The sequence below is a fragment of the Podarcis vaucheri genome (genome assembly GCF_965113315.1).
Source record: "Podarcis vaucheri genome assembly, chromosome: 4".
Classification (NCBI taxonomy): Eukaryota; Metazoa; Chordata; class Lepidosauria; order Squamata; family Lacertidae; genus Podarcis; species Podarcis vaucheri.
In genome coordinates, this window is record NC_138762.1 from 15421081 (window position 1) to 15536429 (window position 115349).

Sequence of the window (115349 nt, forward strand, 5' to 3'; positions counted from 1 at the left end):
ATAATTTTCCTGATATTGTAAGTCTGTGACCATAATACAGTGGTACCGCTGGTTACGTACTTAATTTGTTCTGGAGGTCCGTTCTTATCCTGAAACTGTTCTTAACCTGAAGCACCACTTTAGCTAATGGGGCCTCCCGCTGCTGCCGTGCCACCGCTGCGCGATTTCTGTTCTCATCCTGAAGCAAAGTTCTTAACCCGAGGTACTATTTCTGGGTTAGCAGAGTCTGTAACCTGAAGCGTATGTAACCCGAGGTACCACTGTAATAAAATATGTTTACCCAGTGCGTGCTTCAAAAAGAAAGTAAGATGGAACTTAATCATTAAGTAGAATGAGGAAATGGTACCAATAGAGAAATATGAAAAAGATGAGGAAATGAATTATTATTATTATTATTATTAATACATGCATATCCCATCTTCCAAAGAAGCCCAATGTGGAATATATGGGTCGTCCCGTCCCTCCCATTGCCATCCTCACAACCATTCTGTGGGTTAGAAAAGGTTGAGGGAAGTGACTGACCCAAGGTCATTCAGGGAGCTTCTTTGAACGCTGATCTCCTAGGTCCTAGTCCAGCCCTCTCATCACTGCACCACATTGGCTCTAACACGGCATTATCTTTCCATTTCTCCTGCTGTTGCCCCACTGTTCATCCCAGCACCTGGAATGCAAAGACTCCCTGTTCCTGAACATCAACGCTCCATGGATGCAGCAAATAGTCGTTGATAAAGCAATCCTCCACGAATCTGTCTGTCCCATTTTAAGCACGCCATCCAAGTCAACATAGATAGGTGGGCTGTAAATTCCACATTCCATTTTTTAAAAATAAATATTTATTAAAGTTTTCACAATATAACATAATGAAAAAGAAAAAAGAAAAAAATAGGAAATAAAAAACAGTTAAAAATAATTCCATCTTTACATCACTTATTTACTTGTTTCCCGGACCTCCTCATACCTCCCTTTTCTGTATTCCAGTTCAATTTATTAGTTCAGCAATTCCTTTCCCTCCTTATTATCCTGATCTTTAATCTTAATATATTATAACATTAAATTTTTGCCTATTAAAAATCCAATTTTTCCATATTCTTTTAAACCATTACAGCTAGAAACCACTTAACTTCAATCCAGCATCATTCTAACATTCCTTAATTTTGCAATATTTCTGTAAATAGTCTTTAAATTTCCTCCAATCTTCTTCCACCGACTCTTCTGTAAATTCCACATTCCAAATTCCATTATGGGACACCCAAAGAAGTGTGTTCCTATGCATTGTCCTTAACTTATAGTACATCAGTTTGTTGGAAGCCACCCAGAGTGTCTGGGGAAACCCAGCCAGATGGGTGGGGTATAAATATTAAATTGTTGTTGTTGTTGTTGTCATTGTCATCATCATCATCATCATGGAACCCTTATTGCTATGCGAGGAGGAGGAGACTGTCCAACTTGCCCATAATTTTTATGCAAGATGATGCTCCTTTATACACCTTCAATATACAGTATTCCTCCTTTTGGTTTCCCTAAACCCCCAAATCACCATTCATCTATCTCTGCAATAAGGCCTGTAGAGAAAAATATGCCAGATGTGCCAGCTGATACAGAGCGTTCCCTAGTCAGTTCCCTTGATGCCGTCGTGTTTTCCAGCGACAGTGACATCTTCTGGACATGACAGTGCCTAGAGGCAAAAAAAAGGGAAGATGAATATTCTTCGTTCCTCTCCCTTTCTTTTAATTCAGCTGAGCTAGCTAAGCCAGCAGGCAAGGGAGATTTGCAGCAAACTTAGCAAGCCAGGTAAAACAACAGTATTGGAGCACTTGAAAATGCACACCTACAAATCACTCCCATCGGTAGGCACAGTTCTTGAAGCACATTTTCTTGCAAGTTTCCGTTGTTTTTGATTTGACGGAGCAGCTGATGGAGAAAAGCAATTGCAGCTGTAATAGGCTCACCTAGTGATCTGCCCCGAATGCACCATGGGCATGCTTTGAGTGTTGCTTCTGTTTTTCGAAAGAGAGCTCCTTCCATGCCGTCCTGCCACCTGGATCAGGGAAAAGAAGCGCATGAACACACCAGCTGTTGCCTTCTGAAGTTTTGCTATTCATTAAAAAAATACCAGTGCGGCATACAAGAATTTTATCTAAAGCCATACAGTACCAAACCACGTAGAAAGGTAAAATCAGAAATGGCTAACTGTTATGGAAAGATGTGTTAATTGCCTGCATAAGCCTGATGTTTTCAGCAGGCGTTTAAAAGTTGGCACAGAAGGCGCCCACTTAATCTCTGCTGGCAGAGCCATTCTGCAAGAGGAGGCTGCTGGCGCTTAGGGCTCGGTTCCTTGTGGTTGTCAAACTAGGCTCGCCAACTCAGGAAACAACCGACGACCTAGAAACCAGGATATCGGGCTTCAGGCAGTCTCTGAGGTACCCTGGACTTAAGCTGTCCAGGGCTTTGTAAATTCCTCCAAGGACCTTGAACTTGGCTCAGTAGTAGATAGGCAGCCAGTGCAGATGTTTTAACAATGGCATCACATGTTCTTGGCCACATGCCCCCGTCATCAATCTGGCTGCCGTCCTCTGCACCAGCTGGAGCATCTAAACCAGCCCTTGAGATATCTGAAGATGTCCATCATACCTCCTCTCAGTCTCCTCTTTTCCAGGCTAAGCATATCCAGCTCCTTCAACCACTCCTCATAAGGCTTGGTTTCCAGGCCATTGATCATTTTGGTTGCCCTCCTCTGCACTTTCCAGCTTGTCAACATCCTTCTTAAATTGTGGTGCCCAGAACCGGACATAGTATTCCAGATGTGGTATGACCAAGGCAGAATAAAGTGGTAGTATTACTACCCTTGATCTGGACACTAGACTTCTGTTAATGGAGTCTAGAAGAACATAGGAGTGCCTGGCGTGCTCTGGTCCATGGGGTCACGAAGAGTCAGACACGACTAAACAACAACAAGAAGAACATTAGCTTTTTTGCTGCTGCATCACACTGTTGACTCATGTTAAGCTTGTAGTCCACCAAGATCCCTAGATCCTTTTCACATGTTCTACTGACAAGCCAGGTGTCCCCCATCTTATATTTGTGCATCTGCTTCTTCCTGTTTTTAAGTGCAGAACCTTACATTTGTCCCTGTTGAAATTCATTCTGTTAGCTTGAGCCCAGTTCTCCAATCTGTTAAGGTCTTTTTTGAATCCTGATTCTGTCTTCTGTGCCATTAGCTACACCTCCCATCCCTCCAGGTTGTTACCTGGATCAAATAATTTGTGCTGCGCAGCATGCAAAACAGATTGATATTCCGCCAGGGATCAAATAATAACACTTAGTGACCTCATCTCTTGACTTTAGTTAGTCATCACCTCTTGGTCCAGCCTACCTCACAGGGTTGTTTTGAGGAATAATTGGAGGTGAATCCTGAGCTCCTTGCAGCAGCAGCAGGAGGAGGAAATAAATGTGGTACAGAAAACAAACCAGAGAAGTGGGCATGCACCCACTTGGCCTCCATCTGGAGAAGTTTTGAGGACTGGCAGTAGCAGAGCTGTGGCCTGACTCTGGCCAGGTACAGCAGGTAACCTGATTATCCACAGACTGAAGGCAGCGTGGGGTGGAATTGTGGGTTGCAGCACAGAGGGCTGCTTTGTGAATGCTAGGAGGGACCATTCCTCCCTCGCACAGCTGCGGACACCTTCTCTAAGAGCCGGTTGTATTCTGTTCCTTTGAGGCATTTCAAGAATGATGCTAAGCTGCTCCGGCCATTATTGGTTTAACCCCAGCCGGGTTTAAATATGCATAAGCCGCATCTAATAGCTGTAATTTGTTTGAGTAATCCCTTATCGGGAATGGGCAGGCCTTCCCTCCTCCTCTCTCGCAAGGGAACACTTGGGCTCCTGCAGAGATTCAGCTGCCTAGCTAATTTTCAAATAAGCCAAAGTCCTGCATATTTCCCCAGCACAGTTGTGGTACCTGTGGCTCTTCGCTACTGGAGACCTCGCTTAATCTGCCTGTCATCTACAAATACACTCTACAATGTGGGTTTTATCATCCGAGCCGAGGAAGAACGCTCCCCTGGGTTTCCTGGGGGATTTAATTTAACGTGGAAAACGGTGGCTTCTATTAGTCTACAATTCTCACCCACACACACTATCCAATTTAGCTGCACCAGTAGATTCACTCCGTTTCCCCCAATGCAAATCTGAAAGGCTACGCTATTTAATTGGACTTCTTCACCGCTTGCGACTGTGAAGGAAAGGAGCCCCTAGACCTCAAGAGCAGAATAAACAAGATCATGTATCTCTCATCTCAGGTCTGTTTGTTTCAGCTGTGGGATGCTTCTTGCTAACAAGTTAGAACCAGTGTGGAATTGTGGACTGCAGAAGAGCCGTAGCTCAATCGCAGAACATCTGCTTTGCATGCAGAAGGTGCCAGGTTCCATCCCTGCCATCTCCAGTTCTGTCAATACTTACTGGCAGCAGCTCTCCAGGCAGGGTTGACCTCTTCAGTCCTATCTGGAGATGGTGGGGATTTCAGTTATGAACTCCTTTGGGTGGCCTTGGGCTAGTCATTGGGAATGGAGTTTCATAGAATCGGGCCCACAATACTGCTGGAAATGAGTGGAACATCAGAGCCATGTGGGACCACAAAACAGTGACTCCCCTGAAGACCCCAGTGATCAGGCAGGGATTAGGTGAGCCTTGAGGTAGCCACACAAATCATTAAGGACCTAGTAAATTAATTACAGGAACCATGAATCTGGCCTGGTAGTATCTGGACAGGCAGAACACTGAAGTTATGTGTTGGAGGTAATTTGTTCCACTCAGGAATCTCGCCCCAGCGTTTTGCACCAGCTGGATTCTCCACATGAAGCCCAAGAGTAGCTCCATCTCAATAACCATCTTGCAGTAACCAAGTCTTGAGGTTCCCAATGCATGGATCTCGGTGGTTGAGGGAGCTGGGTATGTTTAGCCAGGAAAAGGGGAGACTAAGGGGAGATATGATAATCACCTTCAAATATCTCAAGGGCTGTTACGTGGAACACGCTTGATTTCTCCTGATCTGGAGGGCAGGACTCGAACCAATGGCTTCAAGTTACAAGAAAGGAGATTCCGACTTTCTGACAGTAAGAGCTATTCAACAGTAGAATGATCTCCCTTAGGAGATGGTGGACTCTCCTTCTCTGGAGGTTTTTAAGCAGAGATTGGGTGGCCATCTGTCTTGGATGTTTAGTTGAGAATCCTGCACTGCAAGGGGTTGGACTTAGAAGACCCACGGGGTCCCTTCCAGCTCTACAGTTCTATGATCTACTTTGATGTTCTGTAATAAATCGCAATATGATATATAAATGATAAATAAGTAACATCTTCCTTCCTTTTCACAGTTCAGGGTTCACCATGGCTAGCCTACCATGCCTTCTCTTACTCCTGTGGACCATCAACGGTGTTCTACCTTCCAGTTCCCATTGGAGGCCCACCTGGCCGGCCTACAGAGTCCCCGTCGTTCTGCCACAATCAACTACTTATTTGGACAAACCACAGTTTGATGCCGAAGCTAAGCTGGAAGTGGTCTCGTCTTGCAGCCCGTCTTGCCATAAGAGTTCCCCGCTACCTACTTACGAGGAGGTGAAGGATTACTTGTCCTACGAAACTTTGTACTCCAACGGCTCCCGAACCGAGACGGAAGTCGGCATCTACGTTCTGACCGGCGGGAGTGCCGGGACACAGAGCAGATCTCGGGCCAAGAGGCAGATCTACGGATACGACACGAGGTTCAGCATTTTCGGCAAGGACTTCTTGCTCAACTACCCCTTTTCGACTTCTGTGAAGTTGTCCACGGGCTGCACCGGGACTTTGGTGGCCGAGAAGCATGTCCTGACCGCCGCCCACTGCATCCACGATGGCAAAAGCTACGTCAAAGGGGCCAGGAAACTGCGTGTGGGGTTTCTGCGGCCGAAGCTGAAAGATGGCAGCAAGGGGGCAAACATCAGTAGCTCCCCAGAGCCAGAAAGGATGAAATTCCAGTGGATCCGAGTGAAACGGACTCACGTCCCCAAAGGGTGGATCAAAGGGAATGCCAACGACATTGGCATGGATTACGACTATGCCCTCTTGGAGCTCAAGAAACCCCATAAACGGAAGTTCATGAAGATTGGCGTGAGCCCGGCCGCAAAGCAACTGCCTGGCGGGAGAATCCACTTCTCAGGCTATGACAACGACCGGCCAGGGAACCTGGTCTACCGCTTCTGCGACGTCAAAGACGAAACGTACGACCTCTTGTACCAGCAGTGTGACGCTCAGCCGGGCGCCAGCGGCTCGGGAGTTTACGTACGGATGTGGAAGAGGCAGAGCCGCAAGTGGGAGCGCAAGATCATTGGGATATTTTCCGGGCACCAGTGGGTGGACACAAACGGCTCCCCGCAGGATTTCAATGTGGCTGTTCGCATCACTCCCCTCAAATACGCGCAGATTTGCTACTGGATTACAGGCAACTATCAGCACTGCAGGGACGGCTAAAGACAATGGGCATCCTTTTTTTAAAAAAAGAAAGAAAATAAACGGCCTCGGTTGCTGAATCAGGGGCAGGGTGGGGTGGGGTGGGGAAAGGGGAAGCGAAACTCTTCTATATTGCCGGTGCTATGGAGTGCAGTTCTGTTTTTCTTTTTTATAAATACCTGGATGCAGGAATCAATAGGGAAGTCTGTCTTGTTTGTAAAGGTGCTTTGTGTTACATACTATGCACAGCCAAGCTGGCCTTAAATACTGGGGCATCCTGGGGCGCACATCTGGCCCTGCCCTTCTCCCACAACTCCCCTTCCTGGTGCCCATGTCATGGCTGGGAGGCTCTGCAACTTGTGCGCTTTGCATTTGATTTTTGCAAACTCTTCCTCCTGGGGCTCCTGGCCCTCAAGTCAAGTCAGAGAGCACGGCGTTGATGGGAGCTGAACCAGGGCTGGTGGCCAATTTAAAGTTGAAGTGAGACAGGGGTAGGCGTGAGTGTGGCTGTTTTGTTTTTTGTTGCACTGCTGTGGCTGCTTTCTCCAGGCAAGCAAGAGAAGAAAAACACTCAGCTTTGATGCTCCCATGCAGATAGATGATACGCTTTGCATCAGTCAAGTTGTCCCTGAAAGTTGCCGATCAGAAGGTTGGCGGTTCGAATCCCCGCAACAGGGTGAGCTCCAGTTGCTCTGTCCCAGCTCCTGCCAACCTAGCAGTTTGAAAGCATGCCAGTGCAAGTAGATAAATAGGTACCACTGAGGTGGGAAGGTAAATGGCGTTTCCATGTGCTCCGGCATTCATCACAGTCCTCTGTGCGCCAGAAATGGTTTAGCCATGCTGGCCACATAACCCAGAAAACTGTCTGTGGACAAACGCCGGCTCCCTCAGCCTGAAAGCGAGATGAGCGCCGCAACCCCATAGTTGCCTTTGACAGGACTAACCGTCCAGGGGTCCTTTACCTTGACCTTTACCCAGAGAACAGCTGAAGGAGAGGAGAGGCACCTCCCAATAGCATCAAATTTCAACTGCCCCGAGTCTGTTCAAGCCAGGAGCAAAGTTTCCTTCTAGCTAGAGGGACTGGCAAGGCTAAGTGGGCTTTGCAGCAGAAGCAGCTGCTTTCTTTCTTTCTTTCTTTCTTTCTTTCTTTCTTTCTTTCTTTCTTTCTTTCTTTCTTTCTTTCTTTCGCTGGGTAGCCCATGCCAATGCGGAGTTCAGAAGTAAATTTACTGAGTGCTTCTTGCTGTGTGGGATCTGTTACCTTTATTTATGCCTCGTCTTTCTTTTTTCTCCCGTGGTTTTACCTTTCCTCTTGTTTCCCCCCCAAATTCTCCAGCGATTCTCAGCAACTGGAGAGCAGGCAAGTTTTAGTGAGGTCCCCCTCCCACTTTTTTTCCTTTTAACTGCACTGCTATCCCTCAGCATAATGGATGCAAACTGAGAAGGGTATTCGAGCCTTCGCACACCAAGATTGCCAAACACAATCTCTCCAGGGTTCAGTTGTTTTTCCAGAGCACAGTGCAGTCTCGGAAGCCGGGCTGGTGCCTCGCAATTAGGGACAGGAGAAGATGTCCGTTTCAGTTAATCGCAATCTCTCGTTTTCCCCATCTTGAGTTCTGTTCTCCACATTTCCGCATCATTTTGCAATTTTCTTTTAACAGAATTCCTGTGAAAATTTGTCAGCGTTTTAATGCAATCTTCCTCCATGCACATTTTTGTAAGTTGGAGTTCTTGTTATTAAATATACCAAGAAAAAAGCACACCAAGAACTCAGGCCAATGTAGATTTCAATAGTGGGAGTTTCTAATCCATAATTGACTTCTGACTTCTGCTCTAAAGACCTCCACGTCGAATCTGACTATGGACTAACATGAATTTATCTCTACTCATAAACTCTTATCTCTAATTCTGTAACGAATTTCTGTGTTATACATATCTTGATGAGTTTGAGTTTGTAATCTCTGTTAGAGTTTGTAATCTCTATCTGAGTTTGTAATCCTTGTCAGAATACATACTTTTGAATAGATTAGTTTTTGTTACTATTGACTATTGATTTGCGAGTAGGGACCACTCCCACTATTGAAACTTACATTGGTTCTTGCTGTGCACATTTTTGTATGCAGTCTTCCCTGTCAACCACATTTTTTGCAATGCAGTTTCCATTAATATAATGCATTTTCCCGCCAGTAAGTGCAATTAAATGTCACCTGGCCAGAGAACCACACTTGCAAGATCCTTCAAAATGTGAATTTTGAAGGGCAGCTGTGTTTTGGTTCGCCCATTGATGCTGAAAATGCAAATTAGGTAAGTTCACATTTAAATGCAAACCGAATTGAGATTCTCCTCCATCCCATCTGGAATATAAAGGACTGAGCTGCTGTGGACTCACCGGCCTCAGTGCCCTCTTCAGGCACAAAAGAGAACTGCAGCAAGCATCACTGCCCCCTGCAGTTGACAGGCAAGACTCTGGGTTGGTTGGTGTCAAAACGACAGAAAAGCTCTGAAACTGTCGGCTGTTACAAGGTAGCATCTCATCAACTTATGATTCATTGCGTCTTCAGCTTTGTGCAGGGCAGGTGGCCTTTCCCCCAGGCCTTTACACACAGGCAGTTGCTCAAACGGATTCTCCCCATTTAAGCAGCTCAGTTCAGACATTGCCCCTAAACCATGGTTAGCAGGAGCAGATTTCACTTCATTTCCCATCTGTTCAGTATTCCCATTTATGTGGTGCAGCAGCCTCCAAGGTGCAGGGATGGTTATAACAATGGTATGTCGGTGCAGTTATCACATCTAGCGATGTTTGGTACAAACCATGGTTTCCCAAACACCCCTGCAGTGCATGAGAGCTGTGATGAAAAAGTGAGACCGTGGTCAATGTTAGTCCCTCCCACTTGGTTTAAAAAACATATTGGCAAATATAACAAAAGGAATGAAAGAGGAAACCAGCAGACATTAAGAATATTTAATCAATCTTTTTTTAAAAAATAAAATTCTTAAGGTTTATAGAGAAAAATAGGAAACAATATATTTTCCTTAAAAAAACATTTATCTAGATAAAAACACAAAAAAGGAAGGGGGGAGAGAGATATAGAAAAAGAAAGACATAACGAGTAGGAAAGAGGTTAAAAGAGAAAGATAGAAAAATCCAGAAAATAAAGTACTTCTAATTCCTCACCTGTCCACTACAAAAAAGCCTATCAAATGAGACCCATCCCTTTTGTTTATCAAATTTATTTATTGCTTCACAACAAATAGGGAGTCTCGAAGTGATATACAGGTAAAGTAAAATACAAAAGTACATAATAATACCATTTGGTAGGAGAGGGTCTCACGCAGATACCATCTCACCAGGATGTCTGTCCCATCTGTGTCTGAATCAGGCCATTAGTGTGGCACCACTGTGCTTTGAAACTCTTATTACATGTTAAGACAGGCATCTTGTCTATTGTCTTTTTTGGCACCTGTTGAAGACCTTCCATTTCCAAATCTTTTAAGCAGAGATCTGTATCCCAGTACACATCTGGATTGGACTTGAGAAATGTTCTTAGGTATGTTTTTATCATTAAATCAGTTGGGGATAGTTCAGGCTTTGTATGTGACAGAGACATTCAACCAAACAGACAGAGAAAAAACTCCCTCAGAAAGACACAGCCAATCAGAGCACATGCTACCTCAGTGAGGGTCATGTTGCTGTGATTGGTTGTAAAGGAAAACCTACACACACACACACACACACACACACACACACACACACAGTTAGCTGACTTACTGTTAAAGAATTAACTCTTTAGTCACACACAGAATGATCCCTGCTGTTCTGCCAAGCCATTCATTAATTAAACTATAGTTAGCACCAGGCAAGCATCTCTAGAAATATCAATCCTTTAACCTTGCATCAGACCTCCCTGCAAATGTCCACTTTTGCAGATGTTCAGCAGAGACTGAGATCTGCTGATGAATGTTTACAAACCAGAGCAATCAAACTGAGCAGCACATTATCATCAGGGTAAAGCCTTTCAACAGGAAGCCTGCTAGCACATTTGCAAAGCTAAGCAGGGTCCAGTGTGGTTTCAAATTGGATGGGGGACCGTGTGTTGAGATTCTTGCATTACAGGGGGGTTGAACTAGATGACCCTCGGAGTCGCTTCCAACTCTACAATTCTCTGATTCTACAAATTAGAATGTGTCAGGTGAGAACTTCCCCCCATGTATGTATCTCCTTTTATTTTCACTCCACCCAACTGTTGTCAAGGGTGTTAATGGTGCTTAATTATTTTCAGTTATTGTGGTCCCTCTTTGGAATGCCAAAATTCTTCTCGACACATTCACATACCAGGTGTAGCTTTCGCACATAATGCTAGGACTCTTCTTCTCTGGCACAGACAGTCGCGGATGTTTTAAAACAAAATCTGGCAGTGGGATGGTGGGGGGGGGGGAGAGAAGAGAACCTTTTTGCATTTGGCAAAACCTCATCCACCTCCTTTCTCTGTAGACACCTGACTCCTGGGACTGTTTTAATGCCAGTTCTTTTGATGAATGTATCGCAGAAAACCAAGAGGAAACGGAAAGAGACAGAGGATTTTGTACCTATTTATATGTTATCTGCCAGAAATGAAAAGCGCTCATTGTAATTACACTTCATTTGTAAGGATGTTCAAATACAGCACAGTTTTTATCGACCTCTGCAGGAATAATATGCTTGTTCATTTTCTTGTCATTTTTTTTAAAAAAATGCTTGCAGAAAACTGGATGTTGCTTTGCATGCTTCCTAGCCACATGAGATTGTGATGGGTGCAGCTCCAGAGCATAGCTGTCAACTTTTCACTTTTCTTGAGAGGAATCCTATTCGGAATAAGGGGATTTCCCTTTAAAAAAGGGAACCGTTGACAGCTGTGCTCCAGAGAGTGGCAAGCCTGAGCTTCAAAACCATCGTATGGTCCACCACCCTAACCAGTGCTACTGTATTTTGTAAAACACTTTTGAAAACAACAACAATAAAGTGGTGTATAAATTTTAATAAATAAAATAGAAATAACATTGCCGCTTTGAGCAGAGAATCCAAGGAAATCAGCTGCAGTTTAAGACAATTCCTTGCTTCCAGGCTGCCCTGTGCAAAAGGACCCGTCCTCACCCAAATCCTGATACCAGCAGTATTGCATCTTTTCCACCCAGGAGTACAACATCCCAGAAACAGCTCTTTTCTACAGGAAAAATGAATACTCAGAATACACATGAATACTCCCTGAAGCAAGGGCTAGGCAAGGGATTATTGTTTTTCATTTCATTTCTACAATTCATATTTTTAAGGGGATTGGAATCTCAAAGTAGTTTGCAACCTATATTAAAACATCAAAAGAAACAATTCCAGAAGAAAGTCAGACATACATTCAAAGAAACATAACTCACAGGAAACCATTATTATTATTATTATTATTATTATTATTATTATTATTATTATTATTAAAATGTACTTAGTTACATTTGTATACAGCCCTATACCCATAGGTCTCAGGGTGGTTCACAACATAAGGTTACAGCTTACAAAGCACAGAATACATAATGAAAATAATGAAAACATAAAGGCAGTAAAACGTGGCTTTTGACTCAGCGAGCTAACTCCTTCTCCAAAGCAAATAAAACACCACACAGGAGGTCAAATACAGAATGCACATTTAACACAGCAAAGTTAACATTTTTTTATCTTAAACATTTGAAATTAAAGCATAACCAAAGGCCGTCAAATATGAAATGTGCATTTAAAGCAGCATAATTATCAAGAGAATAAAAAAGTATCTATCATAAAAACATAGAACATATCTTCTGCCGCTGCTGCCAATGGTGGTTCATGGTGGACGGCAAAAGCTCAGGCTCGATGACCTGGGTCTGCACTAAGAGGCCTGCAAAAGTCTCTGGCCTCTTCCTCAGTCTCAGATTTTGTAGCTGGAGTCAGTCCGGCAAAATAATCTCTGGCCTCTTCCCCAGTCTCAGCTTTTGTAGCTGGAGTCAGTCCGGCAAAATAATCTCTGGCCTCTTCCTCAGTCTCAGCTTTTGTAGCTGGAGTCAGTCCTGGCCCTGCCCTCCCAGGTCAGGTGGGGAAAAGCCTGCAAGGCAGGGAGCGGGTCTATCAGGACCCACAGCCAAGATGGGGATCGTTACCCTCTTTCTCTGATTGCCAGTTGGTCTCTCTCTATGGAAGACTCTTCATGTTCTGTGAAGCAATGAGGACACATCCACACAATACAAAATACATTTACTGAATGTGGGTTTTCCCTAAAGAATTCTGGGAACTGCCATTTGTTAAGGCTGCTGGGAATTGTAGCTCTGTGGGTGGGTGGGCAAGACAACTGCACAGAATTGACTGTTAAACAAGCCCACGTTTCCTTATCAGCCTGTGCTGCCACATCGCCTTGACTCTCAAAGCGGCCTTGCAAAGCCCTAGCTGGAAGTTGCCTTGCACAAGCAAATACGACACATACTTGAGATTCTTCTCTGCGTTGCCTCTTGTTAGGACCTCTTGTGGGGAAAGCCAACTTCAGGTACACATATTCTGTCCTTGATATGGAACCTGGTCCCTTTAGCTTCTCTTGGGCGGCACTAAGAGAAAATGTGATATTAGATGTGTATTCTCATTGAGAAGAGAAACTCTCAGGAAACAGGGCAGTGGAAAAGAAAGGAGCTGGGGTTTTGTTTTGTTTTTTGCTTTTGGAACAGTTACTATTTCCCTTCTCTCTGTGTTTGTTTGGGGTTTTTGGGGAGCGGAGCATTAATTTAATTTTAATGCATCTGTACTGCACCACTTTTCCTAAAACAAAAGCGCAACATCTTCCAACTGCACTGTGCAGAAATGCAACTTGTTCAAATGCATCAGACCAATCGCAACCCACAAATGAAACCCCATTGGCCAAATGCTAAGGCTGTTTGGGGGGAAGAAATGTGTACTAACCTCTTAGCTGGGGGGAGGGGCATTGCAAAGCATATGGGGCCACTACCGAGAAGGCCCCGCTTCTTGTGGTGGCTAATGCAACTCCTGTAACTTTCTAAGGCTGTCTAGAGGATGAGAGTTCAAGAGGTGTAGCTGGCACAATTCCCTCGCAGGGTCATAGCTGTCAATGTTTCCCTTTTTTAAAGGGAAATTTCCTTATTCCAAATAGGATTCCTCGCAAGAAAAGGGAAAAGTTGACAGCTATGCACAGGGTACAGCTTGGATAACAGCTGTGTGGCTTGCATAACATGACCCTGAAATCTGAGCACCTTTCTACATGTGCTCTTTTGCATCTGCAAAACTTATATCCATTTGCCAAGTGCAGAAATTCCTTCCATATTGAAGGCTTAGGAAGTTGCTTTATGTGGGATGTAATCCACTGAGAGTAGTCAAGTACAGTGGTACCTCAGGTTACTGACGCTTCAGGTTACAGACTCTGCTAACCCAGAAATAGTACCTCAGGTTAAGATCTTTGCTTCAGGATGAGAACAGAAATCGTGTGGCGGCGGTGCAGCGGCAGCAGCGGGAGGCCCCATTAGCTAAAGTGGTGCTTCAGGTTAAGAACAGTTTCAGGTTAAGGATGGACCTCCAGAACGAATTAATTTCTTCCCCCCCCCAAAGATATTTATTAAAGTTTTTTAAAATATAACAATGGAAAAAAATAAAAATAAAAAGAAACAAAATACAACATAAAAACAGTTAAAAAACAGATAATTTTCCATAACATATCTTCCTTACGCTTATTTCCCCAGACCTCCTCATACCTCCCTTCTTTGTATTCCACTTCAATTTGTTAGTTCAGCAAATCCTTACCATTAAGCTTTTACCCATTTATAAACCTTTTTTTTTCGTATCTCCTAAAGCATTACAGCTGGAAACCCCTTAGTTTCTATCCAACATCCTTCTAACATTCATTAATTTTACAATATTTCTGTAAATAGTCTTTAAATTTATTCCAGTCTTCTTCCATCGACTCTTCTCCCTGGTCTCAGATTCTGCCAGTCATTTCTGCCAATTCCATGTAGTCGATCACCTTCATCTGCCATTCTTCCAGAGTGGGTAAATCTTGTGTCTTCCAATACTTTGCAATGAGTATTCTTGCTGCTGTTGTATAGAACGAATTAATTTCTTAACCCGAGATACCACTGTAGAGCATTCCTTGTTTTCCTAGAGTGGACATGCAAGGGAATGTTTGGTCCAGCCAGTCGAAACTTCCTCCTGGCCTGGAGCATCCTTCCTTGCATGTGACTAGTCGGTGGATGATGTGACCTTTCCAGACCTGGCAAAAGGACAAGGCATGCTGCTCCTTTCCTTTTTTCCCCATCTTCTTTTCATCCTGCGAATTTCCTGGAATGAACTGCTGGCTGCCAGCCAAGCAGTCCCCCAGGCCATCTTCCTTATGGAATAAACCTGTTAGTATAAGTTTGTAGCTTTAAGTCCTAAGCCTGCCTTCAGTGATCACACTGTGCTCTGCCTGATCGTGAGTAAACTTTCTTTTTATTGCTTATGAATAAGACTGTGGTGTCTTTATTCTTTTAGGATGGATTCAAGGGGTCTTACCCGGAAAATATTAGAACACATTTCAATCTGGACAAGCCAGATAAAATTGTGTATTGTCTTAAGAAACTCACACGAGTTTGTAACTAGTTTTCTGCTGTGTAAACAGGAATGCACCCTGCCAAGTAAAGAAATTTGCTAATGTAAGTTAGGAAGCATATTAATAAACAATATATCCTCTCCTGCCACCCTGAACATTCCCACACCTTATACTGAGTCAGACCACTGGTCCACCTAGTTTAGTATTGCTGACACTGGCTGGCAGCAACCCTCCAGGGTTTCAGGCAATGGGGACATTTCTAGCCTTACCTGGAGACACCGGGAATCAAACCGGGAACCTTCTGTTATGCAACGCAGCCCTTCCCCCACTAAGGCTGAGCTGCAAGCATGGAGCCTTTCTCGTGAGCGGAGGGAGAGAACTGGCTGCTCACCAGGAATGATCAAAATCTGGCTCAACACTGTTCTTTTCAGACGAATTAGCAAAAAACAAAGGACCCTTTTGCCTGGCTTGTGCACACACAGCAGACATTTCCATCAGCGAGAAAACGGGGGTGGCAGAGAGAAAATGTCAAAGGTGGGCTTCGTCTGGCACCTTCAGCTCTGGGCCACATGCATGAGATCAAGAAGTCACGTGACCTGCAGAATGTCACCGCCATAGGGTCATGTGGGATTGTGTTTCTCCTTGCCGGTGTCTGTCCTTTCTGTATATAAGCTATACTAGCCATTGAAGCAAAGAATATACTAGCTGATGAGGTCACACATTGTGTGTGTGTGTGTTGTGTGGCTACTCTGATAACCAAAGAGGAGAGGGGTCCCTGTGCCTTTAATAATTATGTAGAAGAATGAATTTTGGAAGGTCAACTTAAGATTTTTCATCACATTTTGGAGAGTTGATCCATTGCCTTATCAAAACAACAAGACTGCAAGGCAGATCAGGATCATGGCCCCTCTATATCTGCAACAAAACAGGAGTTGGGTGGAGGCTGAAGGAGACAGTGAATTCTCTGAAGCTACCCAGTGAGAGGTGAGATTTGAACCCAGTGCTTTTCGATTCATAGCCGAGGCTGCCATCCAAATTCCTCTGCTTGCTTCTGATTCAGCTGGCCTCCCACGGAAGTGTCATTCCACCAGCCCAGATCTCTTCCTTCCTCCTGCTGAATGTACGGGCAGGTGGAAGTCTCACCAGCGGGAATTCCACCAGCAGAAAGTGCTGAAATGAGATACCCTAAGGGGAAGGGCTGAGCCATGGATCCTGAGCTGCTCTCACAGCTGGCACCAGCCACAATTGGGCCTGATTGCTGTGCCACCCTGGAGCTGAACCACCTTCTGTTGCCGCCACCATGATTAGTCGTGCTGTGGAAGCAGTGGCTGTGTAGTGGTTAAGAGCGGTGGCCTCGTAATCTGGTGAACCGCGTTCACTTCCCCACTCCTCCACATGCAGCTGCTGGGTGATCTTGGGCTAGTCGTACTTCCTTGAAGTCTCTCAGCCCCACTCACCTCACAGAGTGTTTGTTGTGGGGGAGGAAGGGAAAGGAGAATGTTAGCCGCTTTGAGACTCCTTCGGGTAGTGATAAAGCAGGATATCAAATCCGAACTACTACTACTACTACTACTACTACTACTACTCTTCTTCTTCTTCTTCTTCTTCTTCTTCTTCTTCTTCTTCTTCTTCTTCTTCTTCTTCTTCTTCTTCTTCTTCTTCTTCTTCTTCTGCTAACAGCCATCACAGCCGAAATCTGCAGCAGTAGCAGCAGACAATGCACTCCTTGGAGGGCAGATCTGTTGCCCCAGTGCAGTGGCAGACATTGGGCTCTCAAATTTCGGCGGTGCTTAACGTGACACTAAAATTCAGGCCCCCTGCCTCTAGTGCTCCTTTCTGACAGCATTGTTTTGTCACCCCCTGCAACACAGCACCTAGTGCAGCCAAACCGCTCACGCTATCCTAAAACCGCCTCTGCCCAGTGGGTCCTGCCACCCGAGGCAGCTGCCTCACCTTGCCTCATGATTGGGCCGGCCCTGCAGGCATGCAATACAGGTGCAGAGGCAGGGTGAGTGGGGAGCAGTGTGCCCCACAGAAAAACTTAGTTTGGGGCTGCTGGGAATCACAGTCCAAAACATTTGGAGGGCACCAGATGCGTGTGGAAATATACCATATTTTTCACTCTATAAGATGCACCAGACCACAAGACGCACCTAGTTTTTGGAGGAGGAAAACAAGAAAAAAAATATTCTGAATCTCAGAAGCCAGAACAGCAAGAGGGATCGCTGCACAGTGAAAGCAGCAATCCCTCTTGCTGTTCTGGCTTCTGGGATAGCAGCGCAGCCTGCAGTTGCTCCATAAGACGCACACACATTTCCCCTTACTTTTTAGGAGGGAAAAAGTGAGTCTTATAGAGCAAAAAATATGGTATGTAGAAAAATGGCAAGGAAAATGCAGGTGCCAGAGACGGCAGCAGTATTTCGGAGACCAATGCTCCGCTGGCTGAATTCTGGCAAAGGAATCCTTTGTGATACCATCAAGAGGACTCCCATTCAGTCTCTAAGTGCACGGGGCTTTCTTTTGGAGATCGTGGGACAGTTCCGGTTGCAAGTGTGAAAGAACAGCATGTGCCGATCTTTGTCGGCGGGACATTAAAGACCTTCTCACCTCCAAGGTCCATGGGGCTTGCTTGTTTTAACAGGAAGAATAGGAACAAAAAACAGGGGTTTTTTATTTTTATTTAATCATCCGGAATCCTGCCCTTGGCAATAGATGGAAAAGGAATGAATGGTTTTTGGAGAAAACCTAACCTTTAACAATTCAGGAGAGGCCCCAGCAGCTAAGGGGGCAGGAAGTTTGAGTAAGGATGGATTCACCAGCCCGGTTCAGTTTTTCTGAATTTTTCGTTACTCCAGTCTTGAGCTCAGCTTGCCACAATTCCAGAGTTTGCAACCACCACCACCACCACCTTCTGGGGAAATCTGCCGGCATTTTGGTGTGCTGTTCTCCTAACATACAATTTTTGCATGTGATTTGAACCCTCCCTGGCAAGGCTTAACAGAGCGCTAGGACCACCCGCTCAGACCGGAAGAAGCAGCAGCAGCGCCACATGGAGGGTCTGGCTAGAGGGCGCAATACTTGCCTTAGGAGCACAACACTTTCCTTGCCCTGGGTGCTGGCATCCCATGCTAGTGGTGATGACACAACACCACGGCTTCACATTGCACAATCAGTGTTTTACATCACTTCAGTGTTCAAATAAATGGGCAGCAATCTTTCGCAGAGCAGCTTATTGACATCTAAGCAGACAGCAGCTCTGCCAATATGCCAATATGGTCCGAGGCCACCATCTGATTGCAGCCCATCTTGTCCGGAATGGCAAGGAAAGTGGTCGATTCAACATCCTCATTATTGTCTGCCACACTCTCTCAGTGGGATTCAGCTGGAACTTCTCAAAACTGATAGAGCAATCGTAGACTGCAGAGTTAACTGCAGAGTTAGAACGGACCCTGGGAGTCATGTAAACAGCTATATAACTTTTTGTAGACATTAATGCTTGGGTCCCCCCTTCTCCCCCTCTCCCCCTCTGTATTTTTGTTGGAAACTGCCCAGAGTGGCTGGGGCATAAGAAATTATTGTTATCACATACCCTCCAGCAGTTCTCCGATGAAAATAGGGAAGGAAAAGTGAGACATTCTGGGATCAAATCAGAAACCGGGACGGTAAATCTGGGACTGTCCCTGGAAAATAGGGACACTTGGAGGGTCAGATCATCATCATCATCATCATCATGTAGTCCAACCCCCTGCAATGCAGGAATCCCAACTAAGGAAGAGGGATTATGTCTCTGTAGGTAATCACTACCTGATGGAGTCTCAAAGCAGCTAACATTCTCCTTTCCCTTCCTCCCCCACAAGAAACACTCTGTGAGGTGAGTGGGGCTGAGAGACTTCAGAGAAGTGTGACTGGCCCAAGGTCACCCAGCAGCTGCATGTGGAGGAGCGGGGAAGCGAACCCGGTTCACCAGATTACGAGGCCACCGCTCTTAACCACTATACCACGTTGGCTCTCAATAAATCCTTGGCGGAAGGAAGAACTGGTGTCTTGTCCAATGCCAGTGAGTGCTCCTGTTCTAGAAAGCCTGAGGGATACATGTGGCCCTCGGCCTCATTTCATGTACCCTCAGTCTAATTTTAGGTAGGGGGAAGGATGGGAGAAAATGGAATGGCAGGGGAAGGGGAAGGGGATGGCAGAAAGAGTGGCCCCACCCACCACTGGCTGTGGCCCCTCCCACTGCTGGCTTGTGGTTGGGGAAGCTCAGCTCCAGGGGCCAAATGTGGCCCTCTCCATCTGGCCCTTTCCCTGCAGGCAGCACACCTTTCCGAGCCACACACCACACACCCTGTTTTGCATTTTCCTGCAGTGTTTTTCCCGGGCAGTAATGCGAACTTGTACTCTGATAACAGAGAGAGGTGTGTTTTGAGTGTGTAGCTTAGTAAATCTTTCGCTATCTCCAGTTTCGCCTCTGGCCCCCTGGAGATCACCCAGAATGGATTGTGGCCCTCGGATGGAAAGAGGCATTGCAGTCTAGACTTCTTACTTCAGATATTGCTGCTCTATATTCCTATTACCAGGCATGATAAACCGAGATGAGTATTTCAGGAGGCGGCAAATTCGACCTCACATTTTCCTCTTGATCTTATGGATATTGCTCTGCAATTAATAGGTATCTTAGGTTTAGGGCAGCACCCCCCACCTCTACTAATATATACCTTTGATTTTTGTCCCTTCAAGTTATTTCAGCTCATTACGGTGGCTGGAACTTCATGGCTTATAAAAGGTGAAATCAGTGCCTCATCAAATTGTCTAGTTAAGAGAAACGACAAAGGGTATGTCTGATTTATTTTATTTATTTTTTTTAAAAAAAGCTCTTTGAAGTTCTGGCATTTTGTGATCTTTGAAAGCTTTAGGGAAACAGTAACTTTGTGCGGGAGAAGAGAAGGAACGAAAAATGATCATTATTATCAGAAAGTCAAAAAATTCTCAGGAAAAAACAGCAATGAACAGTATCAAGCCATTTAACCAAGGATGTTGTTAAGGGGTGGCCCAGTGCAGAACTGTGTGTGTAAAACCCCAGATCATTTGCACTGGGGGAATCTGCAACCCCTTCCCCCCTTTTTTTTTTAACCCATCACTTGCAGAACAGCTTAATCCCAGCCTAAATTTGCCCCTGTACATATAATTTAGCACATGCAAAGTGTATACAAATTCATGTCCTCGGTCTGTGGCCTGAGATTTTTAAGGATCTAGCGGTATCCTAGCATTGAAGCCTATTTAAGTGAAGAAAGGTCAAGCACTGCATTGATTTAGCACGGAAACGGTGGCGGCACAAGATTTTTGCTGCCTGATGCGGAGGTCAAACATTGACATACGCACACCCAGTGCTTCTGATGCAAACACTTTGAAGAGTCTTGTTGACACCAGTTTCTGCCTTTTATCTATTTCCGTTCCTGATCCACAAGTTAAAAGACCAATGCTGGAGGGGACAATAGACTATGATTTCTTTTCTCACATTCCCGGCAGAGGATGTAGCCTCCCACACCCCACATTTCCTCTGAGACGTCTAAGCTAGCCTGCTGCCCCCAGGTAGAGGACACTCCTTGCCCCCTGACCAGCGATGAAGTAAGACTCCACTGCCACTCCCTTGGGTTTCTGCATGGGGAATGGGCAGGGATGCCCTTTTGTCCTTGGCCTCAGGCATCAGAAAATATTGGGCTGCCTCTTCCTCCTCGCTCTTCCTCCTCATGGGGCAGACGTTGGAGCCTTGTTTGCTCCAGTCAATTGAGTCTTAGGCAAGAGACTTGGAGGGTGAACAATGCGCATTTTTTTAATCATAATTGTTATAAACACTGATTTATAATCCCATGGCCATGTCGTTTTGAAAAGCAGATTCAAGATGCAATTTAGCAGCGTTACCCATGTGCTGATGGAATTAAAGTTCACATTTATTCTTAAGATAACCTTTTCTAAGAAAACAGAACCTTTTCTTTTGGGAATAATAGGATTTGAGATACCCAAACAACATAAAACTTATTGATTGATTGATTGATTGAGAAGCAAAGCCTGATCTTTGTTTTTTAAATATATATTTTTATTGAAGATTTCTTGGTTTACAAAAGTATCTGCAATGTCTCTTTTTTCAAATTACGTTTTCTACAGGTCAGTTTCATTTGCTGAGACATTAGTGTTACATTAGGGACACGGGTGGCGCTGTGGGCAAAACCTCAGCGCCTAGGACTTGCCTATCGTCAGGTCGGTGGTTCGAATCCCCGCGACGGGGTGCGCTCCCGTTGCTTGGTCCCAGCGCCTGCCAACCTAGCAGTTCGAAAGCACCCTTAAGTGCAAGTAGATAAATAGGGACCGCTTAATAGTGGGAAGGTAAACGGCATTTCCGTGTGCTGCGCTGGCTTGCCAGATGCAGCTTGTCACGCTGACCACGTGACCTGGAAGTGTCTTCGGACAGCGCTGGCCCCCGGCCTCTTAAGCGAGATGGGCGCGCAACCCCAGAGTCGGACACGACTGGCCCATACGGGCAGGGGTACCTTTACCTTTAACTGCAGAAAGGGAGGAAGGTTGAAATGGGGTATTGAAATTCAGTGCAAAATTAGTTTGTTTGGTGTGAAATGTAAAATAAAAAATAAATTATAACAAGAAACAGAAAATAAGTTGGTATTTCTTTATGCAGTACCAGACATAGCCCACAGTTTCTCCAGCTTCCAGTTTTTTTTGCTTTAGGTTTTGTTTGTACTATTGCCTCGTTTGCATCTCAGGGATATTATTTTCTAATTCAGACAGACTTCCCCACCCACCCAATTTCTTAACTGCGATCTTCTGTTGGTTCGATAAGGGGATGTGGAATGTTTTAAAAGAACGAAACAGGAAAACCCCACTTGGCTCTCTCATCATTTCCCTCTTTACCCTTATCTCTGCCAGTTTCCATCCCTCTGCATTCTACCTCCTCTTACTCTGAGCACTTCAGCATTTAATAGCTCTTGATAAAGATGTCAGCCTTGAATGTATTTATATAACGGTTCAGACTCAATCACCTTAAATGGTCATTAGTATTCTATCAGCCTCCATTTCCTGTTGATGCGTCTCTTTGTCTTCAGTTAACAATTATTTCTTTGGCAGGATATAAGAGGATGTTTTCAGCATCAACCCAGACGCTATTAAAACACTTATAAAAGTCAAGTGGGGCTGCCTCTCCCCCCCCCCTGCGAAGTTCCTTTGTTTTTTAATGTCTGCAAGGCAGGCAAAATCCAGCAGTTTTCTTCTGACATGGAGAAAGGGAAATGCACTGCCTGCTGGATTTCTGCTTTTTCGTGAGAAAAGGGAAACACGTGTAAGGTAATAATAATAATTTATTATTTATACCCCGCCCATCTGGCTGGGTTTCCCCAGACACTCTGGGCGGCTTCCAACCAAACACTAAAATACAATAACCTATTAAATATTAAAAGCTTCCCTAAACAGGGCTGCCTTCAGATGTCTTCTAAAAGTTTGGTAGTTCTTTTTCTCTTTGACATCTGATGGGAGGGCGTTCCACAGGGTGGGTGCCACCACTGAGAAGGCCCTCTGCCCGGTTCCCTGTAACTTGACTTCTCGTAGTGAGGGAACCACCAGAAGGCCCTCGGCGCTGGACCTCAGTGTCCGGGCAGAATGATGGAGGTGGAGACACTCCTTCATAGCTGCAGAAAGGGACGGAGGTTGAATCACGCAGGCAGAAGATAACCATGTTCTCCTTATACAGGCAAGTACAGGGGTTGGTCTTTCCCAGACTTGTCTAGAGATGCCAAACATTGAACCTGGAACTTTTTGTGGGCAAAGCACCTGCCCTACCATTGAACTACATTCCCACCCTCGAAGGTTAACCATAGGTGCCTGCAGAAGACCTATTGTAATAATTAATAATAATAATTTATTATTTATGCCCGCCCATCTGGCTGGGTTCGCCCAGCCACTCTGGGCGGCTTCCAACAAAATATTAAAAATACATTAAGCTTTGCTTCAACAAAGCTTACGCAGAAGTCAAATTGTATCTGGTCTTTATTGAGCATTTGTTCCATCTGCCGAGCAGTTAAATGGCAAGGGGAATTCATCCTGGCGGGGTCTTTCCATTGGTGATTTGTTCACCCCATGCATTTCCCCGCCACGTTTCAGAAAGCAAAAACAGGCACGGGTTTGTTCGGTGTGTTGTTTTTGTTCATAGAATCATAGAGTTGGGTCCCAAGGGTCATCTAGTCCAGCCCCCTGCAATGCAGGAACGTCAGCTAAAGCATCCATGACAGAGGACTACCCAACCTCTGTTGCCAGAGAACTGCAATTCACTTCAGCTGCACAAACTTAAATCTTCCTTCCTGCAAAATAGTGGCAGTCTGGAAGTGCCCTATAACTACAGTGGTACCTCGGGTTAAGTACTTAATTCGTTCCGGAGGTCCGTTCTTAACCTGAAACTGTTCTGAACCTGAGGTACCACTTTAGCTAATGGGGCCTCCTGCTGCTGCCGCGCCGCCGGAGCACAATTTCTGTTCTCATCCTGAAGCAAAGTTCTTAACCTGAAGCACTATTTCTGGGTTAGCAGAGTCTGTAACCTGAAGGGTATGTAACCTGAGGAACCACTCTATTAGAAATAAAGGCTCCATCTTCAGGTGTGCTATGCAGAACAGTCGAAGCTCATCCCCCCGTGAACTGACCTAGACCCTGCGGTCATCATCTGAGACCCTTCTTCAGGTGCCTCCTTCCACAGGAAGTCCCAAAGGTGGCAACACAAGAACGGGACTTCTCCGCGGTTGCTCAACATTTGCAGAATGCTCTTCCCTGAGAGGCTTGTCTGGTGCCCTCACTATGTAGCTTTGCACACCAGGCGAATAACATTCTATGGCCTTTTAAATGTGTTGCTGGGAGGGGTTTTTTGTCTTGTTTTTGTCTTCGTGTTATTACACATTTCGTGTTTCCATTTTGTATTTTTATGTTGCGAACCGCCCTGCGATCTTTGGTTGGAAGGTGGGATACAGTGGCCTAGCGTGGGGGGTGCAGGGGGGGCCGGCCACACCGGGCGCAACACCTGGGGGTTAGGGTTAGGGGGCGCAAATCCACGGGTTAGGGGGCGCAAATTACTTGCCTTGCCCCGGGTGCTGACAACCCACGCTACGCCACTGGTGGGATACAAATTTAAATGATACAAATTTATAATTTAACAATAATCTCCCAGCCCTAGGGGGATTGAACCTGCAACCTTTTGCATGACGAGCACATTCTCTTCCAGAGTTATCGCCTTTCCCAAGTTTCCTTGCATTTAAAAAAAACCTGTCTTCTTTCATAGTGTGGAATTTTGCAACCACTGTTCAGGGGTTGTTTGGGGTGGTTTTTGGTTGTGTGCCAACAGTACGGCTTCCCTTGAAAGGGACTTGCATTTTGTTCATAATCACAGACTAAGGCTGTGTGCAGTGCTGGATTTACGTATAAGCTAAACAAGCTATTGCTTAGGGCCCCACTCTCTGGGGGTACCCCAAAAAATGTAAAGGGGGAAAACCTGGATGTACAGTTCCAAAATATAAGATAAAAAACAAATAAAATAAAACCTACATACAGCAACAGTGTTTTGTTTTGTGTAGGCTCCTATCGTGTAAGTAATGAGCCCTGCCTGCTAGCCTGCTCCCTAAAATATATTGCTCATTTCTATATCAGTTACTTTGATAAAATACATATTTTGTTATGTGCAAATGGCTTTAGATACCTATTAGGCCCATAAATTACCACATAGCACATATTCAATACAAAAAACAGTGACAATTGGTTGTTGACAAAGGACAGCTGGACATATAAAGGGCCCCATTCCCTTCAGTAGCTTAGGGCCTCATCAAACCTAAATCCAGCCCTGGCTGTGTGCCCTCAACAATGCACATCGAGGTCTTGTTTCTCCTGCCTAGTCCACACACAACCCAGACCCATGGCGTATTTTATGAAGAGCGTTTTCTCCAACCCGTTTCCTTCGAAAAATAAAAGCTCAGTGCGGACTGATCCTGCGTTACCACACAGTGTGTCCATCTGAAAATGGATGGAGGTGGACTCAGCACTGTGGGGTGTGTCCACACCTGCCCAGTGATGTTGTGGGTGGGCATACATCAATATCACAATCACCACTCCCTTCCTTATTCACTGGGGCATGGGTGGTAAGCGAAAGGTATGGATAAGCTAATCAAGGGAAGGGTTTTCAAATATCTATCAGGTTATCATATCCATCTTGGCAGATGGCAGGGACTGGAATTAAACTAGCTTGAAAGCAACAGGTGAGGGATGAGCATGAACATTCCTGAGAAAAACTAATTATTTGCATTGTAAACTGACACAGCCCAGAGGCTACAATTCTGTACTTACCTACTTGAGAGCAATCCCCCCACTAAACTCCACGGGACTTACTTCTGAGTAGACACGTCTAGGATTGTGCTGACAATATCTGGGCTGTGAGAAATTTTTTTGTTGGGGGTTAGTGGTGAAAAGGGACTTGCATATGTTGAGATCAGCCATGAAGGTCTTGGCTCCTGGTTGATTTTCCTACAGAGAACCAGCTGATTCCTCCAGGAACCATTACCCTTTTGAGACGTTCCTGGGGCTCCCTCTGGCGGCCACTTCAACTTGACTTTTGTGCAACCCGGCGAACTGTCCCATGAAGAGCACATCCACCCATTTAAAGAAATAAACACTGCATTTATTTAACGGGGAATATATTGCTTCTCTGGCAGCTTCCCGTTGACATCTGGACCCAATTCAAAACGCTGGTTGTTGAGGACACGTGGAAATTCACAGAGCAAAGAGTGCGGGGAGGGGAGCACACCCACCAAATCCCAATTCCACTGTCCATATCCTTTAAGAACATAAGAAGAGACCCGCTGGATCAGGCCAATGGCCTGCCTAGCTCAGCATCCTGTTCTCACAGGAGCCAACCAGATGCCCCAATGGGAAACCTGTAAGCAGAACCTCAACACAAGAGCCCTGCGATTCCCAGAAACTGGTATTCAGTGGCACGATCCCTCTGACGGTGGAGGCAGAACGCGGCCCAGCAGGTGAGAGAACCTTCTTGGTGACACAGCTTTGCATTCCAGGATTCCTCATAGAATCGCAGAATTGGAAGGGACCGTGAGGGCCATCTTGAGAGTCCCATGGACTGCAAGAAGATGAAACCTCTCCATTCTGTAGGAAATCAGCCCTGAGTGCTCACTGGAAGGACAGATTCTGAAGTATCTGAAGGACAGATACTGAAGCTCCAGTACTTTGGCCACCTCATGAGAAGAGAAGACTCCCTGGAAAAGACCCTGATGTTGGAAAAGATGGAGGGCAGAAGGAGAAGGGGACAACAGAGGATGAAATGGTTGGACAGTGTTCTCGAAGCTACCAGCATGAGTTTGACCAAACTGCGGGAGGCAGTGGAAGACAGAAGTGCCTGGCGTGCTCTGGTCCATGGGGTCACGAAGAGTCGGACATGACTAAACGACTAAACAACAACAACAATGAGGGCCATCTAGTCCAACCATCCTGCAGGTCAGGAATCTTTCGCCCAACGTGGGGCTCAAACCCACAACCCTGAGATGAAGAGTCTCATGCTATACCGGCTGATCCATCTCAGTTGGGATGGCCTCCCCAGGGTCTGTCCACCTGAGGGCTCCATGTGTTGGTAGAAGGGAAGCAAGGTGTTCCACAACACTGTTCACACAAACCTGCTTTAGCAGTTTCTAAAGCTCTGAAGACCCAGCATATGCTTAGAGAGGGTTATCTCTTATTATTTATTAGTTCGGTGGTGTCTCATGATACAAGGGTGCAATTCTGTGCAAACCTACTCAAATATGGAACCATACTGAGTTCAGTGGCACTTACTCCTAGGTAAGTGTGTCAATTGAACTCTTAAGCCTTGTTTTTATCTACAATGTGCATTTTTAGTTCTTCACTTTGCTGCTTTCATCAAGAGTGTAGTGTTTTCATTGTTTCGCTCCCAGATAACTGGTTTCATCTAAGGGTTTGGTTCTGAATTTGCTTATATTCTATTGGACTATTTTAAATCCCTCAGATATTTGGAGAAAACATCTAATGAATCCCACTGAAAAACATAGCACACCCCTTTTGATTGACCTGCCTTCCAAAATGTGATGAGCTGGGGTAGTAAACAGATTCTGGGAATTTTATTTATTCATTCGTTCACAACCTTTCATCAGTTTTGATCCCAGGGCAACTTATAACTCAAGCATTTAATTAAACGAAAATTAGGCCACTGATTTTAAATAAGCTTAAAACAAACCCATTTAACCAGAGCAGCAGGCAGCACCTATCCATTTACTTCTGCTTTTGTCAAATCAACTTTCTTCTAATGGGTGAAGAGATAAGATTTTCAACAGGTGCTAAAAAACCCACCATCACACAACTTGCACCTCTGGGGGGAGCAATAGGCTTACCTCCTGTTGAAAAAAATTAGCAGAGGGACATCATTTATTTATTTATTTATTTATTTATTTATTTATTTATTTATTTCATTTATATACAGTACCACCTGTTCCACCAAGGAGTTCAAGTGCAGGATTCTTCCCTCCCCATTTTATCTGCACAACAACCCTCCGAGGTAGCTTATGCTGAGAGACAGTGACCTTATGCATGCTTCCTCAAAGTCCAGTCAAACCCAATAATGGGTTGCAGCCTCAGAAATCCTGGAAAATCATAGAGTTGTAGAGTTTCAAGGTACTCCAAGGATCATCTAATCCAACCCCTTGCAATGCAAGAATCATCCCTGGGTGGGCTTCTTGAACCACCAACCTGGCTGACAGCCAGACACACTGACCCACTGCACCACAGAAATAAGAACAATTGAATTTAGTGGGATTCACTTCTGAGTTAGACATAATACAGTGATACCTCGGGTTACAAACTTAATTCATTCTGGAGGTCCGTTCTTAACCCGAAACCATTCTTAACCCGAGGCGCACTTTTGCTAATGGGGCCTCCCGCTGCCGCCACACCATAATTTCTGTTCTCATCCTGGGGCAAAGTCTGCAACCCGAGGTACTACTTCTGGGATAGCGGAGTTTGTAACCTGAAGCATTTGTAACCCGAGGTACCACTGTATAGGATTGCATTGTAAGCCAGCAAGGTTTTTTACAGCATGTGTAGCAGTTTGTGTAACTGATTTCCTGTTTGAAGGGAGGGAAGGCTCTGATAACACAGAATTAGTAAAGGCCAATTGCACACAAGTATGCTTAAATAGACGGGATGCGGGTGGCGCTGTGGGTTAAACCACAGAGCCTAGGGCTTGCTGATCAGAAGGTCAGCCATTCAAATCCCTGTGACAGGGTGAGCTCCCGTTGCTCGGTCCCTGCTCCTGCCAACCTAGCAGTTCGAAAGCACATCAAAGTGCAAGTAGATAAATAGGTACCGCTCCGGTGGGAAGGTAAATGGCGTTTCCCTGCGCTGCTCTGGTTCGCCAGAAGCGGCTTAGTCATGCTGGCCACATGACCCAGAAGCTGTACGCCGGCTCCCTCGGCCAATAAAGCGAGATGAGCACCGCAACCCCAGAGTCAGCCACGACTGGACCTAATGGTCAGGGGTCCGTTTACATTTTATGCTTAAATAAGTGGCACTGACGGATGCAGATAATAGTAGGAGAAAATACAGTCGGAGAAGATACAGAGCAACCTCTTTAGAGGCAAATTGACTCTTTTCAACACAGGAGGAGTGGGCTGCCTGTCTTAGAAGCATCCAAAGTTCAAAAGAGCAAGTCCTTGATGGACCAACTTTTCCATCAGGCGAATTGGACCATGATGACTTTAGCATTAAAGACCTAGGAATGGCCCAGTGAGGTTGGCAGGTACTTACAAGACTTTGGGGCACAGGCCCTTGACACAATTTGCCAATGCACTAATTTATATAGCTGCCTCTGGACGAATTAAGGTGGCGGGTTCCTGGGATCTTCACCAGCACTGCAATTTGTAGGCAAAGTAAAAACAGGAACAAAGTCGTTCTAAGAAGGGAGGGAGAGTTGCAGGAAATCAAGGGCTCAGCCCCAGAGACCTGATCCACCCCATAACCACGTCGGACCCATTCTTCTCACAGCAGGTGTTGCAAAGGGAGACCCCCCTAGTGACAGGCAGTGGAGGGGTATTTCAAATCTTGTATGTGGGACAGGAAGAAGCAATGCCCAGATATTCCATCTCCTATCCACAAGAATGGAATTCGGCTTCCAGGGAGTGGAACCAGGCATTTGACTCAGAGTAGCCCTGCAGGCTGTGACTTGCTGGACTTTGGCCCGTCCACGTCAATCAGTTATCCAGTGGAGATAAACCATATGTAGATAACCAGATTTTAAGCCACAAAGTTTCACAAGTGTTTTCTGGTTGACCAAATTCCCTGGGCAGGCTATCTTCTCCTTTTAGACATCTCCCAACATTTATTTGCACCATCAGGAACAGGCTGGTCTTTTCGTTCTCATTCACAGGTAGACATAAGTTCTTCTTGGCTGAGCCATCAACAGCTGACTGAGAACTAAGACTTACACTTGCTCTTCTGATCTGCTGGGGTCCAGTCTCCTGACAGGCACCACCTGTGTGGATTTGCAGCACCCGGCGCAGATGTATTTCAAGAAACACAGGTAAGCACTCCCGGAGATGATGACTGTGACGATGATGATAACGGTGGCACTGAACGCGGGCGATACCGTGTCCTCCAGTACAGAGTGGAGCCCCGCAGTGGCAGAGAAGGTCGGCAGTTCTGTGTTCTCCCCTAAGAATGGAAGAGAAACGTGAGACAGGGTTCGGTCATTCTCTTTAGAATACACTAGGAGTAGAAAACACGCTGGCAAAATTGAATGCAAAAAAGTGGACGCTCAGGTTGCGAACATGATCTGTGTGGGATGCACATTTGCAACCTGCAGTGTTCGCAACCCGCATCTGTGCACACACGGGTTGCAATTCAGGGCTTCTGTGCATGCGCGACTGCTGAAACCCGGAAGAAACCCGTTCTGGTACTTCCAGGTTTCGGCAGTCCGCAACCCGAAATAACACAATCTGAAGTGTCTATAACTCGAGGTATGACTGTATTCCCAACCCTTTGTGGACAACAGGACAGGCAGGTGAGGATCAGGATGGTGCCAAGTCCTTAATGCAAGATTGGGGAACCTCCACATCTTTCTGGACTACAACTCCCATCATCCCTGGTCACTGGCCATGCTGGTTGGGGTTGGTGATGCTGTAACTTCTGGCCACAGGTTCCCCATCCCTGTGCTAAGGCTTAACAGGAGGATGAGGAACCAGAAGTTGTTTGACAGCCAGCATGTGGATGATGGGAGTTGTAGTCCAACAACATTGGGGTGGGGGCACAGGTTTCAAGTCCTTTCCTTAACAGGGTTGCTTAATAAGCAGCCTGTGTTGGGATGAAATTAAAGCAGAAGTCAGAACAGAATTCCTCTATTGAGATAGCAAAGCCAGCTGCTCCCAGCATTGTAATAAAGTTCAGGAAGGTGTGGCAATGACACCTACTGCTCATTTCTAATATATTGGGTGAGATGAATTTAATACAGTAGGCGAGAAGAATCACGGGCTCGCTGATATTTGCCAGCGATGGATGAGCTAGAGAGTCGGCAGCTTTCAGAGTGACCTTAAGAGGTTTCTAATTATCGGTAAGCAGAAACAGAAAAACAGAAACAAAAGGCAGAGAACATAGGTACAGAAGCAGAGCAGGTGAAATTAATCAGTAAACAGGGACAAAATGAGCTCTGTGTGGACAATGTTTCACTGTAGATAAAGCATGCCATCCTCTAAACTCCCCTCTGAATACTATGGTGAACCTCTAAGGTGTTTGTTCTATGTGAGCCTGTTGCCTGGAAAGTAATATTATCATTCATTCAATTTCCAGCTGATCCTTCCTCTGAGATGAGCCCAGGGTGGCAGAGTAATAAAATATTGCAGTTAAGTCTCTCCAAGCCCTGCGTGGAGATCTCTGGGATTGAACCTGGGACCTTGCGCATGCATGCAAAGCAGACTCCCTACGACTGAGCTACGGTGCTTCTCCTAAATGCACATAAAGGAAATGTACATGTTCTATAGCCCCACACCGGTGCACACTAATTTATGGCCTCAAAATGTCACCTTCAGAGGGGCACGCTCAGCCTGCTTTCCCTTGCAGATGAAGAATTAAATGCTAGTGGGTCTGCTCTCGCCTCCATCTCTCTCCTGACCTGTATTCACACGTCATTGCTCAAGCACAACTTCACCTTGAAAGTTCTGTTCCTAACTTTGTGTTATTGAAAATGAAAATGTCGAAGTGACGAACGCAAACTCCAAGCAGAAGTGGGATTAGGAGAACCAGCAGATGAAGGAGAGTCACCGCACAATGGAAATCAGCAAGCGTTATCTTTAGAGTGGAAACAAACTGGAATATATATATATATATTATATATTTTTTATATCCCAGCCACTCTGGGCAGCTCCCAACAGAATTAAAAGCACAATAAAACATCAACCATTAAAAACCTCCCTAAACAGGGTTGCCTTCAGATGTCTTCTAAAAGTCAGGTAGTTGTTTATTTCCTTGATATCTGATGGGAGGGCGCCACTACCGAGAAGGGCCTCTGTCTGGTTCCCTGTAACCTCACTTGTCGCAGTGAGGGAACCACCAGAAGGCCCTCGGAGCTGGACCTCAGTGTCTTGGCTGAACGATGGGGGTGGAGACGCTCCTTCAGGTATACAGGACCGAGGCCATTTAGGGCTTTCAAGGTCAGCACCAACACTTTGAATTGTGCTCGGAAACGTACTGGGAGCCAATTTAGGTCTTTTAGGACTGCTGTTATATGGTCTCGGCGGCCGCTCCCAGTCACCAGTCTAGCTGCCGCATTCTGGATTAGCTGCAGTTTCCGGAAATGGAGCATGTGGATCAGAGATGGGGACCTTTCAGGTTCAAATGCCATATGTCCCCATCCCGGGCTTCTTTATCTGGCCCCTGGGACCTTCAGCAGGCTACACCCCTTACCAGTTCTGTTTCATACCCTCCTTGAACAAAGGTGCCTTTGGACTCTGATCATGTTGGGTGGAAGATAGAGAGAGGAGCAAGAAACAAGCCTATGATACAAAGGTGAAGTTGCTTTGCCCCTTTTTGCCTCTGGTTCCGCCTGCTTTTGCCTCCGTCCCTGCCTGCCACTGGCAGGTGGCCTCTGGAAGACTTCCCAGAATGGAATGTGGCCCTTGGGCTGAAGAATCGTGGAACTGGAAGGGACCACGGGGGTCATCTGGTCTAACCCCTTGCAATTCAGGAATCTTTTGCCCAACGTGGGCTCAAACCCACGACCCTGAGATGAAGAGTCTCATGCTCTGCCAACGGAGCTGTGGTTCCCTGCCCACAGCAAAGGGGGCTGCTATGCAAGGTGTTGAGGGTCCTGACCTGGAGCAAAAAAATGCCAGGCAGCATGAGGATGCAAGGGGCTTAATGCGGCCATACACGGTTCTCCTCTTCCCCCATTTTATCCTCACAACAACTCTGTGAGGTAGGTGAGGTTGAGAGACTGTGACTGACCCCAGGTCACCCAGTAAGCAGGGATTTGAGCTCTGGTCTCCTAGGTCCTAATCCAATGCTTTAACCGCACGGCCTCTCAAAGCCAACTCAGAGAACAAACATGGGCACATTCTGCAACACGCCATTGTGCAATAGTAGCGTGTTAGTGGCAGATTTGTAATGGACCTTCTCACACGCCTCTTTCCGCTTTATGGGCTGTTCTGCATTCTTCCCCCCCACCCCCCGGTTTCACTGCATTACTGCCACCTTGAGGGGCCTGTTCTTGCATTACAATACAACAAAAGCGCAACCAAAAATAAGGCAGAATGTCTATGGTACAGTGGTACCTCTGGATGCAAACGGGATCCATTCCGGAGCCCCATTCACATCCAGAAGCGAACGCAACCCATGTCTGTGGGTCACAATTTGCCACTTCTGTGCATGCGTGTGACGTCATTTTGACCGTCTGCGCATGTGTGAGCGGCGAAACCTGGAAGTAACGTGCTCCGTTATTTCTGGGTCGCCGCAGTGCGCAACCCAAAAATACTTATCCCGAAGCTGCTTCAACCTGAGGTATGACTGTATATAAAATTTACAGGATTTCAGAAGGGAGTTGTGGGGCATCAACTGACTGAAGACAATGCAGTATGCGCTGCCCCCCAAAATATTTGTTGGTTTGTGTAGAGTTGGAAGGGACCCCCGAGAAGAGTCCAACCCTGAAAGCAAAAGTCTCATGCTTTGCCAACTGAGAACTACTGTTGCATTTTTTTAGTCCCAGTTCCTGTTGTATATACACTATTCTGTTCTGCACTCCACTGACCCAAACTCTCAACTCCCAAGGCTGATGAGCAGTCAGTGCACGAGCACCCCTAAAAGGCCAGCCTTTCAAACCATTTTTTTTCCTCACCTCTGCAGTTCACTCACAGCTTGGCCGCTACCACAGTTGAGCTATGCTCCTTTCCCTTCTAAATTTTTCAGTGCTGTGGGCTGAAACTGCCACTGTTTGCTTAAATTGCTGTGCTGGTGTCAGTCACCTGGATCCATCCCTGAGGACTATGTCATTACCCATGAGGTGAATGGAAGTAGCAGAAAACCAAATGCCTCCAAACCAATGCTTACTGAATTTCTTTCTAGGAGCAATCCCTAAGGGTGCCAACTCGGGTTGAAGCAACACACACACACACACACACACACACACACACACACACACACTGTATTTTCCCCTCTATAAGACACCCCCATGTATAAGATGCCCCCTGTTTTGGGGGACTCCAGTTTAAGAAAATGCGGGGAGATACTATCCGTGTATAAGACGAGCCCAGATTTTGAACATTATTTTAGAGTAAAAAAACATAGCCATACATGGAAAAGTACAGTATATATATATCCTGGTACCTATTAAACTTACAAAATCATTACAGTCAAAATCATTACCTCAGGTTAAGTACTTAATTCGTTCCAGAGGTCCGTTCTTAACCTGAAACTGTTCTTAACCTGAAGCACCACTTTAGCTAATGGGGCCTCCTGCTGCTGCCGCGCCGCCGGAGCCCGGTTTTTGTTCTTATCCTGAAGCAAAGTTCTTAACCTGAAGCACTATTTCTGGGTTAGCGGAGTGTGCAACCTGAAGTGTATGTAACCTGAAGCGTATGTAACCCGAGGTACCACTATAGTCCATCTGCCAGCAATTCTTTAGCTGTGATTCCTTCACTGGAGGTGGTTGGACTGTATGATCCTTTGAGTCCCTTCCAACTCTACAATTCTGTTGACATCAGACAGGCACCTTAACTATACTGCCTACTAAAAACTTTTCAAGACCCACGGTTTAGTTACACTTCTTTTCAAATTTGTTTTAAAATGTTTTATGGGCTTTATGTCAATGTTTTTAAATGGCTGTTATGTTTTGGTCGTGCTTTATGTATCATCGAGCCCGTACAATGCTTGGAGGTTGTTGTTGTTGTTTAAGTGATTAATAATTTTATTTTTAAAAAGATCAATCAATCTGCTTCATCACACCTCCTCTCACCAGCTGACCAGAACTTACTCACCAGGGCAGGACTCGAACCAATGGCTTCAAGTTACGAGAAAGGAGATTCTGACTACACATCAGGAAGAACTTTCTGACAGTAAGAGCTGTTCGACAGAGGAAAGGTTGTAGACCTCCTTGGAGGCTTCTAAGCAGAGGTTGGATGGCCATCTGTCAAGGATGCTTTAAGAGGGTCGCTCATTAAAGATTTCCCCTGACCTACTTCCAGTTATCGTAGGAGGATGAAATTGCACATGTACCGTATTTTTTGCCCTATAGGACGCACTTTTCCCCTCCAAAAATGAAGGGGAAATCTGGGTGCGTCCTATGGGATGAATGCAGGCTTTTGCTGAAGCTTGGAGAGCGAGAGGGGTTGGTGCGCACCGACTCCTCTCGCTCTCCAGGCTTCAGGAAGACATCCGCAGCCTAGGCAGCCCTGCAGGAGTTCCCACAAGGCTGTCTAGGCTGCGGATAGCAGCTTGCTTCCCGGAGCACCAGGGGCGCTGAAAGTAGAACGCCCGGCGCTTCGGGAACATGTCCGCAGCCTAGGCATAGCAGCCTGCCGCTCGGCGTGATAGGCGCCCTGAAGCAGAGCGCCCCTCGCGCTGGGCAGACATCCGTAGCGTGTTGGAGCCCTGCGGGAGTTCCCCGCAGGGCTCCCCACGCTGCTGGTAGCAGCCTGCCGCCCGGTGCGAGGAGCGCCCTGAAGCAGAGCGCCCCACCTGCCTGGCAGACATCCGCAGCGTGTTGGAGCCCTGCGGGAGTTCCCCGCAGGGCTCCCCACGCTGCGGATAGCAGCCTGCCGCCCCGCGCGCCGGACAGACATCGGCCAGCCCCACAAGCTCGGGGGACAGCAAGGAGGCGCAGCGCCGCCATCCCGCTGTTCCTCGACCTGGTTCGGTTTCCCCGACCTGGTTTTTTGGGGGAAAACTAGGTGCGTCCTATGGGACGGAGCATCCTATGGGACGAAAAATATGGTATATACATCTCTCCATAGGTAACGTGGTAATTTGTAGCTCTGAACTCCTAACAGTTTCTCTGTTACGGGTGCTAACGGGTGAGCAACGTCTGATAATGGAACCAGTTGAATGCAGTGTTATTTTTGAAGGGCAAGCTTTTTCCAGACAATGAAATGCTGATTTCTAAGGTCAAGTTGTTGCTTCTGAGGCAACCTGCTGACTTCTACAGATGAGGTCTTGCTGGTAGCTATGTAGAGAATTGAGGCTTTTGAATTATGGTGCTGGAGGAGACTCTTGAGAGTCCCATGGACTGCAAGATGATCAAACCTATCCATTCTTAAGGAAATCAGCCCTGAGTGCTCACTGGAAGGACAGATCCTGAAGCTGAGGCTCCACTACTCTGGCCACCTCATGAGAAGATAAGAATCCTTGGAAAAGACCCTGATGTTGGGAAAGATGGAGGCCACAATGAGAATGGGAGGACAGAGGACGAGATGGTTGGACAGTGTTCTCGAAGCTACCAGCATGAGTTTGACCAAACTGCGGGAGGCAGTGGAAGACAGGAGTGCCTGGTGTGCTCTGGTCCATGGGGTCACGGACACTACTAAATGACTAAACAACAACAACAACAACAACATGTAGAGAAGGACTAATAACTGTGCCCAGTTTCGTTTGTCTCTGTCCACGGAAAGTATGTCAGGGGAAATCTTTAATGAATGCCCCTCGTAGCTGAGATTCCTGAATTGCAGGGGGTTGGACTAGATGACCCTTGGTCCCCTTCCAACACTACAATCCTATGATTCTCTGATTCTGACCACAGTTACAAATCCAGAAGCTGAGCAGCTGGGCTTGGAGATGAGATGAGCATCAGGTCCCCATTGCACAGATCTTGCCTTCCAGATGTGTCTCTGCCCGGGAGAAACTTCTTTCTTCCCCATAAGACAAAGTGACAACCAGCAACTAGTAAAATAAATTATTGCCATCTTACTGATGAATAATGCAATGCTGATTTTTAAAGGCCTTTATTTTGACTGGAGGGGAAAGGGAAACTGCTTCAAATACATGTTTCTGAAGAGGACCCATCTATGCCAGACTGACACCTCCTGAATGGAATCAAAGAACATTGTTTCGTGGCTTGCTCTTAAAATAAATGTTGTCTTTGGAACATATCTTTGTTTAAGAGTCAAGAGGGAAAAGAAAAAAAGGGAGGAACCTGTGCACATCAGCGGTTCAGACACCTAGATAAAATAATAATAATATTAATCCTCTGCTACAGGCAGTTTTCTATGTTCAATATTAAAAGCAGAATAAAATTAAAATGTCAGGAAAGAAGGGAGGGGGAATGTAACCAGTGAAGTATTTTTGCCAGCCAGCCAGCAAGGTTTTGTTTTGTTTTTAAATTTCATTTTTTCTTTTTACAATTATTTTAATGAAAAGGAAAGAAAAAAAACCTTTATACAATGGCTCTACAATGCCAAATCCTCCTCAACGCCCCGACCCCACTTTCCGCAGTGACTTATTTTGTATTTTTTACCTATTTACTAATTTCCCTTTCGTATCCCCTTTAAAGCCAGCAAGGGGTGTGTGTTTTTTTTGTGTTGTTGTTTTTAAATGGCATTCAGCCAGCCAGCAAGGTTTCGAATGCCATTTTTAAAAAGCCTTTTTAAAAAACCCGTCAACCATGAAACCTAACAAACCAAAGCGATTAGAAGCTTTCATTCCCGTTATGTGCTTCTACCCTAAAAGCTATCTAATGGCTTGCTTATTGAGGTGTGCTATGTGAATTTTATTTATTTAGTTAGTTTTTAATTTAATCAGGGTGTGCTACATGCATTTAATTTGGGGTTGTGTGTGTATATATATATATATATATATGCAGGTTTTGGTGTCTTCGGGTGTCTTCCCGTGTAAGAGTCGGGGTGTCTGTGCGACGTTTCGACGAGGTCTCACTCGTCATCTTCAGGCTGGTGCTTTCGGCTTCTTGTTACTGGAACAGAGCAGAGTCTGGTGTTTGAGTTCCTATAAAAACTCACCTATGATTCAATACAGTTGCCAGAGCATAGGCAATCGTAATTAGGCTGTCCCTGTACAGATAGGGGTACAGCTGGGCTGCCAGCTGAAGCTGATGAAAGGCACTCTGCACCACTGAGGCCACATTGCAGTAATCTAAGCTAGAGGTTATATATATATATATATATATATATATATATATATATATATATGCTTTCGTAGATTTTCACGGGTACAGGAATGCAGGTTTTGGTGTCTTCGGGTGTCTTCCCGTGTAAGAGTCGGGGTGTCTGTGCGACGTTTCGACGAGGTCTCACTCGTCATCTTCAGGCTGGTGCTTTCGGCTTCTTGTTACTGGAACAGAGCAGAGTCTGGTGTTTGAGTTCCTATAAATACTGTTGAGGGGTGTGGTGTATAGCCTCCAACGTTCTGGGCAGAGAGGAAGTTCCTAGATTAGTGTGCCTTTTCTTCTTTTGTTCCTTAATTACTTGAGGGATATCTTGGGTGATTTCATGAGTGATATTCTGAATACCACTGGGTGGGTCATTAAGTGTAGATTAGTTGCTAAAGCTTTCGTGTCTTGACCTCTTGAGCTCTTGACCTCTTGAGGCACAAAACCACAGCTCGCCCCTATACACGAAGCCAAGCCAGAGCACAACTAAATGCAGCACAGGCAAACTCGCCAGCACCTAGTGAGAGTCACAACTAAGAAGAAAGTTAAAGCTGGGTCTCCTCTGGAAGCAATAAGACTGCTAATTTCTAATGCTTTATTCTATATATATATATATATATATATATATATATATATATATATATATGCAGGTTTTGGTGTCTTCGGGTGTCTTCCCGTGTGGGAGTCGGGGTGTCTGTGCGACGTTTCGGCGAGGTCTCACTCGTCGTCTTCAGGCTGGTGCTTTCGGCTTCTTGTTGCTGGAACAGAGCAGAGTCTGGTGTTTGAGTTCCTATAAATACTGTAGAGGGGTGTGGTGTATTTGTAGGAACTCAAACACCAGGCTCTGCTCTGTTCCAGTGGCGGGAGGCCGAGGGCACCGGCCTGAAGATGACGAGTGGGACCTCGTCGAGGCGTCGCACAGACACCCCGACTCTTACACGGGAAGACACCCGAAGACACCAAAACCTGCATTCCTGTACCCGTGACAATCTACGAAAGCATATATATATATATATATATATATATATATATATATATATATATATATATATATATAACCTCTAGCTTAGATTACTGCAATGTGGCCTCAGTGGTGCAGAGTGCCTTTCATCAGCTTCAGCTGGCAGCCCAGCTGTACCCCTATCTGTACAGGGACAGCCTAATTACGATTGCCTATGCTCTGGCAACTGTATTGAATCATAGGTGAGTTTTTATAGGAACTCAAACACCAGACTCTGCTCTGTTCCAGTAACAAGAAGCCGAAAGCACCAGCCTGAAGATGACGAGTGAGACCTCGTCGAAACGTCGCACAGACACCCCGACTCTTACACGGGAAGACACCCGAAGACACCAAAACCTGCATTCCTGTACCCGTGAAAATCTACGAAAGCATATATATATATATATATATACACACACACACATATACAGTGGTACCCCGCAAGACGAACGCCTCGCAAGACGGAAAACCCGCTAGACGAAAGGGTTTTCCGTTTTGGAGGCGCTTCGCAAAATGAATTTCCCTATGGGCTTGCTTCGCAAGACGAAAGCCCATAGGGAAATCTCCGGGGACCTCTTTTAAATGCTAGCGGTGGGGAGCAAAGCCTTTCCCCCCCCTTCAGAAGAGGTCCAGGAAGGCTGGCGGGGGCCGAAAGGCTTTGCTCCCCAGCGCCAGCATTTTAAAAGCAGTCCGGGATAGCAGGGAAGCGCTTCCCGCTATCCCGGACGGCTTTGGAAGGCAGGAGAGGCATGCCGGCAAGTCTCCGCCAGCAGCGGCACCACTGCCGCTGTTGGCGGAGCGCTCCGCGAAGCCTGCGCGTGCTAATGTCAGCGCGCGCAGGCTTCGGCATGCCGGCAGAGGTCCGCGAAGCCTTGGCCGGACAGCTTTTGAAGGCAGGCGGGGGGAGCAAAGACTTTCGCCCCCGCCAGCCTTCAGAAGAGGTCCAGGACCTCTTCTGAAGGCTTGCGGGGGGCAAAAGTCTTTGTCCCCCCTGCCTGCCTTCCCAGGGGCTTTTAAATCGCCCCGGACAGCGGAGAAGTCCTCCGCTGTCCCGGGGCGATTTTAAAATGCCGCCCGCCAGCATTTTAAGATCGCCCCGGACAGCGGAGAAGTCCTCCGCTGTCCCGGGGTTTTTTAAAATGCTGGGGGTGGGAAGAAAAGCCCTTGTCCCCCCCCCCAGCCTTCAGAAGAGGTCCGGGGACAGACTTCCCCGGACCTGGTCTGAAGTCGGTTTCCCTAGGAACACATTAATTGATTTTCAATGCATTCCTATGGGAAACCGTGCATCGCAAGACGAAAAACTCGCAAGAAGAAGAAACTTGCGGAACGAATTAATTTCGTCTTGCGAGGCACCACTGTATATATATATAGTTGCTGTTTCTCCATTTGGAGCTTGCTTAAGCCTGTGTTTCCCAACCGGTGTTCCGCGGCACACTAGTGTGCCGCGAGACGTTGCCTGGTGTGCCGTGGGAGGGAGGCGGGCGAGGCGGGTGGCGAGAGGCGGGGCGGCGGCAGCGAGGAGAGGCCGCCCAGCGCGGGGCTCTCACCGTCTGCCTGCCTGGCTGCCTGCGTGGCGCTGACGTCACGGGGCTGTAACGTGCCCCACATAGGCACACGCGGGGCGGTGAGCGAGCTCCCTCCCACATCCCATCGCCGGCTCTGCACCAGGCGATAGAGCTTGGCGAAGTCGCTGCGCTGGAAGGCCAGCAGCGTGCGCGCCTTGGCCAGGCTCTCGCCCGCCTGTGCCTCCAGGCACGGCGCCTCGGCGTCGGGCGGCAGCGAGCCCAGGAAGCGGCCCAGCCGGCCGGGGTCGCCCGCCTGCAGCAGCACCTCGCACACGCACAAGACCTGCTCCGCCGAGAAGCGTGGCGAGCGCGGAGGATCGGGCGCGGCGGAGGCCAGCCCCGCACTTGGAGAGGACGCAGCAGCCGTCGCCAAACCCGATCCTCCTCCTTCTGCTCTGCCGCCGTCCTCTGGCTCTCGGCCGGGAGGAGCCTGCGGCGACGGGGCGGGCGCCGAAGTTGGCGCGCCTCCTTGGCAGCGCCTTCGTCCTCCTCCTCCTGCCTCTGCTCTCCTCCGGCGGCGGGGGCACGCCGCTCTCCTCCGGCGGCGGGGGGGCTTGGCGGGGCCCGCGGGGAAGGAGGCCATGTTCGCGGTGCGCGGGATCACGGTGCGCGGGATCACGGCCCCCCTCGCCCGCCTCCGGCCCGCTCCCCTCCCCCTGCGCACTGCCCTAGCCGTGCGGGTCTCCTCCCCCTGCGCCGCCGTCCCCTTTCCACATCCTAGGAGCCGCGGTCCGCCTACCGCCCCCGGGCCGTGGCGCGGCTCCCAGCCCGGGCTGGCCTCCGCCTCCTGGGACGCGTGCCCACCCCCGCGGCCCCCAAAACTTCGGAGCAACTCTCCAGACGCTTCTCCCCCGCTTCGGTCTCCCTCCTTTCCACTTCTCTTCCTCCCTTCCTTCCCTCTTTCTTTCTCTTTCTCTCCCACCCGCCTTTCCTTCTATTAACTTTCCTTTCCCCTCCCTTCATCCTTCCTACTTTTACTCCTGGGCTCCTCCCCCCTTTGCGCAGCCACAAATCAATCTCTCTCTCTTTTCCCCCCTCTCTCTCTTCTTTGCTCAGACGCAAAAAAGCGCCGCTTTTTGGAAATCCGGACTACTGTCCCCGCTGAAACGATACTTTAAAAAAGGAAGAACCCACTGGCTCTTATTTCTGTTTAAAGCAGTAGATCCCGAACTCTTTTGGCCCACTGCCCCCTTGGTTCCACATCCCCCAGTGTCCCCTATGCTTACTCTATAGAAAGCATTACAGGGGTTAACGCGGCTCGCTAAGGAAGATATTAATAGAATTCTGCATTTGGGGGGAGACCCTAACAGTCATCTACCATTACCTTCTATGCTGTTACTATTTTTTTTTTTTTTTACATAAGTAAAAAGTGACCTTTCCCCATCTGGCATGGTGGTGTGCCTCGAGATTTTTTTCATGAAACAAGTGTGCCTTTGCCCAAAAAAGGTTGGGAAACACTGGCTTAAGCTACTCTCCCCATACATTGCAGCTCTCCGAAGCTTTTCAATTGTGTCATCTGGCTGCTGGATGGAGATTCAGGATAAGCAGCATATCATCATCAAGTGTACCCCGCCCCCCCCCGGAATTACTGCAATTGGGTTCTATCCCAGCTAATGCTAGAATGATAACACTGCAATTTCATACAACTTACGCTAATGCCTGCCCAAATCTGCCATGCTAAATTGCAGAATGGTGTCATTATCCGAGCTGTTTTAATATTTTTAATATTTAAGTTTTGACAATAAAAAGTTTAGAAAGATAGAAAAAGCAAAAAAAGCATAAAAGATACAAAGTTATAAAATACAAAAATACAGACATTAAACACACAAAAAGAAATAGGGGAAAACACATATGGGGAAAAAAGGACAAAAATTCCCTCTTTCTTGATTTCTCCTCTCTAGTTAACTTATTTTCCTGACTTCCTCATGTCTCCCACTTTTGTATCCCTTTTAGAAGTTGGTTCAGCAAATTCATGTCCTATTAATTTGTCTATTATTAATCCAATCTTACATTTTACCTTGTTGCTAGAACCCCTGCAATTCATTTCAATGTCCTCAACATTCAAAAATTTTACAATATTTCTGCAAATAAATTTTAAATTTCCTCCAATCTTCTTCCACCGACTCTTCTCCCTGGTCTCGGATTCTGCCAGTCATTTCCGCCATCTCCATATAGTCTATTAGTTGCATCTGCCATTCTTCCAAGGTGGGTAGGTCTTGTGTCTTCCAATGCTTTGCGGTGAGAATTCTTGCTGCTGCTGTAGCGTACATAAAAAAAGTTCTATCCTTCTTTGACACCAATTGGCCAACTATGCCCAGGAGAAAGCTGTTATAAGCGGTTTTGGCAGAATATATTATTTATATATACACGCAGCAGGCGACACCAGTATTTTTTAGGCCTGTGGGCACATGAGCCCAGCCTTGGCTGGGGAGGGTGGGGTATAAATAAAAAAATATTATTATTATTATTATTTCTCTTCTCCACACCGCACCCACGAGGGACAGTGTGTGTGCATGCACTTCACTTTTCTGAGGGATACGGGCAAAAGTGAGATCCAACAGAATGAATCTGAGCCTTGAAGAAGAAGAAGAGTTTGGATTTGATATCCCGCTTTATCACTACCCTAAGGAGTCTCAAAGGGGCTAACATTCTCCTTTCCCTTCCTCCCCCACAACAAACACTCTGTGAGATGAGTGAGGCTGAGAGACTTCAAAGAAGTGTGACTAGTCCAAGGTCACCCAGCAGCTGCATGTGGAGGGGCGGGGAAGCGAACCCGGTTCACCAGATTACGAGTCCACCGCTCTTAACCACTACATCGCTCTGGCTGTCCTAACAAAACACCATAGAGCTGAAAGAGGAAGTAGGAAAGAGCGTCACTCTTCCAACTTCCTCCTTAAGCTCTTAAATCCATTTTAATGGAGAAAAAGGAAGCAAGCTCACCGCTTCACAACCAAGGGGAAGCAGGAGGGTGAGGGGGCTCAGGGTTTTTGAGGGGACCACAGATAGACTTAATGATAATAATAATTTTATTATTTATACCCCGCTCATCCGGCTGGGTTGCCCCAGTCATTCTGGGTGGCTAAAATGTTTTGTGGCCTCTTTTAATGAAAACCAGATGGCTGTATTTCAGAGTGTGTCAGGAACGACGCAAACTAGTAACAACTGGAACTAACGCTGCAATGCAAACCTGCCCATGAACACAAACCATTTGGGTTTTGACATATATCCAGAATGGACCAATGGTGGGAGTTGGGAGCAGCCTCACCAATGCAAATATGCGTAAAGAGGGTTTTAGACTCACTGAACTGAAGGAACATGAATAACTCAGTGGTAGAGAATCTGTTTTGCAAACAGAAAGTCCCAGGTTCAACCTCTAGCTGGGCTGGAAGAGAAGAAACCATGGAGAGCCATTGCCAGTCAACCAAGGGTGTCGGACGCCCAGCCAGATGGGTGGGGTATTATTATTATTATTATTATTATTACTCCTACTACAATGGTACCTCGGGTTACATACGCTTCAGGTTACAGACGCTTCAGATTAGACTCCGCTAACCCAGAAATACTACCTCGGGTTAAGAACTTTGCTTCAGGATGAGAACAGAAATCGTGCTCTGGCGGCGCGGTAGCAGCGAGAGGCCCCATTAGCTAAAGTGGTGCTTCAGGTTAAGACCAGTTTCAGGTTAAGAATGGACCTCCAGTACGAATTAAGTACTTAACCAGAGGTACCACTGTATTATTACTGCTGCTACTCAGTTTAAGGTAGTCCTATGTTCTTATGAATTGAGACGGACTTCTGTGTAAATCAATACCATATTGCATGCCTGTCCACGTGGCTTCTCTGAAAGGTGTTATCTCATCCTAGCCCCACTACCACAAATACCCTGACCATAGGTGGGCTTAAAAAAAACAACCCCAAAAAACATGAGACCAGGCCTTGGGCAATCTAGTCAGATGGGCAGGGTACAAATAATAACATTATTATTATCGCATTCAAGCTTTTATATTATTGCACATCTCGGAGTAGTGCAAGATTCCAAGGGTTCCAAGCGCTAACTCTGGGTTCATGTTTCCTTTGCAATGAGAGGCAGCAAATACTGTGGGTGTGTTTATGATATACAGCTTATTTACACATATATACAACCTGAGCCTATGTAGGGCTTCACAGCATTAACACCCCAAAGAGGATTTTTTTAAAAATAATTTTTATTAAGTTTCATATTATCAAATTAAACACATCAAATCAATTAGTCCAAATTATAACAATACATATCATGTAGTCCAATTATTTTCCAAATTATAAATTTTTGTGGGGGGTACCCATGCTTCTCAATCGGCAGGAGTCCAATCCTCAACTGTTTTCTGCTACTTTCATATTAAGAATGATATTTCCAGACCCCTCTTCTCAATGCTTGTCATTCCTCATTTTCCTTTCCCCTCCGAATTGCTCCGCAAGTGGGTTGAAAAAAAACAGTCTTGTTTGTATTTCTTTGTGGACTTTGTACTGCTCTCTCTTAAATCCCAATAGTCCGAACAGTTCCGCTCGAGCAAGCCATCGCCATCTTGTCTTCCGATGAAATACAGTCCAAAAGCTCGCTCTTTAGCCTTCCCGACCTGTTGCATCATAAATTAGTCTTTTTCCAGGATGGCTGCCCCTTCCAGATCGCAATCTCATCGAAAATAATAAATCTTCGGCTCGCCCTCCCCAAGACCAAGCCTTCCTGCAACCCAGGTCTCGTATCAAGTCTCCATTTTAACTGCGTCACAGAGAGAGCCCTTCTTCTTTCCAAACCCTTTACAGAGTAAAACCTTTATCTTATTATTCCCACACAGTTTGTTTTCAGTCCCATTTGCCAATTAGTTGCTGTGACGGATCTTCTAAGAGGGAGGGTTATTAATTAATCACATAGAGGGGGAAAAGATAAAAAGTCACCCCCCCCTTTCAGTTCCGTTGCACTCCAATCCACATACCAGCTTGTCTGTAGTAATTGATATAATCTTCCGTCTCAGTCTTCTTCATTTCGGCGGTACGATTGTTAGTAGATCAAAGCCTCTTGCCTCTCTTGAAGCATGTGCCTTATCTTTTACCAATTTTCCCCCCTTTTAAGTAACGCAACTAGTTTTGCTCCTGGAAGTAGCTTCGGAGGAGTTCCGAGATCCGCCGAGGGTTGTGTACCCAGTGCCTCTCACCCCCTCCTTCTTCCGAACTCGGGGGTGATTTATGGCAACCACGGGTGAAAACTACATCTCTCCCCCCTGGAAAGATGTTAGGGAGACTGATTTACTCCCCATAATCAGCCTCTAATTACCTCGTGCGGGCTGGATAGATGTTAATATCTGCCATCTTCCAAGGCGCCCCTAGCGGCCCCGCCCCCCACCCCAAAGAGGATCTTGCTTCTCCCATAGCCACAGTCTTGGATTCCAACAGAAATCTGGCATGGCTCTGTCTCTGACTTCCCAGCCTGTTGCTCTGCCTCCAGCTTCTACTTCTAGCTCCCCTAACTCAAAACTCCCAAATGTGGCCTTTATTTTTCTAAGTACGAGTGAGTCACTGTCTGGCACAGAGCCACTTCCTTAGTTACCTTAGCGGTCCATACTTAAAGAGCCATTAATATGGGGAAAGAGTCCTCAAATGATTCTTGCGTAAGGAGAATAAGATGCGAAGTGATGGAGAGGGAGAGGCGAATACATCTCAGAGGATGATTGCATGATTGTAATAAGTGCGAAGGAGGGAGGGGAGGCCACGCAATAGAAGATGACCGGGGCGACAGGGTCAGGCAGCCTTTTCTTCCGCCAATTACATAGGAGAGCACTGTATTTTAAAACCACCTACACAGAAGGGAGCCAGGGAAACAAGCCACCAGCCTGCGAATAAAGTGTCTGAAGGTCTGAAAAGTATATGTATGAATGTATCAGGAAGGAAGGAGAGAAAAAAGAAAGAAAAATAGCAGCTATTTCAAACTTATTCCTGCTTTAAAAACGAGGTGTATAAAGCAAAACTGAAGTTGAAAGTAGACCGGAAAAGTAATCGTATATCATTCTGACTCAAAGCCAAAAGAAGAATGCATTAAGCACAGTAGGAGAACGGACTCGCTGAATCCAGCAAAATGGTCTAATTCTGCACAGCTGCTTACCAGCAGCCAGCTAAAGCAGTCACTGCTGGAGACTCAGATGTCTGGAGGCAGAAATCCAGAATTTATGTGCCCACCAATACCCGGCATTGCCGTCATTTAAAAAACAAATTACAGTGGTACCTCGGGTTACATACGCTTCAGGTTACATATGCTTCAGGTTACAGCCTCCGCTAACTCAGAAATAGTGCTTCAGGTTAAGAACTTTGCTTCAGGATGAGAACAGAAATCGTGCTCTGGCGGCGCGGCAGCAGCAGGAGGCCCCATTAGCTAAAGTGGTGCTTCAGGTTAAGAACAGCTTCAGGTTAAGTACAGACCTCCGGAACGAATTAAGTACTTAACCTGAGGTACTACTGTAATGAAATTGTTGTTGTTCCCAACCTAAAAAAATATATAACAAAACCTAATGCTGTTTGTTACAGTCTCACAGATTAACAAAATACTATCTCTGGTGCAAATTCAGAGCGACAAATGGGGAAAAGAGCGAAGAGCCAGCTAACCAAAGCTTTCCCTTAGATTATCAAGTAACAGCTGACATAGTACATGTTTATGCAGAATTTTCAAATTCAAAAATTTTATAAAAATGACCCCTGACTCCATATATTAGTTCTCTGGCTGACTAGATTTCATTAAGGGCACGACACCCATGATCAGCAAATGACCAGTTTGGCAATAAACAATCATTATTAGTGGAACATTCTTTTTCCAGGTATAAGTTGTAGAAGTTCTCACGGCAGCAAGAAGGTGCATTTTAAAAAAATTCCTTTCCTAATCTGTTAACAGAACTATTGTGACTCAGATGGTGCAGTCAACATGGTGCTAACACACAGGTGTAGCCAAACCACCACCACTACTACTAGTAGTACTGGCAGGTTTGTGCCTTGGAGATTTCCCTGTTGCCTCAACTTTGCCCTTCCTGGTATGCAGCAATGACTCAGCTTTCAGGAGGTCAGGTGAGCCCACCACCCAGTGTGCTTTTGGAAGCCACTCATTATCTAGTTAACTGGTGGCCAAACTCAGCCCTCTGGCTGTTTTGGGACTACATTTCCCATCATCCCTGACCACTGGTCCTGTTAGCTAGGGGTGATGGGAGTTGTAGTCCCAAAAACAGCTGGAGGGCTGAGTTTGGCCACCACTGATCTAGTTGATGGCTAGTCTATTGATGGCTACCAGCAATGATGGTTATGCTTTGACTCCACAGTTGGAGCTAGCAAGGCTTCTGAGACCACAGGAAGGGTGTGTGTTATTGTGCTTGGGGTCCAGGAATGCTGGAATATAGATGGGTCTGATCTAGCAGGCTCTTCTTATGTTCTTAGCCTAGGAACACAAAGGTTTAAGAGGCAGACAAGAGATTTTTGACGGAAGGAATATGCAGAGCAGGCCGTGCCAGAGGATTGAGTCAGGCAAGGCAGGTTGCGAGGACCTGGTTGTAGAGTCAGGAAAAAGGGGTTCGGCTACCGTTCTACCAGGCTGCAACAGACAGAAAGGTCCACTTCACCAGCTTATGGGATATGGAAGCCACCATTTGGAACCTCCCCTCCCAGAACCATCTGCAGCTGGTCACAATGAATGCATTTTACCTCTTCACTCCTTGTTCCTTTTCCTTCTCCATTCCGTCTCCTAGCTCGCAAGCAATTCATGAAAAATGCAAGTTGTCTCGAGTGCTTTTGCAGAGCAATGTGAACAATCAGAGTAGGAGATATTGATTGGTGCTGGAGTGATCGGGTGGGTGAGTGTTTGCAAGTACTGTTGGAAGAATTGGGTGAGTGACATTGAAATAACAAGTGTTGTGTGATCTCTGCAGAACTGGGTAAGGCAGAACTGGGAGTGTGATATGTATGTCTTAGTGGGGTGATTGTTGTATTTAGTGAATCAGGATGTGCCTTTGCAGGAGAGAAACTGAAGAGGGAGGGTTCTCTGGCTCTAAAGATGTTTCACAAATATGCTGCTGTGCTTTTGTTGTGGTAGTTTTATTGCATTGCATTGTGTCATGCTGTAGTTTCTCAGTTTCATTGTTTGTTATATATACCAAGAATCATAGAATTGTAGAGTTGGAAGTTGAGAGTCCCATGGACTGCAAGAAGATCAAACCTCTCCATTCTTAAGGAAATCAGCCCTGAGTGCTCACTGGAAGGACAGATCATGAAACTGAGGCTCCAATACTTTGGTCACCTCATGAGAAAAGAAGACTCCCTGCAAAAGACCCTGATGCTGGGAAAGATGGAGGGCACAAGGAGAAGGGGACGACAGAGGACGAGATGGTTGGACAGTGTTGTTGAAGCTACCAGCATGAGTTTGACCAAACTGCGGGAGGCAGTGGAAGACAGGAGTGCCTGGCGTGCTTTGGTCCATGGGGTCACGAAGAGTCGGACACGACTAAACGACTAAATAACAACAACAAAAGAGTTGGAAGGGACCTCGGGGGTCATCTAGTCCAACTCCCTCAATGCACGAATCTTAACTAAAGCATCCATGACAGATGGCCTTCCAACCTCTGCTTAAAAACTTCTAAGGAAGGAGAGCCCACAACCTCCCAAGGGAGTCCATCCCACTGTTGAACAGCTGTTACTGTCAGAAAGTTTTCCCCAGTGTTTAGTCAGAATCTCCTTTCTTGTAACTTGAAGCCGTTGGCTTGAGTCCTGCCCTCCAGAGCAGGAGAAAACAAGCTTGCTCCATCTTCCATGTAACGGTCCTTGAGATATTGGAAGGTGGCTATCATAGCTCCTCTCAGTCTAACATACATACAAATTGTGTTCATTATCCTTTAAACCGCTTAGAGCCTGTATATAAATATATGAAATAAAAATATCAATATCTGAATGTATTTGGTAAATAAATATTGCAAGCTTCCTTCTTTGACTTCCAGACAGGTGAGGACAGGCTACATGCACTGTTTTCAGCTTGGCTGCAACAAGACTAGGCGTGGTCTAAACTGAGCCTCTTGGGTTTGCCAATCAGAAGGTTGGCGGTTCAAAACCCCATGACGGGGTGAGCTCCCGTTGCTTGGTCCCAGCTCCTGCCAACTGAGTAGTTCGAAAGCACGTCAAAGTGCAAGTAGATAAATAGGTACTGCTCTGGCGAGGAGGTAAACGGCGTTTCTGTGCGCTGCCCTGGTTTCAACAGAAGCAGCTCAGTCATGCAGGACACATGACCTGGAAAAACTGCGGACAAACGGCGGCTCCCTTGGCTTGTAAAACGAGATGAGTGCTGCAACCCTAGAGTCGTCTGCGACTGGACTTAACTTTTCAGGGGTCCTTTACCTTTATCTTTACCTTTAAAGTCTCAACACCTGAAGGCTGTGGGTCTAAACTAAGCTCCCAACCTGTGGGCCAAGGATCCCAGGGCAGTTATCCCAAGGGGTCTGTGACTAATGCCCCTCCAGCTGGAGGTTTGAGTGATTCCCTCCACGACCCTTGTCATCTCCGCAGTGGCGTTGCTGAGCAGCTTGCAACAGCAGGAAAGCAAGGAAATGTGGATCAGTGCCGGTGGCCTATGCCTCCTCCACTTTCCTTCATCAATGAGAGCCAGTGTGGTGTAGTGGTTAAGAGCGGTGGACTCGTAATCTGGTGAACCGGGTTCGCTTCCCCGCTCCTCCACATGCAGCTGCTGGGTGACCTTGGGTGAGACTCCTTTGGGTAGTGATAAAGCAGGAGATCAAATCCAAACTACTACTACTACTACTACTACTACTACTACTCTTCTTCTTCTTCTTCTTCTTCTTCTTCTTCTTCTTCTTCTTCTTCTTCTGTGCTTTGAAGAAGCACAAAGCATCTCAAAGCATGATAATGCAGAGGGTTTCGGCTTTGCCTTTCCCGCTTTTTTTTTTTCTGCGGAGGCAAGTTACACCCAGGGTTTTCTGATCTTTCATGTTGCACTACAAATTGGGCTTATTGGTGGGTGGAATACCCAGGGCGGTGGTTTGAATCTGACTTTAGTGGATTTTGCACTGTGAACCGCTGACAGGCTTTCTGCCTACTAATTACTGATTGCTTTTGAACTCCTTAAGTCTGGGCAGTATTGGGGATTCCTTCTGCTGGTTTATCAGGATGATTTCTGTGGGTGGGGGTTGCCTAATTCTTTTTTTGGCTTTCATTTATCTTAGGTCTTTTGGGGTGGCAGACCTTTGGGGTTGTCTGTTGTTCCAAGTAGCATTTGCTACTCGTGCCTGCTGGCTTAGAAAAATGATAAACAAATAATAAATATAAATAGAACCAAATCAAATCAATTGTTTACATGAATAGCTTAATTTCCAGGCATTGGGGATTTCATTGACGTATACAACTGAAAGCCCTCATTTCATACTTAAGAATGTACTACATTGGTGGCAATTAAAGTTTTCATTTCGTTCTTCCGGGGATTGCCTCAGTTGAGTTCACTTGGAAATAATTAAATTTGTATTTCGTCCAATTTGATGGATCAGTTGGGTTGCTGATTATTGGGTATATTGGGGAAATAAATGAATTCATAATTATAAAATTTCTTTCATAACTTTTGAATTATCTAATTGGATTGGGGAAATAAATGAATTTATATTTAACACCTTTTGGAATTAATTACTTGGGTCATCGATTATTTATACATAAGTAAATTAAATTTTGCTGCCTTCTTTGCTTTTGGCACATTTGCAAATTCATTTAAACACTTCTATTTTCTTGATTAGGTAAAGGTAAAGGTACCCCTGCCCGAACGGGCCAGTCTTGACAGACTCTGGGGTTTGTGCGCCCATCTCACTCAAGAGGCCGGGGGCCAGCGCTGTCCGGAGACACTTCCGGGTCACGTGGCCAGCGTGACAAAGCTGCATCTGGCGAGCCAGCGCAGCACACGGAACGCCGTTTACCTTCCCGCTGGTAAGCGGTACCTATTTATCTACTTGCACCCGGGGGTGCTTTCGAACTGCTAGGTTGGCAGGCGCTGGGACCGAGCAGCGGGAGCGCACCCCGCCGCGGAGATTCGAACCGCCGACCTTTCGATCGGCAAGCCCTAGGCGCTGAGGCTTTTACCCACAGCGCCACCCGCGTCCCTTGTTTTCTTGATTAGCAGAGCCTAAAATTACAACCATTAGCATGTATTTTTTTAAAAAATGAAGTTTAAAAGAGGCTCATCGCACTTGTAAAGGTTGGGAACCACTGATTAAGTCTATTTATTATTATTTCTTACCTGCTCCTTTACCGTAATGTCCCAGGGCTGGTTACAACAAGTATAAGCATACAACTGAAAGCAATTAAAACATCCCCAAACAAAAGCAGCACAATATAGGTTAAACCATGGGTAGGCAAATTAAGGCCCGGGGGCCGGATGTGGCCCAGTCGCCTTCTAAATCCGGCCCGTGGACAGTCTAGGAATCAGCATGTTTTTACAAAAGTAGAATGTTTCCTTTTATTTAAAATGCATCTCTGGGTTATTTGTGGGGCCTGCCTGGTGTTTTTACATGAATAGAATGTGTGCTTTTATTTAAAATGCATCTCTGGGTTATTTGTGGGGCATAGGAATTCGTTCATTTTTTTGTTCCAAAATATAGTCCGGCCCCCCACATCGTCTGAGGTATGGTGGACCGGCCCACGGCTGAAAAAGGTTGCTGGCCGCTGGGTTAAACAAAGGAGAAGAGGAGGGTCCCCCACAAAAAATAATCAGCCAGCATCTTATTTTAATTTCGGTACTTTTGGTCCCAGTACTAATGAATCTTTTTTGTTTCTCAGAATGCATGTCCTCCTTCCAACTTTGTAAGCTCAGTGCTCCTTAGCTTTTCTGAAACAACACAGAATTTTACAAACAGCAGCCCTTTTGCTTGCCAATGAATTTGAATCAGAATGTTGAACTACGAGAAGGAAATGCAGCTACATTAAGCCTCAAGAATCAGCATGGATTCCTGGCCAAAGGATTTATTCAGCAGAACAAATTAGCAAGATGCATGGGGTGAATGGGCGCACAGGTACAATAGAACAAAATAAGCACCAAAAATAATGAGTGGTGATGATTGCAGAGGTGGGGGCACAACGTCTGTGAAAGGCAACATGTTGACTTTCATCTGGGTTGGCTGCTGGAAGGTTTGCAGTGTGTCTCTTCAGCGACGTCACAAGCTTTTGTTCAACCCACACCCAAAAAGGGAAGACACTGAGGGGCAAAACGCATGCCCAACTTCAGCCCCAACCCTGCACTCAGCTCTTACAAGTGGTTGCTAGACTTGGGTTGCCAGATGTCCCCGTTTCCCGGGGACAGTCCCCAGATTTGTGAATAAGTCCCCGGACAAATTCCATCCCCGGAATGTCCCCGGATTTTATCTAATGTCCCTGGGAAACGCAGCAGTGACTGTCTCAGCAGCCCAGAGCTGTTGGCTCTGGCTGGCTTCAGGTGCTGCTCGGAAGTCCCCATATGATGGTGGTGCAGGGGCTCAAAGATGCACCTTATGGGCTGCCTCTACCTTCCCTGACCCCAGCAACTAAGCTGTGAAGGGAGGCTTCATGCTGCCTATCGCAGCAGCCTCCCAACTCCTACTTGTGTGCAAGTGGAGTGGGGGAAGGGATCTCTCAGTTAGGCAACGGGAAGCCTCCCTTCCCAGCTGAGGGATCCCCGCCCCCTCCTCCTTGCACGCAGGTTGGAATGGGATTGGGGCTGCTCCGATGAGAAGGGAGGCATTGCGGTGCCCGGACCTCGCTGCTGCTCTTGGCCCTCCTTCTCTGTCTTCCATGCCTGACCACACACCGCTTCCCCACCACCACCACCACCACCACTGAAGAACCAACAATTCAGGGGCTGCCCAGGCTCATGGAGAAAGGAGATAGAAGCCTCGGAGGAAGGGGAAATGTGGCGGTTGAGGTCAAGGCAGCAGCCGCCCCTCTGCCACCGCCATCGCTGCAGCACCAACATCCCGAACGTACCTTTATTTATTTATAGTGTCCCTGGATTCACTGAAAAAAAATCTGGTAACCTTATGCTAGATACTGTCAGCGCATGACAGTGCCCACACCCCAGGTAAGGCTTAGACTGGCTGCCTAAACCAGGTAAGGGTAGTCGATGGTTCTCAAACCCTCAGTGAGTTAGGGACTTCACCTGCGTGCGAAGACAGGCCCTGGCAGACTGAGTGGACAGGATGAAGAATGGATCCAAAGGTCAAGAAGGCGATTTCTTCACGTGTTGTAGAGGAAGTGAGAGGCAGATGCGGCTTGTAAGGAAGGTAGCTCATCTAGGAGAAGGAAAACTCTGGTCCACCTTCTTCAAGAGAAGAAGGAGGCTAAAGAGTAAGACTAAACCCTACACAAATGTGGAGTGGATTCCCAAGACGGTTGGATGATACTTTGTATGCCTCCTTCTGGCAACTCCTGGACCTAAGCTGATGCCAAACGCTTTGCTTTGCTTTGCTCTGCTCTGCTTTGCTTTGAACCACATCAGCAAGGCCAAGAATAACAAATGGTACCAAATACTATGGGAAACAGCCTTACTAGAAAAATTAACCAATAAACTAAAACTGACAAGGGGACAAATAGAAGACGACGCCCCAGTATGGCTCCCCTTTATCACATACACAGTCCAACAAGACAATGACAAGAATCCATCAACAGCATACAAATCAATATGGCTAACCAAGGGGGCACAGTACATTTTATACTACACAACCCCTCCATCCTCTAAGAGGAATGCACAGCTCACTAAAAAGAAATTCGTATCTACCACACTCATGGAAAGCCTGCAGTTTCAACAACGTCTTAAGAAATTGTGGCTGTTTAAATATAACTTCTCCATTCCCAGTCTCCGGGCCCCTACAGTATTTTATTTATAGCATCGATAAGAATTTCTTGTTTTAAGGCATATACTTCCGCCCGCCTTAGGAGCGTTCTTTGTGACGGATAGGTTTACTGAGGTTATCTGCAATGTTCAGATAAGCAATCTTTGAAGCTCATCTTTGGAACACAAACTTCTGAAAAGATATGCTTTAAGAAGGACAAGAAAGAAAAGAGAGAGAACTGCCAGCGGACTTTCTAGAGGGGAAAACTTCAGCCAATGTAGCTCCTCATTCCTGCTGTAGCAGCTTCTAGAAAAGGGTCAGCAACAACGCTTGAGCTTGCATAGGCACCAATTAACAGATTCCCTCTAAACTCACGAAAACCTAGTTCTCAATGGACTTTGAGTCTCATCAGAAATCCCACTGCCTTGGTTGAGAATGTCAGGTTTGTTCCTTGGGTCACCACAAATGTCAAGCTCTTGGCAGAGTTCAATGGAATTATGGCTATGATGATGCCCACAAAAATCACATTAATAAAGGAAAAGTCGGGGGGGGGACACTATGCAAACTCCCTTACTTCTCAGCACAATTAGATAGCTCAGGGCTATGGCCAGCCAGAAAGCCTGTAATTGCCCATTAATACACAATTCTCCCTCCCCCCCCCCTTTGGGTCCTTCTTTTTAATATTGGAGGAATTATTATTTTTTAATAATGTGTTAGGCATAGCAAAGGCTTCTCTGACAGTCAGCTTTATTTTCTGACAGCACATTTCATATTTAAGAAGGCATGTGGCAGGCTTAAGTTTTAAAATTTTAATCTCACTGCAGATGGCAAGAAAATGAATGGTGGAATTTCAGTCATGCTTTGGACGAAAAGGGGGGGGGGAGAAACCCCACCTCCAAGATGCTCCAGATTTTGTTGGTCTTTTATTTCACACCCTGTGAAATATTTCTCCCTTTCTAATTATAAGGATCTAGCAGCACACAGTTTGTTTGTTTTTGGGTAGTGTTGTGTTATCATTTATTATGGTCATCGTACCCGCCTTTAATTGCTCAGGAATGGCTTACAACAACATAAAAATGCAAAATCAATTACAGCAATTTACAGTTAGAAGAAAAGGTTGAATCTATAAAAGGGACAATGTGGTTTCTCCAAGCTTTGTTTGTGTGACATTTGAGAAGAATACTCCAAAAATATAAACAGCAAGTTCAGCGGTGCAAGAGGAATGGGAGAGAAAGAAACATGATCTAGGTTTCTGGACAGCTTATCCCACTGTGCTGATAGATATCTGAAACAGTACTGATTTTCTATATATGGTTTTGCATGATTTTAAACTCTCTTGTAAGCTTATGAATTAGCTGAATGAATTACGAGGAGCTTGTAGCTTGGGACAGATAGGGACAGCCCAGGACCTCCAAACTCACAGGCCAGGCTTGTGCCTCAGTGCTGCAAATGTAGCAAACTTTGGGCTCACAGGTTCATCTGGCATTGGCACTGACGCATGGCAGGGCCTTCTCCGTGGAGGCTCCCTTTTTGTGGAATGTTCTCCCTGGTGAGGCACAACTGTTGATTACACCCCACCTGGGGGGGGGAGCATGTCTATGGGTTTCTTTGTCATATTTTTTTTAAGATAAATATGGATGGTCATTTCCGATACAAGAAAAAGCAGAGGAGCCTTGAAAAGTTTGATTAATAAGGATGGAATAAATTATATTACTTAGCTATTGATTTTGCCTACATCTCCAATGCATACCAAAAAAAAAAAAAAGCTTTCTGGTGGTGAGGAAACATATTGGATTTTGTTCCTGACAGGAGCAAAAGATTTAGTCTATTCCTGGCTCCTACAGTACAAACAGAAGTTTGCTGTATTGTTTGAGCTTCTGGGAACACAGGGAGCATAAATATGAATAGGAGTTACCTTGGCATTTCTGTAAGGCAGAATATAAACACAATGTAGTCTATATACTGCCTCATCCGATCACTGTTTGCCAGTTCTTATTGCTCATTTCTGAGCAAGAATTTGAATACAAGGGCTTCTCCCTCCATGACATCAAAGCCATGACAGACTGGGTGTCTGTCTCATCCAGCAGCAAGCACAATGCAACACATGCATAAATGACAACAAATCCTCAGCAACCCAGAATTGTAGACCCTGACGGTCATCTAGCCCAACAACTTGCAATGCAGGAATCTCAGCTAAAGCATCCATGACTGATGGCCACCCAACCTCTGCTTAGAAACCTCCAAGGAAGGAGAGACCACCACCTTCGAAGGGAGTCTGTTTCACTTTTAAGCTGGAAAGGGAAGCACTCTGCTGAACTCACAAACGTGATTATGGAAGGATAATTAACACTGTGCCTCTGAAGAATACAGTAGTACCTCAGGTTTCAGACGCTTCAGGTTACAGACACTTCAGGTTACAGACTCCGCTAACCCAGAAATAGTACCTCGGGTTAAGAACTTTGCTTCAGGATGAGAACAGAAATCGCGCAGCAGGAGGCCCCATTAGCTAAAGTGGTACCTCAGGTTAAGAACAGTTTCAGACCCCCAGAATGAATTCAGTTCTTAACCCGAGGTACCACTGTACACGTAGACATCCAAGCTGCCAGAGACCAAGCACATCTCCAGGCCAAAAAATGGAACGCCCCAACAAATTTCTTCACGGTGAACAAAGCAAAGCCCTTTGCACCTCATGTAGAAGGCAGAACAATTGTTTATCAATAGAAACAGAGGCATCTCAGAATACACAAGATGAAAAATGGGGGCAAAGAGTTATCTTTGCATACATTTTCTTCCAATACAGAAAGGCAATTTCCTCTAACAAAACACATCCATTCAGCGTGAGCGAAGTTGCTAAAAATCCAAACAAAGAGGAGGGCAGGCCCTGGCATTTATGTTCGCAAGATTTTTATTTAGCTCTAAGCATTTCTGAGTACAATGCTCCTTCAGGGCCATGAAGAGCCAGCAAGTTGTTTGGTTTCAGGGGAAAAAACCACAACACAGCAGAGAGGGGAAATTTTGCTACATCAAGGATAGATTTCGGCGCCTGTGGAGCAGAACAGGGCTTGCATTGACAAGAGCATGAACTTCCGAGGCTTTTGAACAGATCTTGGATGTTCCCACCAATTATTTCCTTCTGCCACGGAGAAGAGCAAGCACCTTGCAATTGAGGAAGATGGTTGCTAATATATTTTAACACATTCGACTGTTATTTCTTACAGAGAAAGGCACATGGAAAGAAATCATCAAGCACCCTCCGTCCCCGAAGTGCAAAACCAGCCATAAAAGAAAGAGAATAGGAAATGGCAGTAAAGTCTTTGAAAGTTGCTTGTCCCATTTGCCTCCCATGCTTGGGAAGTTGTGGGGAGGTAGGTTCCTGAAGCAGGGCTTGGATGCAGCAGGGGCCTTGAATCAGCAAGGAACTGGGGGGGGGTGCCTAGGGGGAAGGCTGTGTGGTGCAGTGGTTAGAGTGCTGGACTAGGACCCAGAAGACCAGGGTTCAAATCCCAACTAAGCCATGCTGTACACTGGGTGAACATGGGTCAGTCAGCTCACAAATGGCTGTTTTATTAGAATAATATTAAAGGGGGGGGGTGTTCTTTAAGAAAAAATATTTTATTTGCTGCTATACTGGATAATGATTTCTGCTCCCATTTTAATACATATATTCAGGGTCCTGTATTAGACTGAAAGTGACATTTTCTAACGTTAGCATCTATGGATTAATTTGGCTGTTAAATGAGCTCCCGAGGAAGAACAGGGGGAATAAATGTTAAACAAATTGACTGATTCTGCTCACCAGGCAGCAGTGGCGTACAGTGGTACCTCGGGTTACAGACACTTCAGGTTACAGACGCTTCAGGTTACAGACTCCGCTAACCCAGAAATAGTACCTTGGGTTAACTTTGCTTCAGGATGAGAACAGAAATTGCGCTGTAGCAGCAGGAGGCCCCATTAGCTAAAGTGGTGCTTCAGGTTAAAAACAGTTTCAGGTTAAGAATGGACCTCCAGAACGAATTAAGTTCTTAACCCGAGGTACCACAGTAATTGCAAATGTGTGGAGCCCTGCTTCCCAGAATCCTTTGCAGCGCACAAGACGGTCCCAATTCTCAGGAACAGTAAACTAAGCAAAGCCCCTCTTCATCCCTCCCCGAAGCAGTCTCTAACATTTACTCTGCAAGATATAGAACAGTTTATTATCCTGCGCCTTCCCAAGTCGTGCTCCTGCGTACGTTTTCTGTTCCACCCGGCAGATACACCTCTTTCAGGAGTGCGTGGTTAATGATAGCCATTAAACTGTACTCCATATGGGGAGAAAAGAAAAGCAAAGTTATGGTTTTGATACACAAAAAGAAAACACTCGCCTGCAGTTTTTACGTTTAAAATAAATACCCTGCAATTTGACGCAGGATCTGCATCAGCCGGAAATGTTGAAGGAGTAATGAGCAAAGGCTTAAGAAAAAAACAGCCAAGTGCAGCTGGAAGTTTATTATGGTTCCCATAATAGCCGCAGCATCTAAACTGTCCTGGAGGTTGGGTCTTTAAGCAACAGAAAGGCTGGCATCATCATAGATGCAAGATAACCGATCATATGCTGTGAGAAACCCAACTGGAGTGTATAGAACAGAAGTCAATGGGCACATAGAGTTGAAGAAATATTATTTGGAAAGGCGTGCGTCTATGAATGTGCGTGCAATTTATCTATTTTTATCTCTCTGCTTTGTTGCAAATCGCCCTACGGCTTGCACAAAGGGTGGTACGTAAATAATCTAAAGAGCTAAGAGCAATCAGTATCACATTAAAGGTACTCAATTCCAAATCCAAATCCCAGGGCTTGATGGAGAGAGGTAGCCATCACCACCTCCACAGCTGGCACTGGCTAAGGTGCAAGAGAGAGGAAAGGACCCCTCGGCTGCACCAGCTAGCACGCTGGTGCTTCAAAGAGACCCAGATTTGTGCCCATTGCTGTTGTGTGACGGCAGAAGGGTTGGTAGTATCCAGTGCTCCAACCCTTGCCCTTAAAAACCCTGTGTAAGGGGTGTCGGGTGGTTGCTCGAGAGCAATCAGGCACGATGCCTCACTAGTCTGTGCTAAAGCTTTCTTATTGGTGCAAAAAAAAAGCCCTTGCAAAGCCGAGTGCCTTGCTCATTCACTGGCAGAATCTGAGACTAAGCGGTGCTTAAATCTCTCCCAGCAGAGTAGTTTCTTGACCCCCAGTCTGCGCCTCCCATCTCTGCGCGGAAGCCTACTGCACAGGGACGGCTTGGGTAAAGGGGGACCTCTCTCCTCCCCGCTTTGCTCAGGCAAGGGATCCTGGCACTGCCTTGTCTCCTCCGAGCCCTGCATCTCCTCTCCACTAGAGGCGGGGCTTCCTTCCTCCGCTGAGGAAGTGCTGCTTCCCACGATCTTTGGGGGCTCTCTGTAATCCATCCGGCTTTTCCCCTCTTGCCCCTGCGTCGATGGCAGTTCTCTGACACCCTGCTTTTGGGGTTACTGCTGTCGATAGTCCCCACCCACCTGGTGGATTCACTGGGGTGTTTTTTGCAGGCAGCGTTCAAAATTATTTTGCACCTGGCTCCCTACCACTTGTGACAAAGTGAAGGTGTCTGGGTGCCAGGATGCTGCCTGACGTCTCCACCACCTGGGGATCATTGGATAGGGACTATTTTCACACACTAATGCCCCATGCTGTAGAAATCTATCGGTTATATTTTATCCGCACAATCGGAATGAATTTCTGGAACCAAAATGCTTTTTTCTGTGCAGCCTGAGCAGGAGCAGTCACCATTAGGGGAAAAAGGTCAGAATAGGCCAGTCTATAGGTGGACCGTCCCTGGATCAAATGGCTTTTCTTCTTCAAGTTCTCAGAGTTCTTTTTTTAAAATAATTTTTATTAAACACTTTCAACATACCAAATTATCATTCCAAATAATCAATTGCATTATTTCCCCCCCCCTTTCCCTCTCTCTCTCCCACCCCAAGGACTTCCCTCAGCTCCCCTCTCTGATTTCTTTGCACATAATTGTTTTCTGCATGTTATAAAATTGCACATATCCATGCCTTATCTGTCATCTGTTCAACTAATAAATTTGTGGGTGCTTCTTCAAAACCTGCCCAAGTCATTTTGTTGTCTTCCTTGAAGTCACGGTTGTCCTTGTCATGCAGTTTATACGTCAATTTAGCCAGTTCCACATAGCTCATCAGTTTTTCTTGCCACTGTTCTTTCGAATTTCTCAAAGTTCCTAACCTAGCTCTAGGTTATCATCTGAACCAGCCAAATGTTTCACCGAGAATCAATCACAGTCAGTCCATCATTTGAGAAAACCAAGACTTTTGAGCCGTCTTGCCCCAAAATGGCAACTACACATTCCGTTTTGGCGACTGCAATTTTGATTTAAGGAGCCATTTGATGCCCAACTTATACATCTGAATTTCTAACGCCACTCACAGTTGGGGCTTCCCCACCAATGGCAGAGACTGACAGAGTTGAGAGGCACTGGGAACAGGGACTCATCTGACCCCATCCAAAGATCCTCTGGCAGCACAGTGTATCAGTGGCTAGAAGTGCCTTTTACCAACTGCAAATGGTTTGACAGCTACGGCCATTCCTGGGTTGGATTGTGTGGCCACAGCAGTTCGTGCACTGGTTACCTTCAAGACTGGATTACTGCAATATGTGGGGCTTCCCTCACGCTTGATCAGGAAGCTGCAGTTAGGGCAGAATGCTACAGCACCATTGCTGACACCACATGTGAAAAAACATCGGAACTCCCTGCCTATTGATATGAGGCAAGCGCCTTCACTGCGTTCTTTTTGGTGCCTGTTGAAGACATCCTTATTTAGACAAGCTCGCCCAAGCTGTTTAGAAAGTTTGTGTGCGTTTTGGTCTACTCTGTTGTGGTTTTCGCTTACTGTGTGTGTTCAATCACGGTTGTAAATTTATTAGCGGTCATTTTTATTGTTTTGTCTCTTCCGTAAACCGCTTTGAGGGTTTTCTCTACAATCAACCGCTTTGAGGGTTTTCTCATACAAAGCTGTATGAAAATTTTATGAAATAAAATATTTAACAAGATTCTAGCGAAAAACCCAAAACAAACCCCTGTCTGGGTGGTTCACACAAAACAATACAACATATTCAAAAGAAAGCTGCTCTGTAAGTCAGGAGATTCTCAGCTGAGACAGAGAGGGAGGGATTGTTTGCAGATGGTGCGTAAGATATGGCATCGGAAATTGGCTCTTAAGGGAGGGAGGGAGAGGGAGAGGGAGAGAGAGAGAGAGAGAGAGAGAGAGAGAGAGAGAGAGAGAGAGTCTGTCCTTTAGCTGTTTAGCAGACTTGAGCAACATCTAAAAATCAGAACAGCACCCAATAGCAACGGGCCTTGCATCCAGTCTAGAATATTCAGGCTCTGCCATCTGGCATAGGAAGGAGGCAAAACAACCCCCAACCCTCACCCCCCCTCAAAAAAAGCTGCACAATATTCAGAAAGAGAAAACATCCGCCTACAACCATTGGTCCCCAACCGGCAAATCACAACCCACATTTGGTCACACGAGAACCACCACTATTTGACAAACTATTGTGTGCAAGATGGCAAAATAAAGTGAAGACAAAACACATACAGGTGGAGATCAGACACAAACCAAGGCAGAACTCTGATTTTTAAAGAGAATTTTTAGGAGAGATATCCGAATTTTGCACCTAGTTCCAGGTCAGGCTGTTCTTGGGTCACCCAGAGGCAAGTGTCCCAGAATAGCACAGCCTCTGGCTAACTTGGAAAAATCAAGGACACCTGGGAAAGGATTAAAATATGCACTGAACTAGCAGGAAAAGAGCCATATTTTAGTGATACACCCAGAATCATGCACACCACAGGGCAATTAAAGAATGTTACAATGGGTCTCTGTTGACTGTACACATGACCCTGTAAAGATAATCTTATCTATCCATCCATCCATTGGATGGTGTTTGCATACTGCTTAACTCTAAAGTTGTTTCCCTAGTGTTTATTTTTAAACAGTAAGCCCCCTGGGGTAGGGAGCTGTCCTCACATTCTTTGCAGAACGCCTCATATATATATATATTCTTTGTTCAAATATTTATAACCTGCACTTTTATAAAGTATTTGGAGGTAGCTCAAGGCATGTAAAATATAATAAAACCAGTTCATAAATACCCACAAAATGTGATTGAAAAACATCCACAAAGCATCAGATACTGGTCTGTTAAGGAGAGCAATTCGTTCTGTGAAAAGCTGCCTAAACAAGTGCAGTTTTCAAGAGACATCCAAAAGGAAGGGACAGTCCCTGACAAACCTCTAGCAGCAGGGAGTTCCGCAGAGCAGAGGCTACCACACTAAAGTCCAACCAAACCCAAGTGAATGCCAGTTCTTGGCCAATCTTTCTGCCTCTCTGTGTATCACAGCAAGTACATGCTTTTTTCTACTACGATAATACTTAACAACACCCCCCCCAGAAGAACTGTCTCCATTACTTATAGCAAGTGAGATCAGAAAATATAAACTGTGTGGAAATAATAATACTAACTAAAGCCTTTGTTCTTTGAAATATTTGGAAGATAAAAGACTCTCCTGTGACACACTAATTGGGATCCGCCGTTATGGAATAGACTGAGTTGTAGAGACAAATAGTCATAGGGGGAGGCGAGCTCTTAATTTGTTATATCTGTAATTCAAGTCCGATTTGGCAAACCTCCCCTGGAAAGACTAATAATAATAATAATAATAATAATAATAATAATAATAATAATAATAAATTTTATTTATATCCCACCCTCCCCAGCCGAAGCCGGGCTCAGGGCGGCTAACAACAATAAAACAGTACAAAAGTACAGCATAAACAACTCTAAAATCATTCATTATAAAATTAATTCAGATCAAACCAATGGCAACCATTGGACCAGAGCTCCGCGAAGATTGCCGAGGGAGGGAGTCAGGCTGTGCCCTGGCCAAAAGCCTGGTGGAACAGCTCTGTCTTGCAGGCCCTGCGGAAAGATGTCAAGTCCCGCAGGGCCCTGGTCTCTTGTGACAGAGTGTTCCACCAGATCGGAGCCACGGCCGAAAAAGCCCTGGCTCTAGTTGAGGCCAGCCTAACTTCTCTGTGGCCTGGGACCTTCAAGATGTTTTTATTTGAAGACCGTAAGTTTCTCTGTGGGGCATACCAGGAGAGGCGGTCCCGTAGGTACGAGTGTCCTAGGCCGTATAGGGCTTTAAAGGTTAACACCAGCACCTTAAACCTGATCCTGTACTCCACCGGGAGCCAGTGCAACTGGTATAGCACCGGGTGAATGTGATCTCGCAGCGAAGACCCCGTAAGGAGTCTCGCTGCAGCATTCTGCACCCGCTGGAGTTTCTGGGTCAGTCTCAAGGGCAGCCTCACGTAGAGCGAGTTACAATAATCCAGTCTGGAGGTGACCGTCGCGTGGATAATGTTTGATGCAACCTGTCTGTAGAAAATTAATGAGCAAACGCTTAGATTTTATTTCATTGGAACTGAGAGAAGATGGCGTCTGCCCCAAGAGTAGGACTTTTGGATTGATTCAGCATAAACACCAGCGTGTAAGGACATACTGCTAATAATAGACTTACCAGCTGCAAAAAAAAGAAAGAAAGAAAGAAAAAGAAAAAAGGAGAGTCACACAAATTTCACACAGAAGTATATTATTGTTCACTCCAACTCGCCTGTGGAAATAACTCAGAGGCTGTGAAAGAAAGAAGGATAACAACAGGAGGATTCAAAGAAGGAACTTTTGGAAACTCAACATAAGATGATTGGACCCCACTGAATTTGAAGCATGGGAAGCCCCAACAAAAATTTATAATTTGGCAAAATATTTGGACTTTCTTATATGTATCAGCATAATTTGGAATATTTAATGTGATTTGATTGGATTGTTAAAATGGAAAACTTAATAAAAATTATTATAAGAAAGCACATATGCTCAAATGCTGATGTCCAAATATACTACCTCACTTCTGCTATGTGTTCCTGTTGATATGACAGGACCCAAATATCTGCACTTTCCAGAAACAGCTGGAAGACATTTTGTTCCAGCAGGCTTTCCCAAACGTATCTTTGCTACAAGTGTCTGGTTGTTAGGCTTTCAGTCAAGTTTTAAATGTGTTTGCTGGTTTTGTGGGGTTTTTAATCGTTTTTAATTCTCTTATGTGTAAATCACCCTCGTAAATATATGACAAAAACTTATTCGGGCAAATACAATGGAGATTTGCGATCGGACAGGATTAGGCAGAGGAGGACAGGAAGCTCCTGCCAGCCACACAACAAAATCTTCTGGTGTTTAGGAGAATGTCTGGCTCAAACATGTGCATGCGCTCGAGATCAATGCCTGAATGTGGAGAACCCTGTCTCTATGCACTTTCTAAATAGAATATTTCCCCTTCCGTTTAACACGTGAGGAAAGGCACGATGAAGCAGCTAACAGAACCACGGACAGCTTAATTGAAAAGCCAGAGAAGCTCCTTCCTCTTTAGTTTTCATTAATCAATTTTTCTCTAGGTAGTTACTGTAGTTTGACTGAATGCTACATACCTCATGCTGGTGACTTCACACTTAGCAAAAGACCTGTGCCTGCAAGTCAGGCGGAATAACTCTGCTATAGAGGTTTTATTTTTCCTTCGGTGAAGGCTGAAACCAACCTCTTTCCTAATAGTTTTATACCACTTAGTTAGCCAACACCATTTTCTCAATTGCCTCCCCTGATTCTGCTGAGGATAACATACAGGTACAGTGGTACCTCAGGTTAAGTACTTAATTCATTCCAGAGGTCTGTACTTAACCTGAAACTGTTCTTAACCTGAAGCACCACTTTAGCTAATGGGGCCTCCTGCTGTTGCCGCTCCACAGGAGCATAATTTCTGTTCTCATCCTGAAGCAAAGCTCTTAACCTCAAGTACTGTTTCTGGGTTAGTGGATGTAACCTGAAGCGTATGTAACCCGAGGTACCACTGTACTTGCGTTGGAGGGCTAACAACAGATTTTTTGGGGATGGGGGATAATTTAGGTCAGGGGATGCCACTCAGGAGCAGAGAGATTTAAATAATAATAATAATAATAATAATAATAATAATAATAATGCTTCCCTAGGACCACTTCCTCAACCACTCAGGGGGCCTTGCAGCTGGTCTTCAGATGAAATCAAAATGTCAGGAAAGCCAATACAATTATACATTCCATCTTATTTTAGGCACCAACTTACAAAAGCCTTTATTAACCTGCCCGTCTATCCACAGGTTAATTATAAGCCTCCACAGCTGAAAACCTCCCCAGCTCATCCTTTAACAAATTTCCCTCCGTATGACTAAGAGTCATTATTTTAGCTTCCACAGCTGTACAGGTAAGTGATTATTGAAAGACCTGGTTGAACTATGCCTGTGTGCTCAGAGAGAGAGGAGAGAGACACAGGTGTAGATTCCTGTTTGCACTGAAGATTCTCATGGAACCATCAAATGGTGGATTGGAAGGGACCCCACGTGCAGTGGCATAGCGTGGGGGGTGCAGGGGGGGCTGGCCGTACCGGGCGCAACATCTGGGGGTTAGGGTTAGGGGGCGCAAGTCCACGGGTTAGGGGGCGCAAATCCACGGGTTAGGGGGTGCAAATCCACGGGTTAGGGGGCGCAAAGTACTTGCCTTGCCCCGGGTGCTGACAACCCACGCTACGCCACTGCCCAAGTGTCATCTAGTCCAACCCGCCGCAATGCGGTAATCACACCTAAAGAATCCCTGGCAGATAGCTTTTCAACAAGTTTAAAAACCTCCAGTGAAGGAGTGGGGAAGGAGGGAAAGAGTGTGGGGAAAGAGGAAAGATGGAGGGGGGGTGGAATTGGGGAGGGCGGAGTTAAGGGAGGTTGGGGGGGTAGGCAATGAGCCAAAGGGAGGGTTCTGATTCCTGCCCACCCCTGTTATTCTCAAAGACAGAGTCAATCATGTTTTAACAATAGTTTTCAATTTTTTTTTGTTGTTTGTCGTATCCGACTCTTCGTGACCCAATGGACCAGAGCACTCCAGGCACTCCTGTCTTCCACTGCCTCCCGCAGTTTGGGCAAACTCATACTGGTAGCTTCGACAACACTGTCCAACCATCTCGTCCTCTGTCGTCCCCGTCTCCTTGTGCCCTCCATCTTTCCCAACATCAGGGTCTTTTCCAGGGAGTCTTCTCTTCTCATGAGGTGGCCAAAGTATTGGTGCCTTAGCTTCAGGATCTGTCCTTCCAGTTAGCACTCTATTGTCCCCCTCACACAACACTTAAAAGCAAAACAAAGCAATCACTGAAGTAAGTGGCTACTCTAGAGGCATTTTAAACAACCAAACAGGGCTGTATTGTTACATTAATGTTGCCCTTTTTCTCTGAGGAGTGCTGGGAAGTGTACCTGGTTCCCCAGTCCTTCACAACAACACCGTGAGGTAGTAGCTCAAGCTGAGAGTGTGTGCGATTAGCTCAGGGTGACTTAGTGTGCTTCTTGGCTGTGCGCAGATTTGAACCCAAGTTTTCCTGCTCTGGTCTTGCACTGCGCTGACTTCGGCATTTTCTATCCCAGCTTTCCCACAGGTTAGAGCCCAGGGCAGCTTAAATCGCAGGATATAATATACAAAGGAGAACGAAACATAACAAAATAAGAGTGTACATCCTTTACAAATGCAGCAACACGAACCCTGAACTCAAAGCAGCATCGACACCACCAGGTTCCAAAGGTCCTGGGCAAATTAGTATGTTTTCACCTGTCACCTAAATGTAGCTTGCGTGGACAATTGACACGTGTCACTCGGGAGGTAAAGGTAAAGGGACCCCTGACCGTTAGGTCCAGTCGTGGCCGACTCTGGGGTTGCGGTGCGCATCTCGCTTTACTGGCCAAGGGAGCCGGCGTACAGCTTCCGGGTCATGTGACCAGCATGACTAAGCCGCTTCTGGTGAACCAGAGCAGCGCACGAAATTGCCATTTACCTTCCCGCCGGAGCGGTACCTATTTATCTACTTGCACTTTGACGTGCTTTCGAACTGCTAGGTTGGCAGGAGCTGGGACTGAGCAACGGGAGCTCACCCCGTTGTGGGGATTCGAACCGCCAACCTTCTGATCGGCAAGTCCTAGGCTCTGTGCTTTAACCCACAGCGCCACCCGTGTCCTACATCACTCGGGAGAGAGTTCCATGAACAGGCATGGGGCAGCCGTCCAAATAAATGAATAAATAAATGTTGCTATCAAGACCAGTTTGGCAATAAACAATGAACTCGTTAAACAGCCTCCGGCAACTGACACTCTCTCAGCTTTGCTCTTCTCTCCCCATTACTGCGAGATGAAGAGAATAAGGGCTGACTTTACTCACGGCACCCTTCGCAAGCCACAGTTCCTCTTCTCCACAACCGTTAATAACGTAAGGGCAGCTCTGCTGGATTTGGCCAAAGGCCTATCATGTCCAGCATCCTTTTCTCACAGTGGCCAACTATAGGATGCCTGTAGGAAACTCATGGTCAGGGCTTGAGCGCAACGGCACTCTCTCTTGGAGTAAGTTCATGCTTGCAGGGAGAAAAGCCAGGGCTTAGGGTTAATAGCTTGCACCTACAAGGTCAGGAGCTTATGGGGTAAGAGGCAGAGGCTGATGCCAATGATTCAGCACAAAGGAGGGTATAAGTAGCCCTGCATTTGTAGCGTGGGTTTTTTGGGATGGTGGAATCCAGATAGGTCTATTTCTGCTGGGAGAACTTTTGCTGAGAACACCTTCTGCAAACTACCTGCCACTAAATATACTGAGCTGCCTGGTGTCTGTCTTCTCCGACCGGCGATTGGCCTGGGTCCAATTTAATGCTTCCGCTGGCGCGCTGAATGCACTCTGCACATGCCCCAACACTTTCCCCCACATGTGATTCCCAGTGTCCGATACTAAGAAGCACACTGCCTCCAACAGTGTGGGAGAGCACACAGCCATCATCGCCAGTAGTCTTAATTCCCTTCAGGAATTGTAGCTCTGTCGTAGCTACACCAGCTCTCAAGAAAAAAAAATGTTGGTATTTTATATTCCTCAGCACCACCACCCCAAATAAAAGAGGGAGGGAGGAATCGGCATGGCTTGCAGAAGTTCCAAGTCAAAATATAACAAAATTTAAAATTTAAACATGGCAGATAGCATAGTTTAAGGTGGTTCCCAAGCAGTTGCAAAAAAACCTGAAAGCCTGTAGTGTAGATGTGCCTTAAAAAAACAAACCTGGTTTTTCTTTTTATCTACTTCCTACGTTTATCATTACTAAGGAGCAGCTTGGGTTGAACTGCGATCCTCTTTCAATGGGTGTGACAATCTCATTTGTGCAGGGAAGAAGAATCGCTTGTTTCCAGTAGCAGCAGCAACGTGATTTGAAAACCCCAGCAATGCAAGCACTTGCCAGACCTGGGACAACATCACTGCTTCCTTGGTGTTGTTAGAGACAGTGTTAAACAGTTAAGGCTCTTCCTCCACATTCAGTTGCCGGCTAGTAATGCTGCATCACACATGCATAATATTATCAAAGGGAAGTATATGCCTAAGCTTACCTGCAGAGGCAGCTTAAAACATATCCCTGGCTGCAACTGCACATCTGTTTATCTCTTTGTTATAAAGAGTAAAGCTGCTCCATACAGATTCGTCTCCATCGGGTTTAAAATGAAAAAAATCTCTTGCCAACTTGCAAAAGTTAAGAAAGGAAATTGTGCGTGTCCATTCTGCTTTAGTGAGCAGCACATCCAGCTCTTTCTGAAGTCCCGTTCATGTGGCCAAACAGGACAGAGTGAACGCACATGGGAGGCGCTTCTGCAATCCCCGTGTCTCCCCACCTCTACTTATTCACTGCTGGTCTTTAATAAACGCCATCTCCAACTCCTCGAAAGAACCCATCAACGGTGTCTCCGAAAATTTTTACACATCACTTGGGAAGACAGGCGAACTAATACCAGTATACTGGAAGAAGCGAAGATCACCAGTGTTGAAGCAATGATTCTTCAACATTGACTTCGTTGGACTGGTCATGTTGTACAGATGCCTGGTTATCGTCTTCCAAAGCAACTACTCTACTCTGAACTAAAAAAGGAAAGTGTAATGCTGGTGGTCAATAAAAGAGGTTTAAAGACTGTCTCAAGGCAAATTTTTAAAAATGTAGTATAAACACCAACAATTGGGAAACACTTGCCTGCGAGCGCTCCAATGGGAGAACAGCCTTTACCAAAGGTGACATGGGCTTTGAAGACACTCAAACTCAGGACGCAAGGGGGAAACGTGCTAAGAGGAAGGCATGCTTGCAAATCCACACCGTGATCAACTCCTGCCCGGAAACCTATGTCCCCACTGTGAAAGGATGCGTAGATGCGTAGATCCAGAACTGGCCTCCACAATCATTTACGGACTCATTGTTAAAACTCTGTTTATGAGAGACAATCTTACACGACTACAAGTGATCACCAGAGAAGAAGAAGAAGGTTGAGGGAACAGAGGGGTTCAGAAGGAAGGTGAGCAGGACGCAAAACGTCTTGGAATTTTTCACCTTCCGAGATGAAAACCCTTCTTTCTCCTTTATTACCCAATGCATGGTGATGGCAAAACATTGCTGCTCACTACAGAGACAAAGCCACTCTGCACATGCCCAGGGGGGCACAGCCTATTTTGTTGTTGTTTAGTCGTTTAGTCGTGTCCGACTCTTCGTGACCCCCTGGACCAGAGCACGCCAGGCCCTCCTGTCTTCCACTGCCTCCTGCAGTTTGGGCAAACTCATGCTGGTAGCTTCGAGAACACTGTCCAACCATCTCGTCCTCTGTCGCCCCCTTCTCCTTGTGCCCTCCATCTTTCCCAACATCAGGGTCTTTTCCAGGGAGTCTTCTCTTCTCATGAGGTGACCAAAGTCTTGGAGCCTCAGCTTCATGATCTGTCCTTCCAGTGAGCACTCAGGGCTGATTTCCTTCAGAATGGAGAGGTTTGATCTTCTTGCAGTCCATGGGACTCTCATTTTAGTTCTTATATATTTCCCTCCCTATTTATTATTCTGATTCACACACTCACTAAATTTATCCCCTGCCTTTGCCCCAAGACAATCAGAAAAGCTGACATGGTTCTCTCGACAACCTTCATTTTATCTTCACAGGGTGGGCTGTGCTGAGAGATGGTGGCTGGCCCAAGGTTAAGCAGTCGGCTTCACAGCTGAGTGTGGATTTTAACCTGGGTCTCCCTGCCCTCCGTCCAGTGCTGCACAATTTTCACCTGCATTTCATGGAAGTTCTAAGGCAGCCTTGGCATGAATTAAGCACCTGCAAGTCAGCCTCATAAAGGCTTTCAGATTTGCTTTTGACGCTCTTCCAAATACACAGCAAACACAGATGGGGGATGCTGCTGGGACTTCCGTGGCCTTGGCAGTCAGCACCACAGAAGGAAACTAGCCAGTTTGGGGCTCCTTCCTATGGGCTCTGCAATATTGGTTCGCTAATGCAAAGTGCAACAGGGTGAAGCAGGACTGTAAAGGCTGGTCAGGATTTTGTGCCTTCCTTACTTTAGCCAAGGGAGAAACTGTAGCTTCTCTCATCCTCGCCTGAAAGCTTCACCTGCCTGCTGTGACCCTCTTCCACTAATCTATGAAAATTCACTGCTTGTTATGCCATTAAGGAAAATTATGGTATTTGACACCATGCAAGCGGGCTAATATGTATAGAACAGTCTCGGATAAGTGTTGGGAGTGTATGTAGGTGGAAAGTACCTTTTCCCATACCTGGTGGAATGGCAAAAAAGTAACAGAATTATTCAAGATGATGTATAACGAATTAGAAGAGATGTTCAAAATAGATATACCCAAAAAGCCAGGAGTATTTCTTCTGGGAATAAGTGGAAGAGGTAAAGGTAAAGGGACCCCTGACCATTAGGTCCTGTCGCAGACGACTCTGGGGTTGCGGCGCTCATCTTGCTTTATTGGCCGAGGGAGCCGCCATACAGCTTCCAGGTCATGTGGCCAGCATGACTAAGCCGCTTCTGGCGAACCAGAGCAGTGCATGGAAATGCCATTTACCTTCCCGCTGGAGCGGTGCCTATTTATCTACTTGCACTTGATGTGCTTTTGAACTGCTAGGTGGGCAGGAGGAGGGACCGAGCAACGGGAGCTCACTCCGTTGCAGGGATTCAAACCACTGACCTTCTGATCAGCAAGCCCTAGACTCTGCGGTTTAACCCACAGTGCCACCCACGTCCCTACGTGGAGGAGAGATCCCCCCAAAAGTTGGTAAGCCAGAGTACTCTACACAAAAAAATGGAAAGCACCAGAAATCCCAATGAAATAGGAATGAGTACTCAAGCTATGAGAGTACTTAGAAATGGTGGGACCCACAACTAAAATAAGGAATTAGAAAGACAAAATACAGTCATATTTGATATTTGCTTCCCACACGGATCACGTTTGCAACTCGAGCATCCACTGTATACAGTATGTGGAAGAACCAAGAACCTTTTCAGTCTATATAAGAGCGCAATACAGCCAAATGAAATTTCAAACCTATGAGCAATGGCAAGAAAAGATTATAATATAGGATTTAGATAAACAGATAAGGCTGGACAGGCAGCAGGTAGGAGAGAGAATTAGACCATGACAGATGTAAGGATGGGAAGTCGCCAGGATAAATAGATTTTGATGTAAATGGTATATTATATGAGCTTAATGTATATCAGTGTAAAATAATAAACTTTTTAAAAAAGAAAAGAAAAGAAAAGAAAAGGCACAGGAGTCCTGTGTTATTCTGCATTCAGACACCCTGGGTGTCAAAGGCTCAGCAAAAACTCCCTTGGAAAGAAGTTGGTTTTACTAATGAAGCTTCCTCCCACGACTTGCCAACCCAAAGCTCAGCATCTGCTGCAACCCTACAGCATTCCAAAAATCAAAGTTAAAAGTCTTGTAGGGCTGGCAGCTTCTTAAGCAGCTCCTGTAGCTGTGTCTTTAATGGATGTCTGATCCGCATTTGTCAGCAGGCGGAATATATTTATGCACACACACATACACACACACAGTTTTCCCTGTTCATTTCTGCAGCTGTTAAAGGCGCAATAGCAGGTCATGTCATTTTTGCCAAACAGCTGGCAACCTTATACAGCCCTTCTTTTGCCTATGCCTGCATCTCCTCTCCTCAAGATAACCAGATTAAAAAGGGAGGCTGGGCTACTGAACCCTTGACAGTTGTGCAGAAGGTAAATTTTGGCAGTACATCTTGTCACATTGCAGCGGTGCAGAGATGAGAAAATTTGCAGTGGCTGAAATTCTCTTTGGCACACAAACTATGAAATCGACAAGGAGGATGGATGTGTAGCGACAGGAATTTTGCAGGTTGGGAGTGCTCTTTTGTAGAGCTACATGAAATTGCTCTGCTTTTGCTTCTAAACCTGCAAACCTCTCCTCAATGACTTGCAAGCAAGTCCACTGATGGAAGAAAACACGCACAGTCACCAAAACACTAAATTCACCATGGCAGGTAAGAAAAGTACATTTCCCCCAGGTGTGTGTGTTTAAAGCTATTAAGCTGAATTAATAACTGCGGAAAGCTATCATCCTGTGAACAGTTTGCTCCTGGGATTGGCTCCAGCCACAATTTACTTCCGAAGCTTATCAACAGAGTCCCAGCAGTGGGACAGAAAAAGGAAAGTAAAAATCTCTTGGGCTGTCAGCCTAATGTACACTTAATGCTAGGGAGTAAGGCTGCAACCCTAATCTTACTTGCTTGGGCGCATGCCCCGCTGAATTAAACAGGACCTACTTCTGAGTAGGCATGGCTATGATCACACTGTAAGGCTCACTTAGACAAAAGGAAACTTACTCCTAAGTAAACACTGCGGTGATGATTAGTGTGATAATTTCTCATCCCTATTTTATTTTTATATTGTGCAATGCTACCCTAGGAGAAGGATTTCTTTTCTCTTTTTTTTACTATATACAGAAATAAAATAAGATTTAAAAATAACTATAACATATGGGTTTGTTTCCATGACTAACTAATGCCCTAAGCAGAGGTACTTTGTTCTTCCCTTGCATTCTAGAGCTCTTTCCCTCCTACCCCCAGCTGCGTATTTAGAGGAGTGCGACTGATTTGGTTGCCCTGGGCACAGAGCTTTGGAGGCGCACAACCATGGCTTTGAATGGAAGGTGAGAGGGAGGGGGCATCCAATTTTGGTGTCACAGAGTTCCACTGAATTTGAGACCCTAAGGTCCGTCACTGCCAGCTGCTTACATCAGCAGGGCATCATTAGTGTCATTCTGTTTGTTTCTACACCAGCAGGTGTTATGGGGGGGAGCAAAAGTACCTTTACTTTATGCAAAGATGTTCACACCTTGGCTAGCAACAAATTAGGGAATTAGGAACAGCTTAAAGACTCCCAATTGGTGGGAAGAAGCTGGTTATGGAACCAACCCATCCAAACCACAGTATAGTTTGACATTGTATATCCGTGTTTTCTCTACAGGTGTTCAGGTGCCTCTTGAGATCCTTGGCATGTGGTTTTCCAAAGGTGGTCTTCATCAGTGTTTGAATTCTAGCTGCCATTTTGAATCAAGATGGCAGACCAAAACAACACGTTGCCGTGATTTTGCTCGTTTTTTTTTCTGGAATAGGTTCGGCCACCTCTTGAGATCTTGTCACCAAACATGGCATAAGGGTTCCAGAGGTGGGGGGGGGGTACATTGATAGTTGGGTGCCAGGAGGGTGGACTGAAACACAACTTTTTTGGCATAGGTTTGGCCGCTTCTTGAGATTTCATTGCCAAACTTGGCACAAGGGGGTTGGGGGTAACAGTCTTTGTTGGCTGGGTGCTATTTTGGATCAAGACACCACACTTAAACCGAGACTGTGGTGTGACTTCGTTTTTTGTACATTGGTTTGACCGCTGCTCGTGATATCGCCGCCAGATGTGGTACCAGAGTTCCTGAGGTGGAGGTGGGAGCAAAATTTGGAGTGACTTCACCTGATTTTTAGTGTGTTGGTCCAAAAACACAAATTATGCTATCCCAGTCTGTGCTGGACAGTCCCCACTAGTGTGTTATAACAAAGTACAGGATACACATGCATTCTGGATAATGTCACGCAAACGCAGATTAAAAACCCAGCATTGGGAATGCAGTGAGTGCACAGTCAAAGGGAGTGTGAACACAGCCAAGAAGTACAGTCCTACAGATGTTTACTCACAAGTGAGCCTGGTGTAGAATTTCTTGCCCTGCAAACCTAATGCACACTTTATAAGGAGTAAGGCTGCAATCTTAACCCCACATGCCCGAGAGTATGCTCCACAGAATTCAGAGAACCATCGAATGGTGGAGTTTGATGGGACCCTGAGGGTCATCTAGTCCAACCCCCTGCAATACAGGAATCACAAGTAAAGAATCCCTGACAGATGGATGGCCATTCCACCTCTGCTTCGAAACCTTCAAGAAAGAACAGCCCACTGCCTTCCGAGGGAGTTCCTTCCGCGGTAGAACAGCTGCCATCAGAGAGTTCTTCCTGACATCGAGCCTGAATTTCCTTTCTTATAACTTGGAAGTCATTGATTGGAGTCCTACCCTCTGGAGAAGGAGAAAACATGCTTGCTCCATCTTCCATGTGACGGCCCTCTAGATATCTGAAGGCAGCTCTCATACCACCCTCTCAGTCTCCTCTTCTCCAGGCTAAACATACCCAGCTCCCATGATGCAGGATATAAAGATAACTTGGCATTAGTAACTTAGCGGAAAGAAGTATGAAAATAACCGAACTATAAGAACAAAGGTGAAATTTGAAGAATATTATGTCAAGCTTAATTATTTAAATATTTGATAACAAAGGGTAAAATTGGAGGCATAATAGCTGAAAGGTACAAATTAAAACAAGATTTGAGAGAAGGTGAAGTATTGCTGAACATGATTTTGTAAATGGGAACACAGGAAAGGGAGATGTGAGGGAGTCTGAAAAGAGGGTTATGGAAATTTGGTTTATGAAACCTAACTACGTTGTATGTCTTTTATATGATTTTTTTTTCTTTTGTTCTGTGTGTATTTTTTCAATTTGGTGTTGGTGTTTTTGACTGTTTTTGGGTTGTGTATGTGTATGGTGTTATATTCTTTAAAACCTTTAATAAATATTTTATAAAAAAATAAAAAAATAAACATACCCAGCTCCCTCAACTGCTCCTCATAAGGTTTGATTTCCAGACCGAAAACTGGTACTTACTTTGGAATAGGCATGGCTACACTTGCACCACAAGTATGGAAGTGAGAGCTGGACCATAAAGAAGGCTGATCGCCAAAGAATTGATGCTTTTGAATTATGGTGCTGGAGGAGACTCTTGAGAGTCCCATGGACTGCAAGAAGATCAAACCTATCCATTCTGAAGGAATCAGCCCTGAGTGCTCACTGGAAGGACAGATCATGAAGCTGAGGCTCCAAGACTTTGGCCACCTCATGAGAAGAGAAGACTCCCTGGAAAAGACCCTGATGTTGGGAAAGATGGAGGGCACAAGGAGAAGGGGACGACAGAGGGCGAGATGGCTGGACAGTGTTCTTGAAGCTATGAACATGAGATTGACCAAACTGCGGGAGGCAGTGGAAGACAGGAGTGCCTGGCGTGCTTTGGTCCATGGGGTCACGAAGAGTCGGACACGACTAAACGACTAAACAACAACAACAACAACACTTGCACCGCACATCCAGATCCAACCCAACAAACATTCTTTGCTGCAGACTGTGCAGAAACAAACCTAGACTGGGCCCCTGCCCCTTGACTCCAGCCACAACAAGTGACCTCGGACAAATAATGCCTTAGGCAAGGAAAACGCATCTCCCAGCAAACGAAGTGCCCTAGCTCAGTGGTTAGAGCACCCCTTTGGCATGCAGATTCAATCCCTGGCCGCTCCAGCAGCTTTTCTCGACCTGCGGGTCCCCAGATGTTGTTGGACTACAACTCCCATCACCCCTAGCTAGCAAGGCCAGAGCTCAGGGATGGTGGGAGTTGTAGTCCAACAACATCTGGGGACCCACAGGTTGAGAACCGCTGCAAGTGTGTTCACCCACCCACCCGCCTGAAACCCTGGAGAGCCGCTGCCAGTCAGTGCGGGCAGTACTGAGCCAAATGGGGCAGGGGCGAGGCGGGGTGGGGAGGGGTGCCCCGGCTTCCACCCGCTTCCCCGATGCTCCCGAGCCGGGCTGGCCACTCACCGTGCACGGCGGAGGAGGGAAAGAGGAGCAGCAGCCACGGCAGCCAGAGCCCCGGAGGCGTCTTTTCCTTGCCCGCCTCCCTCAGCATGGTCCTCCGGGCTCCGAGGGGCGGCTGCTGCGGCGAGGAACGGCGGCGGTAGCAGCGGCGACCAGAAGCGGGGCTGGCGAGAGAAGCCTCAGCCGACCCCGGGCGATGGTTGCATCTCTGGGAGAAAGGCAGAGAAAGTCCCCTCGCCGCCGCGGGTCTCAGCGCGCGCCTTCCTTCGGGCGCAAAGCGCGGGCTCCGCGGCGAGCGGCGGCGGGGCTGAGGCGCTTCCTGAGGAACTCCATACCTGAGGGGGGCGGAGAGAGACGGAGGGAGGGGTCCTTCCGCCCCCCGCCCACTTTCCAAGGGAGGGGGGGAGGGGAGAAGCCTCTTGGCGCCCTCAAGGGTCAGCGCGCGCCGCCGTGGCTCCGAAGTTGCAGCCCCTTTCTCTCCAGTGGTTCCGCCCGAGGAGTGGGATTCGGGATTCGGGTCAGGGGGTTGGCCCAAACCACTTTGCTGCAGCAGGGGGGGGGAGGGGGGAGGCGGGCGACTCGTAAATTTCTCCTCCTCTCCCCGCCTCAACCACGTCAAGTTGCGTTGGGATTCAGAAACGTGGCCAAGTTCGGCTCGTTCCTTCCAATGGGTCTACTCGGAGTAGGGCCAGCACTGCAGGCAGCCCAATGTATATCCAAGTTATTTTGGTGACGACCTGAGGTGGGGAGGGGGTTGAATTTTTTAAGTCACACAAGCGCCTTCCTTCCTGAAGGGCGTCGAAGTGCGCAGAAGACAACAATGACCAATTAAGCAACCAACAATTTCCTGGCCTTTTCGTGACACTGCGAATCAGCTCTCTTCGCCTGGGTGGTAGGACAGGCTCTAATTATTGTTAAATCCATTCTCTTGCGTTTAAATTCTAGCCCACCTTTTCCTCCAAGGAGCTGAAGGTGCCTGGTTCTCCCCCTCGTTATTTGAACTCCAACAACAACCCTGAGAGGCTCAGCATTTCCCAAAATTGGGTCGCCACCTGTTTTTTCTGGACTACAATTCCCATCATCCATGACCACTGGTCCTGCTAGCTAGGGATGATGGGAGTTGTAGTCCAAAAAAAAAAACAGCTGGAGACCTGAGTTTGGGGAACCCTGGTTTAGATGGTGCTGTCGCTGAAGACGACAAGCTTCATTGTGGCTTAGTGGGGATTTGAACCCTAGTCTGACATTCTGAGTGCTACACCACACTAGTGAACTGGTGCAAATGGTAAGGTAAAGGTAAAGGGACCCCTGGCCATTAGGTCCAGTCGTGGCCGACTCTGGGGTTGCGGTGCTCATCTTGCTTTATTGGCCGAGGGAGCCGGCGTACAGCTTCTGGGTCATGTGGCCAGCATGACTGAGCCGCTTCTAGAGAACCAGAACAGCACACGGAGACATCGTTTACCTTCCCGCTGGAGCGGTACCTATTTATCTACTTGTACTTTGACATGCTTTCGAACTGCTAGGTTGGCAGGAGCTGGACCGAGCAACAGGAGCTCACCCCGTTGCGGGGATTCGAACCGCCGACCTTCTAATCGGCGAGTCCCAGGCTCTGTGGTTTAACCCACAGTGCTACCTGCATCCCTGGTGCAAATGGAGAGAAGAGCAATAATAATAATAATAATAATAATGTCGTGGTTAGTTGCCATTGGATTTGAAGAACATCAGGTGCAGCATCTGTGAATGGCAGGTGCAGTCCGTGAAATATTCACATTATTTTTTTTAACTTCGTCGTTATTGCTTCTTTTTGGTGCTTGTGTTTTATTATTGTGGCACTGTATGGAATTTAAACTGCAATATAATAAAAGGCAACATGAAAAATAAGCGAAGCAATATCAATGTGATTAAGAGTCATATAGCAAGTAGGGCGGCATGCTGCAATTGCTGAAAGAAGCAGAAGCTGTCCTCTAAGACTCTCTGCATTTTTAAAGTGGTCCGTGAGGCAGGGGAAAAGTTTGGGACAATCCTGAGCTGGATGGACGAACGGGCTGGCTCAGACTAAGGCAGCTTCCTATGTCCCTGTGAGGTGGAGCAACAAACGGCACAACAGCAAGCACACAAACACATCTCCACAACAATTTCAATATCTGACACTTTGCAGCCCTTTTGTGACACCTCTTTAAAAGCCAATAACTAAAGAGGGGTGTTTTTCTTTTTTTTTTATTTTTTTTTATAAAATTTTTATTAGTTTTACAAAAGTTTTTATAACAAACAAACATAAAAGAAAAACAGACAAACAAACAAATATAATTTCAAAATGTCCTTTCATAGACTTCTTTCCTCGGACTTCCCCATACCTCCCCTTTCTGCATCCTCATGTCCAAATTTTATAGCAACTTATAAATGTTCTTTCCCATCCTAATTCATCATAGTCCTTTCTTAATCTGATCTTATATTACTGCAACCCTTTCTCTCTGTAAAATCTCGACATTCTAAGCTTCATCAAGTTTATAATAGTTCTTAAGATAAATCTTAAATTTCTTCCAATCTTCTTCCGCAGTCTCCTTTCCCTGGTCACGAATTCTGCTTGTCATTTCCGCCAATGTCATATAGTCAATCACTTTCATCTGCCATTCTTCCAAGGTGGGTAAATCTTGTGTCTTCCAATACTTTGCGATCAGTATTCTTGCTGCTGTTGTTGCATACATGAAAAAAGTTCTATCCTTTTTTGGCACCAATTGGCCGACAATGCCCAAGAGAAAGGCCTCTGGTTTCTTAAGGAAGGTATATTTAAATACCTTTTTCATTTCATTATATATCATCTCCCAGAAAGCCTTAATCTTCGGGCATGTCCACCAAAGATGATAAAAAGTACCTTCAGTTTCCTTACATTTCCAACATTTATTATCAGGCAAATGGTAAATTTTTGCTAGCTTAACTGGGGTCATGTACCACCTATAGACCATTTTCATAACATTTTCCTTTAAAGCACTACATGCCGTAAATTTAATACCAGTGTTCCACAACCTTTCCCAGTCAGCAGACATAATATTATGACCAATATCCTGTGCCCACTTAATCATAACTGATTTAACTGTTTCGTCTTGTGTATTCCATTTCAACAGCAAGTTATACATTCTTGACAAATTCTTAGTATTGGGTTCTAACAATTCTGTCTCAAGTTTTGATTTTTCCACCTGGAAGCCAATTTTCCTGTCTTGTTTGAAAACCTCCATTATTTGATAATAGTGGAGCCAATCTTGTACTTTGGGTTTTAGTTTTTCATGGCTCTTTAATTTCAGTTTCTCTCCATCCTGTTCTAAGATCTCACAATACTTTGGCCATCCGTCCTCCATATTAACTTTCTTGTGGGCCTTAGCCTCTAAGGGTGACAACCATCTAGGGGTTTTGTTTTCCAACAGATCTTTATATCTCATCCAAACATTAAACAACGCTTTCCTTACAATATGATTTTTAAAGGCACTATGCACTTTGATTTTGTCATACCATAGATATGCATGCCAGCCAAATGCATTATTGAAACCTTCTAAGTCCAAGATATCTGTATTCTCGAGGAGCATCCACTCTTTCAGCCAGCAGAATGCTGCTGCTTCATAGTACAATTTTAAGTCCGGCAGGGCAAATCCCCCTCTTTCTTTTGCATCTGTTAATATTTTATATTTTATTCTGGGCTTTTTGCCCTGCCAGACAAATTTCGCAATGTCTTTCTGCCACCTCTTGAAACAGTCCATCTTGTCAATAATCTGCAAAGTTTGAAATAAAAATAACATTCTAGGCAATACATTCATCTTAATCACTGCAATTCGGCCTAACATTGACAATCTCAAATTTGACCATATTTCTAGATCTTTTTTAATTTCTGACCAGCATTTTTCATAATTGTCCTTATACAGATTCAAGTTTTTAGATGTTAAATTAACCCCTAGATATTTCACCTTCTTAACCACCGTCAGACCTGTCTCTTCTTGAAACTTATTCTTTTCCATATCTGTTAGGTTTTTCCCTAAGACTTTAGTTTTTTGTTTATTCAATTTAAATCCGGCTACCTGCCCAAATTGTTGGATTATTTCCAACACTCTTTTTGTACTAGTGTTTGGCTCCTGCAAAGTCAATACAAGGTCATCTGCGAACGCTCTTAACTTATAGTGTTTAGTTCCGACCTGTACACCTTTAACTTGCTGGTCATCTCTAATCATGTTCAGCAACACCTCCAGGACCTAAAGAGGGGTGTTTTTCTGCAAGCAACACATTTAATATCTGGACTTAATATAACAAAGCATGATTTACTGACTTTGAAGTCGTCCACACTTTTGCTAGTCCCTGTGCTTTCTAGGCAGTTTTGCCTTTGCCCTGCCACTTCCCCCCAGAAAACCCACTCTTTAGTGATAAATTGGAACAAATAGCACTCTGGGAAGGAACCCAATTGCCATTTATTCCAATTCAGGCCTAAATATTGGGTTTCCGATAGAGGCAAACAGAGTTGTGGATAAGCTCTACATCTGATGCCACTTAGGAATATTATATGGTATCAGAGTTGGTCTTGCTCTCCATTGATACCCCAGCACAGTGACTATGGGACAAACAGAGTCCCTGGGGCAGCTGGTGCTTCAGAGCAATGTGACCAAGAACTGGATAAGGTGGGAGCAGGTCTTTGGACAGATTCCAATCTGCCCTTTTCCTGAATGTGTCTGGAGAAGAGGCCAGGGAGGTTTTCGGTATCTTTCAGTTCACTGATGAAGCTGAAAAGCAATAGATGTCTTTTGTTCCCAGCAAATTTGAGGCTTGCTCTGCTCCAAAAGAAAGAAAAGAAGTGTGACTTATGAGAGACACAAGAGGTTAGATGGAATTGGGTGGGGAAGCATTGGTCTCTGTGGCAGAGATTTAAAGGCGATTACACAAACTTGTGGTTTTGCAGACTGATGTGAATCCTGTTGTCTGTGGAGCAAACTCAGAAACTCACTGAGGGCTAGGTTGCTAAGAGACCCTCACTTGACCCTTACTTGTGCTGTCAACATTTGCCGAGCTGAAGAAGCAGTGAGCGCTTAGAGCTGCAGAGAGACAAATGTATGCAAGAGCTCAGGATAAACAAAGCACCCCCACCCACCCCCACCCCCGAAGTGCAAAAAGCCATGAAGTCCCCTGCTATGTCTGCTGTGCAAGGGAAATGCTGCACAAACTGGGTGAAGGCTCCACCAACAGTCCCAGGAGCTGTCCAAGTGTTCAGAAGCTTTTGATTCGGCTGCTCCACAAAACATCGCTTTGCAAAGCCGTGCAGCAAGCTAACCCATTAAGGAGGAGAACCTTACTCCTAGGTGCATGGGCACTGCATTGGCAAGACAGAGAGCAGGGCAAAAAGCATTCAGGACTTCCTGGTGTTCCATAGGGGTTGTTATTGGCAAGCATATTTGAGGCAGTTCTCACCATTTTTTATCACTGCTAAAGGAGATCTGGCATTATTAGGCTCTGCAGCAGGTGAGGCTATGGATCTGGTCCAGGATGTGCAGGAAGTCACATGACAATTGCCCACTGCTAAAGATAATCTTACAGCGTATTCTGGTGCTTTTGCTGGCCTGGGATGCTTTTTGGTGCATGTTATATTTATGTGGACCTGGCTGTGGGCTCCTGCTGCCCATAAATGCAAGACGATTTCCCCACACCATCATAGAATCATACAGTTATAAGGGACCATGAGGGTCATCCAGTCCAACCCCCTGCAGGAATCTTTTGCCCAATGTGTGGCCTGAACCCACAACCCGGAGATTAAGAGCCTCGCGCTCTACCAACTGAGCTCATAGAGCAACTGAAGCCTCTCAAGTCTATGGAGGTCACTTCTATAGTGACTAACCTTCCAGCATGCATGAGTAGTTCAGTTATTATAAAAAAATTCCTTCCAGTAGCACCTTAAAGACCAACTAAGTTAGTTCTTGGTATGAGCTTTCGTGTGCATGCACACTTCTTCAGATACACTGAAACAGAAGTTGCCAGATCCTTCTATATAGTGAGAAGGTGGGGAGGGGTATTACTCTTTTTTTTCATGCATAATTTTTATTGGTTTACAAAAGTCAAAACACAAAATAAGCTGTATCAATACTCATATCATTTCACCAAAAGAAAGAAAAGAGACTTCCTTCAGTCATTCCACGAATCGTCCAAAATAACAATAAACAGTATATCCGCGTTTCCATGTTTGTAATGCCATAAGTCGTTCTCATTCGTCCGTTTTCTTTTGGCATTACCCTTTACCTCTTACAGAGCACCTCTGAAACCTACTAGTGTTATTTGTTCATCGATTAGGCTTTCCAGATATTTCGTAAAACTTTCCCAATTTTTAACAAACCTCTGATCTTTTGTATATCTAATTTTACCTGTCATCCTGTCCATCTCCACATAATCTAATAGTTTGGATCTCCATTCCTCCGTTGTCGGTAGGCTCTCTTGTTTCCAATTTTTAGCTATTAAGACCCTTGCTGCCGTTGTTGCGTATTGGAACAGTTTGTAATCTTTCTTCTTTATCTCCTTCCCTACCAAACCTAGCAGAAACGCTTCGGGTCTTTTAACAAAGGTATATCTTAGCATTTTCTTCAGTTCATTGTATACACTCTCCCAAAACTCTGTGACCTTTCGGCATTCCCACCACATATGGTAGAATGTCCCCTCCCTTTCCTTGCATTTCCAGCATTTGTTACAGGATCCGTACATTTTGGCTAGTTTAACCGGGGTCAAGTACCAGCGGTAAAACATTTTCATTAGGTTCTCTTTGAGTGTCACACAGGCCGTAAATTTAAGATGTTGTTTCCAGAGTTTATCCCACTCTTCTAAATAAATGTTACGACCGAAATCTCTGGCCCAGTGTGTCATTACCGCCTTAACCTCCTCGTCGGCTAAGTTCCAGTCCAGTAAGTACTTATACATTTTGGATAGTATTTTTGTGTTATTTCCCAAGATCTCTATTTGGAATCTGGAATTTTTATCAGCGTAGCCTTTATCTTTGGCGTCTTTCCTGAACATATCATTTATCTGGTGGTAGTGCAGCCAGTCATATACTAGAGTTTTTACCTGCTCATACGGCCTTATTTTCCACTTTCCTTCCTCCTTCATTAACAGTTGTTCATAGGTTGCCCAGTTGGTTCCCATATTGATCTTTTTGATAGCCATAACCTCTAATGGGGATAACCATTGGGGTGTTCTGGGTTCTAGCATGTCTTTGTACCTTTCCCAAACCTCCAGCAGAGGGCCCCTAAATATATGGTTCCCAAATCCTTTGTGGCCCTTCTTTCGCCCATGCCACAGATAGGCGTGCCACCCGTATCGGTTATCGTGGCCCTCTAGGTCTAGCACTTCCCTATCCTCTAATTTTATCCATGTCTTAACCCAGCATAAGCAAGATGCCTCATAGTATATTTTCAGATCAGGTAGGGCGAAGCCTCCCCTTTCTTTCGTATCCGTCAATATTTTAAACTTTACTCTCGGCTTCTTCCCCTGCCAAATGAATCTGGAGATCTCTCTGTGCCAGGTTTTAAATATCTTTGTACCTTTGATAATCGGGATATTTTGAAAGAGAAATAAAATTCTTGGTAGTACCGACATTTTAATTGTGGCTATTCTACCCCAGAATGACAGTCTGAGCCGGCCCCACATTTCTATATCCTTCTTAACTCCTTTCCATACCGTTTCGTAATTGTTTTTGAATAGATCTATGTTTTTTGGCGTTACCCATATCCCTAAGTATTTCACCTTCTTTGTTACATCTATTTCTATTTCTCTTTTTAATTCCTCAATTTCATCTACCTGCATATTTTTAACTAGTATTTTTGTCTTCCTTTTATTTAATTTGAAGCCTGCTACTTCCCCGAACTGATCGAATTCTCTAAGTACTTCTTTTGTTGAATCCAATGGATCTTCCATTGTTACAACTAGGTCGTCTGCAAAAGCTTTAGTTTTATGTTCGTGCTGGCCTACCCTGATACCTTTAATTCCTTTGTTGTCTCTGATGGAATTCAATAGAACCTCTAGTATCATTATAAATAATAGTGGGGATAGTGGGCATCCCTGTCTTGTTCCTTTAGTTACTGTTAATTCTTCCGTCTCTACATTATTTATTATCAATCTTGCTCTTTGTTCCGTGTATATTGCTTTTATCCCATTGAAGAATTCAGTACCTACTTCCATATGATCCAATTGCTTCAACAGGAATTCCCAATTTACGTTATCGAACGCTTTCTCAGCGTCTACGAATAGCAATAAACCTTGTTTGTCACACCTTTCTGTTAGATATTCTATAATGTTTATGATATTTCTTAAGTTGTCTTTCATTTGCCTCCCCGGCAGAAAACCGGCTTGGTCTCTATGGATACTATTTACCAAAATGGCTTTAAGTCTTCTTGCCAAGACTCCCGCATAGATCTTATAATCTATATTTAGTAAGGAAATCGGCCTGTAGTTTTTAATTTGCTCTAAGTCTGTATCTTGCTTTGGAATTAGTGTGATCAATGCCTCCTTCCACGTCTCCGGTATTTCTTTTTCCTTTAAGATATTGTTCATTACTTCTTGTAGTGGATTCAGCAGAACCGATTCCATCTCTTTGTAGTATCTACTAGTAAACCCATCTGGGCCTGGGGCTTTCCCATTTTTTAAATCTCTTATTATTGCTTTTATTTCCTCCGCCTCAATTGGGGCATTTAATTTCTCTTTGTCTACTGCGGTAATCTTATTGATGTTCTTAGATATAAGATATCTCTCTATTTCCTTCGTCTGATTCTTTTCTGTATTTCTAAAAAGTCCTCCATAGAAGTCCGTAAAGGCTCTCCTTATTTCTTTAGGTTTGTTTATCTCTACTCCTTCCACCACTATCCTGTTTATCGTATTTTGTTCCTTTCTTTTTTTCAGCTGCCAGGCTAGTAACTTCCCTGTTTTGTTTGCATATTCAAAATTCCTCTGTCTCAGTCTTTTAATTTTCCATTCTATCTCTCTGTTTATCAGCATTGTGTATTGGGATTGTAAGACTTTTATGTTCTCTTTTATTTTCTTATTTTTTGGGTTTTTTATTAATTTCTGCTCGTTCTCTGCTATTTGTTGTATAATTTCTTTTTTCCCTTTTTCTCTTTTTTTGTTCTTGATTACACTCTGTTGAATAAAGAAACCCCTCATAACCGCCTTGCCTGCATCCCATACCACCTTTTATTACTCAGAAGGGTGGTGGGAATGGGAGATTGGCAGATAGCTGAGATGAGTTGGTCTTAGTTGGTCTTTAAGGTGCTACTGGAAGGAATTTTTTTATTTTGACTATGGCAGACCAACACGGCTACCTATCTGTAACTAGTTCAGTTATTATTACACAGAAGAATAATGAGTCGCTCGTGGTGTGTCTTGATCCCAAGGACCTTGGTAAGACTTTCAAGGGACAACACTTCTCTGTCCCCACAGTCAATGGCATCCAAAGGATCATGGCTGGGAAGAAACTCTTCACCATCCTTGATGAAAAAGATGGCAGAGAAGGGGAGGTCCCAAAGGAGATTGATCACAACCATTTGATGACCTATGACTCAGTGGGTGAGATTTATTGGGGGGGGGGTATTTCAGCCCTCTGCCAGATCAGTTCTGTGCAAGCCAGCATCAGAGCTGGTCCCTTTTATCCACTGCTAAATAAAGCACTTGTTCTTCTGATATCTTGGAGTGTGCTGTGCTGCACAGTTAATGGGAAGGCATGCAACTCACTCACAAATAGTATGACAGATATTCTCTCCCTCCCAAATGTCTCTCACCAGGCAAATCGTTTCTGGGAAATAAATTGGCCATAGATTTCTACAGTGGTGCCCCGCAAGACGAATGCCTCGCAAGACGGAAAACTCGCTAGATGAAAGAGTTTTCCGTTTTGGAGGTGCTTCACAAAACGAATCTCCTATGGGCTTGCTTCGCAAGACGAAAATGTCTTGCGAATTCCTGCAGTTTTTTCCCCTTTCCACCCTTTTTCTAAGCCGCTAAGCCACTTATCAGCTGATCCGATAAGCCGCTAATAGCGCCAATAGCGCTAATCCGTCAATGGGCTTGCTTCGCAAGACGAAAAAACTGCTAGACGAAGAGAATCACGGAACGGATTCTTTTCGTCTTGCGAGGCACCACTGTAATACGATGTTGCTGAGCTCTGTATTATGCCTTTGCACTCTTGTTATTTGCTGTTCTTAATTGTCTGATGTCGAAGGCAGGCCAGTGGGATGAAACCGTAGGTGTTGGTGAAGGCCAATGTATGAGCAATCTGGCTCTTGAATAACAGAATGCACTTGTAGTCTTTATTACGAGGAATGAGAACTTATTTGCAAAATCTCCAGCAGCAAAAAATGGCAGGGTTAACACACACACACACACACACACACACACACACACACACACACCAATTCTGCCCCCAGTCTTTGAAAGGAAGCCATCAATCCCCAATCTGGCGGCTTTTACAGGTTTCCATAGTAAAGTTCTCTTGTGGTTCTGAATTGTTTTAACCAGAACTATATTTTGATCATAGTTTGTAATATGTGGGGTTTGATTGCACTTGTTAGTCACTGTTGTTTTTTATTATTCTTACACTGTGGAATCTGCTCAGTGATCTTCATGAAAAAGGTAAAGGTAAAGGTACCCCTGACCATTAGGTCCAGTCACAGACGACTCTGGAGTTGAGCATTCATCTTGCTCTATAGGCTGAGGGAGCCGGCGTATGTCCGCAGACAGCTTCCGGGTTATGTGGCCAGCATGACTAAGCCACTTCTGGCGAACCAGAGCAGCGCACAGAAAGGCTGTTTACCTTCCTGCCGGAGCAGTACCTATTTATCTACTTGCACTTTGACATGCTTTCGAACTGCTAGGTGGGCAGGAGCTGGGAACCGAACCACCGACCTTCCGATCGGCAAGCCCTAGCCTCTGTGCCACCCGCATCCCAATTTTCATGAAAGAAACAAGCAAATCCCACCAATAAGACACCGTCCGGCCACTGCTGTCAATGCAAAGACCAACATTAAGCAGTGCAGATAGCTCCTTTCCAGTGTCCCAACTGGGAAGCTCTGTTCAGTTCCAGTACAGTCCGTTCCATTTCCACACCCCTTCCAAGTTACTCAAAACTCTGGGGCAACTGAGCATAACCAGCCTTCACTGGGTTCCTCATGCTTGTTTCTCGTTGGCTCCATTTTGGCTACAATTCTATTGGCACTAACTTACTGAGTTCAAGATTAGGAGGAGGGGTGTTCTGTTTAGTTGTGCTTTCCTTCTGGCTTGGCTTGGAGGGAGGGCCCAATTCTTTGATTCGCAGTAGGGTCGCCTTCCACTTGGTTTTTTAATGGTCTAACTTTTTTACATTCAGACACTGTCGAATTAGCTCTCTACCCTTGAGCCAGGAATGTCTAACCTGGTCCAATTCTTTGAGGGCTGCATACCAATGTTGGGTGTGGTCACCCCTCCGCTCTCTCTTACATAAAGGCACACAGCCCCCTGCCCCATGTGATCTGTGTGGACCAATTGATGAAGGGGATTATCACCTCTTCATTGATCATCAAATGATCAATTGAAAGTCCAGGAAGGGGGTGATTTGCAAAAAAACAACAACAAAAAACCACCAAGCAAACAAACCCTCCACAGAGTGTTTGACTGGATGGAGAGATTTAAACTTCTTTCCTCAGCCAAATGTGTATCTACAGGCAGCAACTGCTTTGTGTGGGGGGTTACATTCTGAAGGACCACAGGCTTGCATGAAATCATGTATAATTGGAACACTCATTGAAAAAGTCTGCAAACAGCCTGTAACACCTCTGTGATATTTTTTATTTATTTGGTCATTTCTCAGTTTGGTGCAATGCACATGTGTGCAGTCGTGCACGTATCAGACTCTCCTTAAAAAGTCACTGCCTGTACTTACTTTATTTGCTGCTGCCGGAACCAGTTAGCCTTGGGGTGGGGCAGGGGGGAAAATGGCTTGGAGGCTGTGGATTAGATCACTTAAGCAGTGATGTGGGCTGGATGTTTTCTGCTAAGATAGTTTCAAAGGTCTGTTTAGTAAAAGCTATGGTTTTCCCAGTAGTGATGTATGGAAGTGAAAGCTGGACCATAAAGAAGGCTGATCGCCAAAGAATTGATGCTTTTGAATTATGGTGCTGGAGGAGACTCTTGAGAGTCCCATGGACTGCAAGAAGATCAAACCTATCCATTCTTAAGGAAATCAGCCCTGAGTGCTCACTGGAAGGACAGATCGTGAAGCTGAGGCTCCAATACTTTGGCCACCTCATGAGAAGAGAAGACTCCCTGGAAAAGACCCTGATGTTTGGAAAGATGGAGGGCACAGGGAGAAGGGGACGACAGAGGGGGACGCAGCATGGGTTTGACCAAACTGCGGGAGGCAGTGGAAGACAGGAATGCCTGGCGTGCTCTGGTCCATGGGGTCACGAAGAGTCGGACACGACTAAACGACTAAACAACAACAACAAAGTTTCCAGGGGTGCGGGGAAGGGAATCCATTTCTCAAAATACATTGTCCATTAAAATTAGTCGGGAGCATAATGAATGGATGCAGCACCAGTGAAACATAATGAAGGCATCCAGCGCCATGGCTGTTTGAGCATGCTTAAATGAGTATGTTGCTGTTTTCAGTGCCTTCATTCCGCCTGCTCCTCTATCCCCCCACCAAAAAAGTATGCTATTCAATTTTCATGTCTTAAAATAACTACATGTATTTCAGTGAAAAAGTACAGTCCAAGTAAAGCTGTGAATTCAGTTGATTATAGCCTTTCAACTTCATTAAGCATGCTTTAGTGTTGGTTCTCCCATCAACTATTTTAATCCCAACACTTAGTTTTGCATAAAGCCCAACTTACGAAAAGGGGAAACTAGCGAGACTCTTATATGGCAGTGGGGGGGGGTGGAGCAGAGAGGCAAAGTTAACAGCGCCACATTTATATGCTACAGGTCAGAAAATAAAAGGAACGTTCCCCACCCTGGTTGGCCAAAGAGAGGCGGGGCTAGGAAATGCGGACCACTGTGACATCACAGCAAGCGCCATATTCTCCTAAGGCATTGTGGGTTGGAAGGGGTGGAGCTAGTAAATTCTAAGTCACAGATTTTGCATCCGTCCTCAAAACTGATTCTAACAGGTCAGAAAATCCAAAGAGCTCTGGTAGAACCGGTGTGTAAGTGCCTGAGAGCTAAATGCCCAGTCTAGGTGTTCAGAGTGATGAGGAGGAAAGAGAAAGAGGAGGTGTGGGGCTTTGCTGCTCCAGGTGGGTGCAGAGTTCTTGCCCAAACGATGCTCTACTCAGATGTATACTCCACCCCCATGCTCTCAGAGCACCAGTCCCCGAAACCTCCTTCTTTCACGTGGTTTGTTCTCTCCATCGATCAGCTCAGTGCTGGTCTTGGGTTGTTCTTCCAGATTGAGGTCACACAAGGATGTGGCTGAGCGCTGCTCTTTGAATTTCAAAGGAGATGGGCATCTCGGGCTTGGCTGGTTTTGTTTTGCAGTATTGACTTGAAGTTACGTAATGGTTCCTGTTGAACAGGTGGCGAAAGGAATGCTGCCTGTTGCTCCTTTCTTGCAGCAGAGTGTTCATTTCTAAGCTAAGCACCCGTTCCTCACACACATTGTTTACAACTGAGCCACAGTACACTCACGTCACTGAAGGTGCTGGGGGAGCTTAAGTTGCAATACTGCAGAAATGTAAAGCTTCTCCAGGTGAGAGCTGGGAAGATTCTCTTCTTTGCATGGGATTGAACACAATAATGCTCCTTATCTTTCTGTTTTCTCTCTTCTGTTTTCTCTCTTGTTCTTGTTCTTTTCTCCTCTTTCCTTTTTGTTTTCCCAATTCTATGTGTTCTCGGTATTATTTTTGTTTAGGGGCTTTTGCTGGGGAATGTATTTTTTTCTTAGTTTGTAATAACTAGAGTGAGAGCTGGACCATAAAGAAGGCTGATCGCCAAAGAATTGATGCTTTTGAATTATGGTGCTGGAGGAGACTCTTGAGAGTCCCATGGACTGCAAGAAGATCAAACCTCTCCATTCTGAAGGAAATCAGCCCTGAGTGCTCTCTGGAAGGTCAGATCCTGAAGCTGAGGCTCCAAGACATTGGCCACCTCATGAGAAGAGAAGACTGCCTGGAAAAGACCCTGATGTTGGGAAAGATTGAGGGCACAAGGAGAAGGGGACGACAGAGGACGAGATGGTTGGACAGTGTTCTCAAAGCTACTAACATGAGGTTGACCAAACTGCGGGAGGCAGTGGGAGACAGGAGTGCCTGGTGTGCTCTGGTCCATGGGGTCACGAAGAGTCGGACACGACTAAACGACTAAACAACAAATAACTAGTATTGTTAACTTTTTGAATTATTCTTTTTATGCATTCTGTGCTTTTTATATTGTAACTTGATGTTGTGAACTGCCCTGAGACCTCATTGTATAGGATGGTATACAAAATTAATTTAATAACAATACTATTATTATTAATATTAATACGCTTTCTCAAAGCAAAAATTCCTGACTCAGTATCAGAGAGGGAGAAAACCCTATAAGAAGGAGAAAACCTCTCTATTTACTTACACCACACTGTCCATACATTCCTTATGTCCCCTCGTTCATTCTTTTTGAAACTAACCTCCTGCAACTTTATAATCGCTTTTCATAGAAGAGCTTATCTAGCTCTTTGATGATTTGGGCTCGCTATTTCTCTGCCTTCTGCGGCCTAACAATAGACATTTTGAGGTGTGGTGACCACAACTGTACACATTATTTGCAACATGGCTGTGCTATAAATTCACATCAATGCCTTTTTCACAGCTACCACACACTGGGTCAATATATATATTTTAAAATCAAACAATCCCCAACATTAATTTGATCAATCTACTGCAATGCAAATCTCGCGCCCATAACCAGTAATGGTCCAAAAACTCCAGAAGCAATCAAAATGGCTTCCCTTTCTCCAGCAGTTCTGCTCCTCAGCCATGGCCTGGCCAGCATGCAGAATTAATAAACTGAGGTGACAGGAGATGCTCAGCTGTCTCATACGACAGCAGCTAAATGACTTCACCTCAAGAAAGTTCTCATGCACCAAGGAAAGGAACTCACGTCTTAGCTGCTACTGTCAGTTTTCATTAAGAGCTCTCTTTGTCAGAGCTTGGCCAAAGCCCAGCCACGTTGCTTCAGGGAGACATCCTGCGACGAAGGAAAATGGAACTTCGCCAGCACACCAGCATGCAAGCGGAAAGTTTATTTTCATCTAAGGCAGGTAGGTAAGATGGGAAATGCAAGACTGTCAGAATATGTGGTTAATAAAACAGAACACCCTTCTGGGGAAGGGAAGATATTTCACAAGGCAACACCTGCTTATCTGAAACTTAAAAGTAGCAAGGCATGGCTCAAATCAAACAAGCGTGTGACCGTTCAGTTGCTTCTGCTTCTAAAACAAACAAAAATAGAATAACTTTTTCTGAGGGTGAACACATTCCATATACTCTGATGGTCACTGGTTACTAAGGTCAGTGCTTTTTCTGGTACCAGTCCCTGATAAATAATTGTCCCATAATATTTTGCAGTGGCGAGGGAAGAGTGCCAGATTATTCATAATAATAATAATGGGTGATGCATGCGGTTCTTCCACAGAGGGCCAAGGGAGTGCAAAATTGAGAAGATCCCTAATTGAGAAGATTAATTTGGGGTGCCAAATGTTCTTCACAACTTCCACAAATTCCATGACTATGCCAGGTTCTGGTTGGGCTCGTATTATGACTAAAGCAAGGGGAGAAATTCGATTCAATTCACATCTTTAGGCAAACATAACCAGTTTGCACTTTCAGAGAAAAAGACACAAGTCATGGCAAAAACATCATTTAGAAATTCTCACTGCTCCAAATTTTACCACGCAGTTCCCAAGCCAAATAATTCTATTTATTTTATTTACTTTGCAAGGTTAATATAGCACCAACCCTGAGCAGTTTACAAAATGAATAAAACAATAAAACCAGTTAAAAACAACTATTTAAAACATTCAAAATATAATTAAAACCAATGATAAGCTAAAAACTAGATTAAAACATGTATCAACATGTCAGGTGTCAGAAAGAGCAAAGTGATGTCAATAGGCAGGGATGTGCACACATATACAGCATCCAAAATTCATTATATAATGGGAAACAGCTTTGCAAAAATGTGTATATTAAGCAAAAATTTCCCTTAAAATACTGGTGAATTTCCATGAGGAATTTTTAAAATAAATAAATCATGAGTTGGTATGGAAATGGAGAGAACCGAACTTAAGTGTGGGAAATGAGAGAAACTGAAACAGACAGATTCTCCCATCCCAAATTAAGCTGCAACCCTAACTACATGGTCTGTGGGCTGGTGGGTTTTACTTCCCAAATGAGCCACTTTTCGACGTTGACGCAACCTCTCTCCTTGAAAATGAAAATGCTGCTTCGATTCCCAGCAGCGAAAGTAATTGGCAAAGTGCTCCTGACATCTGAAAAACGTAATTCTTTCTGCATGAGCTCTCATCAGCATATATGCAGCCTTGTGTGTGGTGCTGCTCGCCATGGGATGCTAAGGGTCATTCTGCAAGGGTTGCTATGAGCAGCAGTACCTATTTTTAAAAAGGATGCAGTTACAGCTTGCACCAGAATTCCCCGCCCATGCCCCATTAGCAGATTTTCCACGGTTGCTGTTTCGCTTTTCTCTCCTCGTTCCACCCAGGTTTCACTGCCTGCTCCCCACTTTCAATTTTCAGCTTAAAGCCTATAATTTTATTGGAGTGGAAAGCGCGGTGGTGGTGAACCTCCAGCCTGCAAGCTTAATTAGAAGCACCAGGCTTCCCCATGTGGCTGCAATGTCATTTGGCCCAAACCACACTCACCTGTCCATCATCTGATTGACACAGAGATTCTCCCTTTTGAACGTGTCCAAAGGAGGGCAACCAAAATGGTCAAAGGCCTGGAAACGATGCCTTATGAGGAACGGCTAAGGGAGCTGGGCATGTTTAGCCTGGAGAAGAGGAGGTTAAGGGGTGATATGATAGCCATGTTCAAATATATAAAAGGATGTCACATAGAGGAGGGAGAAAGGTTGTTTTCTGCTGCTCCAGAGAAGCGGACACGGAGCAATGGATCCAAACTACAAGAAAGAAGATTCCACCTAAACATTAGGAAGAACTTCCTGACAGTAAGAGCTGTTCGACAGTGGAATTTGCTGCCAAGGAGTGTGGTGGAGTCTCCTACTTTGGAGGTCTTTAAGCAGAGGCTTGACAACCATATGTCAGGAGTGCTCTGATGGTGTTTCCTGCTTGGCAGGGGGTTGGACTCGATGGCCCTTGTGGTCTCTTCCAACTCTATGATTCTATGATTCTATGAATTCAAGCCAGGACTGCAGAGAAGGAATGAAAAGTGCACGGGGACGGACAGACTATCATTTCTTCCTTGAAGTTTAAGCATGACATTGGGTGATTGACAAGTGGTGTGTCAAAGTGGCCCACAGAGGGATCTACTTCCTCACCCCCGGGTTTCACGGTTCAATTAAGAGACCAGGGGTCAAATCTGCACTTGGATATGAAACGTACCGGGTGCCCTTGAGGCAGTCTGAGGCTGTGTACACCATGTACCTGAAAAGCACATTCAAAGCACATTTCCCCCCTAAAAGAATGCTGGGTGCTGTAGTTTACCCCTCACAGAGCTACAAGTCCCAGCAGCCCTTAACAAACTACACGTCCCAGAATTCTTTGAGGGAAGGGGTGTGCTTTGAATGTGCTTTAAAGGTCTAGTGTTGACACAGCCTCAGCCTAACTAGCCTCACAGAGATGTGAAGAGAAAATGGAGAGGTGTTCACTACACCACCTTGACCTGCTTGGAGGAAAGATGGTAAACAAATGTCTAATTTGTAGAAAACACATTTTAAAAATAATAATTCCATTTGGCGCAATGGTTTCTCACAATGCCTGTTTCTCTCTCTCTCTCCCTCTCTCTCTAGGGTGAGTCTACTCAGTGTGGGAGCAATCACACAGTGAAGGGGTTAAGCCGCAATACTCTATAACCGATCAGTTTTGCCTAAGTGATAAGTGATGGCCACTAATGACAGTGACAATAAGTGAGGGCCATTTACACAGAAGTAAATGAACATGTCTGTGTTCTTTTACATTCAGTAAAAGAAAGAAGCATTTTCCAGCACTGCTAAAAACGTTTGCTAAAAGCAGCGAATAATCTCGGCTCATTTCTGCTTCCATTATATTTTTGTGACAGTTTATCTTCCTCTATGTTGTGGTAAGCCGAGTCAAAAAAAGAAAGAAAAAGAAAGCAGAATATGCATTTGGGAGGGGTAGGAGGAGATACAGGGGCATCTGAAAGCAAAATGTACCTTTCACCAGAACGTCCGCCCACACAACCAACAAATATGCTTGTGGCAAGAAACAGATCAATTGTTACACAAAGAGCAGCTCAGCAGAGTCCCTCCTGTCAAATTAAAACTTAATACAGTTGCCTAAAATCCTAGATATGTGATGGCATATGCATACATGCATATGCTTGAATGCATGCCAGTTTTTATTATAATTAAAGTCGCTTGACCTCTGCACAAATGTGGATAGGCACCAACTCCTGGCTTCCTCATGGGCTTCCAGCATCTCAGGTCTACAACTCGCCGATGACAATCCGTCACGACGGCAGCAGAGAACCTCAGGCTGGAGTGACCTCCAGACTTCGTTTTTCTGGTCGCTGGAACTCTCCCCTGGCCACGCCCCCTCCAAGGCCAAACCCTCTTTCCCCAGGCCACACCCCACACTGGCCTTGCTTCACCTAGGACCTGGTTTGTCCCAATTGGCTTACATAATCACCTGATGTAATTCAAGCTCGGAGCCCAGCTGACGCGCTTTGAGCCTGGTCCCTTGAGGATTAGAGTGTTGGAGAAAATGCCATGGGCTTTGTAAACATATCATGCACAAATGGTAAATAGCGCTTGTGCAAAAATTAAGCGATAAAATAAATTTGGCACAAGGCTCGAAGCGCAAAGACTCTTCTGCAGATGAATGGCATTTACTGTGTACGTGGCTAAAATGGGAAACGGAGGACTCTCCTTGTTGTGACGTGGGGTTTGTGATTTCAGCTTTCTTGACATAATATACTGGAGACAGTTCTCTAGTAACACTTCTTTATTAAGGCAAACAAGACTGAAGACTGAGGAGGGGAAAGCTACATTTATAGGGACAGGGAACTAGCTAGAAAGGATACATTTTGGAGGGAACAATATCAGGCAATCACAGTCCTGCCTTTTGGAGGAAACCAATAAGACAGAGGATCCAAATACAGCAGCTTAAATGAACCAATAGTAGCTGTACCCTTTGAAACCAAAAGGCAGTTACTTTACCCTAATGCAATTACAGACAATAATAATACAGATATAAAATCCTTTGACTCAATACACAACACTCATGTTATAAAACTTTGGAGTTGCCTTCTGTACAAACAGTAGTCTGTTGTATAGGGCCCAGCATAACTTACGTTATGTTGTTGTTATTTTGCATGCCTTGCCTAAACACCAGCTTCTGGGTGGGATATTTCAGTAGTTATCTGTATGATGTCATACAGTGCTACCTCGGGTTACATACGCTTCACGTTATAGACTCTGCTAACCCAGAAATAGTACCTCGGGTTAAGAACTTTGCTTCAGGATGAGAACAGAAATCGTGCTCCGGCGGCGCAGCAGGAGGTCCCATTAGCTAAAGTGGTGCTTCAGGTTAAGAACAGTTTCAGGTTAAGAACGGACCTCTGGAATGAATTAAGTACTTAACCCGAGGTACCACTGTATACTGAAAGGATTTAAGAACGAACAACTGGGTTTGTGGCAGCTTTGTGCTTTGGCTGTCTGTCTTCCTCCCCCCCAACAAAATCCTGGCTTCCCCCATGAGATGGGAGGAGGAGGGCAGAAGCTATCAGATGAGGCAGAGGACCCGGAGATTGTGGACGGGGATAGCTCCAGCAGTGATATGGAAGGAGGTCCTGGATATGTGAGTTTAGGGTTTTCCCACCAAGGATTTTTGGCTATTAGAAACATGGATGTTTCGATCTGTCTCAGGAGACCCACAAGGAAGTGGGAGCTGGGGCAGGAAGGAGAAGTTTGCCTCCACTAGGGATGTATGGGAATTCCCAGGAAAATGGGAGCAGGAATTTCAAATGTTTGCTTAATTTGTACCATGTCTGGAATGGAACTTAATCCAGTGGATATCATACCTGTATCCTGTTAGATTTCTATTATGCCACTATGCAGTTTTTGGAGTCACAAGACTCTGTTTACATTCCAGACTGTTGGAAGTCTCACGGCAGACGGGAGACGGATGTTGATGTTACTGGTTTCCTGTTTCTTTGTTTCTAGTTGTTCACTGACTCTCACAGAGAGCAGATGCTTATTCTTTTCTGTCCTGAGTAGTTAGAAATAAACTTAGCAATGTAGCACATGTTTCAGCTCCTTTTACTGCTGTTTGGATACTCTGCATAATGGGAGAGTGCCTGAAGCCTCATCAAAGGCTTAGGCCGTAAATCACCGTCAGAGCAGAGCTTGATGGATTCCGAAGATACGACGTAGAGGAGAGCCATTTCAGCTCGGTCGTACACAAGCTCCACCATATCCCACACTTCCTCTGACAGGAGCTCAAGATGGCTAGCAAATTCATGGAAGGCTATCAATGGCTACTAGCTGCAGTGGCTCGATTCAGCCTCCGTGGTTTTAGGTGTCCATATTTCTGAATGCCAGTCGCTGGAAACCACAAGAGGGAGAAATGGTCTTGTGCTCAGCTCTTGCTTGTGGGTTTCTCACAGGCATCTGGGTGACTGCTGTGAATCACAGCGCCACAGAATTGTAGAGTTGGAAGGGATCCCGAGGGTCATCTAGTCCAACCCTCTGCAATACAGCAAAACAGGACGCTGGACATGGTGGGACACTGGCTCCTTTTGTTATTGGTATTCACCGTTGTTGCTGCTCTCAGTCTGCAAACGATGCGGAACTGATTATGTTCCCCTCCTCTCATTTGGCTTGTGTTTTCTTTGCACCGAAATGGTTGGGGTGGAATAATGTAATGGCAACATAATTACCTAATTACCACAATTAATTGCATCAATTATTGGAGTTGCATAATTTTGCCACAACAAACAATGAGATGAATAATGCACTTTTTGGCAGAAAATGAACTGCAACAGAGTGGAAACAATGCGACAAGCACAGGGTGCGATGCAATACGGTACATGCTGACATCGTGAAGATTTCAGCTAATACCTGCCAAGAGATAATACATAGAAACAAGCAAACAAACACTTTCTTCTGTGTGGGTTTCTAAGGCAGATTGCAGTCGTTATGGCTACATATTTTTTTTATTTTAAGAAAGGGAAATTTAAAAGAGAAAATGCACAAGATTAAGCACTGTGTATAGATTGGCCCCTAATCATGAATTCTAACATATAGAATGCATGGGTTCCATTGGTACGATGTATATGAGAAGATAAAGGAAAGGAAATAAAAATGAACTTTCAATAAGATAGCTGTGTCTTTTCCATTAAGAACGTAGGCAGTACAAAATAATGTTTCTTCTCAGCGATACTCCCTAGAGTGAGCATCAGTGAGTCCATTATCCATCCTATTTGGCAAGAATGACACAGAAATTTAAGCCTTGCACGGCTAAGCTCCCATCCAATTTACGTTATCTTGGAGTATTGAGTGAACAGTACATCCTACCCAAAAAGCCATTTGCGGCACACATGGTTCCCGCATTCCACAAATTACGATGGTGGTTCTTGTATCCCAGCCTTAAAACACTCATCAAAACCAAGATAACCATTAAGAGCAATAAAGAAGGTGGCAATCATTGGAATAATTATATTTTACTCCCCAAAGGCCCAAACAAGTATGTTTGAAGTTGGCACCTGAATGATAGCTTAGGGTGGGGTGAGGGTGCAACTGGAATTGCTTCAGGAGGGCATTTCATAACTGCGACACTGTTGTTGAGAAGACCTTGTTTTGCATCATCATCCAGATGCAAAAGAGATCAGGGAATTTCAGCAGGTGTGGCTTGCAAGGCCTCCTGAAATCCTCATTCTCAGAAGTATGAAAGGAGCAGGAGCCCAGTCACCCAGTGGTGTAGCGTGGGTTGCCAGTGTTAGGATATTTCCGTTCCACCTTAAAAAGGGGAGCAGGTTGTTGTGTCACAGCCTGCGTATTTCCTGTTCACAGGATGTTTCTGTTTTGTATATAGCTATTGTCTCTCTCTCTCTGTGCCTCAACATGCAGGCAGGCAGTCATGTTTTTTTCTTTGTTCTGACCAACGCTGAATAAAGTTGTAAATAATGCTCTCCTGAGTGCATCTTTCGTTGTGCCAACTCTGCTGAAAGGGCGTGCACGAGTGCTGGAATGTGGCAAGCTATTTCTGAGGCTCGTGTCGCTAATTGACTGATACTGTATCTACAGGAGATTGATGGATCGTCCCAAATCGACGTGGCGGCATGATGGCCTTTGTCTGCCTGGCAGTATCCCAACAGCCAGTGCCCGGGCCATGGAGAGTGGGTGGTGGGTGGGAGGGAAAAGGACAGAGTATGCATGCTCGTTCAACATCCTAACAGCATCTGCATCACCCAGGAGATTGCAGGCCACAGAGAAAAGGAGAGCCGTTCCATTGCTTGGAGAGGTCACTTCCTGGTTTGCATGGAGAAGCCGTTTTCAATGCAGCCCAGCGACAGAAGCACGCAGCCGTAGTGGGGTAGCACTGGGTGTTGAAAAATTGCACCTCTAACAATTTTACGCCTGGGGCAACCGCCCCTGTGCCTCCCACCAGCACGCTATGCCACCACAGTCACCTTTTGCATCCGGCCACTTAACCAACAAACACATCTCCTGGCTTTCTTCTAAATGTTCAGCTTGTTCCATTCTTGCTTGTTCAATATTCTAGGAAGAGAACGCTCCGGAGAGGTCACATGTCTTCTCTGCAGGGTAATTTTCTTCTTTTCAAAGGATAGCCTGGCAGCAGCCTGCGGCTAGCCTTACTTCACAGCAACTTGATCTATCTCTGCACATTTTAATTAAAAGGTAAAAAGTGTCCATTCATCTCACAATTTCACTTCTAAAGAAAAGGAACAATTAGTCTAGGGGCACATCCAGGTGCTGTTTTCATTGTGCATGATTTGTGCTCGTAATGGTACCAGGGTGGTTGTAGACAATCCCATTTTCAATGCTCTTTGCGCCTGCAGTCATTTTGGGGCTGGTGTACAGCTTCGCTCCCAGTAGGTTCACGTCTCTTAGCTTCCTGGTGAAATCCTGTAGCTTTTCATATCACAAATGATCCAGGGTTTGTTTGTTTGTTGTCACACTTCTGTTGCCTCCAGATGGCAATAATGCATTAACTTTGGGGAAGCATCACATGATGTGTGAGTAGTTCATTATTAAAACAATTGCATAGCGCATAATGCATTGGTCTTCAACCAGCAGGTGGGTCGCAGCAAAGTTTTTGCTGCTGTGTTTGGCAGTGCGAGCCAGTGTGCAACAGGATTATTTATCCTGGCCTGTTTCCAATGCTGTACTCAGTAAGCCAGTGTGGTGTAGTGGTTAAGAGTGGTAGACTCATAATCTGGTGAACTGCGTTCGATTCCCTGCTCCTCCACATGCAGCTGCTGGGTGACCTTGGGCCAGTCACACTTCTCTGAAGTCTCTCAGCCCCACTCACCTCACAGAGTGTTTGTTGTGGGGGAGGAAGGGAAAGGAGAATGTTAGCCGCTTTGAGACTCCTTAGGGTAGTGATAAAGCAGAATATCAAATCCAAACTCTTCTTTTTCTTCTTCTTCATCTCAGACTTGACCGAAGCCCAAGGAGCACTGTGTATGCTGTCTGGGTGAGATCACGTTCTTCTGACAAGACACTCGTTCCATCAATTTTCACAAGTGCTGCAACATGGCAGGAGAAAGGCATAAGCCATTTTTAAAAATAAGATACATATTACTGGTCACATGCCCCACTTTCTTATATCTCTGTCTTTAGCAAGGGAGCTTTTGATAGAGCAGGATAACTCTGTTCACTCTCTAGTCTATTTCTATGGCTTCCTATCATAGAATTGGGAGAGATCTTGAGGATCTCTCCCTGCAGTGAAGGAATATGCAGCTGTCCCATATGGGGATTGAACCTGCAACCTTGCCATTATCAGCATCATGCTCTAACCAACTGAGCTGACTTCCCCCAGAATGCAAAATCACTAGTTTCCAATAAGTTCCCAGCCTTTTGGCTGAGATTAAGTGTAATTATAACTACTTTTCATTTTATTTTATTTATTTAATAATAATAATAATAATAATAATAATAATAATAATAATAATAATTATTATTATTATTATTATTATTATTCCATTAGCACAATGGTTTCTGCTTGTGCAACAGGACTTTCCCTCACCTTCCTTCCCCAGCGCACCCTGTAAAGTTGCTCTGGGTTTTCTCTCAACCCTCCAGAGCAGATCTGTGGAGGGCATACCTAGGGAGAGGAGGGCGGGGAAATCCCATTGTACAAGTGGAAATCCTTGTGCTGATGGGACAGTTAGAAGAAGAAGAGTTTGGATTTGATATCCCGCTTTATCACTACCCGAAGGAGTCTCAAAGCAGCTAACATTCTCCTTTCCTTCCTCCCCCACAACAAACACTCTGTGAGGTGAGTGAGGCTGAGAGACTTCAGAGAAGTGTAACTGGCCCAAGGTCACCCAGCAGCTGCATGTGGAGGAGCAGGGAATCGAACGCAGTTCACCAGATTATGAGTCTACCCCTCTTAACCACTACACCACACTGGCTTACTGAGTACAGCATTGGAAACAGGCCAGGATAAATAATCCTGTTGCAGCTGAACTGAATGATGGGTTGGTAATTTGATTCATTGCATTTTAATGTGGTTTTATCTGATCGTATTTTAATCTCTTGTTTGTTCACCTCTCCACCCCAGATGTCCTCATGCCATCAGAGCGCTTGTCTAGCACTCTCTCTGCGGTCAGAATTCCTGGTGGTAGACATGTCAGTGCTCTTGCTTCCTTTCCTCCCTCTTGAACTGTCAGCAGGGAATCACGGTTTGCAAGCTGCCGTTTTGAACACGTCTCTGCTTTCTACACGGAGGTCTTACGTTCCAGTCTGATTAACTGGGTAGCGTCTTTCTATCCCCTGGCCTAATGAATGATGCAAGAAGGAAGCAGGTGTCTTCCATCGCATAAGGCTTAAACAGGCGCTGCAGAGCCAGAAGCTGATCAACCATGTTGGTTTCCTTCCCTGCAATCTCTGAATCAGAAAAATGATGCTTCGGTTGTGTTACCATGCTTTTTCTGACACTTCCAGACTGGACTATTGTGCAGCTCAGTGACAGAGAATATGCTCTGCATGCAGAATGTCCCGGGTTCAGTCCCCAGCATCTCCACGTACGGCTGGGAGAAACCTCTGGTTGAAACCCTGGAGAACCACAGCCAGCCAGTGTAGACCAGGGTAGGGAACCTTCTAGCCTGTTGGCCAACTTTGACCCAGAATGCCATTTCCCCCAAGCCACACATGCCTCTCAATCAGCTGGTGACACCGGGTGATGGTAGCAGATGTGAGGGAGGGAGGGAGTTCAGTCCCACTTCACCAGTACATTCCCTATGGGCAACAAGCTGGTAAAGCATGTGGGAGATTGCAGTCAAACATAACTCTGCACGACTGCTAGTTAGTACATGATAGGGTTAAAGGCCATAGAGTTGCATTGCTAGATAGACTCAGGTTGTGCCCCTCTCCTCTTCTTACAGAGAGGCTTTTTTCCTCTTCCTTTCTCTCTCTCAGCACCATGTAATAAGATGGGCATGTGTGGGCTTGCCCCCAAGCTTGCAACGCATGTTCAGAACTATATCCTGCACTTTCTACCCAAGAGAATTGTGCATTTATTATCCATGCCGCTGCATGGAACAATGCATGAATGAGTCCTTGAATCTGTAAGTAAAGCATTCTAAAATTTCTTAACAGTGTGTGCTCTGCTCACCGCAAGAGGATTAGAAAGAGGTCAGCTGCTGTGTGCAGCTGAACAGGATAAGGGAAGTCTAACAACCTCTATGCCTAATGCTTTATTTATTGTGTTGCTCAACTTTTAATACAGTACTCTGCTGCTGGGGCTCTCTGTGTGCTAGCCCCTTGTTTTGAATCCAGGCACCCAGCCCATTCTTTTGTTGTTCACCCACACAGGTGGGTCCACAGCAATTCATAGATTTAATTCCCTACAAAGCAGACTCCTTCATCCCACACCACGGGTCAACTTTGACAGCTGGGCGGGACCACCCGCCAATCAGTCACCTGACATGATGACATCAGATGGCCCACAGGGTGAGAAGAGATGAAGATGAACCATCATGTTTCATGCACAAGCCTTGGGCTCATGTACTATCTTTTCCTCCTCTGGGAAAACCGTAAGATGATCAAAAGCACTGTGTCTTGTTTCACCTAAATGAGTTTTTAATTCATAGCCAAAATTGTGCTTTTGTGAAAGAAGCCAACTTGAAACCACGATCAATGGTCCTGGCTTGTTTCAATATGCCATAGTTAACCCAAACCACAGTTCCTGGTTTGGACATAACAAGAAACCATACAAGCAAAAGCTTCTGGTCCTCTCCTGGCAGCTGCATTGAGGCATGGGAGCATGAGAGCATGAGATTCCTGTATGAAATGCTAAACTATTGATTTAGTGTTACATGCAAACATTTCCAATGCATGCGATGGCTATTGTCAAGATGGCCTTTAAAAAAAGGATTAGTGAACTGAATGGAGAACAGGTGTATTGTTGTCTAGTAAACAGATTGGCTAGCAATTAAGCCTCCATGGATACCTGTAATTCCTAGGCACAAATAACAGGATGGCCTTTTGTAAACCACCCAATTCATTAGCTGGAGAGAGAAAATAGGACAGCATATGCCTTTGTTAAGATCTAGCAAGGCAATTCCTGTATATTTCTACTTCTCAGTATGTGGGATGGGTTTTAATGGGTAGGAGAGGATATATTAGTTACAATTTATCCCTTCAGGCTCCTATGTGTGTGGGTTGTACAGAGTTCAAAATCCCATCCATGGCAGCAAAACCCAAAGCATAGGAATTAGGTTGTGCATCTAGGAAGCAAGCTGGCTCCCCTTTCTTACCCCATGCAATAAAGAATCAGGCAACAACCTGGGAAGTAAGTTTAAAAATAAGATTGACTTACTTTATAATCATGCATTGGTTCACAGCAACAGTAGCAGTAAAAACTATGCAGGCAAAATACTTACATTTACAGTATAACCAGCTTCAAGCATGTACCGAAAGCTGGAGCAAGAGGAGGCATATCTATATCCATCGTTGGTCAAAGGAAGAGAGAGAGAGAGGAGCAGGAAGTTCTATATTCTCCTTCCTCTCCAGGAGAGAAGGGGAAATGACATCACACAAAGCCCTCTCTACCAACTGTATTTCTATGGTCTGAGCTATATTGCCTATCAGCAAAACAGCTCTGTGATATTAGCCTCTGCTCAGGCAAGAATGTGCAGTTGTTTGGCTGCTAATCTCCCACACAATAACGATGTACAGTGGTACCTCGGGTTAAGTACTTAATTCGTTCCGGAAGTCTGTTCTTAACCTGAAATTGTTCTTAACCTGAAGCACCACTTTAGCCAATGGGGCCTCCTGCTGCTGCCGCTCCGCCGGAGCACGATTTCTGTTCTCACCCTGAAGCAAAGTTCTTAACCTGAGGTACTATTTCTGGGTTAGCAGAGTCTGTAACCTGAAGCGTATGTAACCTGAAGCGTATGTAACCCGAGGTACCACTGTAATCTTCTTTCTTTCCCCTCCTCTCTCTTTGCCATGTGCGTGCGCTCCTCTGAATCATCACTCAATTTAGTGTGCTTTCCCCCTGTCACTGCAGAGGCGAAATGTAAATACACATAATTACAGTGACATTAATCACCATCGTTAATAATTAATATTTGGATTGAGCAATTGAAAAACAACAATGATGGTTGACCTACAGCTGCCTCCTGCGCTCTAAACCAAAAGGGTTGTTGGAGGAGTATTGTCAGCTATGTCATGTACTTCATCCAAGTTCCAGCTTCCATCCTCTCCTCTAATTGGTAGTTATAGAGCATGGGTAGGCAAACTAAGGCCCGGGGGCTGGATCCGGCCCAATCGCCTTTTAAATCTGGCTTGCGGACAGTCCGGGAAACAGCATGTTTTTACATGAGTAGAATGTGTCCTTTTATTTAAAATGCATCTCTGGGTTATTTGTGGGGCATAGGAATTCGTTCATTCCCCCCTAAAAAATATAGTCTGGCCCCCCACAAGGTCTGAGATTCAGTGGACTGGCCCCCTGCTGAAAAAGTTTGCTGACCCCTGTATAGAGCCATCAGTCAAAAGCTCAGTCCCCAAGCCAACTGTTGTTCCAAAAAGGCACCAACAGGGACAGATCAGGCACCACAGGTAAGCCAGGTGAGTGCTATGTTTTTATTATATATTCCGGAAGCCACCCAGAGTGGCCGCGGCAACCCAGTCAGATGGTCAGGGCACAAATAATAAAATTATTATTGTTATTATTTGAGCAGCAGTGTTTACAATGTCATTTCTAAAGCTGTGATGGGATTCCCCAGAAGCCCTTGCAACATCACAGAGGATGCTGGGATGTATTCGGCTGCACAGCACAGCTTGAAGCAGCAAAATGCTTGCATGGACATCAATGTCACCATAATATTATGCACTTACTGCTCTCTTTTGTGTGTGTTCAAAGTGCTTGCCGAACATTAACATATTAACTCTTGCTATTTACAACCAGTATTCTTTCCCCTATATTGAGAGACAGTGGCAGGGCTACTACCAGGACAGACTTAGCATAGGGAAGTCACAGTCCCACTCTGTTCCGCCTCGCTCTGACCACACCTGGAATAGTGTTTGGTTCTGGGTACCACAATTTAAGAAGGATGTTTTTGCAGATAAAGTCGCTCAGATTCGGGAAGAGGTAGACGCCACCGTGGGAGCAGGGCCGGGGTGGGAGAGTGCTAGAGTCCTGTCTAGTCAAATTGCGTGGGATCAATTCCAATCTGTTACCTCCGAGGATGTGGACAGGCTGCTTGGACGAGTGAAACCAACCACCTGTCTCCTGGATCCTTGCCCATCCTGGCTTATAAAAGCTAGCCGGGAAGGGCTGGGCGATGGGCTTCGTGGGATGGTGAATGCTTCCCTCCGTGAGGGAGCCTTCCCAGACCCGCTGAAAGAGGCGGTTATTAAACCGCTTCTTAAAAAACCATCTTTAGATGCGGCCACGATGGCCAACTATCGCCCAGTCTCAAATCTTCCATTCTTGGGCAAGGTGATTGAGCGAGTGGTTGCTGAACAACTCCAGGCACGCCTGGAAGAAGCGGACCATTTGGATCCCTTCCAATCGGGATTCAGGCCTCATCATGGGACTGAAACTGACTTGGTCGCACTGGTTGATGATCTCCGGCGGGCTAGGGACAAAGGTGAGAGCTGTTTCCTAGTTCTGCTAGATCTCTCAGCGGCGTTTGATACCATCGACCATAACATCCTTCTGGACCGTCTTGAGGGGCTGGGAGCTGGGGGCACTGTCATACAGTGGTTCCGCTCCTTCCTCCTGGGCCGTGTTCAGAAAGTGGTGGTGGGGAATGAATGTTCAGACCCCTGGGCTTTCACTTGTGGGGTGCCTCAGGGTTCTGGCCTCTCCCCCATGCTTTTCAACATCTACATGCAGCCGCTGGGAGAGATCATCAGGGGGTTTGGGCTGGGTGTTCATCAGTATGCAGATGATACCCAGCTCTACCTTTCTTTCAAATCAGAACCAGTGAAGGCGGTGACAGTCCTGTGTGAGTGTCTGGAGGCGGTTGGAGGATGGATGGCGGCAAACAGATTGAGATTGAATCCTGACAAGACAGAAGTACTGTTTCTGTGGGACAGGAGGCGGGCAGGTGTGGGGGATTCCCTGGTCCTGAATGGGGTAATCGTGCCCCTGAAGGACCAGGTGCACAGCCTGGGAGTCATTTTGGACTCACAGCTGTCCATGGAGGCACAGGTTAAATCCGTGTCCAGGGCAGCTGTTTACCAGCTCCATCTGGTACGTAGGCTGAGACCCTATCTGCCCGCGGACTGCCTCGCCAGAGTGGTGCATGCTCTGGTTATCTCCCACTTGGACTACTGCAATGCGCTCTACATGGGGCTACCTTTGAAGGTGACCCGGAAACTACAACTAATCCAGAATGCAGCAGCCAGACTGGTGACTGGGAACGGCCGCCGAGACCATATAACACCGGTCTTGAAAGACCTACATTGGCTCCCAGTACGTTTCCGAGCACAATTCAAAGTGTTGGTGCTGACCTTTAAAGCCCTAAACGGCCTCGGTCCAGTATACCTGAAGGAGCGTCTCCACCTCCATCGTTCTACCCAGACGCTGAGGTCCAGCTCCAAGGGCCTTCTGGCGGTTCCCTCACTGCGAGAAGCCAAGTTACAGGGAACCAGGCAGAGGGCCTTCTCGGTAGTGGCGCCCTCCCTGTGGAACGCCCTCCCACCAGATGTCAAAGAGAACAACAACTACCAGACTTTTAGAAGACATCTGAAGGCAGCCCTGTTTAGGGAAGCTTTTAATGTTTGATGTATCATAGTATTTTAATATTCTTTTGGAAGCCGCCCAGAGTGGCTGGGGAAACCCAGCCAGATGGGCAGGGTATAAGTAATAAATTATTATTATTATTATTATTATTATTATTATTATTATTATTATTATTATTATTACAAGCTGGAAGATGTGCAGAGGAGGGCGACTAGGTTGACGAAAGCCTTATGATGATGCTGGGTATTTTTAGGCTGGAGTAGATTAGACAGAGGAGATATGATTGCCACCTTCAAATATCTAAAGGGCTGTTGCATGGAAGATGGGGCAAGCTTGTTTTCTCCTACTCAGGGCTCATGCCAATGGCTTCAAGTTGCAAGAAAGGAGATTCCAGGAAGAACTTTCTGAGCTTAAGAGCTGTTTGGCAGTGGAGTGGTCTCCCTTGGGTGGTTGTGAACTTTCCTTCCTTGGAGGTTTTGAAGCAGACGTTGGGTGGTCATCTATCATGGATAATATCGTTGAGATTCCTGCATTGCAGGGGGTTGGACTAGATGACTCTCTGGGTCCCTTCCAACTCTACAATTCTATGATTTGATTCTATGACTCGGGCACTGCTCCACCAATCTCACCCATACCCCATCCACCCACCTGCCTTCATGTTTACCACCAGCCCTTGCTGGCAGCTTCCTCCCGCTTAGTCTCAGTGCTGCTCTTGTAGGAAGGTGAACTCCTCCATTGTCCTCCAAGATAGATGGATGCCAACAAGCTAGTTTAAGGCAGCTTCCTGTCTTCCTTTGTTATGAGACTGGTTCCTAACGCATTATACTATCGTCAGCCAAAACAAGGATCATTTCAAGGGAGCCTTTGTTGCTCAACGCTGTACAAGAGCCATTTGGTTTTTTTGCTTACCCACTAAGACAACAAAGTGTTGTGTGTGGCTTGGGTCCATGAATGTTCTCACAAGGTTGCCTTCTGGATATCCTCACGGGAATATCCTCATGGGATTTATCCGCCATCTGTTTGTAGTGTTGATGGTGTGATTCATGGATTTTACAATCCTGGCAGCAGAAATACGGTCACACATTAAGGTTACACATATTGAAGAGGCTTAAGTAGAGACACATTTGCGCTGTTCAGAAACGACAGAGAAAGTTTCACATCAGAAGGGAACAAGCTGTTAAGGTTCTGTGGTGATTACGGCCTGTGTTTATAAGGTTTGGCCACCGACACACTTTAAACATTTTGGAATGCTTCAAAGCAGGGGTTGGGAACCCAAGGCTCTCCAAACTGATGTTGCTGGACTGCAACTACCATCAGAGTGGTTCATGCTCTGGTTATCTCCCGCTTGTACTACTGCATTGCACTCTACATGGGGCTACCTTTGAAAGTGACTCAGAAACTACAACTAATCCAGAATGCAGCTGCCAGACTGGTGACTGGGATGTTGGGATACTGCCAGGGAGATAAAGTCCATCATGGCCCCCAAGCCGGCTGCCGGACGATCCATCGACCTCCCGTAGTCACGCAGTATGAGCGATTAGTGACACGAGTTTCCTGAAAATACCTTGCCACATTCCAGGGCTCATGCACACTCTTATCAGCAGATAATGCACAGCCAGAAGTCGCACTCAGGAGAGCATTATTTACAAGCTTTTATTCAGCGTTGATCAGAACAAAGAAAGACATGACTGCCTGCGACAGTGTCTCGGACAGAGAGAGAAACGAAAGCAATAGCAAACATAAACATCCTGTGAACAGGAAATACGCAGGCTGTGACACAAACATCCTGCTCCCTTTTAAGGTGGAACGGAAATATCCTAACATGGGAGAGGCTGTTGGGACCATATAACTCTAATCCTAAAGGATCCTCACTGGCTGCTGGGACATTTCCAAGCACAACTCTGAGCTGACCTTTGAACCCCTAATGGCCTTGGCCTTATCTGCAGTACCTGAAGGAGCCTGGACACAGAGGTCCTCCTGCGAGGGCCTTCTAGCCAGGACCATCTTAAGCATATCCGGCACTGTGGTGCAAAGATCCCTCCGGCGGTGCCCCCCCCCAATTTCCCAGAGTTGTCGACCTTTTCCCAAGCCTCTGTGGGGCTTGGGAGGCAAGCTGTTGAGAACATTACTTGCTTGGGAGGGAAAAGGAGAAAAGTGAATTGGGAGGGTTAAGCAAGACTTCACAACAGTGGGTCTCTGATAAAATGGTCATGAAAGCAAAGCAAAAGGAAGGTGATAGTTGGCCAAGGATCCAGGAGTCCCTGAGCACCCACCCTTTGGTGTGCCTAATTTTTTATGTTGCAAGCCTCCAGGCAGGACCTTGTGAGCTTCCTTAAAAAAAAAAAAAGCCTTGAGAATTAAGCATCACTGAACTCAGTAGAACCTGCTTCCAAGTCAACGTGCATGGGGGAAACCAGTAGCTGTAGGGTTCCAGTCCGATCCTCCCAGGCAGGTTGACTTTGAATAGCATTATTATTATTATTATTATTATTATTATTATTATTATTATTATTATTATTATTATTGCCCTGCCCATCTGGCTGGGCTTCCCCAGCCACTTTGGGCGGCTTCCAACAAAATATTAAAAAACAGCAATGTATCAAACATTAAAAGCTTCCCTAAACAGGGCTGCCTTCAGATGTCTTCTAAAAGTCTGGCAGTTGTTCTCTTTGACATCTGATGGGAGGGCATTCCATAGGGAGGGTGCCACTACCGAGAAGGCCCTCTGCCTGGTTCCCTGTAACTTGGTTTCTCGCAGCGAGGGGACCTCCAGAAGGCCCTCGGAGCTGGACCTCAGTGTCTGGGCTAAACGATGGGGGTGGAGACGCTCCTTCAGGTATACTGGACCGAGGCTGTTTAGGGCTTTAAAGGTCAACACCAACACTTTGAATTGTGCTCGGAAATGTATTGGGAGCCAATGTAGGTGTTATGTGGTCTCGGCGACTGCTCCCAGTCACCAATCTAGCTGCCGCATTCTGGATTAGTTGTAGTCACCTTCAGAGGTAGCCCCACATAGAGTGCATTGCAGTAGTCCAAGCCAGACCCCACTAAGTTTAACAGGACCTCAGCTCCTCAGGCATCCGATGGCTAATGAAACAAGGCAAACCCCACCCCACATAATCCGTCACAGGACATGGCACACGCACCCCCCATTTGAATGGCAATGCCCACCAAGTGGGGGTGGGGCCACTTCCTCAGACTACAACAAGAGTGGCTTGGCAGGCGGCAGCTGAGGGAGAGGAGGAGGCCCATCTTCAGCCTCGGCCGCCGCCTCAGAGTTGAGGAGCGGCTCCTCATCCAAAGCGGCCGGCTTGCGGCCCGCCCAGAAGGAGCAGCACAAGCCGCAGCAGCAGCGCCAACTCACTCACCCACCCGCCTGCAGAGGGGAGTGGGCCGAGGAGGGTAGGAAGAAGGAAAGAGACGCATGCCAATCAGGGCAGTAGGAGTGAGCCAGCCGCCCAATCGGCTCCCGGAGTCGGGTTGGCGGGGCTTGCGCTGCTGCTCCTGATGGGACAGGAAAGGTTGTGGGGGGGGGTGTGAGGGCACCTACACAAGAATAACTGTTATAGACACATACAAAAACACACACCGAGTTTAGAACATTATAGTTGGCAGGCATGTAGGGAAAGGGGAGGCTGCTAGCAAAGCCACGCAGCTCCCCCATTCACTGGGGCTCCCCTGAGAGGCCAGCGCCCTGGCGCAACGAGCCACGAAGCCCAATGGGAAAGACAGATCTGCTTCTAGCAGTTGCCTCCCTGAGAGAAGTGAAGTTACAGGGAAGCAGGCAGAAGGCCTTCCTGCCTGTGGAACGCCCTCCCTTCAGATGTCAAGGGGATAAGGAATTATACAACTTTTAGAAGACATCTGAATGCCACCCTATATTGGGAGGTTGTTTAATGTTTTATTATGTTTTTAAATGTGTTGGTAGCCGCCCAGAGTGGCTGGGGCAACGCAGTCAGATGGACGGGGTATAAATAATAAAATTGTCATCGTCATCATCATCATCCCTGACAGCTGGCCACGTTGCCAGGGGCTGAAGGGAGTCTGACAACATCCGCAAAGCCATGCGTTTCCCATTCCCGACCTGGCTGGGGGCGATTCACACATCCACATTACTTATAACTTGATGAGTGTGTCATGTGTGAAGCCATCTGTCCATTCTTTCCTTTCAGCCGTTGTCTGCTGCTGAGAATAATCTCTGCAGGCAATGCAGCAATTTAGGACAACATAAATGCTAATGAAAAATCTATTTTATTCCCAGGGCGGCATTTGTCTACACAAAGTTATCCAGTATATCCCCTCCCCCCCCACACACAAAAGCAAGACAGTTAGGAAATATTGGGCTCTGAGTGGGCACCTGGCAAAGAGCATCAAAAGCAGTAGGACTGCACCACCTAGTTCTTAATTTGTGCATTGAAGTCCTTTTCGATAGCTGCTCGGCTATCTGATATTAGCGGAAGGGCTGGAACATTTGCCTTGCATGCAGAAAGCTTCTCCGAGAAGGTCTGGGAATGTGCCCTGACAGTGTGTAGCTTGATGAACCAATGATCTGACTTAGGATAAGCCAGCTTCTGGTATTTGAGCACTAATTACTTCTTTCTGCTGTTCCTGGGCTGCCACCCTCACTCCTCCTTTTGTTATTTTTGAGGCTTATACTTCCTAATTATGTCTCTCCTCTGCTCAAGTCTACAAGAGGAGGCTGTGGGTTGTGAGACGCAGTTGCTGATACATGCTAATAAACCCCTCAGGCTGTGTCACGCTTTGGGTGGAATATTTCCTACATATTTTCCTTTTCAGCCAGCCAATTAGCAAAAGCCCACCCACCTCCTTGCCTTCGTACCTTTAAAACAAGAACGACAGAGGACATGCAAAGTTAACTTTTAAAAATCCTCCTGTTGCTCGCTCATTATACAGTTTTGGGAACATTCCTCTTGTATTCTTTCAGTCAAAGGAGTAGCCAACCAGCCATGGGTTGCAGCAGAAATGAAACAAATAGCATTTATCCCAATGTGTTTAAAGCGTGTTTAAATATCTTCCAGTTAGTAATTTGCACAGGGCACAGTTTTCAGTGATTTTCCCTGTCGTATTCCTAACTTCCAAAAGTTGGTTTCTTTTAAAAAGTGGATTTGTCGTGGTGGGCAACAGAGTCCTTAGGTAAAGGTAAAGTGACCCCTGACCATTAGGTCCAGTCGTGACCAACTCTGGGGTTGCGGCGCTCATCTCGCTTTATTGGCCGAGGGAGCCAGCGTACAGCTCCCGGGTCATGTGGCCAGCATGACTAAGCCGCTTCTGGCAAACCAGAGCAGCACACAGAAACGCTGTTTACCTTTCCGCCAGAGCGGTACCTATTTATCTACTTGCACTTTGACATGCTTTCAAACTGCTAGGTTGGCAGGAGCAGGGACCGAGCAATGGGAGCTCACTCCATTGCGGGGATTTGAACCACCGACCTAGTCCTAGGCTCTGTGGTTTAACCCACAGCACCACCCACGTACCTAACAGAGTCCTTAATTCCTGTTAATTAGCTAGTATTCACCTGAATCCCTTCTGCAATTAAAAATAATAATATTACCAGAATCTATTTAAAAATAAAACCTTGTGTCTATTAGCTGCACCAAGATCAGTTAAATTAGCAATCCCAGACTAAACAGTAACCTCAGAAAAACATTAAATGTTAAGTAAATATAGCAAATATTAAAAGGATGCCCCATTTACAGAGTAATCCTGTACATGTTTAAAGGTAAAGGTAAAGGTACCCCTGCCCGTACGGGCCAGTCTTGCCAGACTCTAGGGTTGTGCGCTCATCTCACTCTATAGGCCGGGAGCCAGCGCTGTCCGAGGACACTTCCGGGTCACGTGGCCAGTGTGACGAAGCTGCATCTGGCGAGCCAGCGCAGCACACGGAATGCCGTTTACCTTCCCGCTGGTAAGCAGTCCCTATTTATCTACTTGCACCCAGGGATGCTTTCGAACTGCTAGGTTGGCAGGCGCTGGGACCGAACGACGGGAGCGCACCCCACCGCGGGGATTCGAACCGCCGACCATGTGATCGGCAAGTCCTAGGCGCTGAGGTTTTACCCACATCGCCACCCGCGTCCCGGCCTTACTTACTCATAAGTAAGTAACCTGCTGTGTTCCATGGGACTTGCCCTTGGGAAAACATGCAGTAGGACTGCAGCCTTAATGTCAGATTTCACAGTTCCAAATCAATATATTAGCTGCACCAAATTAATTGCTATTAATAACAGCCTCCTGCTGTTAAGTAACACGATGTTTTTGTAACTAAGTTACAAAACAGTAAACACTTTCTAATCAAGGACAATGCTCCGTCTGCAAAGACATTAGCAGCATCCAATTTTCAGCTTTTATGCCTCTTGTCCTTGTCCATGGAGTTTTCTTGGCAGGGATACTGGAGTGGCTTGCCAGTTCCTGCTCCAGGTGGATCACGTTTGGTCAAAACTCTCCACTATGACCTATCCATCTTGGGTGGCCCTGCATGGCATAGCTCATAGCTTCTCTGAGTTATTCAAGCCCCTTCGGCACGGCAAGGCAGTGATCCATGAAGGGTCCGTATAGTTAAAGCTATGGTTTTCCCAGTAGTGATGTATGGAAGTGAGAGCTGGACGATAAAGAAGGCTGATCGCCAAAGAAGTGATGCTTTTGAATTCTGGTGCTGGAGGAGACTCTTGAGAGTCCCATGGACTGCAAGAAGATCAAACCTCTCCATTCTGAAGGAAATCAGCCCTGAGTGCTCACTGGAAGGACAGATCGTGAAGCTGAGGCTCCAATACTTTGGCCACCTCATGAGAAGAGAAGACTCCCTGGAAAAGACCCTGATGTTGGGAAAGATGGAGGGCACAAGGAGAAGGGGACGACAGAGGACGAGATGGTTGGACAGTGTTCTCGAAGCTACCAGCATGAGTTTGACCAAACAGCGGGAGGAAGTGCCTGGTGTGCTCTGGTCCATGGGGTCACAAAGAGTCGGACACGACTAAACAACAACAATTGTCAGCTTTTGGGACATTAAATTGAGCTAAATTTTCAGATGTTAACAGAGCTTCTGTCCAAGTTGTTGATAGAAGTGAGTGTTCGCAGGTGTCGTGCACAAATGTCTGGCAAAATAACATGAATTTTTGAGTGATATTTGTCCCCAATCAGAAAAGCAGAAAATTGTCCTATGAAAGCTGTATCCTCATCTTCATACTGTACAGGCAAATCTGTTTCTTTGTCCTTGCTAATGTTGAACCATAGCGGCACCTGGTGGACATTGGCTATTATTGTGAGATGAATTTAAGCCTTCAATAGATTGAAAGGAGCAGAGTGACGACACCTGAGTAAGGACCCCACTGAGGATAATAATAATAATAATAATAATAATAAATTTTATTTATATCCCGCCCTCCCCAGCCGAAGCCGGGCTCAGGGCGGCTAACAACAATAAAACAGTACAAAGGTACAACATAAACAACATTCTAAAATCATTCATTATAAAAATTAATTAATTCAAGCCACTAGCAGCCATTGGGCCAGAGCTCTGCGAAGATTGCCGAGGGAGGGAGTCAGGCTGTGCCCTGGCCAAAGGCCTGGTGGAACAGCTCTGTCTTGCAGGCCCTGCGGAAGGATGTCAAGTCCCGCAGGGCCCTGGTCTCTTGTGACAGAGTGTTCCACCAGATCGGAGCCACAGCCGAAAAAGCCCTGGCTCTAGTTGAGGCCAGCCTAACTTCTCTGTGGCCTGGGACCTTCAAGATGTTTTTATTTGAAGACCGTAGGTTTCTCTGTGGGGCATACCAGGAGAGGCGGTCCCGTAGGTACGAGGGTCCTAGGCCATATAGGGCTTTAAAGGTTAAAACCAGCACCTTAAACCTGATCCTGTACTCCACCGGGAGCCAGTGCAGCTGGTATAGCACCGGGTGAATGTGATCTCGCAGCGAAGACCTCGTAAGGAGTCTCGCTGCAGCATTCTGCACCCGCTGGAGTTTCTGGGTCAGTCTCAAGGGCAGCCCCACGTAGAGCGAGTTACAATAATCCAGTCTGGAGGTGACCGTCGCGTGGATCACAGTGGCTAGGTCAGGGCGAGAGAGGTAAGGAGCCAACTGCTTAGCTTGGCGGAGATGGAAAAATGCCGCCTTTGTTATAGCTGCAATCTGCGCCTCCATGGAAAGGGAGGTGTCGAAGATTACACCCAAACTCTTAACGGACGGTGCTGGCACTAATTGCGCCCCCGCAAGAGATGGGAGTTGCCCCCCCAATCCCATATCGCCCCGTCCCAGCCACAGGACCTCTGTCTTCGAAGGATTTAGCTTCAACCGGCTCCCACGTAACCATCCAGCCACAGCTTCCAAACATCTGGTCAGTGTGTCTGGGGCCGAGTCAGGATGGCCATCCATCAACAGATAG

The 115349-nt window shown here is 45.8% G+C and overlaps 2 protein-coding genes across 2 annotated transcripts in view; one reads left to right on the forward strand and one right to left on the reverse strand.

The window, feature by feature from the left end:
* PRSS23 (serine protease 23) overlaps positions 1-8521 on the forward strand; it is an 18208-nt gene extending 9687 nt beyond the window's left edge. The window contains exon 2 of the mRNA XM_082219475.1: positions 5372-8521. Within this exon, the coding sequence (XP_082075601.1) occupies positions 5372-6503 (1132 nt within the window). The 3' untranslated portion in view covers positions 6504-8521. The remainder of the gene's footprint in view (positions 1-5371) is intronic.
* A 17860-nt stretch (positions 8522-26381) lies between these two features.
* LOC309531572 (uncharacterized protein) lies at positions 26382-83518 on the reverse strand (the record flags this gene model as incomplete). The annotated part of the gene is made up of 3 exons (XM_082221164.1): positions 26382-29818; positions 76352-76892; positions 83420-83518. 3 exons carry the CDS (start codon positions 83516-83518, stop codon positions 29589-29591), a joined length of 870 nt encoding a protein of 289 aa, XP_082077290.1. The 3' UTR covers positions 26382-29588.
* Between the last annotated feature and the right edge of the window lie 31831 nt (positions 83519-115349).